The sequence below is a fragment of the Poeciliopsis prolifica genome, unplaced genomic scaffold (assembly GCF_027474105.1).
Source record: "Poeciliopsis prolifica strain line A6 unplaced genomic scaffold, Auburn_PproV2 SCAFFOLD064, whole genome shotgun sequence".
Classification (NCBI taxonomy): Eukaryota; Metazoa; Chordata; class Actinopteri; order Cyprinodontiformes; family Poeciliidae; genus Poeciliopsis; species Poeciliopsis prolifica.
In genome coordinates this window covers 322896-467074 of record NW_026562439.1, presented here as the reverse complement: position 1 = coordinate 467074, position 144179 = coordinate 322896, and the positions used below count along the sequence as shown (strand labels likewise).

General features: G+C 38.1%; 2 protein-coding genes across 7 annotated transcripts; both read right to left on the bottom strand.

Annotated features, from left to right (window-relative positions):
• Positions 1 to 74552: 74552 nt before the first annotated feature.
• Positions 74553 to 121220, bottom strand: gab1 (GRB2-associated binding protein 1). Of its 6 annotated transcripts, none has more exons than XM_055019864.1 (13): positions 120999 to 121220; positions 97661 to 97789; positions 96415 to 96580; positions 92072 to 92291; positions 90622 to 90714; positions 88858 to 89546; positions 87852 to 87946; positions 86129 to 86429; positions 82926 to 83018; positions 80583 to 80676; positions 80027 to 80150; positions 77027 to 77155; positions 74553 to 76941 (listed from the first exon to the last, which is right to left on the bottom strand). In XM_055019864.1, the coding sequence occupies exons 2-13, from the start codon at positions 97748 to 97750 to the stop codon at positions 76783 to 76785; spliced, it is 2253 nt and encodes a 750-aa protein (XP_054875839.1). In that variant the 5' UTR covers positions 97751 to 97789; positions 120999 to 121220; the 3' UTR covers positions 74553 to 76782. The 6 variants fall into 6 exon arrangements, with proteins under 6 accessions (XP_054875839.1, XP_054875841.1, XP_054875840.1 ...); XM_055019866.1 differs by lacking the exon at positions 120999 to 121220 and adding an exon at positions 114188 to 114512; XM_055019865.1 differs by lacking the exon at positions 120999 to 121220 and adding an exon at positions 107684 to 108081.
• A 13431-nt stretch (positions 121221 to 134651) lies between these two features.
• Positions 134652 to 138947, bottom strand: LOC129351080 (actin nucleation-promoting factor WAS-like). Its single transcript, XM_055019863.1, has 3 exons — positions 138581 to 138947; positions 137635 to 138006; positions 134652 to 134957 (listed from the first exon to the last, which is right to left on the bottom strand). The coding sequence occupies exons 1-3, from the start codon at positions 138581 to 138583 to the stop codon at positions 134721 to 134723; spliced, it is 612 nt and encodes a 203-aa protein (XP_054875838.1). The 5' UTR covers positions 138584 to 138947; the 3' UTR covers positions 134652 to 134720.
• Positions 138948 to 144179: the final 5232 nt, after the last annotated feature.

Sequence of the window (144179 nt, the reverse complement as noted above, 5' to 3'; positions counted from 1 at the left end):
AGGTTTTATTTGTTTCAGTCTGTACCAAGTTGTATGGTGCCACAGTTGTTTGTACTGTTGCTATGCAGAAGGTTATTGGTTTACTATATGGAGCTCAGTTGGGGTCATAACCTTTGCTCGTTTTTTTTTTTTTTTTTATTTAATAAAAGATTTGAAACTGAAAAGCAGTTCTGAAACTGAAAGAAATTCAAAACTACTTTTTTTTCCAGTTTCAGATTTTTTTTGCCATTTGTTTCAGTGTCAAATCATTTTCTTTCTTTTTCTTTTTACCTTATTTATAGTTTAGCACAATTTATGGCACTGATTTAGCTCCATATGACTCCCTGCAAGGGCCAAGGAGTTTATATGTTGACCAACTTTCTTCCTCAGTCAAAAACATGCAGCTCTGCAGTCTTCTCTGTAGGTCTGTTAGAGAACATAATTCTAGACAGGTATGTGTTTTGATCTCTAACCTAAAGTCCCAATAAATTATATCAAAGATTGTACTTATGTCCCACAGTATAAATGTTTAATTTTCAATGTTTCATCTGCAGTCTCTTGAACTGAATTGTTAATTTCAGCTGTAAGTAAGAAATAAAAAAGGCTTAACGGAGAAAATTTGTTTTTCTTGTTAAACTCTTTTCATTTTATGGTCTCAGACTCTGTATCCTTCAGATTAGACCTTACAGGCAACTGAGGCTCCAGATCCATGCAGCGTTCCTGCAGTGTCTTCAGGCAGCTGGTCCAGTTTGGGGTGACTGCCAAAAACCAAAATGAAGATAAATTGGTCTCCACAGTCGCAATAAGACAGAAGATGAGTCCCTCTCTGCACTTGGAGGTTTCTCCTTCACTTCCCAGCACGCTCTTCATCCGCAGCCTTTTATCCCCTTTATTTCTGCATTTTCCATGTTTTCCACTCCCTTTTTACTCCCCCTGTGTGTCATAATGAATGTTATCTTGTTTGGTTTTAATGAAAATCTGATTTCTCACATGCGCAGATAAACACGGCTGCCTGCGCGTGTCCAGAGACTCGAGCAGATCCATGGAGTGATCCATTAACATTCTAATACGTTTCTTTTAAAAGGCGACATGTGTTGTCTTATTAAAGCCTGACTGATAGAGGAGGCTGAGGAAAATCAATAGGCAATGCACTAAGAGATGGTGAATGGTGCACCGAGGAGAGGAGAGCAGAATAAACATGCCCTTTTTAGCTATTCTGCCACAAAGCACAGACAATAGATCCTCACATTTACCTGTTTCAGTGGTGCTTGAGGCCCATTAGAATCTGACATGCACTCTGTTCAGTATTAACTGAAAAGAGAGCCAATACGTTGAGTAATGCTTACGGTCGGGATGCATCCTGCTTCTGCCAGAAATGCACACTTAGGCGATGCGAGGCCACAGAAATCCATGTCCAATGGTTGTTCTTTTAAATAAATGAAACTAAATGCTAGAGATTGGACAATCAAAGCAGCTCCAAATTAAACCAGTGCCTTCAATCGCCACACATCAAATACCCCACTGGTTTCTTCAGTCTCATAAACAAAGATTACTGTTGGTTTTGTTTCTCTTTCAGTGTTTGTTGTCCATTTAGGTTTAATTTGTGGTAACAGAAATCAACACTCTGACAGTGGAAACAACAGGAACAATAGCAGCACCATCAAAGTTTTTCTTTCAGCATCCCCCCTGCTGTGCACCCTTTCTTTGATTTTTAACATGAGAACAAGGTCCCTGGGGCGATGGCAGACAAAACTCCAGGTTAACAAAAGTAGTTTCTGTTTATATTTTTCCAGTTTCAGTCCAGCAGTACCAACTAACAGTCTAATATACAGTCCCATGGAATGTGCTTTGAGTTCTCCGTAGGGTGAATGTTAAGTAATGAAATGGCTTTGCTGCAGCAGCCAGCATTTGTCTGTAGCTATAAGTTGACTTTCTTACTGAAAATAAATTCTGCTAGGCAACAATCAGTCACATCACAGTCCCTGGCAAGACATAGAACCAGCAGGAAAATCATGCACAACCAAAATGGAACGAAGAAACTGAGACTTGAATATCCACAAAACCAAATTACATCAGATGTAATTTGAGTTGCTATTCTTCCCATTTTGAGCAAATCTGAAAAATACATTTTAAATCTTGTTCAGAGACATGATGGAAGATGTCCGTAGGTGTAGAACATACTGGAGGGACGCAGCTGAAACAAGTAAACTCTTTGGTAAAAACTTACCCCACAACACCACAAAAACAGTTGAAAATTAGGGAGAGGCTCGAGGGAAAATGACAGCTGCAGCTCTGCCAACAGAATGTACAACAGGTGTGTGGCATTTAACAATGAAACAGCAGGTGTGGTAGGGTTCTTCTTCTGCTTCTTCTTGGTTTCATCTGTTGGCTACCAAAGCACCTTAAAGATCTATTAAGATCACCATCTGGAGTTGAGTGTTAAATGGAAGAGAAAACTGGGCACCGGGCCCTTACACTAGGATTTGTGGCGACTACTCTGGGCAGGTGCAGCTGGACTGAAACATTATCTTCCAAGAGCTGCATTTGATATTCTGTTCAATACAAACTGCACTCAATAACTGATGTAACTGTGTGAATAGGTTTAGTGTTACTATTCAGAAATGTATATGTAGGTCAGCTTGTAAAAAGAACTAAATCGCAATATTAGATCTCAAAAGGACTTGAGTGTGTGAGTGGGGCAGGCAGATGAATTATTTTCGAATGAGCCTGCAGAGACTGAGTGAGACTGCACAGTCATTAGTAAAAGATAAAATCTTTGTCGTGTTAACATAAAAAAATATTGCTCTAACCGCAATATTTTACAAAGAATCATTTGCTTCTTGTGTATAACGACAATTCCAAAAGAAAAGAAATGTTAGGGGTTGCAATCAGTCTGATTGAATTAAAATGAACATTTATTCATATAATTTCTGCCCCCAGTTTAGCCGCAGGTCGGCTGGTAGTCAAATAAAATCACCTGCATTTGTGCTGTTGATTTTCTTCAGGTGAGTCAAATGAATTTCACCTAAAGGGAAATTTGCTTTGCCTCAGCGTTTGAGGAAAAAACATGACAACAAACTTAGTAAGAATCTGAAAACTATCATCCAGCACAAATTGAATATTTAAAGATGAGTCATTTTTACAGAAAGAAACCATAAGTTATTCATCTTATTAGATCTGCTCTTAGATTTTTCTTCCATTTAGTTTTATGGTTTTACAGAAACATGGATTCATTTTATAACACAGTCAAGGAACCACACTTTAGATATCACAACTTAGTACCTTAATTTGTTATATAAAAAAGCTGACTATGCATATATAAAATAAATTTGATTTTGTAATTTAATGTTTTGAAATTGTGCTTCTGCTCTTTCCAACACTTTGCCGTTAGGAAGTCATCACAACAGAGCTCCTCTGTTAACACCTTAACAACATTTTTAACAACGTTGCTCATTATAGGAGCAACTCCTATAATGAGCTCAGCAGATGTCCAGGTCAACCAGGTGTTTGCTAATTGCTCCCAGCTAGTCTGAAGGAGCTGAGTGTGGTAGTCACCGGGGAGTGTTGCTCTGTGAGGTGCAAGTTTGGAAACTACATCTCCAATGAGGAGCTGAATGGTTGCCATGGGACATTAAAGGATTTCTCAAACATGCATGAAAAAATCAAGACAATACTCCAGATGGGTTTTTGAAGCATTAAAACCTGATGTAAGGCATAAAAAGGTTGATTTTACATATTCCTGCCCCTTTAAAACAAATGCTTTCCATCAAATGATTTAGCACTTGTCCAGATATTTTACCAAATCACATATGAATTGATTACTAACATTGCCTTTACATGTCAATTGCAATTAGATTTATCAAGTGGTTCCATGTTCTGCCTGTGCTTGCATGAGTTTTCTCTGGGTCTCCATCTTCCTCTCATAGTCCAAAAACATGACTCTTAGGTCAATTTGTTTATCTCTGAGTTGCTCTTAGGTGATTGTGGGCATCCATGGTTGTCTGTCCTGTCTCTGTGTTGCCCTGGAATGGAGTTTACCATGCTTCTCACTCAATGACTGCTGGAAACAGGCAGCAGCCCCCCATCGCGACTCTGCAAGGACAAGCAGACAATGGATGGATGGATGGCAGATCCATATGGATTCATTTGTCTTTGAAAAATAACGCAACCCAGTATTTTTGCTCAAACCACTGCAGACCGCAATCCGCCATGCAGCAGAGCAGCATCAATATTTGACGTGACACAATCACTACACGGTTTCTATAAGCCATCTCTCTGCTGTTTTAGAGGAAGTGCTGTCTCTCCATATTCGGTTTTGCTGATTAAGGTTAATAATTTGCACGTTTTCTGACACCATAATGTTATATAATGTCCTTGGTAATTTTGTGCTTAAGAAGTTTCATCAATGTTTTATGGAGCATGTATTTGATTTGTTTTTGACAGGGATAATAATATACTGCCTCTACTTAGTGTGCACTTTCCTTCCAGCACCAAATACACTGGAGATTGCTATGTAGATATCTACTGTAACAGTTTCACTGGCATCATTACAGATTTCCTCCCATGTTGTCTGTCAATATGTCAAGTTTGATAGGCCACAAGCAGAACCTACTGAGGTAACCAAAGAGAGAAAAGACTGAACCAATGGGAAAAATAAACGGAATAAATAAAAATAATATTATGTACTTGCATGAAGCAGGAAAAATCTAAGCGAGGAGATCGCAGCTGCACATACATAAGAAAGTAAAAGAGACTGTGTTTTGCAGAAAAATATGTTATATGTCCTGTGGCACATACAGAATAAAACATATAAGACGAGTGTGCAGATAGATCATTATTATTCAGCTGTGCTGTCTCGCCTGCTGGGAACACAATAAATGTCTGTCAGCATCCAGATCCATCTTCTCCACATTAAAAATGAATTTGACATCCATCCCCTCAATCCTTGCTTTGCCACTCCTCCTTTCAAACGATCTGCAGAGAACAGGCCATTGATTTCTCATCATGTGTTGTCATGTCAAGTTACAACGTCCTCTGTTACTGCACTGCGACTGACGTCCAGGCTCTGGTTACGCTGCACTATTTCTGCTCTCAAAGTCTTAAAAAAACGAGTCAGTAGGGAGTACTTACATTCTCGAATGGTGGTAAAGGTGTACATAATTAACTCTTTAGAATGTGGGGAAGCTAAAATCCACTGAATGTGAACTTTAACCTACAGAACTGTTCTTCCACAGGTCACTGAAAATCCTCTTATTCTAGTGGAACGGAGTAGCAACATGTCCAGTGTTTACCACGCTTCTCACTCAATGACTGTCAAAATAAGGCTTTATCCATGCAGGTCGTGACCTTCTTTGTCAAAACACGGAGAGTCTGTGACAATGCCTTTCTCTTACATCACAGAGCAAAGAGTTTTTGTAAGGTTGAAAATCTTGTGATTTGAAAATCTCGAAAGCTTTGCAAAACATCGATGAGTAAATGAGAATTGTAATACAGATTGTTTGTTGTGTTGAACTTTGAATGTGAATGTTTTTAATCCATGCAGTGATGTCTTACTTGTGACTGAAGACTAAAATGTGACTCATAATAAAATTCTCATGGGTAAAGAGATGCTTTTTTATGGATTTGCAAAAATGTTCAAGGCTCATTTCTGATGATTTTCCAAGTGGACATCTGGTTGGTTGACCAACTCTAGAGATGGAGTCAACAGATTCTACACACCATTGGTTCGACAGATCTACCCTTGAACCAAAAATAGGAATTAGTCACTCATTTTCTAGTTTGGCAGCGTTTTATATTCTGTTCAGCAGATTTCTTACCTGTCATTTATTTTGTGAAACGTTTGTATGAATTAATTCTGCTCATCATCTGTTTCCAGTTGTGTTTCCCTTCATATTAGCAACCTTGAGTCGGAGAACTAGAGTGTAGGTGGATTTTTGTGTGTGAGTGTGAGATCTTTTCCTGACCAGAGAATCTCTGCTGGCGTGTGCGTTTCACCTGGTCTGTCTGCACACCTGGTAGCAATTACCTCATCAGGCTTTGGATATTTAAGAAGCAGTTGGACGACCTGATGTTACCTGATCTATTGGAGGACAAATCAACCAGCAAACAAGGTTAGGTGATTTCTGTGGGATTATTTATTCAATTCTATTTTTTCTGCTTATTGCCAATTCTCCAGCTCTACCTTTCAGTCTAGTGGAAATAGCTTTAAATTAGTCTGCCAACTGCCAGTAAAACCTTAAATTCATTTCCAACTGGAATCCTTCAGGAACGCAATTCACACTCTCCTCCTTCCCCTCAACATAAGCCTTTAACTTCTGGAGCCAGCTCTGTGCACCACAGACCTGAAACCTCTTTGCACATTCTGAGTCATAAAAATCCCTGGTATCATGATTCTTTGTTCCAACATGATCTGTAGTTGGGTTTTCTTCAGCCTACGCTTGTTTAGTTGAATAGTCACCACCACTTGCCTGCTTCAATGTCAACCCCAAATACTTATAAAAAATGAGGCACAACTTCATTCAAGAGAATAACCAGTTTAGTTGGTGCTAATCAGACTTTAAGGTTCTCTATTTTTGGCTTGGCTGTCTAGTTCTGTTGACGTTCAACAGCTCACAAAGACCGTCCTAAATTGTTTCTTTCCCCTTTTGAGTAGTCAGTTAACTGCATACGTTCAAATTCAATCCTACGTGAAGGCTATGTTTGAAATTTACACATTATGAGGATGAGGTCGCAAAACCACTTATGTCCAGCTCTGGCAAATAACCTTGTAACCCTGCACACTGTCAAAATGCTAATTCATTGTTTTCACAGCCCATAGTCCAGTGGATTTTGTTCAAACGGGAGAAAAAATATTGCAACATTTATATTTTCAGCTGGTGCGGTTTGCTTTCACACAGGAGTAAGAATACACAAACTATGGAAGGAAATGAGAAAACATCTCAACTTAATGCTGAGCACAACTTCCTTCTTGAAATGTTAAAGGAATGGCATCAGATTTTAGTGGTTATAGGATTTCTCTTTTGTCTTTAGCAATTAATACTTATTAATACTTTTCATGTTATTTTTCACATATGGCAGCTGAGTTGGCTTATTTTGCTGAATGGTTAAAAACTGACAACCTTTCTTTTTGATTCTGAATCCCAACATTGTGCAGCAACATCCTCTTTCTTGAAGATGTAAAGAGATTAAAGTATTAATTTTCAAGAAGCTATGAGACTGACTGATCTATAATCAACACAATCTAATGTAGTTTGAATATAATTAGATTAACATTGTGGTGCTGAAATATTTACGTATAATGTTAATGAATAAAGCAGACGGTTGGTGAAGAATCTTTTGATTTTGCTGGATCAAGTGTGTATTCAGAGATTAAATCTCTAAACTAGCTGCAGTGCGTTGATATAAACATAAAGCTGCCAGTTTTTTAGGAAGATTTCATGATGTTCTGTCAGTAGGTTTATCTTTCTGACACCACAAAGGAGAAGTCTGAAGGAAGTTTATCAGTGCCTCGCCGACATCTGACCTGACAGAAACATGAGGCCCTGCACTATGATTCCTCTGTAATCATTGCACCACACGTCTCTGGCGAATTTTCAGAGCACCAGTTGTTCTGTAAGAAAAAAAAACAAACTTTTATTTGAAATCACAAATTAAATTCTTTATAAAACAGTTACAAGTAAGTTACTCTTTGTGAAGAGAGGAAGTTTTGTTTTTAAAACAATTCTTTACAAAACAATCTCTCCATCAGAATTACAAGAAATAAATTTCCTATAAATCAATACAAATGTTGCTGGTTTGCCTATTGGCTGCCTTGAGCTGTTCTGTGCATAAAGGACAACCTTCAAACAATAGTAATTTTTTAATAAAAGAACAAAGGAACCCTGGTTTGAGGCATATTTTCTCCCAGATACCATAGCTCCAGAAGCTCCAGCCCACATGCAAGACACATTAATTGCATTTGTAATGATTTATTTCTGAGTTCCCATCACACTGTACCACTGCTTCTTGTGAGTGCATCTTGTTTTCAAAGCAATTTACCTTTCTAGTTTTAAATTATAACATATTTTATTTCTCTGTAAGGTTAATTTGTACACCTTCAATTTTGCATATATCTGCAAAATATGTTGCCCACAATAATGCCATCAATGAAGACTTCCTGAAGGGCTGACTCACATACGACTATGTGGACCATTCTTTATAGTAGAGAAACGAGGAGCTACAACAATATAGCTTTCTGAACTTCATAATATTTTTTCTGCAACCACAAAATCAGATAAGGGTGTTTGTTAAAGAAAATCTTTATAGGCAGAGAGAGAATGTGCTGAACATAGTGTTAGGAGTAAAAACTATACACAACATATAACTACAACTTTATATATGCGTGTACGTGCACATTTTTTTTAAACAAAAACTTAAACTCACATGTGAATAAGTTTATTAAAAAAACGTGCCATCACATCCTCCTCCTACCACTTCCTGGCGTTTTCTGCATCTTTTCTATCACCAGAAAATGGTGAATGGACTGAACTTATGCATCACTTTTCCAGTCATTTTGACAATTCAAAGCATTTTACATGAGTCACATTCACTCATTCGCTCTCAACACTCACACACTTGTACATCGATACGCAGTAATGACATCCGGTTATTGATCACATGATTTGTGTGATGCAAAAAAATTGTTTTGCAAAATACACTAATTTCAATAAAACCACTTCATCCTAGCAAAATTGGCATGTTAACATATTTATTTTGAAATTCCAATTTGCACAATTTTAAGGTAAATGGAAGCTAAGCTATCTGTCTATCCATCACATATTCAGGCTTTAACAGCACTACTGTGAGTAGCTGTGAAAACGATACTTTGACAGGACCATCTGTCATACCACATGCACTTTGTCGTCAGAAAGGCTTGGCTCCAAAGGCTCTTTGTGTTTCAGAAAATAGTGCAATTAAATTAATGATCTCCATTAAAACACATTGAAAAATTCCAATTGCATTTATTTAATTTTATACTTTGAAGATATTCAGGATTTCCGGCTCCCATTCTATTAAATTTAGCCTTTCAAGTGCCTGGCTGTGAGATAATCCATTACACTGACTGTATAAAGGCTACATAATAACCTGTGGTTGAATTGCACGAGCCCTTTAAAATTATTCTAATGAATCTTTTCCACCTGCTGACTTTATGCTCACATGAAAGCCTGAAATATTTTAGCCATAGCTGTTTAGACTGTGATTGTGTTAGCACATATATTTGTTCTAATTGGCACTGTTGCTTTACAGAAGGAAGGTTGTTGGTTCAAATCCCAGTTTCTCAGGGCTGTGGGATAAAAAAATGCATGTTAAGTTAATTATTTCCTCTTAATGACTCTTGGGTGTGAGTTGTCTGTGCTGTTTGTTACTCTGTGATGGATTCTGTCCAGAGTCTCACCTGTTATAATAGGTGAATAAACAAATAGAAGCGAAAGAAAACATTACAGTTACTGTTTGATAACATTTTTACAGTTTTAAGAGTTCAAGAGTTTATTGCATAACATATTATGTAAAAGAACTAAGCTTTTAATGTTTTTTTTACCGCTCTTTAAATAGCCAAAGCCATGAAATTAAAGAAAACATTTATTAAAAATTAAAATGAATGCAATCATTAAATCTGCAAATGGGCAATTGCAGCATGAATTATGGATTAAACAACGCATGCTGAGAGTAACATCATGGGGCAATTTGCACAGTCTAACAATAAAATATAATTTCTGGACTCTTCTTTGAAAATGAGTTATTTTGAAAACCGTTATTTATTTATTAGATTTGGATGTCCTGTAGAAACGCTGTGCTATGACAGTGTGAGACAAAAAACACATGCAGTGTAGAGGATCCATAAAAAATAAAACACAGTTACATTCAGCTCACACTTGGAAAAACACAGCTTGTAATATGATCAAGCAGAATTTCTGCAAACTGGAAGTTTTAGAGAGTGTCAAAAGTTTTACTTGAAAAGAGTGGATCAAATCAGGAAAGGAGAAGAACTTGAGGATATAAAAAAGTTCGTTGGCACTGGTTTCATTCTGCTTACCATTGAGAACCTCAGGCAGGCTGGTGAGAAATGGGAGTTTCAAATCACGGCTGAACGTCGTATACTCCAGGGGTCTCCACTGTTGTGTTGGTGTCAGTGAGTTTATCCTAAACAGAGGATCTCTGCTAGAGGACTGGCTGGTTTACCGGATACTACCTGCAAACATCATTATTCTGCTGGGGATTTAAAGAGCTGCAGGATGACGATTCAGCGACTAAAGATTACTGGTCTCTAATGATTGCAAATATTTGAAAGAAAGTTTATGTTACACTTGCCCAGCTCAGGTTTACCCCACATTTTCTCCCCTGGTTGAAGCTACCACTCTGACTCTGGATTACTTTGTGAGTTCTCCTTGTGACAGAACCTTCTGGAAACTTTCCTCAGGACAACATTGTCCACTGCATTTCTTCATCTCCAGCAATTGACCTCTGGTCTGACCGCTGGCTATGCCAACAAACCGATCTTGGTTTGGTTGAAGTGAACTCTTACAACACGTGTCTTGCACTAGTAAGAGAAATGGCTCGTGGTCTCTTGCCAGAGACCGAAGAGACATCCTATTACTGCTAAATTCTGACTAATACAACTTTGCTTACATTTTACAAAGAAGGAAGTTGTGCTCATGTCTTCTTCTGAGGTTTTTATGTTTTTTCCTTCAGTGGTTCATGCTGCAGCGCTGCCACAGGCGAGGAAGGGAACAACTTTTTCAAAGAGTTTGAATCCTTTATCACCCTCCAATGTGAAAGCGAATCACACTAACTGGAACTGGAACAAAAGTTGCAATTTTGGTCCCTCATCACACCGAGTCTACCGCACTACCAGTTAGGAAAATAACCTAAGTTTGTATTTGTCTTCCAGATATTGTTGAACCATGAACTCTGAAAATCCCACCTTGATCACATTTTCCTTTGTACATATCGTGAATAAATGCCTTTAACTTTTTCATGTCACATCCTGTGACTCTGCATGCAGGCCAGACAATTACAGCCAAACATCACATCAGCAACAACGTCTCAGAGTAACATTACTCTTGGACATGGTGGGAAAGATTATCCACATCATGGATGAACCAAACTAAAGATGAATCAACTGTATGATGCTGTTAATGTGGACCAAGTTCTGATTAATCTTTCAGAAAAAATATTGAATAGAGGAAAAACTAGGGCTAGAGTATAATAAACAAAGAAAGAAATCAAATGAAAATACAAAATGCATCCAGACAGTGAAAACCGAGAGCAACTCACCATGTAGCTGCACTCTGATGGCAGTAACTCGTGTGAAATCTGCCAACTCTGGGCTTGTGTCTGCTCCAAAGGGACAGAAAAGCAGCTGAGAGGACGATCCCCTCCTGATCCTCATCCCCCTCTCCGATCCCGATCCCTGGCCTCTGTCGCAGACTGACGGCAGAGATCCATGTGTTCTCCATGTGTTCGCATTTTGTCTGTCTGGGCACATCTCAGCGCTAAATCGAATAAACGCACAACGCAACTCCTTGTAGGTAAAGCAGAGATTTGGTTCACTTAAACTACGGGAGGTTTAAATACTGTTAAACAACAAACTGTAGTTTCACTCTTATTCGTAGTTTAAAAAGTGGACAAAAATGGAGTAAATTCACATAAAATTTTTTTTATCAATGGCAAGGCTGTTCCCAGCATTTATTGAATAAGCTCAAAAGCAGGCACAATCTGCTTAACTAACAAGCTTTTCATTTGTTCTCTCTTTCCTGCTGTTTGACATTTATTCCCATGTACACACAGATAATTCTGTTTAATAAAGAGGAGCTAAGATATGACTCAGACAATGCAAGATGCCATGTTTAACCTTTAGGGCCATTTGAACTGCTGGTCGTTAATGCACACGAACTCGGCCTCTTATTTAATTCATGCACATAATCTGCATGCAATAATTATTCTCTTTAAAGTAGCTAATTCTGTTGTAGGAGAGGATGACAGCTGTTGGAGATTTTAGCAAATATTAAAATGATTAGAGAGAATAATTGAGCACAGTTACGCCAAAGTACTTGTGAAATTAATTGGCTCAATTTCAAAATGGTTGTTGAGTTTGTAATGAAATGCTAAATAATTCAATTATTTCTAGTTGTCAAGTGATACGTTTAAACTTAAATATGCAGTTTATATTTAATTTCTTCAGGTCTTCATCATCAGTTGTGAACCTGATTACAGGTGAGAAAAATGTTTATTTAGAAATTTTTGTAATAATTTCAGAACGCCTCATAACAAAGGAAAACATGTTATTTCTTGTCTTAATAAGACGGTCTGTTTCAATCCATTTCCGACAACCACATATCAAAAGAAAAAGAAAATTAATGAAAAATATCATCCTTGTTAATGAGCAACCAGAATAAAATTCAAAATTGATCTTCCTTTTATTTCTGAAACCTTTTATGTTGGCTAATATTAGTGCTGTCGGCTTTTCAGGTAATATTGCTGAAACAATTCAACATAATGTACAAATTAGTGGTGCAAAATGTACAAAAAATCTTCTAATTGTAATTGTGTGATCATTATTAGTCAATTTTCTTTTATCAAAATTGTTTAAACTGAAATAAATGTTGATTTATAAGTGAATTAATAAATCAACAAATTTGATTTGTATTATGATTTAGATTTTTCAAAATCTCTTAGCTAATAATCTTCATAATGTGAAATATTCAAACTATGTTAACAATAAAAGTAAAATGTAGCTCATAACTGTCATCACAAATTCTGCATCATAATAGAAATTGGACTTTGTAAGTTTTATTTCCTTTTTGTGAAATGTAGTTTTTTACTAAGCCTGTCTGTCCAAACACCAGAATTACCTAAAAGGCACCAAAAAAGTAGAAACAAAGAGCAAAACAAAGAAAAAAAGCTTTCTGGATTGAAAGCAGGCTGGAATGGCAACGCTGAGAGGATGTCATTATGCTTTCAGCTTTTTGTTTCCCATCTTGTCGCGATGCCTCATGCCATCACGGATATTACCTGGCTGCAGGTTTTAAAAGTTAGGATTCTGTAGTAATATTTATCTATAAGCTGGCTCTCAAAATTGCAGTTCCAGTTACAGTGTTGTCTCGCTCTCTTAAATAATATAGCGCCGTCATGAAATAGACACGAGTCATGAAAACAATTATTTGCATGGATGAAAGGACAGAAGCAAACCTGATTTTTTTTTTCTTCTTCTTCAGCTGCTCAGAGTTGGACTTTTTGTTGTGCTTTGTGTCATTGTCCTGCTGCATAACAAAGGTGTACTCCAGCAGAAGGTCTTGGCAATCTCCTTCAGCATTTTCTGCAAGAGAGCAGAATTCATTGTTCCATCAAATATGCCATGTTGTTGAGGCCTTTGAAGTAGCAAATATTTACCACCACCTCCATATTTAACTGTTGGTTTGATGGCAAGATCTAAAGGAAAGTACAATTTTCATGATTCAACAATAAGAGAGAGGCCCTGCAAAAATGGCATTTGTTTGAAAATGTGGTCAAAACCACTGCTGACCAAAAGAACACAAAGGCCAGTCTCACAAAAAAAAAAAAAAAAAAAAAAACATCTGGATGATCCCTGCAATTCCTCTGAAAATGTTCTGTAGACTTTTCTTCAAAAAAAATGTGTGTCCTGGTATGTCTGGCATAAAGCTAATTGTGATACAGCAGAGATGAGGACAACTGTGGATGTATCAATCAAGTTCAATCAATCAGGTTTATCCGTTTGACACATTTCCGCAACAAGACAGTTCAAAGTGCTTTACATCATAAAACATCACAAACCCATAATGAACACATTATACAGTCACCAGTTGTGTAACAAACATTACATTTTATAATCATTTTGTTCTGTTTGTTCCAGCTTTATGGTGCATAGAAGCTGAATGCTGTTTGCTCCGTGTTTGGTTCTGGTTCTGGGGATGCAGAGTGGACAAGAAGACCTGAGTGATCTGGAGCTTTGTTGCAACAACAGGTTAATTTATTTTAGTGCTATGCTTTAGCAGCAGTGTTGCGATGGTTTCCATTGTGTGCATTAATGCATTTATTTGGCATATGAACTAATAAATTAAGAAAAATAGAGAGTTTTAATGTTTTTAGTCTCATGTATTTGCAGTTTGTAGCGTTGTGTGGGCTGCCATGTTTTCTGATCCCTACAGATACTGGGGGCCCACTGCATTGACAAATTTATATTTCTAAATGACTCTGTATCACAAACAACAAAGTCCTGATTGAAACATCTCTGTAAAAAGATAAACATAGCTGCTTTCTATGCACCCAGGTGATTATCCCACAATCCTTCTGACATGTGGCATAGTCGCTTTGATAGCATTTTGTTGATAGTTGCTGAAGCATGCTGTGTTTGGTCCAATGATAGACCAAAGTGTTAAGATGCACCGTGAACCTCTCCCTCCCATCATTCATGCCTTCACATTGCCAGCTCCAGCACTAAACCTTTTGCTCTCCCTGATAAAATATTTAAGATCTGCCATGATTAAAGTGCATCCTCCTCACCTTGGCAGCAAAATCCATTAACCACAGCAGAATCAATTCCATTGATTTCAATGATAGAGGCTGGAAATGTGCATGTGGAGGAATGGGTATGAGGTCAAGATACAGGGTATGAGGAGGTGAAAAATGCACTTTGTTGGTGAGAAAATGGAAACTGACGATGGGAAAGAAAAAAAAAAAAGTTTTTTTTCCTCAGTGCTCACACGGCTCAGATCCGGTATGAAAAATGCATGGGACATCAGTCAGGAACACAATTATTTGCATGGCTCAGAGGATTGAAGCAATTCATGGAAGCCTCCTTGACATGGCCTCTCAGGATGCTGCAACAAAACCGTGAAGCTTAGCACAGCAAAGTGTAACACAAAAGGAAGGCAGAAAGCCTGGCAGGGAGAAGTCTGGAGAAAAAGGACACGTACAAGCTTGAATAAACCCTGAGAAAGGGCATGTATAACTGCGTGCTAAATAATTTATATCACGAGCGTCTTTACCATTGTCATCACAATCGTAATAATATAAAAGATGACTGAATACACTGCAGCCAATAACTGGCTGAGAAGATCTCTGTTCACTGCAGAACTCATCATTTCCATCACCTAATTTCTCTATTAATGTACTTGATAACATTCGCGGTGAGTTTCAGTAATTACACTGGCAGAATCGGAGGCAGTTTTCAACAATGACAGTTCTGTGTACCATGAACGCTGCTGGAGATAAGGTGGTCTGGGCAGGTGCGTTGCTGAGTTGCTGTCCCATTCAGCGGCTGAATGATGAAAACATTTGAAATATGTTTTCATCCGTAGATGTCAAACCTCATAACAAGAGCCGCACTCAGGTGGGCTCTCAGCGCTACTTTTTAATTAGCCCTCAAGAAACTGAGGTTAGTTTAGGTAGAAATGTGCTTTTCTGACACGACTCTGACTTTGTAACAGTGCTTATCCATCGTTCTGCTCAACTCAGTGTACTGTGGTTTTTATCTTATCATCTGAGACCAACACATTTATTAATGTAAAAATACAAAATTTGATCCTATTGTGCAAACTCCTGGCAAACATGAACACATGAAACTCCCTACGTTGGCCGTAGGTCAGGTTTTGCGCATCCTTTAGACCAGGGGTGTCAACATCCAGTCCTCCAGTGTCCTGCAACTTTTAGATGTGCCTCTGCTGCACCACACCTGAATAGAATAATTATGTGATTAGCAAGTCTCTGTAGATCTTAACTACACAAGGAGGAGGTAATTAAGCCATTTCGTTCCTGTGTTTTGTACATGTGGCACATAGAAAAACTGCAGGACACCTGGAGGACTGGAGTTTGACACCCCTGCTTTAGACCATTCTTACTGACAGAACTGAAGTAACTGAGTCAGGTTTGTAGGTCACCACTATGCACGCACATTTTCTGAGGAAATGAGATTAGGACTAATGCCTACTGCAAAACATCGTTTTTGTTATACTTAAGCCACTTTAAAACTAATTTAACATTAAACTCATAGTCCTTGGAAAACCCATTTATGTCTCGGCTTTAAATTTCTACATTATCTGTTGAGAAATTGTTTCAGTATAAGGTTTTCGAGGGGATGCAGCACTCCTTCTGTAGCAAAACAAAGTCCATATTACAAAGCTGCTACACCTAATATGTTGTTTTCAGGCTTGTAGACTTTTCTTTTTTCCTCCAAATACAATGTTGGACATTAACGATGCTCTTATGAGCAGGAAATAAAATTTTGCGGTCATCAGACTGCAGGACATTACTTCCAAAAATGGGGGTCTTTTTTCTTGTGTCCATTTGCAAACTGCAATCTGTTTTTTTATGGCTTCATCATCCGAGTGACCTTTGAGCCCAAGCCAGTGCAGGACTCGTTTCACTGTGGATACAGACATTGTTACCAGTTCAATGTGCTTTATATATTGAAAACTTAAAATGACACACAAAATGTTATCATTGTCATTGTTAAGGTCTTTAACACTGCTGCAGTAATCAACACAGCTAAACACATGGATGAGTTTCTCCAGATCTTGCAGGGATATTAGTCCTTTCAACCTGGAAATGTCCTTTATGCGATAAAAGGCTGACTTTGTAACTGCCTTTATGTGTCTCTGAAGGTTCAAGTCTGAATCCATCAATACACCAAGATTTCTTTTGGTCTGAAGATATTAACGTCAGTTTGGTTTCTTTTCATTCACTCAGCTCTATTGCCACAAAGTACACTGAAGGAAATCATTCTGGCTATTTGCAATCTCACTTTGTGTTATTTTACCTCTGATGAGCATCCACAAAACCACCATGTTCAGTGGCATCTCTGTGAGAAAAGACTGAACTTCAGTGCCTTAAAGCAATTGGAGAGAAGCACATTTAGCCTGTCAGCACTGTTGATTACTGTCCCTCATAAAACACATTTACAGATGAAACTGCAGGAAAGGACAATGATTTGTTGCAAACATTTGCAATGAAGCTGGGACAAGATAGCTTAGCACCTACAAAGATGGATGAGCTCATTGAGGTGACTGTGAACCACAAGAATAGTTTATTGGTACGTAGGGTAGCATTTTGTGAAACAAGGTAATACTAAAAAATAAAGATATGGACTTTGATTTTGTGTGGAAGGATCTCCTTTTTTATATCAGTAAACTATTAAATTAATATATTGTCTTATTAGAGATGAATGGATCATTCATGCTTCCCTCTCTTAACACCCTCACAGCAAACTATGGCTTTGTGCATTGCGACAAAGATGTGTAAAGGAAAAGTCAGCTACTTTCATAAAGTGTGAGAAACAGTGTGGCAGCTGGCCACAGTAGGGGGCTTTTTCCAAGTTGCACTTCCTTCCACCCAATTTACTGACTGGCTGCTGAAATGAAGGATCGCCACTGGGAACCCCAGTTCACCAGAGGTTGGGCTCGTTCTCCCATGACAAGGTTTTGCTGAATTCTTGTCCACTGTTTTAATTAAAAAAGGCAACTCATGACTGCCAGGAAAAGCAGCATGAAAAACTTTTTAAATTCACCCAGGGAAATCATAGTAACCTGTTATGTTTTAGAATTTTTTATTGGGGGAAATTAGACCAATTGACAGACTGACTCAGTTGTTGATCCTGGCATTTTGGACATTGTCACTCAAAATGATTGTCACTCAAAATAATTTTCCCACAGCATTCTAATCAGTAGTTATTGTGATTATTTAACCATAAATACCTCTGATCTATTATTTTTCACACAAAACATAACATTCATAAGACCTACATCTCATGTTTGTACAATTCAAATGGCCAATTATTAGAAGTATGACAGTTTTGTATATTTTGTATCAGAGTCAAAATATACATTTACTTCTTTCAGATGAGCAAATCAAACAATTCAAACAAATAATTACTGAAATAATTCAATTTATGTGAAGGCTCTCACTCTTTTCTTTCTGATGTCATCACAGCATTGACCACAACAACAGTGATGCTTCCAAGACTTTCTAAAGGCCATGGAGTGAAATTTAAAACAAACAAACAAAAAACAGTTGTCATCAATTATTTCATCACTTAAAAGTTCAAAACAAAAAAAACTACATTTATTCTGGAGTTTGATGTCAAATGACCATGTTTTTTTTATTTTACAAGGACGTTTTTTCGCAGTTTTAGTTAAATCTCTTCTATTTAAGAATAGATTGTTTTTTTGTTTGTTTTTTTAATGGAATGAGTCAGAATTACTCCAATAGTGCAGTTTCCTGTTTATCTGCTATTTGCAGAAAAAGTTTGCAGCTTCCTTTGATTCATGGTAACTTTTATAAGATTTGGCTCTGGTTGCACAGATCAGCAGTAGCTGTTTTTCAAGTTGTAATTAACACTTTATTGTCCACTGTCAAACAAAGAAAAAACTCCTCTAGAAAAATGTGAAACCATGGTCCAGAATTCTTTTTTTTTTGCTTCGTTAACAGCTGTTTGTGGTCTTCATTAGGCCCAAAGCCCTGCAATTTATATTAAAAAAAGGCCTTCACAGAAATCCATCTCCAATGTGGCCTTTACCCCTTAATTGTCTGCTAAGCAACAACAATGAGGAATCAAAGCCTTTGAAGATAAAGAGTAGCCATTAAGCTTACATGCTGCACCAATCATTATCACCCAAATCCCAGGGACAGGGCTCATCACAGGGGCAAAATAAAGAGCAGATAAGGCCGGAGCTAATGATGATTTTTCTCCCGGCTTTCGAAATGAAAGGCAACAAACGAGTCCAGAGAGGTGTGCCACTGAAAGCCTTGAAGGAGCTCACAAAGGCTAATCACCAGGGTTAAAAACTTTCTGAAACAATCACTTTGATGACTCCTTCACTGCCGTCCGGTGGATTAAAGTTTTTCTCATTGTTAAAACTTAGATTCGCAGTGACATGGTAATAAATCTAATGGGCTGAATATGTTGAAATGGTGTGTCTAAAACAGGAGGCTCAAACAAAAAGCATATTTCCTGCTATCATTTTAGCTTAACGTCTTAATAACCGCCCGGCTGCAGCCTTACTCCTGTCACGGTTTAAATGAGGGCAGTTTTTCAATAAAAGCTGAAATCTAATGACATAGCTCTCATAAGCTTGATTCAATTTTCCACATTGATTTATAAAGCTGTCAGGCTTTCACCTCAACAGATGTAGTTTTTAGATACCTATTCCAGCTCTCATTTATCAGACCATTTAGAACAGTTTTTAATGAGTTTTCACCGCCTGTTGTCTTTATTTGCTTCAAAATGAATTCAATAAAAAGCTTTGCAACTCTCTGAACAGGGCCAGCACGCACAAGTTGTAATTAAAGTCTAACAAAGAATACACCATCAGAGATTCACAGTGGAATTGGTCAAGACAAGCAAATTACAGTCAAATAATATTTGCTATTGCATATTTTAAATGAAGTTAGAGACTTCCAGTCATATGGATGAACAAAAGGAAGTAACATGTGAGGAGACACTCATTCGAAATGTATGGCTGACTTCCTCCAAACTTTTAAACCAAACCGAACGAGCATAACCTTCCTGAATAAGATGTTTGCAGGTTGTAACCGATAATTTCTGACATTTTGGGACAAAAAAACAACATGAATCTATTTTCTCTCCGTCTCTTTATTATAGGTGTGGAGAGATGATAAGAGTCTGCTGCATTGAGCCCAGCTCCGCCACGGCTTTGATCAGGAGGCGCATGCAGGCGACAGACTACCATCTAGCCGGGGAAGAACCGCAGAGCTTTCACAGCAGGCGGAGGAGGTTGATGCAGGAACTTTCCAAAACAAGGAAACTGTGTGACTGGAAAAAACACTACTACCTTTTGACTTCTGCATTTCTGCAGACTTTCGACAGCGAGTCTGATTTACTGCACAGATGAGAAGCTTCATATTTTAACTCAGAAATGGTTTGAAAATATGCAAATTTCCTCCAAACATCTACTGTTTATTTTTTTCCCCACTCTTTTATGGTTTCTGAATTTAGCATCTTTTCATCTTTGATGTACAGTGAACTGTGAAGAAGATTTCTTCTGCTTTTGGTTTTATATATTTCAATAGAGGAAAATAACCCACACTGCAAAAAACACAAAATCTTACCAAGTGCTTTTCATTCAGTTTCTAGTGCAAATATCTTAGTACACTTGAAATGAGAGAGAACTAACGTACAAGTTATTGGTTTTGTTGAATCAATTTTTAATATTGATCAAATTTACAAGTTTCATTGGCAGATTTTTACGTTAATTTCTAAGAATGTGTGTAAAGTTATACGTGAAATAATTTTTAGAAAAACATGCAGAAAGTTGTATTTGTGAATGGACAGTGTGCCCTTGTTTTCAGCTGCGTTACAGAATGTTGTAAAGATTTATCATCAGATCTATTGCAGTAACTTTCAGCACTTCATGACAGTTACTTCAGTCTTCATCCATATTTTCTATTCCTGCTTCTGTGAAAGGTGAGCCCCAAAACAGCATCGGCTCCCTCCATAATTGATGAAGCACATCCGGGGTGGACCGGCGATTCCAGTATTTATGTTTCACTTGACATTTCCTCTTGCTTGGAAGTCATTGTGCAAACCATGAATAGAAGTTTTTGCAAGCCTGCTGCTCTAACAATAGCAATTGTTGGTATACAAACAATTTTCTTTTTGAAAAAACAATGCAAACAGAAATAGAACAATTAGAAAACTGACCTCCTGACATTTCAACCTCTATTTTTTCCTCTTGGTTACAGATTCCACTGAATCTTTTAAGAATGTTGGTTCACCTGAACATTATATTCCCTTTGAAATCCTCTCTATGCTTAATGTGTCATCCACCTCATTTTCTGCCAGGATCTATTTTAGGTCATTTTTGTTTTTATATGAGGTCTTTGTTGGATAAAAGCAAATAAATGAACACTTTGAAATGGTTTGGCTAACTTGCATACAGCAGGTCTCAAAGGTTGAGCTGGGTCAAGTTGAGATGTTAAATGTTTAACCAACTACTTTCTGATTCACTTTCAGCATTCACTTTTCTTCATTTCATAAATCAGTTCAATTGAATCTGGTTAATCAAAATGATTCTCTAGCCAACGCCATAGTTTGCAAAATGGTTACAAAGTCAAAATGTAAACAACTTTTCACAAGCCATTTCTCCCACTAGTGCTTGACACCTGCCTTTGTTCTGTTGTTTTTACCCAGAATGCCTTGTGCTGTAGTCTGCTTCCTGTTTTTGGAGTGGGCTCCATTCTGCTTGGCTTTCAGATATGAATTTGAACTGCACCAGAGTTCACTTAAACCAAACAGAAAGCTGGGTTCTTAGCTTTCTGATACCTCCGCAGACAAACCGGGCCTTCCAGGCAAGTGGCTCTAACCGAACTAAGAGAAATGAATCCAAACGCAAAGAACAGAACACAAGACTAAACTAAGAAATTAAACACAAAGAAATGAACTTCAATGAATGAATTGACCATTTGCAACAACTGTCTAAAAATAACAGTGAGAAATTAAATGAATTTGGCAAGACATTTAGAGTATAAATAAATCATGAGGAAATAATCAAAAACAAAAGAAACCAAATGCCAACCAACCAGGGATTGTGGCAGAAGTTTGAAGACCAACAAATTTGCTGTGTTTAATCATCAAGAACAGTTTGACTTGATCCTGGGCAATGGAAACTATAAAAGCCAAGTTTTAAATTAGTTTTCAAATAAATTTCACGATTCATATTTCTGATGTACTAAACCTGTTGATTCATTTTGAAAGAAGTACAATGTTTCAACCTTGTCAATTCAAATGTAAGCAAATGTATAAAATCTTGCACTGACCTGCAACTTATAGCTTTAAGGCAGGTGATTTCCTCTTTAAGAAAGGCTGACTGATCAGAAACATACGTCTGGAATCACAACATAAGGCGATCACCAAACAGAGGAAGCTGGAGGGCTTCAAATGCCTGAGACCAAAATGTCAAACTACTTATACCTGCAGCATGACAAACATCCACAAATACTCTCCTGGTGTTGAGTTAAGGTGCTCAGAAACAACTGAAACTGATCCAAATGGTACTTGAACAATGTCTTTTGAAAACTTTTACAGTTTAAAACCGTTTTTCTCCCAATGGCCTTTCATCCTCCTGCCATCAACCTTCAACTAATGCTTCATACATAAATCAGAAAGAGCAGAACCATTTTTTATTGAAATCTGGAGTGCCCTTATGAATAATCACATACATATAGAAGTACTCACCACAGTTCTTCAGTCCAGCCCTGGAAGATGAAATTACTACGACTAACAGCTGACAGGTTGACAAGCAAAGCTGAAGAAATGTCAAAACCGGTATCTACATTCAGCTCAGTTTTAATCAGATGTCAAAAAAAAAATCTAGATTCCTTATCAAACCTCACACCTCATCCAACATCCTACACATTATTCACAAAAAACAGCAATTCTTGAAGGCAGTTGAAAAAATTACAAAATAAAACATGTTTGTTAAAACAAATATAAAAAATGTGGTAGAAAAAAATCCAACATTTCAATGTCGAAGCATTGACTAACCCTCAGCTCTGAGCTTTATTTTTTACTGTTTTAATCTTAAATAAGACAGCTAAATCTAAGCAAACTTGGCAGTTTCAAAGATGGTGCTCACAAAATTTCATTGGTTGTCTATCTTAATAAAACAAACTCCTTGCCAAAGTATTTTTCTCTACTGGATTGACTAAACTCTCAAAATTCCTGTAATTGATTACATTATTTGAGTGTTTTCATGTGAACTGTTCAGTTGTCTGCAAGGTGAACATTTTTAAATTTAGTTTCAACAACAATTTTACTTACTGCTGCGATGCAGAAACACAAATATGGAAACACATTTCCCGGGTAAATACCTGTAGGCATGTTGTGCCAATTGCATAAAAATCACAACTTCATTCAGAATAAAATAAAAGTTACAAGATCACACTTGTAATCTTGTACCCAGTCAATCGAGGAAAAATTGGCTGGTTCCGATCTCTGTCTGACTGATTGGTGCATCACTCACCACTTTCACAAAATACAGAGGCTGAAAAAAGTCCTTTCCAAAAATCCTGCTTTTGGATCTCAAACAACATGAACAAATAACCCCAAGATTTTATTTCTTCTGTCCACACTTGTTTTATTATATTGAAGATTTTAAGTTGTGATTAAAAAATGCACTGTTAGGGGAAAATTGTGACTTTAAAATATTCCTCCTTTAAATAAAACCCAACATGCTGTTAACTCCTGGAGTTCATTCTAGCCACAGGAAATTGATTTTATATCAGCGCTACACCTTGGTATGATTAGTTTCACACTTGGATTTACAACATGTTACATTGTAGCTCATATAAATGTTATTTAATCAATAGAAAAATTTAGTGCCACAATAAAAATTTTGATGTCTGCACCTATATAGCATCTAAATCATGTTTTATGTGCAGCACTCTGTTTTCAGGAAGGAGTAAAGTGATTGCAAACGTGTGGTTCAAATATGTTTGAATGAACGTAAAAGTTTAAGCACTTTTTTTGATTATATTTCTAGATTAGGCTTCAAAACCTTCCCTTGTAATTAAAACGGTTTGTGCGAAACAATGAATAAATTAACAACAGCTGAGCTGCTTGGGCCAAAAAGGTCTGATCTTAGTGAGGAATATTTATTGCTGAATGAGAGCGACAACGAGACTCGTCATCATAATCAGGATTCTGGTTTGATATTGCTGCATTGAACCCTTTTGGTACAAAAGCAAATGTCTTACAATTCAGAGTGACATAAATTACCAGGCTTAGTGAGTCACACCATGTTGGGACTCAGCTGCCAGAAACATTTGTATTTTCGCCTCTCATGAGAAGGACAACAAACAGCCAGGGTTTTGTTGGGTGCCACAAAGCAAGCACAATTACTGTAAGGAGTACTGCCTGCTGGCAGCCGTCTCCGTTGTTATTATCCCTCCACAACTTGAAGGAAAACAGCTTCAGCCCAATCCCAGTCACCTGAATGCAAATCATGTTTATTTCTGTATTTTGTTTGTATGTGCAGCTCAATGGCAGATGCAAAGCATCTCCAATCTGAGACAGCAGTAGCCTCACAGATATTTGAACAAATATTTGCGAGTGCTAAATGTGCAGAAACCAGAGTTAGTGGTTCTTTGCTACTCTGTAAAGCTGGTCCTGAAATAGTTTAATCTGGTTTTAAAAAGTCTGATGCTGTTTGCTCAAATTAAAATGAAAAACTGCTGAATGAAATTTACAAACCTGTGACAAATTTTGGTTTGTAGCTGTTTTACTTTCCCCATTTGCCATGTTTGTGTCAGAAATTCATAAATCAGATTTCACTAAATATAAATATAAACCCATTTGGAAATTCTAGAAATGAATCAGAATTGACATATCCACTAATCAGCACTTGATCCCCCAATATTTAATGGATTGTAATATGCAAATTATTAGATAGTAAGGTAGTACTATAAAAAGTGACTTTTCTCAAATTTTTGCTATTTTTTTTTTTTTTTTTTTTTTACTTCTGGACAGTAGTGATGATGTAAAACTGTGGCAACAAGCTGGTTTGCACAGATCAGAGTAGCTTGTTGCATGTCAAGACAGATTGTCAGATAGCAACAGTCTTAGGTTCGAGGTCTTTACAGTGTTGTAAGACAGACTGTTGGTGAAGATCCCTCCTTCAAGCAGCATCACCAACCACTGTGACTCTTTGAAGAAACTTGAAATGATATGACATTTTATTTTGCTTTGGGATAAATTAAGTACTTGGAATTAAATTAAGTTTGTCAAATGAAAAGAAAATATAGACTCAGCTAATTTAACCACAAAATGAAGTCAGAAATGTCTCATTTGCAATCTGAGCAACTGAACTGTTTTGGCAGCTAAGCTTTTAGAAAGAGATAACACTGAATTAGACAAAATGAGCTCCATTTTAAAAGAAATTACACAGCTTTGAAATCAAATTTCATTCAGGTATCAAACGGGAATGAATACAAAGATTTTAAAAATATATATATTATAAAATTAAATAAAAATGTAGTCATTTCAGCACAGTTATTCAACGTCCAGTGATAAAATAATTAATTTTACTGCCTTATTTTAAAATTAATGTTATTAATTGCAGCCTGCTCCACCCTCGGTCTGCCTCTGACTATCGCTGCTGTACCGCAGCGTAAAACTCAGAAAGTCAGAGAAGTGACTGCAATCAGAGAGAATGCATACATATTGTGTCCATAGTAAGATTCATTTGGAGATCAGGGGTTTGTTTTGGTGCAGAGACATCAGTGTCTGATGAAACTGCAGGTCAAAATTTGCTTCCTTGTCTGCCTGCAACATTTCTCAAACAGTGAAAAACGACTGTCATGAAACTCCTTCGAGTCCATGCAGTTTAACTGCATCTCACATCTTATGTCTGTTTAGTTCAGGTGCAACATCACATATTTGTGGGTCATGACAATATTTGAAGTGTGTCATGAAATGCATAAATAGACAACATAGTCAAAAATATCTGTGACAGCATTCATACATAAACGAGTCCTCTGCACAAAATATCGCCTTTTGAGTTCTGTTTTAAATGACATTTAGGAAAAAAATTAAGAATTGATAAACAGCTGGTTTTTATTACAGACCATGTCAGAATACTGAGGCAGCCGTGGCCTGAAGACAGATGATGACAGTCAGAATTACAGTCAACGCTGACAACTGTGTTAAAATTCATGAGAAGCCCTTGATTTGCAACGCTGAGTTTTTTGGGGGTGGGAGGGGTTCTCAGACTGACCCCTCCTGCGAAGTGATCACAGTTTGTGCTACGTGCTCCTCACATGTAGGTCAGCAAAGCAATCAACTCTGAAGTGACAAAGACTCAATCAACCCCCAGATTGGACCTGCTGTTATTTCAGCAACTGTTAGCACAAGACTTTACTCAGCTGCAGTCGTCGTTTAAAACTAACATGAAACTCCACATCTGCCAGTCTGAGTTGAAGAAACTTTTGAATGGAAGGTTAAAAAATGTTTGAGAGCAATCATAAAAGGTGGCGCTGCTTCAATTTATTCAAAGATTCAAAATTTCCGTGACCCATTTGACGGAGAATTTTCACCAAAACTCGACAGTTGAATGGCAGGTCTCTAAAAGTAACATGTTCTGAAAATGATGGAAAAGGCTTAATTTATGAGAGATTGTGACATAAAAGTAAGAAGTTTTTTCAAGCAGAAAGAAAAGATAAAAAAATGCATGAGACTGGATACATCTGAACATGGATAAAATGAGGGTGGGTGCCAGAAAAAAACAAAAACTACAAAATGCACCTGTTTCCTCTCAAGACGAATAGACATGTCAGGAATATTTTCAGAGGTTAAAAAATAACCTCTGAATGTGCAAGAATTTATTATTGGGGTGAAGAACAGAAAATTAATTGGAAGCCATGTCTGTCAGGAATATCTGGGCTGTTCAGAAAATGTCAGTGGAGATACATTCATGCTAAGAACATGAATATAAATGTCTTATAAACTGAATCTGTTGTTTCTGATGTGAATAAATATGACTGACAGGCACAAAGTTGGAGTCAATGAATGAAAACCTTTTGTGCCAAAAGCCTCCGGTGAGAACTGATACTAAACAACAGTGTTTCAGTTGAAGCTGTTATGTAACTTTTATAAGACTTTTTTTTTTTTTTTACATATTTGTTAAAAATGTTACTCTGTCATGGCAGTGTAATATGAGACAGATAATCTAAAAAATACTGGGCTCCTCCAGCTCCTCCCTATTACCATCTGTAGTACCAATCACAGTCAGGAGGGGGTGTTAGCGCTGTCAATCACACTTGGGTATAGACTGATCAATGTAGTAATTCTGGAGCAAGGGGCAAGGTGAGAGTGATATGTACACAAGCATGATTTACAGCTCTAAGACCCTCCTCCTCCTTTGATTGGATGACCAAGTTTTCAGTACTGGGAGCACTGGGATGGAGCTCAATTATTTCTCTCAGGCTGTTCTATCACGACATGGACAGACTTTTGATAAGATTTCCAAACCAGGTCTCTTTTAATGAGAACCACCGACTCTGCTTACGACTTCCTCCCCAGGTGACAAAGTTCTGGCTACTGAGGAAGCTAACATAACGATATAAGTCTACGAAATGAGTGATCATAACTGCTTGAAGATCTTCCAATTCATGATCCATATCTCATGACCGAATGTGAGACAAACTACTAAATCAAGAGCTTTTGGCTTGGCTCTGTTTTCACTACGACACACTGGAGTATGGCTCCAATTACAGCAGAATAAGACCCAATCTGTCAACCCTTCTCCCGCTACATTATATATTCACACATACAAAGCATCTTTAACTCCTCTGCTTGAGGCAAAAACTGTCCCCCAACCTGCAGGGAACAATCCTCCTTGAAATGTGTGCTGAAGTCATATTCTGTTGTCACAATACATCTAATATCAGCAAAATTACAAAAAAACGAATCATTTTACTTCCAGTTACTTGCTGTCATAATAACCAAGTCGTAATCATTTGGTCTAAATTTACACAGCATTTCTTTTCAGGATTTGCAGGTGGTGCTTATTCTTCATGCGTTTTGATTTATCTATTTCAAGAGGCGTGTCATGATATATAAAACATAGGTGAAAGACTGAAGATAAAAGATGTGTGCAGCAAAGGATTTCTGGAAATTAAAATCATGTAACGTACGCCTGGCAACTATTTTTTGACGCAAGTATTTCATTGAACAGCTGAAGGTGAAGGATTTTTAAAGAATTAATAATAAAGATATTTCTTTATTATTAACAAAAAATAATAAAGAATTTATTCTTTATTATTAATTCTTTAAATTAATAACATGCTGACTATTTCAGTATGTTATGAAAACATCATGCTGCAGCTGTGAATGTGTGTTTTCTGTCACAAGTCTATCCTAATACCAAATAAATATTAAATTATACTCAGTGTGATACTGCTAGTCTTTCTTTGATCCTTGATGCTTCACTGTCTGGTGTAAGAACTGCTTCAGCAGTATTCTGAGAAGAGTCTAACATAACCTGAACACTGGACCTCAGGGACAATTTACCAGGCAGTCTCTGACATCTATAAAATTTGACTTGCCTCCACAGTTTTTGCTGCGCCTGCTGCAATGCATACAGATGGCCTTGTGTTAGCTGGCCGCCATTAACTCAGAAACCAAACGCACTGCATGCACAATCATCAGGCAGCAGGCTTTTAGCAGGACTGAAGGATATCATTCAGACTGTAGAAGACAAGAGCTTTGTTTACTAGGGAGAAGAAGTGATTGTGTTCAATTAACATTGAACTAAAAATGTTGTTTCAAAGTAAATTTAAAAGAAAGGAAAAATTTTCACATCAGTTCTCAAAGGCTTTTTGGGAAGATTTAAGTGCAGAATGAAGGCAGCAATGATCTTCTCTCTTTCCCAATCATATCAATTTTCTATAAACGTGCTATAACAATGGAACTGGGATTTTTTCTTAAATCTACCAACGAACCTGGAGCCTGTGTTCCACATTGATATGCAAATTGGATTTAAGTGTCATAAAGATTAAATTTGTTGTGCTATTAAATGTATAGATGGTTTGTGTGTCAGGGCTCTTTGAATCATGATAATTAATCTCGGAGAGCTGGTTGCTCAGTTTGTCTGTTGAGCTCAATTAAAGGAAATCTACTTAAGAAGGATGTTCCACATCATTAAGCAGGCCACAGGTTTCAAGCAATATGGAAAGAGAAAGCATCTCTGCTGAAGAAAGTCATCAGATAGTGCAGTGCTGTATGACAAGGTATGAAAACATGAGATATTTAACAAAAACTGAAGCGTTATCATCGTACTGTGAAGAGATTTGTGGCTGATTCACAACATAGATGGTTTGTAGAGATAAAGGCTGATGAGGAAATTTTCTGTGAGACAAATTCCTGGGATTAAGAGAGCAGCTGTTAAAATGCCCTTACAAAGCAGCAAACAGTTATTAGAAGCTTCTGGAGCCTCAAGGTGGAGGATCCTAACCGACTATTGGGCCCCAAACAGCTCACTAGCAGAAACGGTGGCAGTGGACCCAGCCGGACATGAAGATTAATTTTCAAACAGACTTGTTCACTGATGACTGCTGTGCTGCCCTGGATGGTCCAGATGGACGCAGTAGTGGACGGTGCTGGACGGCCACCATGTCCCAACCCGTGTTGTGACGTCAGCAAGGAGGAGGTGGAGTCATGCTTTGGGCCCAAATCATGGGGGGAGAGAGAGAGAGCAGGTTGGCCCCTTCAGAGTCCCAAAGGTGTGAAAATGACCTCAGCAAAGAATATGGACTTTCTGACTGATCACTTTCTTTCATGGTTCAAAAAGACCATGAAAGTAGCAAAATGACCATTTGCAGTTATTTATAATCCATAAAATGTTTAGAAAGTCTGCAGTGCATAATAATTTGGAACAGTGCATTTTGAGGTTTTTTTATTTTTGAAAATAATACTGTTCTCATGGGAAGCTTCGTTCAGTAAAATTTGACTTATACTGTAATAGTTCATCACTTGGAAATTATACTGACCATCATTTGCATTGAATATTTAGAAAAATCAGAGAAAATATCACTCGCATAATAATTTGGAACGCAGTGTATCTTTGAAAGGTTTCTGCATCAGTATTTGCAGTATTTCATCAGCAGGTTATGTTGATGTTGAAGGGTGAGTTTGTACAAAGCGATGTTTGCTTTTTAAGATTGGAGGTTGAATAACTGCATCAGCTAAGCTTTTATTGCAACTAACAACATGATGAGAAGCTGAAGAGATAATGTGTGATTTTTAGTTTTTAATTGTTTTAGCTTTTGGAGCCTTTTATGAATTTAACCAGTTATCTCCTATGTTCTCCCTGAATACAAGTTTATGGAAAAAAAGGCAGTACATTTGATTGAGTAATGCTTGTGTTAATATTTAGATTTTGTGCAGTTGGCCAGATTAATCCAACTCCATCTGGTTTTAATCACTTTTATTGTGTAGATGACTCAACAAATTTTGACCAGGCAATCTCATAAATTTCATAGTCAACTAATAAATAAAACTCATCAGTTACATGTAAACAGTAAATTAGGACATATTAGGAAAGATAGGGTACTCTTCTAAGTACCTGGAGGTTCACTTGAACAACAAACTCTACTGGAGTCATGAAACACATTTCCGTCTTTATTCTACGTCTTCTGTCGACTGCTGCTTTCATCACAACGCTGTGCATCCCATTTCAGGCAACAGTAAGAGGTAAAGTACACTCTGGACAAGTTCATCGCTTATCTAAGCTTCACGAACTCTTGGATAACAGAAAGGTCATCTGAAGCCATCCTGCTCCTGTCAACTCAGGCAGATGTTTTATTCTTTTCTTTCGTTCCATTTGAATAACAGCAGCAGCACTTCAGGGATGCACAATGCACTTAGAGTTCGCTGCATGTTGTGGAGTGTTTACATACATCTGTTGTGTTGTGTGAACATGGAGGTCCTGCTCTCTTTCTTCATAAAGGGTGACATTTTGAAGACTTTTATTTTTTTTTGGATCCCCAATAGGTTGTAAATAATTCGATAGTGTTAACCTGCTCAGCACTTTGAGGAGACACCTGTGGGGCCGGAAGCACTTCAGAGACCTCGTATGTGCACTGATGTCAAACTGAATCTGAAGTCCTGTTCTCTACATGTGGACACGTTCTACATCCCTGTCATTGCAAATGATAGTTTGCCAAGTCTCTTGAGATCTAATAAGCAGAAAGGCCTTTATTGTTTCCCTCCCATTCCTCTGGAAAGGTACAGTTGTTTTTATAGCCACCATTTTCTTTGACTCACTGCAGGATTTACAAACACACCAAACAGTAGACCATTGCACAAATACCTCAATGGATACCTCACCTTCATTACTTGTGATTTGAAAGTTTCTTAAAATATTCAGGTTAACATAGAAGAATAAAAGGGTTTTGAGAAATTGAATACTTTATTACAATTGGACCTGGACTTTAAAAAAATACAAAATAGAACAATATTTATTTATAGAAATACATAAGTTATTTTCTTGAATGTTTCCTCTAATTGCGTCTCACACTCAACAAGTCTTTCCACTGGAATAGACACATCAAGGACATTTCTCTGTCAGTATAATATCATCATTTATTATCTTTGCTTTCCTGCACAATGGCCTGGTGCAAATGCGATAGACGGTAATGTTAACACATTCAACGGACCCAATGCAGAGACTTACAGTTAGATGTACCCTTGCAGCTTCAAACATAATACCAATGAAATAATGTCAGTGGCTCAAGATACAACTCTTAAAAAACTTAAATCAACATTGTCTTGTGTATTATATTCTAATACACAATGTAAAAGTAGTTAAACCTATGCATTTGTAGCCATGTTTAACTCCCAACAGGAAGTCTTGACTGGCTTAAAGCAGTGGTGCCCAAAGTCTGTCCTTGAGGGCCGGCATCCTGCATGTTTTAGTTCTCTCTGCTGAAAGGGCAGTAACAACCCTGTCAGCATGCCAATGTTCTTCTTAGGCCTTCAAATGGGCCATCATTTGATCTGGGTGCGTTAAACCAGGGAGAGAACTAAAACATGCAGGACAGCATCCATCGAGGGCCGACTTTGGGCACCACTGGCTTGAAGCAATCTGATTGGATGACATCGATGTTGGTTATCAGTTTGGCATGTTTAAAACAACACATGTGGATGAAAGCTTTCCTGAAATGGATCTCATGTGCACAAAATCATTATTTTAAATGATGTATTAGAGATATTTGTTTTTTTTTAAAGATCTGGCTACATGTGTATGTCTTCAGACTGCGGCAGGAATTATAAACAGACAATCTCTCACTGAATGAGCGCAGAGCAGGAGTTTATATCGGCGGCAGCACAGGTGAGAGCAATGAGGTACTCACCAGGTGAAGGAGGGACCGTAAGCAGAGGAGCACAATGAGCAATGAAAGGAAACAGGAAAATAATGAAACAAAATGGTGATTATACACATGCATACAAATTTTCCATCAATGGTGTACTCCCTATATCTTAAATTGTACAACATTTTTACCTGAATTTCTTAGTCCAAGCAATTCTGCAAAGTCCCTCGACAAACCGATATCCACGCTTTAAATAGTGCTGTGAACGTATGGTTGCTTTCCATTGCATTTTCCCTCGCAGGTCATACCTTCCCACTCTGTTCTTAAATAGAAAAGATGCAGCTAGCTGCTACTTTTCCATTACCGCCCCAGACCTTCACCATGTCTGCTCTCACTGGACAACTCTCTTTACAATATTTCACAACCTCTTCAACTGTATTTAGATTGCTCCAGGTGGATTCTAGACTCCCTTATGATGTGGATCGTGACCGAAAAAACAAGAACCCTGATAAAAGCATGTGTCTGTTGCAGGTCAGACACAGATAAGTTCAGGGGTTGTGTCACCTCAGGGAAGCTTGGATTAGAGACCTTGATCCTCCCACTAGGCAGGGGGTCATTTCGGTTGTTTTTAGGTGCCTGATTAGGAAGCTGGTTGGTCTTTGGAGACGGTTTAAATTCTGCTGGAGGGACTGTGCACCTCTGCTGGTCTGGAGGTGCTTTAATTTCCCTCAGGGAATCTGAAGTGTGTTGTTGGGCAGTGAGATATGGACCTTTCTGTGTTTCCTCAAATTTGAAGTTATATAGAGATAAAGTATGATGAGGTATTTTTCTTGGAACAGAACAAAATATTTTAGAACAAGAACATATTGCAGCATCTGGTAAGCAAGTTATGGTACACCAGGTATGACTAATTGAAAAATGTTTTTTTCGGCTATAATTATGTGACCATAACTTCATCAAGTTACCACTGAACTGTATTAGTATTTTCCAGACAATAAGTTACCCTTTTATTCATAGTTTTGCTGGTCTCTTGACTAATAACTAATATGTTTGTTTTCCTATTCATGATACATTTTTTGACTGATGATTTAAACATTGAATTTTACCAACTGAACCCAGGAAACATTACTGTCTGCAGCTGCGAGGAAAACTAACCACTTTAGCTATTTAGACAGGTTACCACAGGGCAGAAAAACCTAAAAACTCGCACAAATTGTCACAAAATAACTGCACCCAGCAAACTTATTTTCTGACCTACCAGAGGTCACTCAAATGATTACATAACGTATACACATTAAAGGTTTTAACTGGAGTAAATGTAAACTCTAGTTTACATATATTATTTTCTATTATATATATTATTCTAATATATTTTCTTTTTTTTTTTCTGTGATGTTGCTGCATTATTTCTGATTTATGTGGAAGTGTTGAGCATTAAATGCTGCACATTTGGCCCCAAAGTGAAATTCAAACATATGAAGGCAGGAAAGGATAGTTTTACTCCTTTGCTCTGAAAACACACGAAGACAAGCACTTCTGCATTTTGATTATCGCTGCATGCTGTCTTGGTCTGTTCTGTTTGATTCTTCATATTAATATCGCAGCTGGTGGTTAAAGCCATAAATTACAGCCACTATTTTAGATGTTTTATTTTCTCCGGTCCACCTTGCTGCTGAATATACTCAATAATGAAACACTAGTGGTGAAACTGGATTCCGTATTTCTACTGCTTTTGCCAGACTAACATTATACACAGGCAAAGCAGCTCGATGTGATTATCACTGCAGGCGATAGTAACAAATGTTTTCAGACAGAGTTGGACACGAGGGGAGTGTATTTTGCTTTTTAGTTCAAGAGAACTTGTACAACAAAAACATGGGAAAATGGTGACTTCTATGCTTGAGGATTTCAAATTCAACCAACCAAGTATGACAGTGAATTTCTCACCACAGCATTTCAAATTGTAAGTTTCATTTTCTGTGTACACTTTGAAAAATACCATTGAAAATACCTTTTAATGTTAGATTCCTAGTCAGACTGCAGACAGACGGACTCATCACTTGCAGTCATTTATTTGCTGTTAATTCAATCTTACCTTTTTGTTTTCTCTCAGTTGTTTTTCTGTCTATAGAATTTATTCGTGGTCTGGTGTTCGGTTTTGAATGCCTTCCTCGAAGAGAGCTTCAGCTGAGATAAAACTGCCACTGACTAATCATCCTCTCCCTCCTGCTGTTAACTTTTTATTTTCATGAACATGTTTTTTTTTTGTATCCTCTCAAACCCCCAGTTGGTGGTGGCAGATGACCGATCGCTCGTACCAAGCCAGGTTCTGGTTCTGGTTAAATGGGAGCTGTTTTTCTCCACTGTCTCATTCTTGATATGAGGGATTTCTGCACAGTCACAATGCTGTAGACGTTCATCCAAGAGGAGTGAGTGCTGCAGGTCATAAGCTGCTATTCTTCTACAAATGTGTGCAAAACTCTGTTGATATTGCACAAATTTAGAAAAATGCAATTGACATTTGTGGTTTTTCCATAAAATAAGAAATGCAATCAAATTCACATGTGAATACATTTGTTGATGATAAGTCATTAAAAAACATCTTTTGTGCAAAGTATAAACTGGTTGTTGATCAAGTAACTAGTGAGATACGAACAAAGTGTTTCCATGATCACAGTGTTGTGAAATAATCTATATATTATATAGTATGTATTTCAATACTGCCAAAAAATAACCTTATTATAAAAGCAAAAAAACATTTTAAACTACTTAAAAAAAATTATTTGAGCCTACTGTAATGTTAAACAGCTGGGATAAATTGGAATCTATATGTAACTGAATTAAAAGAATTTTTTGTGAAGTGCATCAATGTGGCATTTATTGTGAATTGATCGTATGCAACTAAAAGTAATTGAACTAAATTTTGTGGAAGGATCTGCTCTGCAAAACAATTATGCTTTCAACAAAACAACATACTTTTTTCATAATCCTATGACAGCGGAGCATGCGTTCTGCCCAAACCCTCATTTAATGTAAAATATAAATAAATTATATGTCTAACCACTTTAATAACAAAGGTGGTGAAATGGGATTCCAATGTGCAACTGCTTTAAAAAATAGTGAGGGAGAAACTAACAGGTAAAAAAAAAGCATGCAGCACCACAAAAGAAATTCATAAAAATTGAAGGCTGACTAATTATTATTACTCCCAAAAGAAAATTGTCCAAAACAACAGTATATGATTCTCAGAATTTTTTATTAGTAGTATTTTAGCTCAAAAATGTGTTGTTTGTAAGGGTTACCACAGAAACAGTGTAAAGCTTGATTGCTTTCAATGGTCTCTTCTTTGGCGGTTTTAATATTTTCTGAGAACTTTTATTGTGAACAAAGATGTTTTATGCAGAGGTACAGCTTCGTTCTGATAAAAAATAAATCATTCTTTATGTTGGTTACTTTACGGCAGAATTGAGTCATTGCACAGAGCAGACAACGAGGAGCTTGTTCCAGTAACGAATGTGCTGTTTTGTTGCTAGTGCTGCAAAAACTGAGAATGTTTACCTTAAATATTCAAGACCTTGTTAATATTTCACACCGCGATGCTTCAGCAGTCTAATGGATAGGACCAAGACTGTGTGATGCTTTTTTAGGATTTTGAGTTTTGTGTACAATTTAATGATGTTGTCATAATTTTTAAAATCTTTATTTTAATTTGTTGTTGTTCAATGTATAGCCCATACTGAGATGCTCTATACTATGGTGGGTTCTGCTGCTCTATGCTATGGTCGGTTCTGCTGCTCTATGCTATGGTCGGTTCTGCTGCTCTATGCTATGGTCGGTTCTGCTGCTCTATACTATGGTGGGTTCTGCTGCTCTATACTATGGTGGGTTCTGCTGCTCTATACTATGGTCGGTTCTGCTGCTCTATACTATGGTCGGTTCTGCTGTGCTCCAGGTAAAGAGTAAACTTGCAGGTATGTATGAGAAATGATAAATAAAAAGCTGTAAGCTATTCTGGCATTCTTTTTCTGTGACCATTGGACATACAGTATGTACAGTAGGAATCAAAGAGTCAAGTATTTTCCACAAAAAGCATATGTGCATGAGGTCAGCTTTATTGACTGTTTTGTGATATTGAAATCGAGTTCTTGTCAGAAGAATGAGTGTCGTGATTTGCTTCTGTGGTTTTGAAATGCAGGGCTGAAGTTTTGTCAGTGAAAACAAACTGAAAGTGATTGAGCATTTTTAAATTAACCAAACCGAGAAAGTGCAAGTAGGCTATAACAAAGGCTTCACACTCACAAGTCTGATTCGATGCCTTTTCTTGCCTTTGATTGACAAGTGTGCAACCACTGAAGCAAGAGAAGTACATTCGCTTGGCTGCTCTGCTTCTTTTCTTTTTCAGACCACAACAACTTTAGGCTTTGTATCCCACGAGGCTCCCTGACCAGTACAATAAGGTACCCTGGAGCATGTAGCAGGCATCCTCATTAGATCTTATCCAACCTCAGCTGACTCCTTTCAGCGGACGAGAGAGGCAAGTTCAGGATGAGTGAGCTGCTTCATCGGCAGCAGGTTTAACCTACCTGAGGGGGAACAATGTGATGCGATCTTTACACATACCGCTACATCTTACCAGTAGTCAATCATTTCTGTTCATCACAGATCGTCACGCATGACCATTTTCCAACTCGTGTCACATCGTCCACATTCTGCAACATCCCAGCCCCTTCTTTCCCAGTCGTATTGAAATTTTTTAAACAGGAGAAATTCAGGAGAAGGACTTAACAAAGGCCGCATGGCACAAGGAAATAATTTACCTCAGGACAGAGATCGTTAAGCAAAACTGAGATTGAATATGTTGCACTAAAAAAAAGACACATGGAAGATCAATATTTGGTATGACGGCCGACCTATTATCTAAATGTGATTTTCGGTTTTCTGTTTTATGGGTAGCAGTTAGCCTCGCTGCCTGTTACCTTCCTACACAATTTGTGTGGGATTTTTCCTAATAAACTGGATTTTTCTGGGCCAATTAGTGAACAGAGGGAAAATTCAATGAAGTCAGTTTTCTGCGCTGTTTTAGGATACAAATCCATCTGCAGTTTAGCAAAGGCAGCGGAGGAAGTGAACGAAGCTTCCAAATATTGAATTAACAATAGCAACCATTTTGTTTGGCTCAGCACTTCTCTCTTTGCAGTGGAAGATGGTTGTTTACAATGCACACAATTTCCAGTAAGCTTCATAGTGTCAAAGTGCTGCTTTATGTGAGCCATGCCCTAATGCCACCAATTGGGTAAAATTTAAACTTTAACAGCATCCATGCCTCTGGGAAGCAGCCATTTTTAATAGTTGAATAGGTGACCTTATTCATTTTTGTTCAAAATGCGTGTTTTCGGCAAAGTAACATCGAGGCAATGTCACTTTTAACCATTTTGTGCAAAACATGCCTTATTTTGTGCTGTTTTAGTGTCTGTATGAACCTAGTTTAAGTTCTTTGCCTTTGCACTCAAGCATAAGCAAAATACCGTAAGATATAATAAAAGTCAGCCTTACTCGCCCCTGTCTTCCTGCAACAGTTGTTTTCAATGGAAGATCAATGTAGCAACAGGGGCTTAAACAGAAAAAAACATAAAAATGATTTAGGAAGTAGGACTGTTACTGCCTAAAGGAAAACAATGAGTTTGTTTTCAATCAAGAGAAAGCAGCACACTCTTGGACTCTGTCCTAATGCCTACATCTAGTCTCCTTGGTCAAACACACACAGAGGCAGACTTGCTTGTTTCTGCAGGGCAAGAAATCCTATTACCTTTGAAACCACTCCTGTGGCACCAAATAATAGTCCAGCTGGGTGCTTGATTGCTCTGACAACTGGCATTGATACGGAGGCAGCTAGTTATTCTACTGTACGTGTTGTTGATTCCTTCCTTTCGGGCCTGGAGAATGCGTTTCCTCACCACCTTGTGAAGTCCCTGCGATTCATTTCATGCTGTCTGTCTCAGAGCCAGAACTCGCATTTAGATTCTGGGAAGCAAACCGGTTGGATTCTGACTTCGGAAATGTTACAGTTTGATTCAAGCAGAAAGTCACATCTCTGTGGTGATAGAGAAGGAAGCAACATTTTTGTGAAATGGAGAAATTTCACTTAGATGTGTGCAGATGTTGTGCATGAGATCTATTCTAAGTTTCAATAAAACACGTGGACATCCATGATGTGGAGAGGAAACAAAACATCACACATCACTCATTACAAAGCTTCAAAACAACATCTGGCAACCTGTTTGACAAAATGTTTGTTAAGCAGCTAAATTTCTTTGAGTGTGCTTCACATTCAATAAATTACAACATGCGTTGTGATGAAGCGTATTGTAATCATTTGATCGATTCCATGGTGTTTGGAACAATTTCAGACCCTAATCTCAACTACTTCAACCAAAAGAGAAACTCATGTTTTTTCAATCTGTGAGTGAGTTGATGTGCATTGAAGCCTCAATTTTCTGTTCTTAGTCTACTGCAGTGATATTTGCTGCTGCTGCTCATCTGCATCCAGGCTGGACTCGTACTGTGAGAATCACGTAACACCCAAAGCACGGTTTTACCAAACCAAACCAAAATCCTCAAATTGTGAGAAAGTCGAATCATTTAACATCATCAAAACATTCATTTCTACTGTTTTTTACATGTGAAAACTCGTTACTGGTTTCATTCCTATAAAAACTGATTGACTCCAGGTTCTGTATCCAGTGTCTTCCTGTACTGCCCTCTCACTCTGTTTCTTCTCTTTATCAACGTTTTCTCCCCTAACAAAACCTTAACAGCCTGTAAAGACCCAACGCAGGCAGGGGGAACTGAGTTTCCCTTTACCTTTATAAAGTCAGCCTTCCCACCTCCTAATCACTCTCCTCCAAGCAGAGATGAAGGTGAGGCAAAATGAGAAGAGGAATGGGAACCCATTGTTTCACCACACAGGGAATCATTCCAGTATTTCTTTCAAAGTCTAAGAAAATACTTCACATCTCTTTAAGGTTCTTACAGATTCTGTTTTCTGCCCTTTTCAAGTCCTTCTTTGTAATTAGTTTTTTGCTCATGTACAACATAAAAGAACATCAAGAACAGGAAAAACAACCAAACCTGATAGAATTTACCCATTAGTGCCTTTATCTGCACAATTCATTACCCTGACCAGCTGCTCTTGGGGCAGCTATATCAAATGTACAACTTCTCATGGCGAGCGGGATGCCTCAGTCTGCATCTCATTCAATCCATCCCAAACTATAACATTGATCCACAAACAAGATTTCCCCCAAGGAAGCCTTTCCAGCTCAATAGCATGTGTGCTTCCATCCAAGTCTCCCCAACATTTCGTCAATACTTTCTCAGTTCCTGCACTTTGTGAGAAGCTCTCTCTGCAGGCAATCACAGGGAGGATCAATTAGGCGATCGGACCCCGAATAGTAACTGTCACTTGTGGTGAATCCTGACAGGTCTGTTAAACCGACTGTGTGGCCGGGAGAGTTATCAAGATGGAGCGCCGTAACAAGCTTGCTCCATTAATTTCCCCTTGGATGGTTTTAATTATTTAGAAGCTATATTCTGAATACTTGAAATCTATCCCCGCATACACACACGCATTCACACACGCAGGGCCACTTTAGAAAATCCACAGCAGCTGGAAATTATTTTCTAAATTAAACAGTTGTTTGCTGAGTAAACATCTCACTGCACCAACGCCAAAGAGCTTCTCCTCAGCTTCTTTGATATGCAAACTGGTGGAGAATCACTCATTTGCTTCCAGTGTTATAGTAAATATTAGCTATATGATAACACTCATATTCTCCTGGCTGCCAGCCTCATCAGGCCCATACAGTTCTGTGGTTGAAGTTTGCAAATGGTCACTAAAGGATTAATGTTGTAATTTTTATAGATCTATTTAATTTTTCTTTTTTGCACAAACCAAACTGTTCATTTTTTAAGTCAAGTGTCCTAACAGGCTACAATTCTAGTGACACATAATGTTAATACATAGTTTAAATTTATAGAAGGCCAAGAGGAGCTTAGATGACAAAGTTTTTGAGGAACAATAAATAAGTTTTTGACGTCAAGAAGCAACTTGTTCAATAAAAGCTTTTTTTTTTTCAGATGGAAATAATGAGAATTATTTTTCTTTCCCTGTTGCTGGATAGAAAACTAACTATTTATGGCCTATTTTTGCTATGAACCCTGATACATCCTGGTTCAATGACTGCAACAAACAGAGGAAGACAGAACAGGATGGTTGTATTTTAAGAATGTTATTTATTTTTAGCGAACCAAATACATATATCTATATATCAATAACTGGAACGCTTAATTGGTGTTTAGTTTTCCAGAGTTTCTCTGTTTCTTTGAAACATTTTGAAGTATTTTAGTTGCTCTCTTTTCATTTTTGTGCCTCAATTATCAGTTACCTAGCCTTGTGATTTCCCTCAGTGAATTGTGTTTTAATACCCTGGATTTCCCCTGATGCTATTCGAAATTAGCATAGTCAAAATACAAACAAATCATTTTCTGATGACTTTGAGTCACTGCCTTGTTTGCTCCAAATTCAGACTATCCACATCCGCTTCCATGTTTTCTCTTCATGCTCATGAAGCCACAAACATGTTGCTAAAGTGAAACGAGAGAGAGTTGGATGGAACTGCAGTAACATGCCGTACTGCTGCCTGCTCTCATCATCAAAGAGACTTTAGTTGTGCAGAAATCTACAGGTACCAGACTCTGATCATGCTCTGTTTTTCTCTAGCTTTGTCTCATTTCAACTGACATTCTTTGATTTATATTAAAATATATTCACTTCTGTGCAGCTGATGAGCTGCACCTCACCCACATGGATCAAAGAGCAGCACAGCTGAGTAAATCATCACTGAGGATCTATAAGAAGCAGCAGCCCCGATTCTGTGTTTCCAAATGTGGCTGTATAGACAGTATTTTTGATTTGCTTTGGGATTGCTTTAATTGCCGATATATTTATAAAACATTTACTGAAACTCTGCATACAAGCTTCTCAACATGTCGGCTACTGCTTCCTGAAGCTGACTGTCCAATCGCCATCCTCTGTTAAAGTCTGTGGACATCAGAATTGCTGCGGGAAACGGCTGGAAACGTGACATGACAATATCTTGTAGGTTTCTAAGTTGGGAACACAGATAAAGGGAGACTGAGATCGTCCTCAGAATAAAAAACCTGAAACAGGAATCCTTAAGAAGAAATAACTCAAACATACACATGATTCCCACATACACATGAAAGTAAAGGTCTCAGTGCATAAGACCTTTGCTCAGTTATTTAATTTTTTTCTCAAAACGTAATCAATAAATACTTTCTGTCCAGAGATTCAGAGTTTATTTAGGTCAGACATTTTGTTCTCCATTTCTCCGTCTCTTTAACGTCTGAAGTGCAAACTGTAAATATGCTGCCATGGTCAGCAACAAGGTCAGCAACAAGCATCAGACTCTCATCCAGCGAGTGAAGAAGTCGTCAAAGTCTTGAGAAAGTGTGGGAAGCAACTGATTAAGACTGCTGTAAAATATCGTAAAAGATCTTGGAAACAAACTCGAAAGAATCAAATGCTTCCAGACTTTTTGAACATGTCTCAGGGCGAGGCTGTAAAACATAAGGAGCAGCTAACTATTCTCTTTCAATAAGCTATTTTTGTGAATTTCCTTAAACACATCTCGATGTGTCTCTGGAGTTTATTCTAAGCCATCAAAACAGATAAATAAAATTATATTACCTCTGCCGTTTGGAGTTTGATATTTTGGCATTCGAAGTTGCTGCTTTGAAATTTTCAAAGGTCTGAACCTCTGACAGCAAAACCCATTTTTGCTGTTTGACAGATGCGTAGAGATTTTCACTCAAAAGAAAGTGATGAGTTTGAGCTTCATTCAGGAAGCCTTAGGGACCCATTCACAGCAGACACAGGAATGTCAGTCATTTTAATGGGACTGAGCTCTGTGAATAGGATGAGTAATGGGACAAATGATGAAGAATTGTAGGAGCGATGGGGCAAACCACACATGGTCATCTGCTTAACCTCAGCTGTCTGATTGTGGTTTTAAACACCTTTCAACCTTTCACAGGCTTTGTCATTTTCATAGTCATTTAATCAATAGATGTTATCATACACGAATAATAAAATACCTGATTCAATTTTCAGCGAGGGACAAAGCCATGCAAAACAGCAACATTAGCCAGACGGGTACAGACAGAGTGAGCGGCTTTTAGGCCTGGATCCACCAAATACAAAACTAAAAACTATAGTCAGTTTGTAAATTAACTACTTTACTTTATCTATATTTATTATGATATATTAATAAACTGAATATATTTACTAGGACAAACTTATTTTCTTTAACCTGGATTGCCTCTTTTCTTTTTTTCAGTGCATTGCGTTACTGAAAAGGTAATTATAAAAACTAACTTTTCTGTAACTTTATAACTCTGATAAAGTTTATCTAATAACAGGTGAGTTATTTTGGCTTGATCAAATGTCCTAGCATGTCATTTTTCTTCATTTTTACTGAGTCCAAATATTAAACAGACCTGCAGTCAGTGTGTTTGAAAAACACACACAATATTTAATTAAACTATGTGTTACTTTATTAGCATCATTGGGACAATTTATTTTCATAACTGTCATAAAAATATAATTATTTCAAGAAAATTGGCTAAATATTGTAGAGGTTAAAAAATCATTCTACAAAAAAGTCTTTAAGTGAACTTTTTTGGAGTTTTATTGTTCTTTGAATGAGCGGCTTCTATTCAGCAGTAAAGCTTCACACATTGTCTGTTTGCTGTCAGAGTTTAACCGTCACTGCGTGGCTCTGTGTTCGAGATTTGGTGGCAGCTAATTAAACTGGATGCAACAACCTACAGGACTGCAGCAGCCAACATCATAAAGTAGTGGAGTTGATATGAAGATGAATGAGCGCGGGGATCAGTCAGATGCTTTCAGGTTTAGTTTTAAAGGTAGTAAAAGCTTAGAAGTGTGGAGCTGTGTACCTTAATTTGAATCTGCATGAATTGATTTTCCTTCAACTGGGCAACAAAAAAAGAATACTTTCTATCTTTTTCTAATCAGACCGATAAATAACTTTCCTCCAGCATCTGATGAGTCCTCTTTGAAGCGAAGGAAGCCGATATAAATTTAGTTTTCAACGCTTCCTTTCCTGAAAATGTTCAGTGTTCAGATGGGTTCGCAAACTTTCCAGCAACACTGTGGAAAACATAAACTACTTATTATTCTCTCTCACTGTTGGTGTCCCTCTGCAGCAATTACACAGAGGCAGTGCTTTGTTCACGCAGAGCAACTGGATCAGGTTCTGCCACCACATGCAGTGACTTATTGTTCCCCAGGGAAATAAGGTCTAATTGATAATTACTGAGGGAGCAGCCAGAACTGAGAGTCAGCCCACACTTTCATTCACCAACACACTAAACATGCACAGCATGTTAAAGATGCGCATATATTGAAAAAAAATAAAAAATCTCCTGAGTGAACGTTCAAACTTCACTTCAATCGATGCCAGATGGGAAACAATATTGGTAAGACTTGCTGAACCATTATTAGGAAAGTATATGAAGTATGAAAATATGAGCGCTGCATGGTAATGAGAAATTATTGTATATGCCCTGCAAATAATTGGCTTTTTGTAGTGAGGCTGAGTGTTCGAATTTATTTATTTTTAAATCACCTTCATGAGGTAATTCGATATTTCCTCTCCCAGCCACTTCTCTCAGCAGGTGAAAGGTGACCTGCTGTTCCTGGATGTTTAGGAACAAAACTTGGTTTTCAAGATTTTCATCGCCTTAACTGGAATGTCATTTTATTTTATGTTTGAAGAAAGGATGCAACCAATGGTTATTTCAGTAATCATTTATCTTGTCAATTTTTCTGATACAAATATGAACACATTCTGCAGTTTGTTTGTTTTTTTACTTATGTGAGCCTCTTGGAAATATATTAAAATATGCAAATAATTAAATTCCTTTTTAAGCAAGAAAATAAAAATTTTATTGCACTTTTAGTGAATCCTTGATCATTTGTAGCAAAGCATGCAAAAATACTTTTAACATCAACATGTGAGAAGATCTCCCCTTTCTCCGCCCGGGGTCTTTCTGCACAGAGTTTGCAGGTTCCTGCCTCAAAATGAAGCGCATCAAACACTTAGATGAATGTTTCCCAAGAGAACGAGTACATGATACGCTCAAAGTCTGGATATTTTTATTTGTAGTAAGTACTTTGTATTTCTGAGATACATTATTGATTCACCTTTTGCTAACTGTAGTGTTGCATAAAAAACATCCACATCTCTTTCTGATTTATTCTCATATTTTCTGGTGTTGTTCTTAAGGTTTTGAGGAATTTTTTTTATCCTGTTAGGACCCAGAACTTTCTGCTATGTTTCAAATCACGTCTGCAAACTGATGCAAAAATTGATGTAAATTGCTTGCAGAAAGGAAGCATTCTCAATTACAGTCTTTCCCAGTTGTTTCAAAAAGCTAAGAGAAGATCAAATTTAAAAATAATGGAAGGCCAAAGTTGTATTATAACCTGAATTTTATTCAGTTACACAAGTAATCAATATAAAAGAAGTTGCTTTTCACTACATAAAAACATCTCTTAACAGCATTAACTGTTTGTTTACAGAATAGGTTGTAATACTCACTACATTTTAATATTGCAAGTTGCTCCACTGCTTTTGTTTCTAGCAAGTTTGCACTCAAATACTAAACCGGCACTGAATAATGTACAATTCAGAGACAATCGGTCTGTTCAGTCGATGCAGACTTTCCTTGTTTTCCTGCAGGCAAACAGCAGGCTGCAACTTTTCTTTTAGGACAACGAATAAAATAACCTTTATGTAATCATTGCATTATGTTTTGGGGTTATTTTTTGTAAAAGCGGTTACTTTTACTTCATGTATCTGTGGAAAGACATGATGGTCAAGTGTAAAAAAAATATATATATATTTATATATTTTTTTTTATATTTCCAACTTCAGTTCAGAGATCTAAAATAGAACCTCCTCATATTTTTTGGCCTTTCTGATTCAAGAAATTGGAAGGTGGTGATGAAATAAAATGCAAGCAAATAAAATGTTTGATTCTGCTCTTGAAGAAGCAAACCCTTCAATTGAAAAACGGGGAAGATTATCTTCACATACTTTATCTCGATCCTCCCTTTAAAGTGCGAGTGGTCAGTGAAGTCCGGCCTGACCTTTAACTCTCACTGTTTCCCTCTTTGAAGGTGATCCCTCTGTGTTTTTCAAACCACAGCTCTTCTCCGCACTGTGACTGAGTGAGACACCAACTGAAGGGTTTCTTGTGAAGGGGAAATGGCATCATCTCTAAGGAATTTCTCAAACCTTGAAGAATCACACACTGTGAGTTAGACGTGTCGGACCTGGAGGGCAATAGTTGCAAAAAAAGGGGGATAAGAATTAACTGGCATCCAGAGGCAGCAAACTTTGCCATATTCCACTTTAAGTGCCTTGGGGCTGTTTTGGGAAAAAACAATCAGAACTGGGTGGAAGGAGACTCAGCGACGCCTTCGATGTGGCTTTAAATAATGCATTAATGCAGATTAGACTATAAAAACTCAAGCTTTCTAAAATATGTTTGTGGTGACGGGTTGGAACGTCTGTGTTAGAGTTGTGAGCCTGAAACATCCGATAAAGAAAGAAAAACCTCCAGGCGTGAAGATGACAGTTCTTCAAAGCTTATTGAGAGGAGATAAAGAAAGGCAAATTATTACAAAGAATTATTAAAGCAAACTGAAAACCCAGTTGACCCTTGGGTATTCATATATGAATGTAATTCTTGTACGTTTAGAACGTTTCATTTGGAAATTACAGTAGATATTATGGAGTGATGTCTTACTTTTCCCAAATTCTGATTTTAATTTTTCTCGGATGTTTCTCAGACCAAGCAAGGTTAAACTTTTCCAATATCATCTCATCTCAGAAGCTGAATGTATTATTATACATAATACTAACTGCTGGCGGCTGGATCTGCTTCACTTGTAGCTTCGTATTTCCATATAAAGAAAACAACATCCCCTCCTCCATGGTGGAGGTGCTGAGAATGCAAAAATGGCGTTTTGCTCTTCACACCAAGGACACCTGCCCTTCCTGAAACTTTTTCTAAGATTGTCTTTTATACATTGATGGTGCAGTTTTTCACCTTCATGCAGAACGTTTTCACCTCATCCCATCTCCATTTTTCCTGACTGCCATGCTTTAGTGTTTCTGTTTATTCACAAAGTTCTGCATTTCAGTCCACTTCCTGAATTTGGCTCATCTGAAGTGGAACGAGATCCATGTTTGCTTCTTCTGTACATTCACACCTCCCTAAATCAAACAGACTTTCTGAGCCAGAGTTCGATTTAACAGTGAGAATGCACCCTTTGTGTTTTCTTTGTAGGTGAAAGGATGTTGGATGGAGATAGTCTGATGCATTAGGGCTTTGTGTGGTGTGATGAGGGTGTTGTTGCTCACACTTTCAAGATTTTTATTAATCATCCAATTGGCAGGAGAATCCTGGGTTGGTCCAAGACATTGGAGGAAATATGGAGTTGCTGGAGGGAGGGAAATCTGGGATTCTGCTCTGGAACACCTGTAGGCCTCTGCAAACTATAAATCTTAAGATTAATTATGTTGCAAAAGAACCAAAAAAATTATATAGATTTTTGCTCTTGTGCAACTTTATTAAGCAAAACCCACGAGCGTGCAGAGTGTGTGTAGTTCTCTTCACAGAGCACTTTTTACTCCCATCATGCATTGCATCATTCTTAAAGAGGCATTGTTTGGACATAAAGAAGAAAAAAGGAGTTATAGTGCATTTTTAGAAATAAACTGAATGAATTGTTTAACCAAATATTAAATGAAACAACTGCTTGACCAATAAAACAAGATCACATTCCTGACATATTTTCAGTGCTCTACACTAAACCTGTAAATTTCTGTTTAAACTGTATTAAACGTCCAGGATGGGGGAAGGTTGTGGAAGTCCACCAGTCTGACCTGCCTCAGGTTCTGTTTTGTCTCCGGTGAAGAGCTTTAAAAGTATCTAACTCTGCTCATTCCCTACCTTTAGCAGTTCTGCTCATTCAAAGACAATTACAGAAGCCTCAGGCTTGTTTGTTGCAAAAATATCCACCTTTTCTGACTCTCAGAGAGAATGAGGCTCTCAGTTACTCCTGAGCTTCCTCAGCGTTAAACAACAATGGTGTATAACAGAGATACTGATATTAGTTCACAGCAGTGTCAAAGTTTTAAGACATTATAAAGCAAGATGCTGTAAAAGAAAACTTTTTGAAGGGTAATTTTTGGTGTTATTGTTCATAATTTAGAAAGTGCTTGTTGTTCTCTACTGAGTTACTGAATCAATGTCAAGCTTGTTTGCAGCCTGGCAAGTTAATTAACACTAAAGCTTGTTGTATTTGTTCTGAGCATTTTTTAGGTTTTACAAAGGTGCTGAAGTTTGGTAGAAAACACCTTTTTGCAAAAGGTAGCTACATGTTGCCTTTAATTTCCATCTTCTGAATAAAATTGTATTGAGGCAGAGAGGGGAATTAGGCCATGTCACATTGTTTTGTTTATTTATAATAGTTATAATAGACTAGAAATACACAACTCCACAGAAAATTAAATAATAATAAGATGGATGGATGGATGGATGGATGGATGGATGGATGGATGGATGGATAACATCGTTGAACTCTACAGTTTAATTTCTGTTCGGAAATAAAGAGAAGCTTTTTAAAAACACATAAAAATAAACTTTTCTATGTGGTTTTTGCTGTTATACATACAAGTCAAGTTTATTTGGTCCACCAGTAGTGCACACTTCTCACTATGTCCAAGTAAAGTTTCAGATATTCAAAGGCAAAATACGCTGCAGCATACATGTGGTTTCAGCACAAAGACAGAACGATTACTCTTTCTGTCAGCGAATGATAAACTATATCAGCTGCGGTGATTTTCTGCTTCTAGGAACAAGCATAACAGAGAAATGACAGACAAATGCAGAATAAAAACCAAATAGGTGATGCTGACTGAATGAATTTGGAATGAAAATTAAGATATTTTCAAAAAAGTTCAGACAATATTGAGTAAGATAGCTGGAGGTGGATCCTGTGGTAACTTCTGACAGAAATCTCTGCTATGAACCTGAAGTTCCTCATTAAAAGAAAACAAACTAATTTTTGCAGACATTTGCTAAAATAAACCTAAATAAAAGCACCTTATAGCATTGCATACTTTAATTATTGGCAGTGTTTGTGTGTGCAGCTCATCCTACAGGCTTAGCAGGACCTGGCCCAGCACTAATTAGCCAAAGTCAACTATTGTAGGCTAGATAAACAAAGCCTAAAGCAAGTGAAGAAGTTTGGTTTCTCTGTACGCTGCAACATGCACATATTTTCTGTCACACTGAAGCCAAACAACACCTAATAATTTCACTGATGATCAAGATGTTAGCTGGTTCCCTGTCTGCAGAGGTACAGTTACTAATAGGCAAACAGCACAAGACAAACAGCCTCCTAACGCGTGATAAGGATAAACTGAGTGATTAGACGCTTTTTAATGTTTTTAATGAATGCAAAAGGACTCCTGCTGTCAAAAACACATTCCAATGATGAATTCTGTCAAAATCTGGGAAAAACTATTTTGTTTTGTTTTGTAAGCCCAGGGAGATGTTTCCATAATTAAGTACAAATCCACAAGGGGTGTTAGGAAAACTCATAGCACTGTCTGCAATGTGCTGACTGGTTTGCCAGCAGTTTTTGGAGTTGCATGTGGGAGACCCCTGCTGCCTGCTGGGGTTTTAAGTCTTGTTTAAAGAAGACAGTAATAAGTTGGCAGTTTCACTGAGCTGTCTTCTACATCAGAAAAAAAAAACACATTTCACTTCTGTTCCTCTTTCTTTCATTCCACAAGTTTTTTCTGACAAGTTATCAGCATCCCCTAAGTTGCTCTGTGCTTTAAAAGTTGACCATAATGACTGGGAATAAAACTCAAGATAAATGAATGAAAAATAATGAAAACTGACATGATATACCCTGAACATTCCCTAAGGGTTACTTTGCCAAACAACTTTCCCTTTCCTTATAAGCAGAGATGGGAGGTAACTAGTTATAATTTATTCAGATATCTATACTTTCCCAGAGAAAGTTTTTTTCCCCAACTTTCTTTGGGAAAAAAATTACTTAAGTTACTTAAGTGCGTTTTACTTCTACTTAAGCAACAATCTTACAAAGTACAGCTACTCTTCTGACCTTGACTTGTATGTTTCTAGGAATAGTGATTTTCAGAACTTTCCAGATTTACGGGGCGTTTATGGTACTTTTGAGAGTTTTCTATAACTCATAGCTTGCTTTCCTGGACTTTGATGTATAGGATGACTTGTAATTTGGTATTTTCAGAGCTTGAAAGTTACTTTCCAAACTTATGTTGCATTTCCCGCAGTGTGTATGTTATATTTCAGAAATATTAATGATGTTTTCAGGGAGTTAATAGGCTTCTATGTGGAACTGGCTGAATTGTGTCTGACCTGTTAACCTGTGTTACCAGATCTTTACAAAGTATAATGCTGTTTATTTTTATTGATAGTTATTCCTATTAGATTGCTGTTCTTAACCTAGACCCAAACAACATCGTAAACTGAAACAAACTCATATTTTTTGAATAGATTTATTAAAGCTACTAGTCCACTGATATGCAGTTGCCATAGATATAAATGACAATGGCAGCATTGATTAAAACATGTTGAAATGTCTAAAGAAAAGCTGCGAAAGAGTTTTGGAAAACCTGAAGACTTATTGGTGAAGGTCAGCTTTAAAAATTGTAGAAAATCCAGGCTCTATTAATGCCTCATTTTTATGAGGAGAACAAATAAACACATGGAACAACACCTAATGCTAAAATCATTGTTAAAACTAGTTTTTGAATGTCATCGCTTTAAACTGAGTGATAATATTTGAAAAATGGTTTTAATCAATAAAAGTGAATCTAAACAATTAAATGACAGTTAAATCCAAACATATTCATCCTATTTTGTTATTTTCTTTGTTACAGATTGGATAAATTGTCTCCATCAGAGGCTGATAAGCAGAGATATCCAGGAGGAATAAAGTGACAGGCGGGATAAGCTGAAGATGCATGAGGCAGATGAGACACTGGATGCTTTTTCTCCACCATTATGGACATGGTGACACTGCTGTGATTGGAGAATCAATGCCTCCAGTTAGAGATTTGAAGAAATGGTTGTGAGGCTGCTGTTATGTTTCACAGAGAAGTGGCTGTGAGGATTACAGCGAACCCGGCCATTACCAGCGCCAGCTTTCAGATGGTTCAGGCAAACTGGGATAAATTTAAGAGGGGTGGAGAAAATGGTGCCACTTTAGAGATAGTTTTGTAGCCTGGGAGTAAACCCCTTAGGGTAGGCCTAAACCACATTTCATTTTCACCTGAAGTCGTAGTTGGAGTTGAATTTTACCTTCTTCTCTTCAACTATTCATATTTTCAGAATATTTATTTGAAAGCAGGTTTTAGAAACCTGGGTGCAGAAAAAGCCTCTGGAATAATTGGTGTGTTTTATTTTTGGGTGGCATTTGTATTTGTGAGGCTGCAATAGGTTAAAGTGACAGATTTTTATATAAAAAGACTAATGAATCTATAAATATGCTTTATTATCTCTTTTATTGTTATCTCAATTAATATCAGAAGATTTGTTGGAGAATTTTGAGTATATGCCATCATTTTGTGTTTTGGGTCAACAATGAGGCACAAACTTCTGTTTTTACTGTTCTTAATTTCATTCACAGTTTAGAGGAACCAATTAACCTAACAGTCGTGTTTTTGGACTGTGGGAGGAAGCAGAACCAGAGGAGAACCGGACATACGCATGCAGAAAGACACCAGGCTGGGATTTGAACCCAAGACCTTCTTGTTGCCTGGGCAACAAGGCACCAACTACGCAGATTTTCCTTTGATAATTTTATAGCTATGATCCACAAAAAAATATATTTATGAGAATAAAGAAATAATCTGTAAAATTAGTTTTGCTTATTTCTATAAAGACACAGCACATTATGGCTCACAAATATTTTTGTTTGGACAGTTTTGGCTCCTATGGCAAAAGGTTTGGACCCCATTGCAGGAGAAGGAAGTAAAGTTGTGAGTAAATGTAATATATATTTAAGTTTTAGTGACACAGCAGTGTTTTATTAAGGCCTGAGCTACAGTTAAAATCTTTAAGATGCACACCTAACTTTTAAAAATGCTATTGACACATTATGTAATATAAATGTGTTCTGTGAAGTTCTGCATCAGCTGAGACATTACTGGTGATTTCATTACTTCTTATCAGATCCCATCCTCCCTTGTTTACAGACATGAGCATTGAATTTTGTTCCTTTCACTGCATATTGTTAACATCTCTTCTGTTTTTATCTCCACCTGTTGCCATGTTGTGGTCAACATCAGTTTCATGCTGAGCTTTAATTTATTGCTCAGGCTTCCCCAGTTGGCCGCTCTGATTCAAGAGTTACCTGCTTAGAAATTCACCAGCGTGATGGAAAATGAAATAATAAATCCAGATATAATAAACAGCCCCAAGTAACAGGTTTGTATAACTGAAAAAACTAATAAACACGACATACAGGTGGAGCAGTGAGTCATTCTGTACAAATAGACGTGCAGAGTAACCAAGCGGTGAACCGCGCCGACGTTTCATGGTTCACAAGCTGGAGCACATCCACATTACCGAAACACGGACGGGTAATTTATTTTACCGCATTGAGCACATATTAATTCCTATTGATGCCAACATGAGTGTGGTGGTGTTGAGCTCTGGAAGAGTCATTTATCATTCTGAAAAGAAAAAAAAACAACTTTTATGAGAGCGAATGTGCTACAACACCCTGACAGAGACATGTTGTCTTTATGAGATCATTTAATTATCTTTCCCTTTTTGTTTTTTTTTACAAACTGCAGTCTTTCCACAAATGGATGAATAATTATCTTACGAGTATACAGTCACATAAATTCTAATTACAGTGGACTCCTGGTATTCATGAGGGTTAGAGGCCACAATGAAATAGCTAAAATATGCAAATACATGAGATCTGTCGCATATTCCTTCTTATTTTATTGGTGCAATTACTAAATATACCACAATACATAAATACACACAGCAAAAACCATCCTAGTAGCATCACAGAAGCTAACAGAAGCAGTCTTCTTTATTTATGCTCTCTGATCACCAACTGGAATGAATACTGGTGCTGGATTAGCTGCTTTGTAAAAGTCAACCAATAGCACATCAAGTAGCATTGTGTGTAAGAATGTCAGCTCACCAAGCTGCACTTTTTTATATATTTTAGAAATCTTCCACAAAAAAAATTTTGCAAAAAGGCAGATTTTCTAATATTTGGTCGCTAATTTTCTATAACAAATTTCTGACGGCTGAGTTTACTGGGATTAAAGAATACACACTAATGCAGTTTTTTTTGTTTTTGTTTTATTGTAATTCCACTACTATTTCACATTTATGTGCTGTGTTGTGTTGGTCACCACTTAAGTTCCCAGTGAAACGCACGCAGGCTTGTCATTCAAACATGGAAACGTTGGAGAGGCATGAATACATCTCCAAGGCACCGTGAATGTCCAAACAATTTCCAAGTCTGCTGGGTTATAACTTCTCTTTTCTGAGTGTGCATGTATATTTATCGCTTCTGCAGGATCTCAATATAAGGTGTTTGCTCATTGTGCCTAAGGCAATTTGGGCAGCACTGGAGACTTTCCTCCACACACAGTAGAAAAAGTTTCCTCAAAGAGTTGATAGACATTTATATGTGAAAAATTTCATCAGGGAATCCAAAAATAAAATCCAGTTTTTCTCCTTTTTAAAGACGTATTAAAGTGGTAGTGAACAGCAGTTGTGATTTTATGCTATTTTCATTTCAGAGAAAAGCTGTTTGTTTTTATGGCCTCAAATAAATTGTGTTGATATTTGAATTTTTGGATATTGCCAATGATTTTCTCAATTTTTCAAAGCTTGATTGAGAACGTTGTAACTTGCTAACAAAGGCATTTTTCTAACCTCTAATGCACTTGGATTTCAAATAAAACTACAAGAAAACTCGTCAGAAAAGTTTAAACCACAAATAACTTTTTCCATATTCACTTTTTGCTCTTTATATTTTGTAGACTTTGCAGTTAACAACTTTCACGAAGAGTGACCACAGTTTGGGGTTCCTCTCCATCTTCATTTCCTCTAACTCTGTGTTTCTCTAACTGTTTATGACAAGCACCAACTTTGTCAGGATCAAGTTTTAAAAGTGCCACCATCCTGATGGACATTTACAAACTGAATCCAACAAGTCTTGAATTGTTTTCAGTTTCTTGTGATTTTATAAAAACTAAAAGTATGCCATTAAAAGTTTTCTTTTTGACAGAAGTTTAAATTTCACAGTTTGATGTTTTAAAGGTTAACACGAAGGCTTCCAGATGTGATGGTTTGCTGTGGCGGCATCCTGCTGCCACCATGTTTCCAAGGAGGATGACGCTTTTGGAGTATTTTGCAAATACAAATGTCCACTTTTAATCTTACTTTACCAAACCACGATCCTCCACTTATTTGTGTCATTTTATTTATGCAATCTTCAAACAGGATTTTCCTTTCAATAGTAGCTTGGCAGGTATATCAGTTAAGCCAAACCTGCTTTGAACTTCTCTATAAGGTTATCTCTGGCCTGTTTGCTGAGTCCCTTTCATGTTTGAGGTTCGCTTTGTGACCAACATGCAGAAAACCACTCAGAGACCGTAATCAGGCTTTGGTATTTATCAGGAAAATTATCTGTTTTCCGGAGGGATTGGTTTATCTGAAGGGAAGCAAGGGAGATGCATTAGACAGATTGCAGGAGCAATGGAAATAAAGCTTATTGAATATGAGAGAAGATGCTTCAGGTCCGGAGGCGAGTGTGTAGTTGAACCACAAAGGGAAGCGATGTTGTGCTGCGGCTTGACAGATGATTGAGTTGGAGAGCCGGCAGGCTGGAGTATTCATGGGAGAAGGATGATGACCTGGAGCTGAGACTTTTCCGGAGTGTTATGGAAAACTTTGAGTTAGCTTGGAGAATGCTGGAACTTGGAAAGGTTGTGAACCTGAAGATGAAGTTGTTTGAAGTTCTCATGGATTAATCTAGGAATCTCAGATAGATGGGACACATGAGGGTTTTGTTTTGAGTTCTGCCAGTAACGACAGAGCTCCACGAAACTCGTTATGAACCCAGACAGAAGATGAGGAGATTGCGCTCAGGTGTGACAGCAACCTCAGCCTCAGCCTCAGGCAAGCACATTGTTCCAAACCTGAGACTGAGGAGGGTAAACAACAACAACAACAAATGACTGCAGGTCTCACTAATTGGAATTTAAGACTGTTTAAGATCAAAATAATGGAATTTAAGACCTATATCTCTGCATAAATGTACAAACATCATCATTATTTACAAAATAATACAAAGTTGGTACTTTTAATGAACTTTTAAAGTAATTTTACATTATTAGTGTTGTTATTTACCAAATGACACTTCATTTTATGTCATAGACATTCATAAAGGCTCCTTCATGTTCATGACAGGTGTTGTGTCATGTTTATGATGCTGTCATGTCAGACTTATGCACAACGTGTCAAATAAAGTGTTACCTTTCCTACTATGTACCACTGCATAGTACTTCATACTTATTTTTATAAGTATGAAAATATGCATATAAACATAAGTAAATATACACGTTGATGCCAAAGAAGTTAATATTTTGCATCCCAATGGTCCCCTGTATCACTTTCTGTTGTGTTTCTTGAATTATAATAAAATTTTACTACTTTTGCCCTCTGGGATTTTTAAATCCTTCTTTGACGCTTTTGTTCACCAAAAATGCAAATTTCATCGGCTGGAGAAAAATATTGTCACTGCACACTCCAGACAGATTTGTCAAAATGTGTGACAGAATTCTTGGAGCTATTAAACTTTGAGAAGATACAAGCAACTGGGATTCTGACGTTGCTTTTCTTGTACAGGATTTACAAAAAAAAAAAAAGACACCGAAATCCTTCATTCAGACTAAACATCCTGTGGTAGCAGGAAAAGCTGAATGTATGCTAATCGTACCATCTTCATTTGAAGAGCATCGTGACTCTTGCAAAGCTTTAATCCATGTTCTGAACATTATCTAATAATTGGCACATTCCCCCGGCGAGAATGGGCCTGCAATCTCTTTCCCCTCCATGTCAGCGTAATGCCTCGCTTTGCACATTTCTCATGGCTTTGAACTTATCCCCCCTCCCCCAACTAAATCTCTCTGAATGGAAATGGGGTACATCACATTACTTCAGACCCATTCCTTTTCCTTCAGGTTATGGAAAGTAATGTCAAATTATTCTTTCATGGTCAGCTTTTTGAACGTCTACGCTGAGAAACATGGGGAGAAGGATATCATTATTGTGTAATACAGCATAGGTGTCACTAATAACGTGCTTTATTCTATCCAGATGAGATTGCGTTTCACTCGCCATGTTACACGCTTGTTCTCCTGGACCTTGTTGTAAATAATGAAGCATGCTAGCAGCCCACTTAGCTGGAAAGGCGTGCTCTGTCTTGTTTTGCTGGGCGCTCTGCAGCAGCAGCAGACCAGCTGATGAGAACTTTGCTCAGTTTGGTGAGGAAACAGTAGACGCAGCAGGTTGTGCAGATCGGCGTTTCGCAGGCAGCAGGAGGTGAACTTCAGCTTTTTCCAGTTTACTAAACTAACAGCTCCCAGCATCAACAATCCCTCAATGGCTTCTGTTGCCAACCTGCTGATTGCAGCAACTCTGCTGGCTTTTTACAATTGATCATTTCTTACTTCTTTTTTAGTTTTTTTTGGGGGGGGGAATCTTTAGCTTCACACAATAAATGAAAACAAACAGTAAAGGCAGAATTATATCAACTCATGTCCTAATTAGACTGTACTTTTGTCATTTGTGTTGATACAGATGCATGAATTAAATCTTTTTAGGCATTGGTGCAGAACTCAAAGACTATAGTTAATCAGTATGAATTAAAAGACAAAAATTGTTTAATAGTCAGGATGAATATGAAGTACAATTGAACTTCAGGTAGAGGGATGCAGGTGTGAAAAATTTGTTTCATTGAATTAAAACAGTTTTTCAGTCTTTAAATGAAAAAAGACTTAAACTTATTTGTTAAACAAATACAAGGTTTGATTATGTTTTCTCTCAGAAGAAAACATAACTGACTTAGTTTTCCTTCCTTCCACTACTGCTGTTGCAGCACAATGTGCAAAACAAGTAGCACATAAAAAGAGAGAGAGCAGCGAAAAATTCTGTTGGAGAAATGAAAAGATTTTTTTCTGGAGTAGCAACTGCAAAGATAAAACTAAGACATTGTTTAAGGAAGTCAGTAACAACTCCCTTTAAAATAAGTCTGTGAAAAATCAATATCTCCACAAACAAAAGTGCTTTGAGGCAACGGGCTGAGAGACCTCATCTGGCCACTTTAGTTTTCTTTCTCCACAAACCTGATTTAGATCTCCAAGTTGCTCTGCTCTCATCCTAAGAAGTAATTTGAGATTATAAGTGGTCTCTTCTTAGCACCGATTGAGCCTAGATTGGCTCTCTGATTTGCCTGTATCAGAGTACAAATTGCATTATGACAGCTGGGACGGATCCGAACAACACAGGCGAGTTCATCAGCAAACTGGAATTGCATAGTTTTTCCTTTTTTTTTTTGAAAGCAATGTTTCATCCAGTTTTAAGACATTTGGGTGAAGATGACTTTTGAATCGACCATTTTTATGCAAAAAGAGCAGAGGACAGAGATTAATGCCCGTAACAAGGCAGAGATTCAAAGAGATGTCCAGTGTACGGTCATAGTTATGGACAATAAAACATAAGACGCAATAAAATATTAGGGGTTTAGATACTGAGGCAGGGTGGGAATGTGACAAAAGAACAACATGAAATAATCAGAGTAAATACAGTACAGCAAGAAGAAAGCAAGGGAACCAAGGAAGGAAGACTGATTATCGAGAAAGAAATTTGTTCTTCGGACTCACACACAGTTTAATGCAGCCATGATTTAATGAATAAATAATTAATGATCATTCACACCAGAAAGGTTTGGTAAATTACACCAGAGATGTCCAAAGTCCCTCCTGAGGGGCCGATACCCTTCATGTTTTAGTTCCTTTCCTGGTTCAACACACCTGGATAAAACGATGGCTCATTAGCAGAACCTCTGCAGAACTCTGACATCCTGTTGGACCATCAGAATCCGCTGTGCTGGATCAGAAACATCTGGAAGAACATCAACCCTGGAGAACTGGAGCTGGGCATCCAGGAAAAAAGTCTGAATTACAGAGTTACTGAGGGGATGTGTTGCTATATGTACTGAAATTTAACACTATTTTAATAACTCTTAAGAGTTTTGACAGCAGTATTTTTTACAAGCTACTACTTTGATCTGAAGTCAATGGAAGATTAGGAATAAAGAATAAATTCTGCTGCTAATATGTAATTATAAAAATATATTAAGCTATGAGTTCAACTCGCAACATTTGATAATATGTTGCATTTTTGTTTTAGTTTTATCCCATCTTCACCAGAAACGTCACTAAATGTTTTGGGATTTTTTTTTTTAACTTCTGCATCACATCAAAATCTAAAATGAATTGGATTGGAGCACAGCTGGTCTTTAGAGACATTAGATTACTCAAACTACAGATTGAGTGCTTACTGATGTGTTTTTGTCTTGTCTGGTGTTTTCTACACAAAACAATAAGGCCACTGAAAAATATTAATTCCTGGAATTTTAACTTTTACTCAGAAATCTGACATTAATCTTCTTCTTGAAGCAGTTTTTGATCCATATGTCATGAATGTGTGCCATGTTCAACACTTTGATCAGGTCTGGTGGAAATCCTACCAATTTGTGAATTGCCCAGATGTGAGCTCAGTTCTTTTGCTCAGATTCATGTGCAGAAGAATTTGTTTTAAGTTTTGAACAAGCTTGTCAGGGTTTGACTAAATTATACTTTTTTTTTTTTTTTTAAATGTATGTTTTGCTTGAACAGATCTAAGGGTGTCAAGATTCCCATGAAAAGTAATCAATACAATAGTCTTTACTGCCTTATGAATGCCCAAGTTCAAAATTGATATCAAGTTTGCATTAAACATAAGGCTTGCAGCATCCCATCCTCTCCTGAACACAGGTGAGCCTTCCCTCTAAAACTAAGTCCTTTTATTAATAACCTGTCAGCAGAGTTAACATTTATTTCATGTGTATTCATGTGAACAGATTTTACAAATGGCCTGCTGCTTCTGAACCTGCGTTTGAAAAATTAGCCTTATTTTATTTCTCCTCTCCTCATGAATTTCAATGACTCAACTGAATGTATGGCATTGCGTCTGCCGGCTGGAGACGCAGTTTTCTGGTTTCGGGTGCGAATGAAAAACAGCTTTATTTGGAGAGCCGAGAAACATCACAGTATGCAGCGTTTTGTTGAAAATTGGAGAAAATACCGTGGGGCAATAAGATGGCAGTGCGCCGCTAAGAATAAAATGCTTACCGGGCTTTTGGCAGACTGCAGATAATTAAGAGATCCTCAACTAATAATGATGCAATGTATGGAAAATCATGCTAACGAAGACCCATTAAGCCCCAGTTGAGGCAATTTCCTGAAGTCATATTGAAATATGTCTGACAAGCTTTTGTCCAACTCGATTTTGGTTTTTAAGAAAGCAACTGTCTCTTACCTCCCTTATTAAACCTGTACAAAGCCAGGTGGCGGTGGAGTTACACTTCTATCTTCCTGAACACACCTCTAATGTTTCATCTTTCACAAAACTGCTGACCATTAACTTTGGTAAGTTTCCCTCCAGGATTAACAAAGTATATTTATTCATTCATTAGTTCATAAACGGAATGAGAATCCCAAGATTCAAATGGAAAAGAGAAGAAAGTCAAGAGAAGATCAATCACTGAAGAAAATATAAAGGAAAAGAGGGTTTCCTATCAATTTAATAATTGATTAAGGGCAAAATTATGTAATTAAGTACATAGAGCAATTTTACAACACAGTCAACTAAGCATAATAACTTCGGTTCTGATAAAAATGTTGTATACATAAAGCATGACTTAAAAGAAAATTGTGTTATGACTTTCTCCAGCTGAACAGAAACAAAACTGAAGTTATTATGTTTAAACCCAAAGAGGAACAATCTAGAGTCAGCACAAAGCTTCAGTTGTTATAGACATAAACCAGCAATGAGACCTGAAATCTGGGTTTGAGGGATTCAGACCTGAACTATATAAAGACAGTTTCAAACCTTATATGAGCTGAAAAACATTTACAGACTTAAAGGACTAAAGTTCCAGCAATATCTAGAGAAACTCATGTATTTATATTTAGTTGCATTGATTATTGCAACAGTGTTTTCATCGGTCTGGCTAAAGAATCAGCTCCAAAACCTGCTGCTCACTAAAACCAGGAAAGAAGAGCACATCACTCCAGCTTTTAAATCCTGGCTCTCTATAGCTCAGAGAATAAAATGCTTCTGTTAGTTTATAAAAGACTGAATAACTTAGTAGTAAACTACATTCAAAATGAGCTGCTGTTGTACAAACCTCCCAGATCTCTCGGGTCTTCTGGTTCTGACCTGCTCTGCATCCCTAGAACCAGAACGAAACATGGAGAAACTGCATTCAGCTTCTATCCTCCTCTAATGTGGAAGAAACGTCCAGATTTTCTTTAAATCCAGGCTAAAAATTCACCTCTTACAGCTACTTTTGATTAGTAGTAACTGCAACATTGAGCAACATATTTGATGTGTTTCTGCTCGATGATTTTGGTGGCAACATTTGACAAAATGTAATGTTAACTGCTTGCTTTGTAATTGATGGCCGTGTGATGCTTTTATGATGTGAAACACTCTGAACAGCCTTGTTGCTGAAATGTGCTTGAATGAAGGTAAAACGAGGGCAAACAGCCAGCAGCTGAACTGTGGATTCATCATTTCTTCAATCTTTACAGTCTAAGAATGTTTTTCAGCACTAAAAGCATAAATACTACATCTCATCACTTTTAGGAGCAACACCAAGAGTGATTTCTTTTGCGTTTGAAGAATTAGTGGCAACTATAACGGGCCTTCAGTTCTTGCACCATACAGTTATTAGAAACCATTTGTTTACTTGTAATAGACCACCAGAGGAAGAAGAAGAGCTGTACAGCGGACGGTAAATCCCCTGCAGGAGCACTGGTGCCTCAACAAAAGATGCTATCAGGACTCATCTGTTTCTAATCTCCCTGCCCAAAGTTGAAACAGACAGCAGCCCTCTACAGAATATTTCATGGCCTATTACTTCATTTTATGAATACAAATTGGTCTCCCAACATTGGAGACAATCTATTTCTTCCTCTGAACTGATTTCTCACTCTGAACAGGCAGAAAAGGAGAGAGGAAAGATAAAATGGATGCTGCAAATAGGACAGGAGATGGGATAGGAGGAAAATGAGAAATAAAAGAGAAAAGACTGACAAGTTGTTGCAATAACTTCCTATTTCCAAAGACAAATACACCAATGAAAGGGTTTGCATTGTAGATCCATTTTTTGATAGCGAATGTGCAGAGTTTCCATCATAAAAAACATCTTCTACTGATAACACAGCTGCCAGCAAAGCAATCAATATCCCCAATGTATGTGTTTAAGTAAAGTCAAAGATATTTCTTATTCTTACTAAACCTTATATTGCAGCTATCCTTTCACAAGTGGAAGTACTACAGCTCAACATTCCTTCAAACCACTTGATGTTTAGAACATTTCGCTCTATTTTGCACAAACTTCAGCCCTTGCAACATCACAGCTTTAAAAAGGAAGCAGCATTGCTTGCATTTGCATGAAATGTTTCCAGTAGCGTGCTTTATATGGCATGAAAGAATCAGAGGTGGAATAAAGTTCTGGCACATATAATGTGACACGTTCATACAATTTCCATTTGCTTCATTAATTACTCTTCAGACAACACAGTCAAGTGTCTGAAACATAACAAATCCTCCAAAACACTTTCCAATAGTAAAAGCTCTTATGCTGCAGCGTCAAGATCTCTGTTCAAGGCTTCAAACTGCTGCAACATGAATAGAGAGTAGATGAAGTAAATTGAGGACCTGAAGATGATGTTGGGTTTGACGGTCCAGAAATGCAACCCTGCAATATGCAACCTGCGTTTTGGTCCATCTGGGTGCAAACTGTTGACTTTCTGTCCATAAGCAGTTGGTATTTTGTCCATTTGATTTTTAAAAGCTTTTATAGCTTTGGTGCAGAGCTGTTGCTCTGACTGCAGCTACAATCCACACTTTGTGAGTTTATCCTAAACTCTTGAATCCACTCAGAATCCTCTCATTTACTCAATTTGGCATTTCAATCATTTTCCAAAATAAAAATGTATGATTTCATTTAGTTTCTGTCCAACCATTCCCTACCGAGCAACCGGTTCTTAAGTTCAAATTAAATTAATGCCAGAATCCAATGAGACATTTTTTACATCCTCTTTAGAAGCAGTATGCATCTAAAAAAAATCTGCTCACTTCATTGGTTTCCCAGCAAACTTCTGTAGCTGAGCAGATCCCTTTAATCTATATTTCCCACACTTTGTGTCTTAGAGTCCAGGTAAAGCTGCAGAACCAATACATTTGTCCTTCAGAACATGACACCTTAGCCTTACTAATGAGCCATTTAACATCACTGTGAAGGAACAGCAGTTAAACGAAAGGCCCCTTGTGGCTTTGGTAAGTGAGTGTCAAGCCTGGAGGAGACAGTAATACTTCACATTGACAGGTGGAAGGATGAATAATGAGAAGTTTTGCATTTCTTTCTGTATAATGCTAATCCCTCTGCATTTTCCTTTGCACTGCCTCTCGCGCTCTCTGGAGAATTATCAGGGTCTGCGCAAACTTCTGCAAACTCCTATCAAAGATCCATTCATCAGGACTAGAAGATTAGAATATCTCTGGAAAAATCATTTTAATAATTCATTTCAAAAAGTGAAGCACTTTATGAAGATCTGTTAATCAGTGTGATACATTTCAAGTATTTATTTCTGTTAGCCTTGTTGATTATGGGTTACAGAAAAATAAATAAAATAAGAAGAATTTTTTATTGCCGAAATGTTCTGGGGATTATATGACAGGGAAAATTGAGTGGGAGGAAAAAGTGTGGGGAAGTAAAGATACCAAAGAGTGAAAAGCGACACATAGATGTTTTCAGGACACGAGATAAATCAGTCACATTCCTGGAGTTAAGCAACATCTGAACCAGAGTAAATGGAAACCTTTGCACATCAGTGGACTTGGATAAATGAGTGGAAATGGGGAACAAGAGGAAGCGCTTTATTGATACTTAAAAACTGATTTAAAAACTGCAGGTCTTTTCCTCTGGATTGGATTTGAATTCTCAGTGGCAGCAGATCGTGAGCAGGAGCATATTGACAGAAATGACGAAACAAATGACTTTCATCTGTTTTCCTACCAGAGGCTCAGAACCTTGCATCAAATATGACAGAGATGTAAAGCTCTATTGTACTCATGCAGATAGAGGAAGAAGCTGTAGGTGTTTCTACAAATACACAGAAATGTTTCAACACATTTGTCTAAAAAAACAAAACATGAAAAGCTTTACTTTATTCATATCTTTTCAGTTATTAGCGTTTTTCAATAAGAAAACCTTTTCATCTGCTTATTAATGTGCTTGAAGCAGCAGCATTAAAAAAATCATGTTTCATATATACATAGAAATTTTGTTTCCTCTCTTTTAGTTTTTTAAGCATCATTTTTGTCAGGCCTTGCTCTGCATCTGTCCGCTCACACAAAGACAGAGACGGTTTCAGACAACGCAGCCAAAAACAGCCCTGGAAGCACTTCTGTGCAGCAGGCTGTTTTGTTTATGGGAACTTCACCAAGAGATTCTGCAAACAGCTGCAGTCACTGCGGCATGGCAGCCATGAGCGCCTTCTCTGCCTCACAGCGCAAGGAAAGGAAAACAGTTCTCAGGAAGAGCCACATGTAGGTAGTGTGGACACGGAGATCGGTGCAGGATGGCAAAGAGACGGCAGAAAGGAAAGTTTTAAAGCAGGGGTCTCAAACTCCGCTCCTCAACGGGCCACTGACCTGCAGTTTTTAGTACAAAAACGCTGGAATAAGAAGTAAGTTTTAATGGCTGTCTGTTTATCATTGCAATTAAGATGGCTTGTTCATATAGATGTTCAATGCTGCAGCACTGACCTTAATCCAGCACAAATCTTAACAGATTAGCTCTTATTTTGGTCTAAAATGAGTTTGGTGAGTTGACACATGGGCTGCATGGTGGTGCAACTGAAACGCCACCATGCAGCCATTTAAAAACAGAGGAAATCTGCAAAAGGACAAGTACTTTTTCATAACACGCTAAATAAAAGGGAAAATAAAAATAACTTAATTGTTGATGAAAAACTGACTTGTGACAAAATGAAAATAATGTAGAAACTAATTTGGTTCAAATACATAAATATAAACCTTAATACAGCAGACTCCAGTGTATTTGTCAATTTCCCCTCCAAATTATAAGTGGAAGACTAACATGGCTCCCACTGTGTGTTTTCATGCATATTAAAATATATTTTGTGTTTAAAATATTAAAACACGCAGATTGAAGTGTTTTTAGAGAGGACCTTGCTGTTTGTAACAATTAATAGACTGTTAAACCTCCACCAATCCCAGGGATTCACTGTAATCTCTAAAGACAATTAAGTAGGAGGCTTTTATTATGAAATTTAACTACAAAAAATCTGTTTCAAAGTCTGAAAAGACAATCCCAAAAGTTTTTCTGAGACATTTAATATTAAACTCCAGAAGGACTCATCAATACACAAACAGGAGTACCAAGAAGAGACACGTCTTGATTTGCTTTATTTGATAAATCACTGACTCGTCTTTGAATTGATTATAAAGTCTTTATTCCTTCTTCTGCTTCATATAAACCATGCTTCATCAGATCCATGCAGACGTTAGGTAAACTGTTGAAGAACGGCCTCATTACGTGCTGAAAGTATTGACTGTTGTATCATTTATGCCTGCAGAAGCGGCGCGGCATCCACCATGCAGCGATGCCACACTCCTTCAAGCTCGTGTCAACAGAGAGAAAGTGAGCAGCGAAGCATCATTTACCAAATGGAAAGCTTCAGAGAGAAGTATCGCCTCTGTCCTGCTTCTTCTCTCTGCTCGAATAAATCACCGTCATTGTCACGACGACTGGAAGGACTCCAGTTTTAAAAGGCGTGCCAGTCCAGGGAGACAGAAAATGCAAACGTTAACATATTCTTGTCTGGAAACTTCACTGGTTTGATCTGGCAGCCAATACGTTCAGATGGCACCGGCGCTACATGATGTGTTTTGCTGTCAATAAAACAGCGCAGGCCTTTGTGACCTCTTATTCTGCAGTATAAAATAAAACTCTTTATAAGCTTAAATAAATGTTTCAATAGAAGCCCACAAGCTTGAGAATAATCTGTGAAAAAAAGAAAGAAAAAAGCAGAATGTGATTTTCTGCATTCTTCCAGCTTTAGTGTGAATATAAATCCTGAACTTTCACAAATCCAATCAGCGCAACGGTTAAGGATAATGTCTCAGGTCACTAACTCTTAAATGGTTGCATCCTTATCTACTTCTAAACATATTAACCAAACTCTGATAATGCACCATGTTTACTTTAACCCAGCCTGATTTTCCCGCTCCAGTTTCGGCTCTCAAAGCACCAACTTGGAGAAAATGGGAAGCCAAATGTCTGAAACTTGTTCTCTTCTTCAGTGGACCTGCTGGAAGTTGCTCTGGGTCAGTTACTTAGATTGTGCACTTGGAAACCCTGATGACTCATTGAACTCTAAAACAAGCAATTCTTTGTTTTAAAAAAAATGTTCATCTAATTGATTTAATTACCTTTGTCCGGGCCAAAACATTGATTCAGGAAATCTGTGTATTCGCCTCACATTCTGTATGCCTGCAGACTGCAAATTAAAAAAGAAAGGAACACACACAAGGGTTTTGCCTTCTTAACCTTCGGCTTTCTGCCTTGACAAAAGGTGGAACTTTGTGGGCAGACGGGTCATGAAACACAGTGGAGCCTTGAAATGAACCCAGCAAACATGTTGGTCTCATTTATGAAGATTTAGCTTCATAAAAACAATCAATACATTTTAAAAGAAGACTGGTTGATTCATATAATTCAATTAAACATAAACTAAAGATGAAATAAACATAAACTTGACCTGTGGGAAACAGGAAAAAAAATTAAATTGGGCCCTTTGTGTTCAATTTCTCTGTTGCACTCAGAACTGTAATTTTATGTTCATGGAACGATGCAGAAGAAAAAAGAATGATCAAATATTGTTGCTTTTCAAGAATCATAGGAAGATTTTGTGTTTAAAAGTATTTTGTGCAAACTGACTGGGTTAAAATATTTCATGCATGTGAATCGTTACGATAGAATAAGACTAGAAGAAAAGGATGTACAAAATAAAAATCAGCAAGGTGTAAACACCACAACTGGCATTGCAATTTGAGACTCAACAACAAATGAATAATGAGGAGGTGATTAGTGGAGAGGAAACAGGTGAGACTGATTAACCAAATGGGAACAGCTGAGACGGTTCCAGCCTAACAGGGGATTAATTCTGACAAATTTAAACATTTATCATGTGATTTAATTCTGTAAATATCAATGTTCTTTTTTATTTAGAGAACTGGTGAGCTTACACCGATTATGATCTTATCTCAATGACTGAAGCTTCATTTTTCATTTATTGTTCAAGTAAAACTCTCACAGTAAAACATGAAATTGGTCCAAGAGACCAATTAGTTACGGATTCTGTGCCAGCGCATATCAGCCTGAGAAACTGATTTAGTGTCACCTCTTCAGTCGGGGGCACAACCATCATCTCAGAAGTGAGAGGGGCAAATTTTATCTTCTGAACTATTCATCATCGTCTCTCATTTAGTCTCTCCTTTACTTAGAGGCGGAAAACAAACATAATCACTAACAGCCACAATGCAGCCAGGTGGGCAGAAAGAGAAGCTCTGCTTCCACATGTTTTTACTAAAGTAAAATTACAAAGTAGCCGTCCAAGAAATAACTCAAGTAAAAGTAACTGATCAAAATTATTAACCACTTAATTCTTTTAAATTACAAGATCAGATGGACTAAGCTATAAACTAAGAGGAAATTTTGGTATTTTAAGTACCAAAATGAACAAATAAATAACAAAATCGGTAAAAATAAATGTTTCCAAATTGGTTTATTCCATTAAAAAAATTTTTTAGAGATTATGAGACCTTAACAAAAACTATTTGTGTCTGGTGAAGTTTTGATTAAAAAAAGTTTGATTTTTACTCAGTGAAGTTAGAAAATCCAGAAATTTTACTCAGAGTATATACTTCATCATAATATTACTCAAGTAAAAATAAGAAGTGCAGCATAGTAAAAATACTATGTAAATATTTTCAGAACGTTGCTAAACTAAATGCAATTGAATAAACATATCTAGTTACCCAATTCTGCTTATATCCAATATGATCCTGCATATGTTTGATAGATATATAGCGTGTCTGTGAAAGATGAATGAATGAATGTGTGCAGATACCATTCAGCGAAGCATTTAAAGCCCTGATGGTGGAAAGTGAATGAGAAGGGGAATGTCAGGGTATCGCTGCACATCAACGCCTTCCTGCTTCCCTCCATGGGCTGCACGGCTTCTCTGTGGCCCATTCGGTTGCAAATGCCTCCTGATCTCAAAGCAAAATGCTGATTCTTGGTAAACTATGACAAGGCCTATTACACAGATGGATAACTGCTTTCATTGGGGGAACAGAGGCCAGATGCACTGAGCCGTGCTTCCTGTCAAGTGTCCCTCAGCAGCAGAGGCCTGTTAAAAACACTTCACTTCATCAGATATGAGACTGCTCATATCTGATGAGGTTCCAGCTTTTCAGGCAGGGTGTCCAAGTTACAAAGTACTGTTACTTAATTCCAATTACAATGATCTATGGTGTGCAAGAGTGAATGGTCGGATGCTGCAGGCTGGTAAAGGCAAAAAGCAATACTGCACGGAATAATCCACTTTATCAAACCGTTTCTCACAATCAGCCATGTTTTGTTTCATCGCTTTTCATCCAACAACAGGAGAGGAAAGAAAAAACACAGTACACTTGGACTAGGCCATATTAACACATGTTTATGCTGTGATCTAGACCAGGGATGTCCAAACTCTTTGCCAGGTGGGTCAAAATTATCGAGTCACAATGATGTGTGGACCAAGAGAATAAAACTAAAATTAGGCAAACGACGTAGTCAGATTTTATCAAATTAAATTCTGACTACTTCAAAAAAAAGAAGCCAAGTTAAGAATCGAGAAAAATCATAATAGTTGTCATATTAAAAGAATAATTCAGAGTTTTGGTTCAGAGTTTCGGATAATTGTAGATCCGAAACTTATAAAGACTTTGCACGAATTTTAAAAAAAATGAAAATGGCATCTTGTTTTCAACACTTTTTGGGATCAATTGACCAAATTTGTTTTCAAATGAAGGCAAAGTTTATGGAGCGCATTGTTCTGCTACTCTCTGTACTGTTTTGGCCGTTTCTCTGATCAATAATCTTGTTGACCAGCCTTTAATTTGGGTGAACAGTCGGTAGGTTTACAGTTTGTTCAGATGATGGACTGAACAGAACTCCTTATCTGATATTTCTGTCTTGATTTTAGTGCAAATGTCTTAGTCCACTAGAAATAAAGCAAAACTAACTTATTAGTAACTACAAAAACTTATTATTGGTCAATAATTTTAAAAAGTTCTGGTTACACTGGCAGATAATTTCATTTATAATATGGGAAAATGCCTCATAAATATTTGATGTATTATAAGTGAAAAAATCTGGCAGTTGAACTAATACTTCTTTTAATCAAAAGTAAGAAAGTATTCACTTCAAAAGATTCCTATATTTACATGAAAAGTGACTTGTAAGTTGGTTCTGTTGTATTTTAAGTGTACTAAGATATTTGGAATAGAAACTAGAGACAATATTTGGGAATATTTGCATAATTTTTAGTGTACACCTTGCGAATTTTAGTTTCTATGGTAACTGGTTGCCGTTAAGGCATCTAATTACAAATAACACGTTTGCAAAAAACTAAATCTGAAAAGCACTTTTCCTCCATTAGCTACGTCTTCATGAAAACTAATTTAAAATCAGCATGAAAAGATTTGTTACTGAATTACACACCAGCCTATTGTCTTGCTTACAACAGCTGAATTATTTTCCTTTCACGTTCAGATTCTTGCTGGGGCTCCTTACTAAGCATTTACAGTAAATTAATAAACATCCTGAGTGAGATTTCTCCTGGCCACGGTGTGACACAAGCCCTGCTGACACGCTGTCAGCCTGGAAAGCTTTTCTTAAGATGCTGTGTCGGACAAGCAGCTGCAGAGATGAACAGCTGACGCTTCACAAAGCAAAAAGTGGCGACAGAGGCAGAAACAAATCCGGACACACCCCAGAGCAGACTGCAGGACCGAACCTCAGGTCTGTGGATAAAAACGCTAGCCGTCCTCTGGAGGCTATGAATCAAAGCCTGGGACGTCAATATGAGCAGCTTAAAGGTTCACCTTCTTCTGGGATTGGATAAGCAAATCTTTTTCATGAAACACTGAACTCCTGGGCAACGTTTAGACCTGTGGTGCCTGGAATAACTGCTGTTAGCCTAAGCATGATAGTGCATTATTAGGAGGGATAAATTTAGTATCATCTTCAGGCAAACTCTTTCAGCTTTTAAAAATTAACAGTACCTCATTATACAGTGCGAAGTTAGTATCTGGAGCAACATAATGTGCAGTTTTATTCTCACTAATACACTAATCATCAGCTAAGTTAATGAACTTTACCAATGTGCAGAAAATGCAGCGAAACTGATGTGCCAATGATGAAAATCACAAGCTGAATTATAGTTTTATGTTCAATTCTGCCTCCTAAATACAATTACCTCTCTTACCTTGGCTCTAATGGTTTTACTACTCCAAATATCCGCCGATGACATTGCAGCCTCACACAAAAACCCAATCCTCACACCTTTGCTAAATCTGATTAGAGACAGCTTTGGAGCCGAGGGGAAGGAGAGAAGGTTTCAGAATCGTTTTTTCCCCTCCCTGCGGCCTGTTGCCAGGAGGCAGGATATGAAGTATAATTTCAAAAACATGCCAGTGGAGGCCATGTTGCCACCGAGTGCTTGGAACTCACACATGCCGACGGACAGAGTGACGGGCACTTTGATCCACAAAACATGCTTCTTTCATGATGTACAGTAAAATATTTAAACAGAGTGAAGAGGCTGTGAGACAGGATTCAACCTCTGGAAAAAAAATATGTTTCAATTATGACAATAAAGTATTCCTCTGATCATCAAACACATTTTTATATCAAGGAGTTCAATCAAAACAAAATTAATTTCTTAAATGATACTCCTATGGGGAAAAGAGATACCAAACTATACAGCATCATAACACAAAATCTCAGTGAAATTTAATTGTTTGACCAACTTAGTGAAACTGAAGGCAGATACATTGCTATTGCTGCAATGGCTTTATTATAAGTTCAGTTACGTTTGCATGTTTTCACTGCAGCAAGCTGTTAAGCTTAGTTTGGGTGTTTTCTTGGACTTAATAGGAAATAAATGAATAAGAAACCTATGCTGCTCTTGACTTGTTGATCTGCATTGTTTTCTTGTAAGGCTTATCCAGGTCTAATAATTAAACAACGCTGGGCAGCTGCCAGAGGAGCTGCACAAAGGGAAAACATTGATTTCTGTCCGAACAGAACAAAAACGAAAAGTCATGGGCCTGGACTCTGTGAGCACTGATGTTATGTTGAGGATTTGGGGGTGGAGGGATTGGCCCTTAATATAATTAGAGGTCTGAAACGGGGACAGAGGGAAGAAAGCTGGAGAGTAACAAGACAAAGAGCGGCTGCAGATAAATGGTGGACCACATGAGAGGTTGATTGGATGAGAACAATTTAACAAGCAGCTGCAAAGACGGGACGATCAGCCCGAGTGGCAGATATGGTGGAGCTCGATGCAGGCCTGCCAGGAATGGACTGTAATGACATGCGTCTGATTGGATGCACTTTGATTTCAAACAGCCCACAGGAGACTAAATACCAGTTTAGACTCAGCTGCAGAAACAAACGGCTCCTATTTTAGTGTTTCTATTGGGAGGATTGCAGGTGTGTTTTTGTGTGTGTAAAGGCATTTAGTTAGATAAATGAGACAATTCTGGGAGTGCCAGAAATTGGTAGCAGTGTTGATTATGATAAATTTTGTGCAAAGATGTTTGAAAGTTTTTTTTCCCCTAACCCAAAAAGATAGTTTGGTAGATTTATGGTAAATATAGATTACTCTATATTTAGAGTATCAAATTGCAATCTTGATTAAATTTTTAATACATATTTTATGGGAGTCAATGGCATAAAAAAATTCAGCCATCACATTATTTATTTTTAAAAGAAAATAGATGAAAAAACATCTCACTAAAAAACAGAATCTGCGCAAAATTTCATTCAGTTTCCATAAACGTAAGTAAAACTATGCAGAAGAATATTTGGAGAGGCTGTGGGATGAATCTGGAGTACCCAGAGAGAACCCACACCAAGAACATGGAAACACCAGAGGCTTGGATTTGAATTTAGGACTTTCTTGATGCAAGGTAACAGTGATGCCACCTGCTCCACCTTTTAACTTTAGAATAACTATTTAGTTCTTGTTTAAGTTCCACAGTTCTTTCTTCCAGTGGAGAAAGTATTTTTCGATGCATCTTTGATTTGTAACATTTGCACCCCTGCATTAATTTTTAAAGAAAAAGTTATTTCAGTCTGGAAAAAATAAACGTACAGTGCTGCCTTTTCATTCAGACTAATGGTGTAAATAAATATCCATACTCCAGGATTTTCTGAACTACAGTTTATTCTGTGAACGCTCCATCCACAATTAGCCCAGAGCATACGCCAAACGCCCTGAACATGTGTTCAACTGTTACAAGCCCCATAAGACACGGCACCTTAAAGCCTGCTCCCATCAGTCCAGACAGATGTCAAAGCTCCACCCAATAAAGCTGACTGGCTCCCTTCTGCCCTGGAAAAAGCTCTCAGCTTGCCTCATAATTATTCTGCTGGCCCTGTTAAGAAGCCAGAGACTCCCTGCCTTTCTTCTTCTTCTTCTTTTTCTTCTTCTTCTTCATCTTCTTCTTCTTCTTCTCAACTTTCTCTTTCGTTCCTTCTGGTCCCCGTCACTCAGACAGAGCCAAAGATGGTACAGAGAGGCTAACCGGTCTGCAACACCACATACCTACCACATTGTGTCATGGTGTATTAGGGCTACTGCACATATGCAAAAAGAAGAATTAAATTTCAGCCAAAAAGCTCAGGAGTTTTTAAATAATGTTTTCTAGAAAAAAAGGAGATTTCTGAGCCCCAAACCACAAAGATTTTCTAGTAAAAACAAGAACATTTGGGATTAATCCATGAAATTGTCAAGAAAAAAAACTTATCTTTTTCAACTTACAAAAAAAAAGTCAGGAATTTAGAAACTCAGAAATTTCCAAGGGTTTTTTTCTGTAAAAAAATCTAAGATTAATAATATTTTTGTAGCAAATTTCCAACTTTTGAAACTCAGACATTTCCAGATTAATCTCAAATTTCTGAGATTTTTTTCTTTCTTTCTTTCTTTCATTTATTTATTTATTTATTTTTGCAGAAATGTACTACTTTTCTATCTGCAACGGCCCTAATATGCCATTACAGTTATTAGTGGTGCAAAATTGCTGTGATGCTACAGGCGACGCAAAAGAGCGCTGGCTATAGCGCCACAGGGGGCGCCAAAATTACGGCTTAAGAATCATCTCTATCCGGCATGTTTATGCATGGGTAAATCATGTTATCTATACTGTCCGCATGTAGACTGGAAAGTACAAAGTAGCTCCCCAGTATGCATGCAGCAGCAATCAGACAGGCTCAAACTGGGTTTTAATGCTCAGCATATCTCTGCTGTCAGACGCGCATAGAGCGATTGAGACGCTCATTCTTCTACAAGACAACTGCTTAAAGGTTTTCAGTGAGGAGAAGCTGTTGACGCGTCTCCCAAACGCTTTGCATTTGCCTAAAAGCATGACAAACAGAAGAGCTGGCAGGGCTCTAACAGCATGTAGTAATGACTTGGAATTTCAGTCATTACTGTTGGAGAGGTGGGGATGCTTCCTCAGTTTGGATGAGTGAATCACCAGTTCTTAAGTGCAAGAAGCAATCTAGATAAAATGTTAACGGTTGGGGAACAGGATGCGCGTCGAGTCCGGGGGGTCAAGAATCAGGTAAAAATAGCCGCGGTTCTAACAGCTGGACCCTTTGCATGAGAGCAGATGATGACATTAGAAGCAATCTAATTCCAATGCACTTGGCAGTAAAAGCAGCGACAAACGTGGAAGTTTGAAATGGAAATGTTAAGTGCGTAAAAAACGTCAAGTTTCAGATGAACAAAGCGTGAAGCAACATTTGCAATCTGCCGCACGCACAGCAGCAATTACAGCACAACACCACGGTGAGCATGACATTTTCATTAGTGAAGGTGTTTGCAGACTGATTAGGGTTCATGCTTATAGTGTAAGGAAATGGCAGGTTTACACAGGATGGCCATTCCTCACTGTGCTGCATGGGTAAAAAAGATTCATAGGATTATATGCGATTATTAAGCCAATTAATATGGTTGGTTTTATACTGGGAGACACTATTTATCCATGAATCTTTGATAATTAGTCAGTAGAGGGAGTTATTGATCAAGTAAAAGCAAGAAATGGACAAAAAATTATTCAAAAAAATAAAACAACTGTAACAAACAATTATTTTAGTAATTAATTATTCTATGGATTATTTTGATGTTTAATTGATTACTCAGATAAAAATATTAACACATTTGAAGATTTTTAATTCAACCACTTTAACCTTTTTTCCACAATATTTGAAATGCATTAAAAGATGCAAATAATGAAATTACTCTTCAATAAAAAAAACAAAAATGTCATTGTCTAAAATGCAATGACAGCATTCTTTTTTTTTATCAGGATGCATCTGGAGCTAAAAATACCATCTGTTGGTCATTTTTTGGATAAACAAATTGGTAGCAAAAGTTGCTTAATAGGAGATTTTAACTGAATGTGAATCAGGTGAAGCTAAAAATGCCACTTAGTTGACAATTATTTCTAAAATTGATTTTTCACAGTTAATTCAATTAATTGTTTCATCCCTAGTCATTTTCCAGCAGCACAATCTGGAGTTTTTTTACTTTTATTTTTATGTTATTCTTATTTAAATAAGTAATTATGTTATGAGGTATTAATCAGATGAATAATATTCCAGTAGAAATGCATGAGTCCTCGTGAAAAGAATAAATGAAAAATGAAGTGTTTTTTCTTTTTTTATCAGGTTGCTTTCTTTAAAATTCAATTTTGCCCGCTGAACACTTAAAGTAAAGAACATTGGTAATTATCGTTTCTGAAAATCTACTTAAACATTTAGACTGAAGGAGGCGAGAATAACTCGGAGGAAGAGAACAGAGGAGGCAAACCGGGAATAACAAGCAACAGCGCCATCTAGTGGTCACCAAGGGGAGCATTTCAAATTCTCGCTGTATGTTATATATAAATATATATAGAGACAGAGAGAGAGAGAGAAAGAGAGAGAGAGAGAGAGAGAGAGAGAGACGCAATCGTGAGATTTTAATATAGGATTGTGCTTTAACGTAAAGAGATGAAAATCTGTTTATTGCCCTGCAGCAACTGCTATAAAGTGTAAGGCAAGTGAAACAAAACTGGAGGTTCATATAAACCTCCAGTTGTTTGGTAGATTGGATCATTTTCTCTACATATAAATAATTGATTGACAACTAAATCAGTAAATTAAAAGACCCCCATAAAATTACCCTTTTAACATAACTCAGTGTGACATTAAAGAAATTTTCTTGCTACAGCTTTGACTAATGTGTCAGTAGTGAAAGTATCAAAATATAGAGTCAGGATCTTTTCAGAATTTCACTTCTATAAAGCAAAAAAACAATTAGATTAGCAATTACCATTTAAACTGTCACAACTGTGAAGTAAGGGGGTGGAGCATCATGTTGTGGGACAGTTTTCCTGCAGGAGGAACTGGTGCACTCCGCAAAATAGATGTCATGATGAAAGATCATGTGGAAATATTAACGCAACATCTGAAGACCAGGAAGTAAAAGCTCGGGCAACACAATGGGTCAAAGTTTAAAGGTAATGCCAACAAATACTGAGGAAATGGTTGTAAACTTTTAATTTTTAAGACCTTAATAAATCTGACAATTTCTCTCATTATTGTGGCATTTCACAAATAGAAATAATTGTGGTCATTCTGACCTGAAACAAGATGGTCCATCACATCAAGGGCCTTAAAGTAGGAAAAGTAAGCAGATATTTAATGTTTACTGTGCTAAAAAAAACAAATAACAAACCAGAGGTAAGATGATGGTTTTTATTAGTTCAGTTTTCAAATTTTAATTTTCACTTGAGATTCATTAGAAAACATCAGTTCTGCAGCCTGTATCACAAAGAACCTGCAACACGGAAAGACGGAAGTCAAAAGAAAATGACTGTATGTAGGTCTTTTAAGAGATATGTGTTAGTACAGCTGATGGCAAACTATTTACAGCAATGGTTTGGTTTTATGGCAGCAACATGCTTGGGATCTCAGGGAGAGATGATGATGGGCTTAGTAAAGCCAGATGTTTGGAGGCAGAATTTTAGAGCCATCTAGTCAAGGCAGTCAATTTCTCACAACTTTGTGCCAGTTCAGTTTAAAATAAATTAAACTCACAAGGAGAAAGACGAGCAGAAGAGAAAAGAGAAATGGATGTCTGACTCTAATTTCTCAGCATATGTCAAACTAAACTCCAGCTACTGTTCCTCCATTTGAATCAAGAATACTGAGCGAAAACCGGTCATGACGTCGACACGATGAAATTACTCCAGAAATAAATTAGAGAAGGAAAGTTGTATTAGTGTACACTTATAAAAAATAAAAATAAAAAAAGAAGTACCTGATTTTCTCTCTGTGACCCCGCTGTAATGCCTTTGCATAACTTATAGAAAACTTGTCACACTCTTTAAAGACTCAGTCATCATTCATTAAATCACAATCCTGAAAACCATCGAAGACCGGTAAAGAATTCCACCCTGCAGAATCCGTATACCTTCGAGTCAAAAACACGGTGGAGATTTCATACAAATAAAAAGGACACTTTTCCTGTTTATATACACAAAACACTTCTATACAGTTTTTCACTTCCAGAAACAGACAAATATTCCCACTTACAGAACAAATGGAAATCTGATCGGATTCAGTGATTAAAACTTAAGTAAAGCTAAAGCTTACTTTTAGCACTTGGTTATGTTCGACTGCCTTTGAAATCCAAGAATCGGTCCATCATTCGGGATCCGGGTTTAACGCATCAACTCTGGATCCTGCTTGGAGTTGACGTGAGGCTGATCTGATCTAAGACGCTTTGCAAAAACATTCAGATAACTAAATCTTTTCACATTTTGTCAGATTGCAACAACAGATTGGAAGGTATTTTACTGGAATTTTATGTAATAGACTGCAACGATGTAATGCATATTTGTGAAGAGGGACGTGGTTTTTAAAAATATTTTAGACGAAAAAATCTGAAAAGTGTGGAGTGCATTTGGACTCCAAACTTTGAGGACTTCCCTCCACAACACAGCTGCGTGCACACTGACTTGGCAGACATTTTACCCAAAGGAATGATTATCAAACTGAGAACCTCAACTCACTCAATTTTCTGTACATGATACATCCAGAGCAACAACTTGCCATCAGGAAAAACTAAATTCGTATTTAAAGATGTTAATTAAAGAACATCAAAGGAGGGTCAGAGGTCAGACATTTGAAGGATTATGTAGTAGTGTAATTTCCCATTAATAAGCATTATTCAATACTTCAACTAATGTTTCAGCTGCAAAACTACCAAAACACAGCCAGCCTCCAAAACTCACAGGCCGAAAACGAGAAAGCAGAGATCAAAAGCTCTGTTTCTTTCCGCTCCACAATTATGCACTAATTTGTGTTGGTTTAACACATAAAAACTCAATAAACTTTCAAGTTTACAGCCTGACAGGATGTGGAAAAGTTCTTCGGGTTTGAATATTTTTGCAAGGTGCTACATTTGGCGTACATAAAAAAGTAAAAATAGCGTGGAATAAAACCTCCCCCAGATAAAAACACCAGAAACTGAAAATTCAACACTGTTAAACCTGCGCTGTTACTTAGTACAGTTGCATTCGCAAGGAGTCGTGATTATGTTGTCATGGGATTTCATTTACACCTCAAAGCAACGCCTAACAGCTTTACAACGAAAGGAAATGTTAACTCTGGATTAGCCAACAGGTGTCGGGACAGATGAGTGGAAAAACAGCCCTTAATCCTCATCGAAGGCAGTGAATGTTTAAAGTTCATAGTCTGTTTAAGTCAAACCCCAGAAAGACAAGTTCAGTTCATATGCCTGCTTTCATGCAGCACAAAGCTTATTCATGACCCGCATCGCGTGAGCAGACAGACACGCGTTCTGCTGGGCCTGATGTCAGATGAGCCACCGGCTCTCGTTCTGTGGAAAGCGTCCCAGGCCCGGCAGCCTGGAGGTTCAGAAGGTGGGTTGGTGGTTTGGAACGGGCTCATTTGGGTGCTTTGGAGAGGGTATCTGTCTCTGTGAATACGCGGTCTTCACTCCATGCCTCCCTGGTGCTCTTCAGGGCTTGTGTGCGTTGTTGGTCCACAACCACGTAGTCAACACGCTCGTCTGATGCAGAAATGCTGGTTCCATTGTTTTTCATCTGAGAAAACATAAAGCGGTCCGAAAATAAATACATGCAAGCTCCTAAAACATAAAAAAACAACGTGGCGGTGGCGTGCTCCTACCTTCCGGGGTGGGGTAGACTTGCCAGATTCAAGATCCAAATCCAAGTACTCCACCTGTTTATCTCCTTTGGGCTTCACCATGGGGCTACTCCCACCATCCACAGGCAATGGTGCCGCCATCTTCATCATCTGCGTGAGCCGGGACAAGTTTGGTTTTGTCCTCGCCAAACAAAGTAAAAGCTCACATCCAAATGAACTAATGCGTTGTCACAAAATCCAAAATTCTTTAGGATTCATCTCATTTAACAAAACATAACTGGTGCAAAACCAAAGTTGCCAGTTTGTTCACTTTCAAGGTGATCTGATTTATCTAGACACAATTTTAACAATAAATTAGCAAGAAACGTTTAGCAAGAAAATAGGTCCATGAGCTACACAAAGCATGTTCTTTACATACTTGTTTTTTGGGGGGGGGCACAAAATCATTGTCAGATAATGAGATTTTAGTCTGCCTATGTTGAGCTCCTTTCAGAATAAGTTGTTTTAGGGCGTCTTGTCACTTTATATCCAAATAAGCTGCTGCTGGCCACGCCCCCCAACTTAACATTTAAACTTACATGTGAAAACGGCTGCAAGCAGATGCACAATTATACAACTGTACAACTCTGAAAAGCAGAAGTAGAACCTCCTGCACAAACAACAACAATGCAACAAGTGGTTTCTGAATTGTAACTGTTTATTTATTTCATATTTTTTAAGGGTTGGCCTGTTTTAGATGCAGTCCATACCAAAATGGAAGTACAAAAACTTCCAAAATGTGAATTTTGCATGATGGGTCCCTCTTAATACCCCACCTTCAAGACCCAGCTGGAAAGTCTAGGTCTTTCCAGGACTTTGCAAAATCTTCCAAAATTAAAAATACCCAGGCTCAATGTTACACATGAAAATACATTTTTGAAGTGGCAAAAAAGGTTTTCTGACAGAAATACTTTTGAGAATTCTAAATAACCTAAATCAAGAAAAGTGTGTTTGGATTTAACTTCAGAAAGTGAGAAAGAAGTTGAATGTATCTTTTACTCCATGTATTTATATAGATAAAACAACAACAACAAAAAAAAAAAGAATTGTGGTTTTGTGACAACTCAAACACATGTTGGGTCTAAAGGTAGCGTTAATTCTGCACTACAAGTACGGTGGAAACATTAGATCTAGGACAAGACAAAACTAGAACATAACTAATAAAGAAAGTGGTGGAAGATATCTAAAAACCCTTACAAAATTCCCCCAAACTCCTCAGTATCCTGGGCACATTGACTGGAAAGTGACGACAGCACGGCTAAATCTGTGCAGATTTCTTTGTGATCTGATAGCAACACCTGAAAAGCCCCCCAAAAACCTCTGGTGTTCTGACAGGGCAAGCCATTCATATCTAACCCTGCTCACCTCCTCTACGGTGTCAAGTTCCTCCACCTCCCTCTTTACAGGGGTGATGGGGACTGTGCAGTAGAAGGACTCCTCTCTACAGAACGTAAGAAGGGGTGGAAGTAGCAAAGAACGAAGGGGAAAAAAAGAAAAGCAGATGGTTAAGACCAAGAATGCAGGATAAAGAAAATGGTTGAAGCCAGAGCCGGAGAAAGCTGAGGAAGTGGGAAACTAGAGAAGGGAGGAAATGAATTGAGTGATGAAAGAGCAACAAGACAACAAACGGTATCAAAGCAAGTAAAAAACTGTTAACAGCAAAGAAATGGCTGAGAATAGCAAAGTGAAAACCAAAACAGTGATGTTAAGGTGTGGTTATGCATTTCAAGAGCGTTTAAAAAGTGCTTCTTTTCCTAAGAGTTTTCCACATTTTGAAACAAACTTTAATCTGTTACTGCGAGTTTATAACCAACACACAGTAGTGAATAACTGTGAGATGAACAAGACAATGATGCATGGTTATAATTTATTTTACAAATTAATGTCATTCCTGGATTGGCTGCTCTGGAAATGTCACCCATTCATGAGTCAAGTAACATTCTGTAACTAAGTTCCTCAGTTCCCTTTTCTTAAAGAATATGTTAGATAAGCTGCAAATTTATGTAAAATATTCTCAAATAATTTCCACAGAAAAATGGTATAATAATAATAATAATAATACCCATGAAGAGGTGTGGGTAAAAAAAAGGGAAGAAAAAAGAAAGGCCTCTTCAAAATGGACATGAATCAAAATGATAATCTGTGTCAAGACAAAAAAAATGAAGTCATCCAATCTGATTGAACTTAAGCTACATTTGCTAAGTTAGTAGAAATCTACATCAATAACTGGGTTACGACTTCGATAATACCTAGCTATTTTATGACTTTGGAGGTTATTGACTCAGAGGGTCTGAAAACAAATGCATGCCACAATTTTTAGATTTCCGTTTGTAAAAAAAAAACCCAAAAAACATCAAAACCTATTTATAATTTTTCACTTTGTTCTGCTACTTTGTGTTAGTCTTCTACATAAAATACAATAAAATTAAAAAAGCATAAAATATAAAAATGAAATAATTGAAGTTTGTTGGTGTAATGCAACAAATTGTGGAAATATTGAAAAGTTTGTTGATTCAGCTGGGTATAGTTCTCTGAATGTTTCAGCATTATTTCATATTTGGTTTCATTTTACTTCATAATTGCACAATAAAACTGAAAATATCTGTAAAAGTAAAAGAAAAATAATGTGTAAAGAAGGAAGGGCAAAAGGAAACTGCAAAGAAAAGAGTCAAGGTGGCGAGGAGTCCATCTGCAGGAGTCTGTGTTTTATCCACAATCACTATTTCCATGTGGAAGAAAACATTTGTTAATGTTTTCTATAAATATTTTGACGGAGCAATTCGTTCTCAGTCTTGCTAAAATTCCAGCTGCTTTAATGGTGCAGGCGTAAAAAATATCTGCGGAGGTCTCATTTTATGTTTACTCCATTATATAAACAATAAAAAGCAAAATTTTCTGCAGATTTTATAATTAAAAGTTTATTCAAAGCAAAACTTCTAATGCACGTTTTTTCGATTCAGAGAATAGATGTGTGTTACATACTGGTTCGTCTGTGGGTAAATTAGGGTCCATTTCTACATAATTCTCTGCAATGTCCTCGGAGTCAGTGCTGGAGGCCGTGCTATGCACTGACGAGGGTCTCGCCGGCATTGGAAACCTAGAGAGACTGGGCAGCATTCACAATGTTTACACACCAACTTTGAAGAAAATGCACCAAATAAAAGCACAGAAGTAGACCTCATCTCTGACTGACGTCAGTGTGAAGCAGCTTGGAGGCAGATCCAGGATCCTGTTTGTATGAGCAGCACTACTTTGGTCAAACTATAGTAATGCATGAAGTGTTAGTTTACTTCTTTAGCGATCCACTAAAATAAAAGGGCACATTCTCACCAGGCCCTGTTTAACTCACAGAAGCTGGATTCTGTGTTAGCAGCATAAAAAGTAAGATGGATGAAATGTTTTCTTAAAGTTTTGGTGATAGAGTGGCTCTGAAGAGAGCAGAGCAGTGAGAACATGCCCTTTGGTGTTAGCAAAATGTGAAACTATGTAAAAAAACAACAAAAAAACAACAGTAATGTCAAACATCTTAGGTACTTACTCTCTAGCAAATGAGCGTGTGACAGGTGAGCGGACAGGTGTGCAGGGCTCCTCCCATTCTGGCAGTGGTTTGATCTCTAATGGTGCCGGTCTTCCTAAACCAAACAAGTGCACACTTTTCAGTCCCTGCTCCTCATCAATCCAGCACGAAAACAAATTATGGTAACAGTTTCCCACATCAGGAAAGGGAATAAAATAGTGGAGGAATGTAAAATGTATCATAGTACACCCCCTTAAACTAAAGCTTTGCTGAAGGACCGTTTAATTAGAGCAGAGGTATATCTGTTTGCAATCTGCATCACAGTATAAATGTATGAAATATTGCATACATATTCATTAAAAGATTACCTTTCTTCTTTTTTTTTGTCATCATAGTAAAAGAAATGTCAAATTACAATACATTGGAATTAGCTCTGTAGAGGGTAAATGTCAGCAGCAACATTTACTTGAGTCACGTTTTTTTCCAAGAAGTACTTTCAGGAGTTCGTTACAGCAGTGGTCCCCATCCCCCAGGCCGCGAACCGGTACGGACCAAATGGTACCGGCCTCACAACATAAAATTTAATATTTCTGTTTTATGTGAATCTGGAGAAGCATCGAAAATCCTTTAACCCGATTCTCTCCGTTACGTCTTGTGCGCCACCATTGAGCCCACAAGTAACAAAATGAGTAATGAATAATCAAATGTCTTTGGAAAGTTTCTTTGCAAAGGGGAAAAGGCCCAGAGACAGGACAATGGATTCATCCAGGTGGGTGGTTCCCACAGTCCACGCTGCTCTGCATGATATGGTGACCAGCTGCTAACGAGGCAACGAATCTTCAAACTGCTTCACTGCTTAGAGACCATGAATCCCCTGTGCATCACGCTGGGAGTTACTGCTTCCCTTCACTTGTTGCAGAGAAACAACTGCAGGGCTCCCAAAAATTTGACATTATCATGATTTAAAATTTTCACAAAAGTAAAATGTTCGTTTTTGTGGCGCATCTGTATCTTATTTTGAAGGGATATGTAAACGTTACCATAGCGACAGAGTCAGAGAGCCTTAGGGCATTGGTTGAGAGGAGATGAGAGGAGTGGAGCTTATGAGTTTTAGGTCTGATTTAAGAATTGTCGGCAGATTTTCCAAATCTCTGTCACCACACATGACCAGAACCGATAAAAGTCCAACAGGTTCGATCGGTTCGTGTGTCCAACCACACGGCAGGAGCAACACACCACACAAGAACCGATTCCACTTATGAACATGAATTTAGAGTGACAAACACATGGACTCATTTTGAGCGATAAAAGACGTAACAAAAAGAAAAAAACGATGAATGAAAGACTGCGGGAGCAGCCGCTCTTTGTGCTGCATTATGCACTAATCCAGACTCTCGGTGGCGCCACGTCAGCTCTTTGGGATCCCCCCGTGCTTTAAAGGACCAAGACAATCAAACATGTTGAATATGCCCGATTTTATACAGCGATGACAAAAGGGTTGGGGAGCACAGAGTTACAGCACCACATATTTCATATTTACTTGAGAAATATTCTAAAGTTTCGCTACTCTTGGAGTAAAGTTTCTCTAAACTTGACCCAGTGCAAATAACTTCACTCCATGAAGTACAAACATGTTATAACCAGAAATAAACCAGACACAGCCCTCCAATTTATGTCAAAGTGAGACCTCTTGTTGTCTTCAAACATTATTCTAATGTCTTGTTTCTTCTGCTTAAAATTTATTTTGTAATGTTTTCAATTTTTTCCATTTTACCACAATTTGCACATTAGTATATTTTTTTTGAGTCTGATTACATAATTTCAAAGTAAATCAGATATGATCAGATCATAACATTTTACTCTCACTCTCTATGGTGGAATAGAAACCATGTACATAAAGGCATGTGAGTGAAAATGAAGGGTCATGCACGGCTGCCTCTCTAAGATCATATCTTTGTTCAATTTCCTCCTGCAGAACTATCTGTTATTTTCCAAAAGCATACATGTTTTTTAGTGCCAATAAAAATCAGAATGTTGGCTGTTAATGTGTTTTGTATCAACAAAAATGTAAAAAAAAAATTTAAATGTTAGTATTTGATTGTGCCAACAAGTAATGCTAGGGAGTATTTTGTGGAACACATGAAATCCAAAGTGAATGAAAACCACATTCCAAGAATATCCTGCAAACATTTTAAGTTGGACTGGATTAATTCAGTCAAAGTGACATTTCTCTGAATCAAACCCCTACATGAAAAGAGGAAAGTTCCCATAATTTAACTCTAAAAGCATGCAGATGGATGAAGTGCTGTATGCAGAGGTCAAACAAGTTTCAGACACACAAACAGTTCGATGGGGTGTACGTACCCTTGCGTCGTCCCCTCGGGAATTCACCTACGGTTTGAGAGTCGGTTCGCTCTAAACCGACAACCTTTGCTCTTATTATTTTAGGACTCTGACCTGATTGGTGAAAGAAGACTTTGCTCATTATATAAAAAAGGGGGTGATCACAACAATTAAGCCCTAAAGCAAGAAATACTCTGCCATGCAAAACAAAAGACATAATATTGCTGCACAGTGAAGCTTCACCCTCACTCACAACCATTTACTTATGTATTTTCCAGCAGCACAAATCAAGAGAGCGATTGTCATGACAACAGCGGGACCAAACTACCCAACATGCAATTCACTCCATGCAGCACGGCTTCCCACACAAAGACTGACATCACAGCTGTGCATGCACGATTGGCTGTGTGGACGAGTACACAGAGAAATCAGGTCATGTTGAGACACACAGATCTGCAGCAGGGCGAAGTGCAATGTTAGGAAACTAGGAGGATTTCACTTCAACAGACCGAGTAGAACATTTTTGGAAGGGTGGGGTGATTTAGACAGAGCTACAGTTTCAAATATTTTTGATGGAATGACATAGGAATAACGCTGGCACTGAATTCCTGTTGAATCCTTGGAGAAAGGAGGATAAATGGACAGGTGGGAATTTCTAGAAATTCTCCTGGCTGATAATAAAATTATAATAACCAGTAAGAATTTAAGCTGGTATTTTTATGCTCAACGCCCGAATAAATGCATCAGTAAACTTGTTTAAGCCTTGTGTCTAATATGAATATATTTATAGCTGAAACAACTAATTGTATTAATCAATTGTTGAAATAAACAACTAATTTAGGCATAGATTAATCAATAACTAGATTATAACATCTCAAAAAAAAGAAGCCACTATCTCCAAGAAAAACGTATTCAGAGCAATAACCAAGACAAAACTGCACAAAAATATATATATTTTGGACTTAAGAAAAAAAAAATCTTTGAAAATATGTTCAATCCAAAACTTTTGTGGCAACCCTAACATAAATGTGGATTTTTGTTGATTTCTGACTGTTTGTTCAGCTCTTACTTTAGATACGGACACATTTGGATGAGCAACAGATATCTGCTTCTATAATGCCATGCTCTCTCCAGTTTTTCCAGTTTTGAGGAGTGCTTCAGAAAAACATTACTGAGTCACATCACAATTATAACCCAGAAAAACAGGAAGTCGATTACTAATAAGCATGGGTCAGTATGAGTTTCTCTGTGTGATGTTGAGTAAAAACATCACTCAAAAATGTTCCAATAGGACTAATTGTTGTTTTTATGTAAAACAGAAATGTAACAATCAATCTTACTCTGGCTGAAAGAGTTGAACATATTATGTGTATTGTAATTTTATTTAGAACATTTCATTTTGCTGTGCTTTTTCTAATCAGATGCAACTACTTCAAATACGATCATTTATCAATTAGTTTTTGCAGCTTAAGATATTTGAAAAAGCAAAAAGTACAAGATTAAAATCTACTTTAGTCAAAAAGACATAAAAATGATCATTACCTATTTCTATTATTTTTTGATGACACCTGTAATGGAAAACTTAATATGTTCAATTATAACAGATTATTTGTAAAAAGTTTTCCAGTGAACTTTATTTTTGTATATTTTACACAAAGAAATACTGAAATAATATCTCCTTTTCACCCTCTCATTGAGAAATGTTACTTTTTAAATGCTAATTTTTGCATGTGCATGCATAATAAAAAGGTATATGTACAAACTTTGACAATGTGTTCTGCATATTTCAGGATTTTTCTGAGATGTTAGTAGCAAAATAAAGTAGCAACAAGTGAATTTTATCATAAAATACTGAAAAAAAATACTGTAAAAGTTATCTTTTCAGTAAAATCTGATCATCTCACAGCTGTGGAGCTGAAGCATTAAATTATTTGGAGCATAAAATACTTTTCTTACTTAATGACTTTACCTTGTCACATCCCCCTTGAAGTGTTGGGCTGTCTGGTTCAAAGAGCATAAGAAAGGAAAAACTCCTAATTGGGAAGCGTTAGCTGGCATGAACCAGCCTAATATTCAGCTGTGACAATTACAGCCAAGCTTTTGATTAGGCTTATGTGATGTTCTCTGTCAGTCTTCAATTCACTTTGTCTCTTCTTCCCTTCATTGCTCTCTCCTTCGCTGTTCCCAGAGGCAGAATCCCCTTCGCTATCAGGTCTAATCAAAGGTCTCCATTGAAATGAAGAGAACAAAAGAGGATGGATGTGATCTCTCCAGCCATTGGTTGCTTCTTGGCATTATAACAAGCCTTCTAAAAAGTGCCTTGCAGGGTCTCTCAGAAGCTTGAGTGTATTGAGCTTTTGACAAGGGGTTAAAACTTTATTAAAAAGATGTGGCTAGCAGGAAAGTAATTCACCAGCCTGCTTGGGGACATGCATGCAGAAGAAGAAGTTGGTATTTAATAAACCAGACGCACAAAGTGAGGTATTTCTCTTCCTACCAACAACATCTGCAGAGCAAAGATGACTTTACTGTGAAAGTTAGAAGTAGGGATGCACCGATCCATTTTTTTCATTTCCGATACCGATATCTGAGGTTTAATATACTGCAGTGCTAAATTCACTTAAAATGTTTTTTTAAAGACACAGACAGAAATGTGCTCAATTACAAACTTATTTGATAACTCTGCACACTGAAAATACACCAATAGCTTCGCAAGCTTGGCTAAACATCTAGAAATAAAACTTCAATTTGTTCAGTCAGTGCAAATAGGCGTATAATAGCAAATGAAATATAGATAATAAAGAAACAGAAACTGACGAAAATAGGTTGGCTACCTTGGTCAAACTTGTAAAAATAAACTGCAACAAACCTCTTCAAATTGTTAATAAAATGCCATTATGAATTCTTAATACAACTTAAAATAAATAATAAATCCTTATATCGCTCAGAGTACAAGGCGTAGAATTAGACCGAATAGATCTGCCCTTGCGGATCAGGCACATTGTTCTGATCTAGATGTGTTCTCTAATATCGGTACAGATACATATACAGAATATCAGATTGGTGCATCTCTATTTATTAGACAGTTCTGTGACCATGAATCAGCAGCTGAGTGTGACACAAAGCATTACCAGCTGTAGTGTTAGTTTCATAAACAGCTATGAAGCAACAACATCCAGAAGAAATCACAACTACGAGTGCATGCACACAGGCTGAGGTCTCACCTTTACGATCAGGCTTGAGGTTTCGGTCCACAGGCGGGGGCTGGCACTCGTTGGGCACCGGCCGTCGGGGTGGGGTCTTCGGGCTGGAGCGGAAGCCCATGTGGGCGGGCGGGGGCACCTGCTTTCCCAGGGAGGAGAACTCCATGGTGCTGGGAGTCATGGGGACATAGTTCGTATCGTGCATCGGCTCAGACAAACTGCCCGAGTGGTGATGCGACGGCGAATTGGCGCTCATGGGGACGTAGTTCTGCTCCACCTCCTCCATAGAGTGGCTGCTCAGTGGCATCATCCCTTTGCTCTTCTGAGGAGTGGAAAACAGATGTGACTTTTGAGACAAAGTTCACATCTTGAGTCAGAGCAATCAGAAACCAGCTCAGAGACCCTGCTACCTCTGCGTAGGCCTGTCGCAATTAAAACAAGCATAATTTATCGTCTTTCTAAAGACTTACAGACGTTTATTGTATTTGCTGTTTCTGTTGTTTTCTTTATTTATTTGGGATTTTTAAAAAGTGCTCCAGTTCCACTGTTGAATACTCATTAAAATGTTAAGTTTTTTGAGAGTTCTTGCATTATTCTGCCATTGCCATTAGGTTACTTGAAAATGGTCTGAAAAGAAAAATATTACAGTTTATCACAATAACTTCAGAGAGAATTTATCGTCCAGCAAAATTTATTGTGACGGGCCTACCTCTGTGAATATAAAGTAAGTGCATTATTGGATGATTCTTTCAGAGATTTATAGAGTTGTGTTCAACCAATCAGAGCAATCATTGTCTTTAGTAGGAATTATATTTATACCAGGCCAACATTTACCATCTGTAAAGTAGAAATATTGATTACATGCTTTCTCCTGATTGTGAGTGATTTCATAATTTTTGTTTAAATAGTGATGTCCACATGTGAACTAAAGAACTCAAACAGTTTGAGTTCCTCTGAAAATGGTTTGCTCCAGATATTATTCAGAACAGCACAACTTGATCAAAATGTCGATTTGAAAGGGGAAAACATTAAAAAACAACAACAAACAAACAAACAAAAAAGGTGAAAATGATCAACTTCTTGGAAAAATTATCCCAAATGCTTTAGAATGAAAACCAAAGCCAGAAGGACGTTGATGGGAACAGAAAACCCGTGGATCAAATAAGAGCCAAAATGGCAAATACTTAGCCAATGATCAGCTCCAGGCGATAAAAGAAGATCTACAGTTACCTGTGAGTCCTGAAACAGTTAGAAGAATCCCACAAAGTCACATTTTAAAAAAATGCTGAAGTTAAAGCTTGTCATGGTGGACATTAACTGGCCTAAAGAAAAAAGGTGCATCATCTTATGTCCTGATGAAAGCAAGATTGACCTTTAGGGGCAGAGGATTCAAGTCACATTACTCCAACTGTGTTTCCATTAACCATAAAATTGCACGAATTGAAACTACAAAAATAAAATTGGTTTATGGAAACGATGCAATTTTGAAAAAAAAAAAGTTTTTCGCTAAAAATGTTTTTCGCGAGGATGTGATTTTTCAGCAGTAGCCAAAAGTGGTAGGAAAATTATTGTTGGTTTGTGTTTTTTGGACAATGAGGAAAAAATTAGAAAATGTTACATGAGCTGATGTGCTTTCACATGTATAGGACAATGAAATGTGGAGCCTTGAATGCTTTGCTGTAAGCCACAACCTTCGTTTTCTATAAAAGTCGAATGAACTAATATCTCTATGAGAAACACTTACAAAGTAGCTGTTGAAGCTTTCGTTGAAATCAAACGAACAGCTTTTGTCTGAGGAGAATGATCTGGGAATGTCATAGAAGTCCTGTGATCCAAAATCTGTAAAAAAAAAACAAAAAAGAAAACAAAGGGTAAAATATGTCCGTTATTACTAGTCTGCCCTAAACACAGTATTAGCATTCTCATCCATGTTTTTAAGTAAGGAAATGCTTAAAAGACAATCAAGAGATCCAGCTTTAAATAATAGTTACAGTAAGTGAAGAAGTGAACAAGCATTTCAAGTGGTGTCTGTATTTATGGTTTTCAAAGGTGAAGACATATAAAATCCATAAAAACCATTTTATCTCATTAAAAATTTTTGAATCGAATTTAGTGTGAAGAAAATCTTTATTAATTATTAACAGACTTACCACTGTCACAGTTACTGGGACACATGCTGGGAATACCTTTTTTTAAGGAAGCAGTTTATATATATACTTTGGTTCCTTTGTCAGTAGATAAAGAAACAAAAAGTAGAGAATCATTTTGGAAATAATTTCTTGGCTCAGTCACATGTAAGAAAACATGCTTGTAGCTTCGGTTACATAAATTTAAAAACTTGACAAATCCAGGATATTTTTCTGCTCTCTCCAAAGTTTCTTACAAAATTTTACTGAAATAGCCTTGGATTAAACTTTCACACTGACTTTTTTCACCACTAGGGGGAACAATGAGTGGTAAATGTTTTTGCTCTGTTTTAATGAAAGTTCCTTTCATTTGCTTCTCTGTTTAAAAAAACCCAAACTTTTCTCCATAAGTGGCTTATAACAAAACTCTATCATATCCAATAACAATCTCCTATTTTGATGGACTTTTCTAATTTTGTTTCTTAACTACTAAAACATAAAGTAAAAAAAGAAGGATTGGCACATCCCTATTGCAATTCCTGTAAAATATAAAAAATGTGGTTGTTAAATATCTAAATGTGCAAAAGGGCTGTAAATACGTTTTGTAAGACCTTCAGCACAAACCTTTGCGGAGCCGTGAACAGTCCATCGTGCCGATCGTGTTGCTGCGTAGAGTCTTGCTCCCGGCGCCCGTCGGCACGCAGTAATTTCCGTCCGTCTCCGAGGCCGAGCGAGGCACGCAGTAGGTGTCCGTAGGCGAGCGCTCTGCAGGGGGCGGCGGGAGCCCTGAGGTGGAGCTGAGTGAAGGTTTGGGCGGTCTGGGAGGGGGGACGACATCGCCCCCACCCTCCGAGCCTCCGACACCCGTCGACGTTGACATCGTGCGGGGGACCTGGTAGGTGGAGTTGGCGCCGGGTGTGGGAGGGATGTCGTAGCTGACGGAAAGATTCCGCATGTGCGACTCCACGACTGACGTCTTCCTCAATGGTATGTTGAAGACGTAGAGTCCAGATTCGTCCCCGCCGTCCGGGTTGGCCGGCAGGGAGGTGGCAGACTTCGGGAGCAGCACCGTGTCCTGCGAGTAGCTGCGAGGGAGGTGATAGATGCCAGCGTCGGACGAGGTGGAGGTGCCGCGTGAGGGAGGCGAGTCGTAGAAGGAAGGAGCAGAAGCTGGAGGCTGGTGCTGCAGGAAGAAGCCGTTGTGCGAGGTATGTTTGGGTAAGGAGGTGGCGGATGGGGGTGTGCGGTGGGATGGGAGGTTGTCATTCAGGTCCGTCTCTGAAGAGGTAGACTTGGAGCACTCTGCCTGGGCTCTGAGAACAGAACACACTTCACTTAGAAGAGCAGAAAACCCACACAGTCACAGAAAACCTCCACACCACTCCGGCAGGCACAGTTAATGACAAATCTATATCAACTACTTTGGCAACTTTTATTATATTAGCATTACTTTGTGGATCACAGCAGGGTTTCTGCAACTCAAATTTAAGTCTTTTTAAGACCATTATAAATTACATTTAAGAGGTGTATCACAACAGATATGACATTCCTATTAACAATTTAAACTAAGAACAAATCAGTCTTTTAAACATTATAAACAAACTAAATATTTTGGCTCGTAGATGATCAAATATGAAGGCACCGATGTAGTAATTCTTATTTTTATTCTGCTTTTTTAGTATTATTTGTATTGTAGTAAACTTTTTACTCTGGTAAAAAGCCTAAGTTTTATTTAGGTAAAAAGTGGGGTTTTTTTATTATCACTAAAATTCTCTTTTTGATTGAAGAGGCTTGTTCATTTGTCTGTAATATTCTGGCCCTTAGAAATAAAAAAACAAAGACGGAAACAAAACTTCGGTTCAAGACATTAATTGCCATTCTGGCAGTAAATGTGCACTTAACCATGACATACGGGGAAAAAGCTAACTAGCTAGCTAGCAAAAGGCTATTAGCAGCTAGTTAGCAAAAGGCTATTAGCAGCTAGTTAGCAAAAGGCTATTAGCAGCTAGTTAGCAGTAGCCTGAATTGCCTTCAGTCACAGAATAAAGTCAAAAATATTTTTATTTTGTCCTGCCATTACAATATTTAAGCCCTTAATTTTACATAAATGAATTTAAGACTTTTTAAGAATGCGTGGTTACCGTGCAGTGAACAAAAGTAATGGGGAAAAAACCCTGGGTAGCTTAATATGCAGGCAAAAACAAGTTGAGAACATTTTAATCTCAAAGAGGGTTATAAAAACACAATAAGAAAAACGTCTCAAAATCCAGCATTAATATCACCCATTTACATTTAGAGTGATGAACAAAGTGATTTGCATTCCTGTGATTCACAAACGTTCTGCACTCCACACAGGCAGGCAGGTCCAATCGGGTTCTGGCCACTCACACACTAGTCTGTGGAGGTAGAGTCCTGCTCTCACACTCCTCCAGGAGCAAATATTCCTGATAGCCCTCCAGTGGGGCCTGACAGCCCACTGAGCTACAAACACCATCCGGCAGGAAGGAGGAAGAGAGCAGCAGTGAAGTTAGAAAACTGAAAGGGTTAAAGGTTAACCTTACATTGAATAATTCAGATGGATTTTTTAAATATATTTCTAATATATTCCAAATTTCTAGGTTTTTTTGTTCCAGTTAAAAAATATTCTAGACAAGAAAAGGGATAGTTTCAAAATTAAAAAATATTTTTGTCTTACTGTCTGTCACCTTGCTTGAATGAGATGCCAGAGAAAGTGTAGTTATTTGTCTGACTTAAAAAAGGCAAAAACATTTTCAATTGTTTACAAGAGCAACAAAAGTAGCTGAAGTTAAAAAGCAAACACAGCCACCACTCTTATTTGTGCAAGATTGTTTTAAAACAACCATTGTCAAGCTACAAGTGGGTTGATTTCAGGGTTTTCAGCAGCATTAGCATATAATATTCAATACTAAATTTAGTGGGAGTTGATTTCATACTTTCTTGTAGTTTAAAAATCAAAATACATAATAGGTATGAAGGGTCTTGTTACAATTGTAACAATCACTGTTATTTTAGAAGCAATGTGATGATGGGTTAGTTTTTTATTTTAAGTAAATCACATTCATATTACATTTTTTATGTTTTTAAAATGTTTTGAATTGCATTAAAGTGCAGGAATAGTACACATTTTGTTTTTAAAGAAATTCTGAGTTTAACTTGATGGAAAATGGAATAAATAAGGTAGAAAAAAATTAATATTATATTTCCAAATTCTGACTTTTCCATAATTCCAAGACCTGTAGAGGCGTCTCACACACCCACCCACACACACACACACACACACACACACACACACACACACACACACCCACACACACACACTTACTACCTTTTATTTATTGTTTCAGAATGGATAAAGAATTTATCAATGAACATTGGCCAGAGTGGTAATTGTTTTGACACTGCATGCCTTGTTATTTACAATTGTTATTGTTGATATTATTATTATTATCCATAGATTGTCTTGTCTTATGAGAGTTAGTTTATAATCATTTTGTCTATGTAATATAATTTATCTGTTGTCTCTTTAGCTTGCATTGAAAAAGCACATAAATATTATGACATAGTTTTTATTTTTAAATAAATTGACATTATTGAGACAGTAAGTAATATCTTTCATTAAACTGAGATAAAGGGTCAGATTAAATAAGTGTTCACTTCTTCCTACTCCTTTTCAAACAGAAAATCATTGGTAAACAAATTATTTTGTTCTTGGTTATGAATGCAGATATTTTCTCTGTCCTACTGATCGCTTGCTTTCTTGTTTTTATAAACCTGTTTGAAATAAATCAAAATCAAACGTTTAGACAATCAGCGTCACCTGTGGGTTTCAGGTTTTTTGCTCTCACAGTTGGCGAGCCACAGGTAATCCTGCGGGTCCTCTGAACTGGACTGAGAGTCTAGGTGTCGCACGCTGACCGGCTGGTATGGAGGAGGGACGACGCCCAGCAACGACGGTACCGGGCCAACCACATGAACTAAAGATGGGTGTGGAGGGGTGTCCACGACAGCGCCTGACGGCTGAAGATTTTTTGAATTATCTGCAGGAAAAAAGAAAGCTGTGCTTAACTATGATTGGAAATTCATCTTATTCAGAACAACAATCAGAGAATGTAAAATTTGTTGTGGTACAAACAGTAAGCAAGACAACAACAAAAAAAGCCAGCATGAATAAATTGTGTATTTAAAGCCAAGGATGTAAAAGTCAATAGAGAAAGATGCAAAATGTCCGTATTTTCATGGTTGTAACCCGTAATATATAATTAATGCGTCACAAATTATTCTGTCCACAACATGCTACAAAGCACGAAAGTAATTTTCCCTTTATTTGCTTTATTTGTAAAAGAGCGTGTTGTTTTAACAGGAAATTATGAGCCTTAACATCAACATCAGGCATGTTTGAATGCAAAACTAACAAACTGGAGAGTTGTGTCACTCACTAATGGGTTTCTCCTGCTCATGAAACTGAGCTACCAAAGGATTTATCACAGCAGACAGGCCTGAGAGCACTAAAGTTACTCATATGAATACAATTTCTTTATCTCATCTTGATTACATTATTATTAATGACATATCCAGAAATAAAAATGTCAAATTTAACAACTTTTAAAACTCCCTAGAGGAGTCAGTGGGCTGAGACAGTAGTGCTGGAAATGGTATTCGTTAACAAGCTTATTGTAAAGCAATGATGTCATGAGTAAATATTTTTTATTTAAACAAATAATTCAGCAAGACCATGTACAAATAACCTCCAATTTGTCAAACATTTTTTGTAAACTATCCCTGTTAAATGGAAATTCTTGTTTCTACACATTTGCATTTCAGTGCGAGGATGTGTTACAGAAGAGGAGCATTATCCAGTAACAGAATGCAATTCCATTTCAAATGAATTATGTTGTGCTGATTATCATCATTCCAATGGTAACAGAGTTATGCCGTTTTCTTTTGATAAAGAGTTCAAATGAGTTTCTGTAAAGAAACAAGCAATTGAAATACTGCAGGAGGAATTCTGATGAAAACAATCCAAGATTATATTTCTCCTATTTTAACTTCTCTTTGCTGGCTCCCTGTTTTATTTAAAAGTTTAAAATCCTTCCTCTTAAAATCATGTAAACCTCTGAATGTTTAAGTTTCATTATGTCTTTAGATGCACATTTTTTACAAATTAATTGAATTGTTTATTTATTTGATTCCTTTGGTGGATCTGACATAATTATTATGAAGCAGATTGGGGAATTTAACATTTCAATATCTTCATTTATAACCTATAAAAAAAATAATCACATTTCAAAGGCTTCAGGGAGGTAGTAAAGTTAAAAGTTTTCAGGAGAAAACTAATAGGTAGAAGAGGCAGAACAAAGGGTGAGAACGATTCTCACTGAGACTCAGCAGGTCTTGCAGGTGACTAATGAAGTTAGACATGAAGCAAAACAATTAGCTGGGATGAAATACACACGCAAGCTGTTTCCTAGCAACACATCCTCGCACTTTCAATACGACCCCTCAGTCAGAAACATTTTGAGCTGAACTGTATCAAATTTTAATCTGAATGCTGTCTGAACATGAAGGCCACATGTACTGCACGTAAGCTGACACTGGAGAAAAACTACCCATGTATTTCTTTACATTCTCATCAAATATAAGCTTAGAACTGAAGCTCTGGTCAAAGGTGGTAAACAGTAACAAACACCTTCTCGATTAATGTGAGAAAGCACCGAAGCACATGATTTCATGCCTCGCACCTAAATAAAAACTCTTGCAAACTCATAATTAAAACTGATCATGAGGAGAGGAACATGGATGCAAACAGCTGCTATCAGACGTAAGTCAAGTGTGGCGGTTCTGTGAATTTATATTCAAAGGGCCTCATCAAGAAGCATTCACAGCTTTTGTTTCATTTACAGCATGAACATAAAGGGACAAATCAAAAGCTTTATTCATACAAGTTCAGCTTGAATATATTCTAAGATGCCATTTCATCAAGGTCTTTGCTTTGTCGCTCAGCAAGTTTTCAAATTCTTCTTTCAAAGCCTCCTGCTTCAGCTCACTGCTGAGTTGCACTGAAAGAAAACATATGCTGATAAATATTTTGCCATTCTTCATTTTTCAATTGGTTTGTGTTTTTGTTCACACAAACAAGGTCCCAGAGTTTATTTCTACAGCATCTTGCAAAGAATTCACACCCTCAAAATGTTTCTACATTTTGTCAGCAAGACACTCTAATGCATTTTATTTGACAAACCGACACAAAGCAGAACATTATTGTAAAGTGAATGGTTTAAATTTTTTACAGATAAAAAGAAAAAGTGTGGAATCATTTGGATTCAAAGTGTTTGACAAAGCTGAGTAAAGTAACAGGGTAACTCATAGAAAAATTTATGAGATGCATACATTTGTGCATGGAAAACGTTTAGATATTTTCCATACAGAGATGTTCAGGTCATGTTTTATGATATAAACTTACTGATTAATTATTGGTATCTCATCTAACCAGTATAGTATAATTACTACTAACTTACTATATTTTAAACCGTATTCAGTTACTGTGCAACTAAAAACTCATCTCAGGAGCGTTGCTGCAGACACAAGCAGTGGGAGTAAAACAGGATAATTATTTTAGTAAATCTAGCAATCTTTCAATTATTTTGACAATTAATTGGGTAAAATCTTTACATTCTGTGGATTTTTTGTTGAACACCAAAGCCCCTTTTTAAATTCAATATTATAAATACACTGAAATGTGCAAATAAATAATTTAATTTATTTTTTAAGTAAGGAAATAAACATTTTCTCGCCTAAAATCCAATAACAGCATTCCTTTAGTGAACCCTTTATCATTTCTATCAAAGAATGTATCTGCACCTAAATATCAACATCTAAAACGCTCAAAACTTTCAACTTGACCTCATATCGATTAATCATTTACTAAATTAGTTTTGTCAATTTATCAAGAGTAAGCTGATTAATCATTTCAGCCCCAATTATAAGAATTTAGCTGTTTGATTAAATGTGATGATATAGGAAAAAGTTAAAAGGGGGTGTGAATACTTTTACAAGGTGCTATAACTGCATATAAGATCATTTAAAGTCTAAACATCGGCCTTGCTGGAATCTTCTTCTGTTTTTTGTCACATACAATTTTAAGTTTTGAATCTTTAGAGGAAAATCAGAAACATCTTTGTTGTATATTTGCAACTTCTACAGTAAGCCTGCATTTCCCGCGCCCAGCAAATGTTATTTTCCTCCAATATTTGTTCAGCTACACAACCCTTTACAAGTTGGTTGGCCACATTCGAGTGGGAGTTGGGTCACCCATGGAGAGAAAAGCAAGCAGAAAGACAGCCAAGGACGCTTTTTCATGAGCGCAGCAAAGGCCTAGCTGCAACAATATCTATCTGTGCAGTGGGTTTTGCTAAAGTCTATTAGTTTTCTCAGAACTGGCAGCATGGTTTCAAGGATGACCTTGCAGCAGCCTAATCAGTAACTCATTTGTAAAAATTCAAAATGAAAATGCAGCTTAATGGTCTGAATTACTGGACTCGTTTTCAGTGGCAATCACAGTAAAATTTGCACCAGTTTAATAGCGGGGGAGGAGAAATGAGAGACGGCTAAGTGCACGGTGCAAATAGCACAAATTGCAATTTGGCTCTGAGACAAGAGAGAGAAAAAGGAGTCGGCAAACAGGAGGGAAAGAAAGCCAGATAAAAGGCCGGGAGCGAAAGAAAGTCGGCAAGACCTACAGGCACACAATGCTTTGATTATCCAGTACTGGGAACAAGTGTAACATGAGCCTGGATGCACACATGGATCAGCACATGGATCATTAGACCTTGGCTAAGAACTGTGCTGAATAGAGACTTTCCTGCACATTCAGCTCACTCACCTAACTCTGTCACAGAGAACAAGACATCTGGAGAGCAAAATGTGTCCATAAGCAAATAGATACAGAAAAATCAACATAAAGGCTGAATCAAAACTAATCAATAACGGCAATGTGCTGACTCAACCTAATCCAGGACAAATTAAGTGAAGTTTTAAAAGCTTGTCAAAACAATGATGTTGCGAAATGAATGTCTGGATGAAAGGCTGCAAACTCTTAAAGCTGGCATGACTAAAATAAAAAAATAAAATAAAACAACACACTGCTCTGTCGGTCATTCTTACCCTCGTCAGTAGGGTTAAAACCACAGATGTCGCAGATGTTGCGGACCCACTTATTCATGTCTTCTTCGGTGTCGGCCACCAGGTAGAAAACGCGGTCGATCGTCTTGATGTCGAATATGAAGCTGTTCTCCAAGTCTTTCTTCCTGAACGACAGCCCAGCATCCACCTGAAACGATAAGTTTAGTAGCTTTTTATCTGGGCAGTTATCATTAGCTACAGCCCAACTGGATGCCCGACTTGAACTCTGGTGGGATTTTTAAACAACGGTGGTTGAACATAAACCCAAGATTCCTCAGGGACATTTTTAGAAGCTGGTTTCTGACTATAAAACATGTTTGCAGCAGGTTATAAGATATTTTTGGCAATCTATTAATTATTACGGTTATTGTGTGAGGCTTAATATGGATAGATACAGATCAGATACAGTGCTGAAATGACTTATTTATTTGATAACGCTGCACCAACAGCACATTAAGATACAACCAAAAGCTCACAAGATTGGTCAAACGTGTAAACAATAAACTGCAACAAACCTTCTGTCAAATGGTTCAGAAAATGAAATTATAAATTCTAGATATAATGTTTTAAAAATAATAAAATTAGACTGAATAGATTTGCCCTTACAGATATTAAAATCATATTGGTGTATCTCTATTGCCGGTGCACTTTTTCTGATCACACTTCTGCCTTCCACTCAATTTTCTGTTAATGTGCTTGGATGCATATTAACAGAAAATGCGTCCAAAAGGATAAAAATTTTCACAAGATTTGTATCCTACTGACTCGGAGTCAAAGACCTTATAAAGACTCAGAAAACCTTTCCAGGCATTTTGAGTTAAGTACCTGACTAGGCTGTGACACCATGAAATTTCATTAATGACCTTTTTCACAATATTCTAATTTTCTGAGACACAGACTTTTGTGTTTCCATAATCTGTAAGCCATAACCATCAAATTTACAAGAAACAACAGCTTAGAATATATTGTGTGACAATTCCATATAAAATTTGTTTAATTTCGAGATGACTGGGAAGAGGTATAGCAAATTTAGGAAACATTCAACATTTTTGAGAGGTACTAGTACATTAAATAATTGACTGAATAATTTCAGGTGCAACTATTTCTACTCTCTGGCATTCTCCAATCAAACATCCCAGAGATAAAATACTGCTTGTTGCTTCGAACATGTCAAACATGAATAAACCTAAAGATTTGAAAAATTTGAAAAAAACCTCCTGAAGCCTACTTGTTGACATAAGTTCAGGTCGATCACTCGAATGGGCTTCTTGGCAGTGTCATTCTTGTAGTACTCCAGCACATCTGGGTCGCCTGTCATTCGGCCACTGCGAAGAATAAACCACCGCTTCTTCCATGCCTGTAGGGTGAGAACAGAAACGAGGTCAAAGGTTATATGCATGTTCTCACCATGACCGTGCCATTCCAAGAGTACCGCAGCATGACCAAATGCCTTATTTTGGGCTGCATAGCTTGTGTGCCCTTTCCACCAGCTAAAATGCCCTCACTGGAGAACAGCAAGCGCCAGAGGGAAGAGGCCCGCAACCAGAACTATGCGTCTGGGTTATCCAGAACAAAAGCTACATAGTTGGCTGTCGCACTTTGACTTAAGTGAATAACCAAATCTATAAAGAGAAACGGGCAATTGGCTCATTTTATTCAAACGTATTTTGCAGCCTCTGCAGAATTAAAGAGTAGAACACAGCTCACTAAAGTTTAAATTTAGAATCAGCAGACAGAGGAAAAGCAGACGAAAGGAGAACAGATATGTGACTTCACAGGCTGTGCGCCATAAAAAAGGTTTTATGGACAACAGTGGACACCCAATTCATACTAGCAAAGAAATTAAGCACTACAACAAAATTATAAATACTGAAATGCATTCAAAACTACTATTTATCCTAAAGGAAGATTAAAAGTTGTCGTAACTTGAATCAGTGTATCGTCAGAGTTTTGTATGCTGCTGTGAGCAGGAAGGATGTCCAGTAGCAGTCAGTTTTGCAACAAATCTATAGAGACATCTGACTTAAGAACATTGGTACATGCCCAATTTCTGGCAGCAGAGACTGTACAGTAACATATTCTGGGTGAAACAATCAGTTGTTGGCAAGCTCTGCTAATCCACCTCATTTGCTTTTGCAGCTCCTCTTTAAAAGTCTGTCGGGCTGTATGGTTAGAATGCCAGGCAGAGAGACGTTGGATTTGGGGATAAGATCGTTGCCCGTTATGATTGATTGAAGAGATGATTTGAACTTTCTCCTTCTCTCTATGCTCTTCAAAATGATTGAAAATTACATTTTCAAGTATATGGTATCAGAGCTCAATAGTAAATTTTATATTTGGTTTTTGCTTTTTCCTTTTCATCCATGACAATATTTTTAAGAATGAAAAGGTTTGCATTCATCAAACCTTTTCAACTCCTCAGCAATTTGGGGTCATAGTTCAGGTATAATTTAAGATTTCAGATTAGCTTCTCCAAGTTGTTGAACAACAACAACAACAAAAAACACCTTGCTCCCAAAGTTGTCACACTAACCATCTCAAAATAAAAAAGAACAAAAATACTTCCAGCTGCACTGCATCCAAAACCAGAGAAAATAACTGTCCAAAAAAGAAACGCCTCGAAGTCTCAAGAAAAACAAATCAGAAGGATCCATAACAGAGCTGCTCTGAGACGCTGCCACTATGAGCGGTAATATTCTTGAAACAAACTGCACAATTTGATGTCTGTGACAGATTAAAAAGCACTGGGATGATTTTGGTGTCAGCTACTCTTATTACAAAACAAATCACTGGCATCAGATTAAAAATATCACAGTAGTTTTACTGCACAAAGAGCTACAGCTGCACAATATCAGGAACAAACACAATCTCAGTCTAATTGTTATTGTATTAGTGAGTTGCAACCTAGCCACATTTTTCTCACCCTCTTCTTTTTTTTCTGCACTCTATATTTCTGGTAGTGGAAATATTTTTTTTGAGCAAGTTAAACTGTGATGAAACTTTTTTTTTTAATGTGTCATCAGAAGGCTTGTCACAATAGCAAATTTTGCTGGACAAGAGACTGTCCCAGAAATTATTGTACTATATAACAATATTGTTGCTTTCAGACCATTTTCAAGTAATCTATTGATAATGGCATAATAATGCAAGTTCGCCCTCTCAAAGACTAATAAAACTTTAATCTTGTAAAATAAAATACTTCCCACGGGAGCTGGAAGATATTTTAAATGTCCAAAGTAAAAACATAACCAAAAACAATAAATAAAAAGGAAATAAAAAACACATTCAACTTAAACCATATATAAAATGGATAATGTCTCTAAACAAAATTGCAAAATTAAGCTCAGTTTTAATTTATCTTGCAATTAATTGATTTATTGGAACATGCCTCGTCGTCGGCTGATGTAGTATGAACCACATAAAATTCAGATACAGTCGAGACCCAGCTGATAAGCAACTTCTTGAAAGATTAGACAGAAGAGCAGAATAACCCAGATTAAACAAATCAAACTGAAAGCTTTGTTTCCATGTGAAGACAGCGATGTTGGTTTGTTTTTGTCATTTTTCAGCTGTTTGCTGTCCACAGGGTGTCTCTTTGTGACTGGGCCAAGTCCCACACCGACACACATAACCCGCCTTTTCCACATCACAAACAAAACGAAGACAGTTGTAGAGATGTGAAGGATTTGGATATTAAACTGTAAGCTGTAATTCACGTCACTCTCACGCAGTTCATGTTTCAAACATTTCACGTCAAAAAGCCTGTGTTGTATAATCACAAATACACCCACAGAGTCCAAATGAGGTCTAAACTTATTAAACCCAGAGCCTCTGAGGCACGGCCACCTCAATGTTGAATTTAATTGCAAAAGCTAAACTGACGGCCAGTGTTGTGTTGGACAAAGGCAGTGTGGGTGTGGGGAGGGAACCTCTCTCTCCAGCATGTGACAAAGCAATCCTGGGTCATGTTACCCTGAGGGGAACAAGAGGACCAGGAGCTTAGGTTACAGCCTGGCCAAGCCTCCCCAGGCTATGATTGTTGACAACGGGGAAAGTCATACATCCCCAAAATGAGGAGCATGGGGTTTGCTAAAAAAACAAAACAAACGCTCTGCAATGAAACAATTTTTCTTTTCAAATTACAAGAAAAAATCTAAATGTTTACACTTGGCTGTGGAAAATAGAATAAACTGATATCTGAACAATTTCTTTATTGCCATATAGTGAAGCTAGATTCTTAATTGGGTTAAGTTCTGGTCTTTGACTAGGACTTTCCAACAAACAAATGTATTTTTATATATTTTAGTTTACCTTGAGCATACATGAATTAGTCAAAACAACATATATAAAATTAGAAAAAAATATTCCCTTTTTAATCCAGCTTCCCTGTTCCACAGCATTATACCATCACTACCAAGTTTAATACCCTGAACAGTTTGGGATGCGATTGCTAATCTTTTTGTTCACTAAAGAGGTCTTCACAGATAGCTGCATTTATACTCAGATTAAATTACACACAGACTTCAGAAAGCAACAAGTTGTGCAGGATTTCATTTGGGGACATTATAATACAGGAAGCTGAATACAAATGCACACCACATAATGCTGGACAGTATATCATTAATAATGAATATCATTGTAGTGTGTGCAATGTTCAGATCACAAAAGACTGCGTGCAAACATTGTTGTCTAATGTAATCTAAATCTTTCACTTTTAAGATAATGTAATAGTTAGCCACACAAATGACAGATCAAAGTGTTAAAAGTGTGATGAAAGCACAGATAGCAAATAGACAAAAGAAGATAATAGGTTTATATAGCACAACTGATATCACTAAAGTATTGTTTAAAAGAGAGTAAATGTTGAGCTCCTACATAAAGAAAACTGTCTGAAATATTCTAAATCATAATCATCATGAAAAAAGGGATTCTAAGAAAATTAGTTATTATATTTTTGTGTAAAACTAATTTAACACAGAATGATTGACCGATTAAAAAAAAATTGTATAAAAAATTGCATCAGAGAGAAATGAGCTCGATGCAGGACAGATCGATTTAGTCTAATTCTATGTCTTGACTTTGTCAGTTTCAGTTCCTTTATTATTTATTCTACATTGGCCACATCTACTCTTAATTGAACTGACTGAAGAAATCAGTTGACCAACCTTGTGAAACTATTAGTGTATTTAAATGTGCTCTACTGGTTCAGTTATTAAATAAATTTGTAATTCAGTACATTTATGTCTGTGTTTAAAAATAGAAACATTTTAAGTCAGCACTGTTTTCCTGCATCAGGAAGGTAATGGCTGATACTATACCACCAATATTGGTATTGGGTGACAAAAACTGGATTGATGAAACTCTATAAAAGACCTATGAAAGCAGTTGGAGCAGATTTTAGCAACAATTCAGCTTTATAGTAAACACATTTTCAGGTAAGTTGAAATAATGTACATTTTTTAAAAAACTTAAAAGGGGTAAAATATCAAAAACATTGGTCACAACATCATGGTTTAAGCTTCTCAAGTATTTACACACCAAGTATTTCTGTCTTGTCACATACCTCACAAAAAATCTCAGGGATGTAATGAAGAGTGCAGTCCTGATTCAAGATATGCTCATTCCATTGCAGCCAATCCAAATTGTTCTGAGTCAGAAAGGAGTCCTAAATACCATAGAACAAATTCACATCCTATCCAAATGGGCTGTCAAATTCAAATGTTTTAAATGTACAGAAGACCCATTAGCTTTGAGGACTTCAGCATTCATGGTTCCCAGTCTGGGACAGAATGGGACAATACTGGACTGGCATAACCACAGTGTCTAACGACCCTTCCTAAACATCCGCCCGCCACCCCTGTTCTTCACACCTGATTGGATGAAACACAGGAAGATGTCCCACTATTTAATCCCTCCCATATTCCACAGCCAAAAAGGGGGACAGACAGAGAGAGCATTGAGGGGCTTACCAACATGATGACAGAGGAGAAAGCAGAAGGGCTTAAGAGGAGATGCCAACCCAGTGGAGTCATGCTGCCGTCAGAGGAGGCCTGACCCAAGATCACTAGAGCATGAAAAAGGCAAAGGTGGAGCGGAGGCGTGTACGTCAACAAGAAATGGCGGAATATGCATGAAAGAAAGTCCTGAGCAGCTCCAAATAGCGGGAAATGTGTAGATAAATATAGAAAGCAGGAATTAATGGACTCATTCACCAGTAATCCACAGTATTCCAACATATTCGCATTTTAAAACATTGATATTTATTGATGCTTTAATGTACGCAACTAGGGCTGAAACAATTCCTCGAATGATTTGAGTACCTCGATTATTAAAATTCCTCAAGGAAAATTTATCTGCCTCAAAGCTTCGATAATTTATGTTTCATTATTTAACGCACCATGTTCCGACCCTCACACACCAGACAGGTATGGGGTAAGGTGAGAATTCATCTATTAAACTGACTGAAGATGAATACATAAACTAAAGACTGGATCACAGACATTTTTATAAGCATATTTGTGAGTATGCCTCTTTATTATTAAATTGAATATTATGTCAGATCTTTGAATAATTTTTCTTCAGGTTAACTTAGAAAGTGAGCTATTATTCTCACAGGTTAGTTTTCTAAACTACAGAAGCTCTAACATGAAAAATTGGACTGATATTGATATTTGACAGTAACACAGGTGTTATGCCAGATTTACCAATATTTAAAAAAAACCGTTTTTTTTGTTTTAAACATCATTAATTGGAATTTATTGTCGCAACAATAAATCAACAGTCTTATGAGAAATTTATCATGATAAATCACAAACAACAAGATAAGTGCCCACCACTAACTGCATTTTAATGTTGGTATAATACATCTATATTCTGATTAACGATACAATAAATGTCCATTGTCCAACTTCAATCTGATCCAGAGATGCCAAACCAGGACTTTGGGAAGGAAATGGAGAGAACTCATGCAGAATCCAAACCTTGCAAGTCGGGAAATACCCCACATGAAAAAATATACAGATTCAACTCATCGTTCTGACCAACAATTAACTTGTACAGAATTTCTTCTCTGTTTCATTCATATCAGACATGCCTTGCATAAAATCATTTTACATGTGCCAAGTGAACCAGGAGTGTTTGGCTTTCACAATTTTATCGACAGGAGTTCCTAAAATCCCAGACGATGAGACTATGTTGTTAGCACACCACCAAAGTCTTTACTGCAATGAAACATCAATTAAGGCTTTAAGATAAGGAACCATTAGGGAGTCTATAGTGGATGAGCTCATAAAGATTACCTGGAAAGCATTAAAGGTCAGAGAAAATGATGGAGAACAAACAATGAGTAAGAAGTAAGGATGGCAAACTGGAGCTTTTCTGTAGTTTACCATTTGAAAATACCAATAGCGGAGCAAAGGTTTTCAGAAACCATAGAGAAATGCAAAAACCCTTGAATTTTTTAGTCATCGAGTCACTAAATGTAATTTTTTTCAGAAGCTCAATGGACAGTAAACTCTTAGCTCTGATTTTATCTTTTTCTAGATTGGTGTCCTAATGAAGCATATTATAAATGGGAATGTTTTTCAGAGCATTATTTGTACATGTGGGGCTGTAATTGCTGTGACACACAGTAATAGTCATACAGTTGCCCAAAAAAGTTGCAATAAATAGTTCTTACCACTTTTATCATTATCAAAATGGTACCGCAAAGTGTTGCAATAAAACGTTATGTCTGAATTGCCTGCCCCTACTCACTTGTGCAAGCAAAAAAAAAGCATGAAGGAGTTGAGTATAATATGTGTTCCCATATGGAGGAGGAAGAAATGCAAGTCAACCTTATTTGCCAAAGTCAAAGCAAGAGCCACAAAGTATGAAGAAATTCAAAACGTGCGAATTTCTTTAAATATGCAACTGCTTAAAGACAAAGAAATTACAAACCAGTCTAATCAATCAGTCACAAGTGGGAATGAAAAATGCAAAATAAAAATAAATACATAAAACCAGTAGCTAATTAACTGCTCTACACTAATTGGGCTCTCAGTCTCCGGTTTTACAGCTCTTAAAAGCTGAATTGTAATTCATAGGTTGGACAGTTTAATGGAGCATAAAAGGTCTTAAAGTGCATTAATGCCAACATGCAGTCATCACAGACTACTGAGCTACACAACTTCATCTTTTGTGGCCATGTGACTAAATGACAAAACATGTCAGAAGTAGTCACTTAAATAAGGCGGTGTTTTGGCCATGTAACAAGTAATAAAACATGGTTTGAGTGGTTTTCGATGCCCAGTAAATGTTTTAAGTACCACTGCTGAATGTAGACCCTCAATCTGGTGCTGTTTTCCCAATGCTGTGTACAATTGCAAATCATTTAAAGTGCTTTGAAGACAACAAAAATCTGTATGATTCAGCTGCTCTGCAATTAATGTTTAACAAAAAAAATAATAAAAACTGAGTATTTTTAGCAACCAGCTTGATTTCTTTATTTATAAATATTTTATACAAAATAACAGCAAAAAATTAAGGACACTTAAAGATCCCCAAATTCCTGCTTTGCATCACCATCGCAGTCACATGACCAAACAAATACCACATGCCCAACCTCCCCCCATCCCAAAACACAAACAGGCAATAAAATTAAAAAAAGGGGCAAAAAAATTTGTTATTAATGTTTGCCTGGTTTATATTGGACTGATATCAATATGTTAAAAATAACTAAAATCAGCCAATACCGATGCTAATGCAGCCATATTGGGCATCCATAGTTTTGGCTGATGCATTTGGAGACCAGAATGCATGCATTTAGAGATGGAAGGTTATAGTTTTGGTGCAGTTTATGAATGTGGAAAAATATTTACATATTTGAATAGAAGCCCCATAAACTGCTCTACTTCCTAGCAAAAGTATCCTGAAAAGGAAAAATATTTTGGGTCACACATGGTGAAAAGCAGAGAATGAGTGAGCCCTCAGCAGAAAGTTGGAAGTGAAAATTTACATTTAAATTAGAAATTAATTTGATATTAACGTTAAATTTTGAAACAATGGCAGCCATATTGCATTTTGAACCCAGGGCAACCAGGAGAGACTTCCAACTTCCGATAAATGAACATCATCATCATCTGGGAACTTGTGTTGTATTGTTGGCAGACAACTGGAAAAATGCAATTAGTTACAAACTGAATGCACAAATATGCTGTTGTGGCTGTTTTACTGCACCCTGGGATTTGTAGTTATAGCAACAACTAATATCCATGTGGCAGTTATATCTCGGACTGTGATTTCCTGGACTAGAGAAAAAATGCAGCAAGTTGTGTTCAATATCTAGCTTTCTAATGTGCAGAAATTAATCAAAAAGGTATTACTTCACACCAATCAATCCCAGAAGACATTAAAAGGTCAGAATAAAGGTCAGATAGCTTTCAACTCTTGAGTGTGAACAGATTAGTTTCTCCACTAGAACTAACAGCACTAAGGAACTTCTTATGAGTCACAAAGCACCATTTCCTACTAACTGCAATTTCATGAAAATGTAATTGATTTAAACAAAAATAATGTTTTTTGAAGGGGGCTTGGTTTCATTTTTAACCTTTTCAACGTGTTTTTTTGATGAATTGATAGCTCTCTTCTCTTCAAAAACAAAGACCTGAATGTACAGTTAAGATGTATCAGCATGCGACTGGCTGAGCCATCTGTCCCATCTGAGTGGGCTGTGGTTAAGTGACCTGCACCCCAGCTGTACTGACTCATCTTTGACTAGGACAGCTTCTCTGTTGGTTCCTCAGGAAAACATGCACACACACTGAGAACGAAGAGACTGGGTGCAATATGCGTGGGGTGAAGTTGATGCAGAGAAGGTCAAGATTTAGATGATAAAGAATATGTGTTACTCCTTATCAGGCAAAAATCGTCATACAGAATACATTAGGTTCAGAAATAAACAAGACTATGTGCTGTTTGGATGACAGGTTCTTTTATTTCTACAGCATTATGACATAAAAAAGTATTTGCTTCCTCAAAGATTACTCCTGTTTTTTTGTTACACCTGAATGTTTTACATCACAACAAAAATGACGATGAAGATAAGCTGAACAAAGACAAAAAGCACATTTTTAGCGATGCACCAATTGCAGTTTTCTGGCCAATCAGCAATCTTAAAAAAAAAAAAAAATGATTGCAGATTCAGTTATATATATATATTTTATATACATTTTCTCTGATCTTCAAGAGCGCCAATAAGTAACTCTGGTTACTGTCCTGGCACATTACAATGTTGTCCTGAGAAGTTTTAGCATTTAACATAAAAACTGACTGCTGGTTTACTTGCTAACCACCGGGCTTAGCAAGTTATTCTGAGGGGAAATCATGTATACAAAGCAGTAATAATCCACCATTTTACATGGTATACAGTAAAAGAATGAGTTTGACATTTTAAGATATTCGGCTAAATACCGGAATATTACATAATTTAATTTGCTGATGCAGAAGGCTGTAAAAAAATATTTTACACAAATATGGTGAAAACAAATTTTTAAGTCTATTTTCATTCAGTTCAGTTCAACTTGAGGTTCCTGAGCCAGAACTGTAGAAAAGCTGTTTTAAGAGAGGCTTTGGAACGTCAGAGATTTTAGCACCCATGGCCTATGTGACGAGATCTGCAGTGAGGAAAGAAGGGGAAGGACAAAAGCTCCTCTATGTTTTGTGTCACAACTTGAATAAATCAGTCTTTGTTAGCAGGGCAGGATTGGGATTCTTGCTAAGTTGCTATTTTTACATCCATAAGCACAAGAGAGGGCGGTTAACAAGCAAGAACGCATGGCCTTTGGCTAAGCAATGCGTCATCGAACGCCTCCTGCTGGAAGCCAAAGGGATTTCCATAACATATCTCCGTATCTCACACTAACATTTAGCAAGCAGAAAGCTAATGCTACCTTAAGTCTGTGGCCTCAAGGTCATTTGGTTTGTAATTATTCACATGTATTATACAGTTATGCCCGCCAATCCAGATGATGGATGGAGTCTCACTGCAATAGATACACTGCAAATAAACTCTTTCAATCTAAAAACCCTCTGCATGAGTTTTTCTTCAGTTTTTCTGGTAAGATTCATAGCAAACCGTCAACTTCAACTGCAAGAGTCATCATGTTACCTTTAAATTTACAATAAATCTTCAACTGTCAAGACAAAAGCAGCATTTAGAACATTATACATGAAATAAATCTTTTAGAGAGTGACTAAAGTACAATGAGCTCACCCGTAAATGTCATTCCCAGAGCAGTCGCTGTCTGTTTTGACGTAATTCAGTTAATGGCAGTGAGTAGGAGCGTGTGCTGTGTTGTTGTTATTTGCGCCTTTTGGCTTTTATCAAGTGTTGCAGTGTGTTGTGGGTTCTGCAGTTCGTGACCTCTCCCACTTCTGACTTCCTGTTTAACGTAATCAGGGTCGGCCCAGACCCTAGGAGAGCCGCCACAGCTAAATCATCAGGGTTGAGCTTAGACATGGTAGAAAAGTCTATGTCAACCAGCAAGATAACAACGGATTTGTTAAAATGAAAACTGGTTTTCTTTCCTGTTTGTTTAATATTAAAGTCTTGGGATATTCTGAATTGCTTGAATTGCATTTTTTAGAGTTATTTGTCTGAAACAAGACTGTGTCAAAGCATTAGAGCGAATGGCAGACAGATGAAAAATGTTCATCTTTCAAATATCTAAGCTAACACTTAAATACAACCAAATTCCTTCTCTTGTGTTTCTCCTTGTGGTTTAGAATTGTGCTTCTCTTTTCATTTCTTTACCCTGCATCCTGTCCACACTGTCAATAGAAAGATGTCAGACACCCCAACATGAAAAGCTTTCAAAAAAGCTCTTCCCCTGCAACCCATCTCCCAAAGCTGCAGTCATAGCTGTTCAAAGGAGGTCATTTAGGTCAAGAAACAGCCATAACAAGAAGTGACAGAGCATGTTAAAAACTAATAGACCCAGACGGTGCAGACGGACAAAAAGTCACTGGTCCTTCTTCTGAGAGAGATCGGTCAGGACATATTAGCTTGAAGACAGTAAGTCCTCTGCCATGTCAATTCTGCAGGAGCTTGTGTGTCCAGTCAATTTGAAATGGGGTGTGAAAGTGACCTCCTTTTTTCAGTAAATACTGATTATTCGCCAGAAACAAAAACATAAAGATAGTAAAAGACAAATGATTTCTAAATGTTCAGTGAACTACTTTAATTTTTTCCATTCTGCCTAAGCAGAAACTCTGCATACTTACACTTTTCTCAGTGCAAAGACATATGTGGTTAATTAACTTTTCATCATCCTGTTTTGCATGCAAGAACTATATAATCATATTTTTTATCTTATTAGAACAAGTTTTTCTATCCCCCAAAAACAAAACTGCAGATGATAAATTCCCATAATTAAGCCAAAACACAAATAATTTAGAAAGTTTTGTTTATCTTAAGACAATTTTAGAAACCCAGGCAGCATTGGTGTGTGCTGGAAAAGTTTCTGAAGGTATAATGACCTAGAGTAAAATTAGACTGAATTAAGGATATTACTAATTATCCAATAGTTTCAAACAAACTAGCTGTATGGTTTTGCAGTTAGTAATACTGCAACACCATCTAAGAATATATATATATTTTTTTATTTATTCCATTTAAGCTCTGTGCATTACAATGTTGGAAAATTAACTCTGTAAGAGTAATTGCTACCATTTGTTTTCTTAGTTTCCACAATCTTGTCCACATTTTCCACTCCGCATATAGATATGTGGAGACAGAAACTGTCTTAAAATTCGACTGATTTATGCAAGGATTGGTACCACAGTTAATGGAGGCAAATTGTAAGGAGGATGTAAAGAAAACACACAATTAGATTAAATTACATCAATTTCAATTGGTTAACTTTTCCAATTCTGTCCAGAGCTAAACAAAACATTCCCAACAACCAAGAGCTATTGAATAACTAAGTACACAAGAATGAAATTATACAATTTAAGAAAAAACACAAAGTCCATACCTAAACAGAGAGGCAAAAGAAAGCAAAGGAAAAAAATAGAGTAGAAGAAGAGTAATGCTAAAGATAGGACCACCCAGGCAAACAATCAGAAGTAACAACACTGTGTGCGCCTCCGTGTCCAATTCAAGCATCTTCCTAAGTAATACCACCAGAACCTTTAACTCCCAACTGGTTCTGAACATGTTAGTTATTATTTCTCCACAATGTAGCTGTGTTTCCAAATCAGTGTCAGCCTCTTAATTTCATCCCTTTCTGGGAGGAAACAAGAACAAATCTTTGTTAAACTGGAACATCACATGGCCCCTTTGTGTGTAAGCAACCTTTCTCCCACACAGGTCAGAACCACAGCTATTGAAGAGCTAAAGCCTTAATTTTCTCAGAAATGAAAGCTTGACATGCAAAATTTCACCTAAACTGGGCATCAACCTTTGTTATAAATTTTAGTAAAAAAGAAGCACTTTGCAGAGCCTATTTATGATGAGAAACTTTGTATATAACTTTACTAAGAAGACAGACAGAAAAAAAAAACATGAGATAAATTAGCTTGTCCTAGTATTGTGAAACCACAAATCTAGTTCATCAGGATGTTAATGCCAGACGTGACCTGGACAACTGTGTTAAAATAAATCCAAAATAAGTAGAATAAAAACTGGGAGTTTAATTCTGGTTCTTTAAAAAGCTGATGGAGTAAAAAATGGAGAAAATTTTCAGTTAAAAAAAAAAGAAAAAAAGAAACTAATGTGTACTGGTGATTTTTTGCACTATAAATCTCAGGAGCATTACAGTCTTGTTTTAGAGCTGCACTGCTCACAGTGAAAGCATGTTGGAGTAGCTCGGTTATGCTATTTCCGATTTATTTTTTTGTAGACTTTTTTCTCATATTTATTTGGACAATTTGCAAACATTGTAAAGATATTTACATATATCTAAATTTCTTCAAATTTAGAAGAGATTTGCAAATCTCTCCTAAATTGGTTAACTTTAGAAGAGATTTTAACTTTAAGAGATTTTACAAATCTCTTCTAAATTTAAATGGGGCTGCAAAAGCAAAATGAGGTGGATTAGCAGACCTGGCAAACAACTGATGGCTTCATCTAGGACAGGGTTTCCCAACCCTGGTCCTCAAGGCACACTGCCCTGCATGTTTTAGTTATTTCCATGCTTCAGTCCAGCTGATTTCAATTGATGACTGATTAACAGTAATCAGTTGAATCAGGGAAACCTCTCAAACATGTAGGGCAGTTTGCCTTGAGGACCAGGGTTGGGAAACACTGATCTAGGACATGCTACTGTGAAATATTGTCTCTGTAGATTTGTTGCAATACTGACTGCTACTGGAGATTCTTGCTGCCCACAGCACCATTTTTATTTATTTTGATGTCTTGATTTTCTTTTGGGGTAAATACTGAATCAAATTGAGTGAAAAAAAGAACAGAGGTTTAAATTATACCTAGAATTTGATAGTGGTGACATCAACACATTAGCATTTACAGCTACATCTACAGGTGTGATCATAAGGCTACTTATAGGACAGCTGGAAGAAGGATGAGCTCATGTTTAAATGCATCTATCATCAAGAGCAAGCTCAGTGCAAAATCTTCTAATGGATGCTGAGTGAAACCTTGGATTAGTGGAGGGTTCTCATGTTGTGTCTCTGCTTACTCACCAATAAACATTTGCCTTGGCAAACTTTGTCTTGAATTTATATAAGTAGTTTGTAAATTAAAACAGAATGTCATTAAAAGCTGATTATTTGTGTTATAACACTTGGGGTACATATTGCCACAGTTGAAATTTGCAGGCCAGCCTTTAATAATAAACAGACATGAATATCACCTGGTAGAAGTCAGGTCAGTGCATCTGTGCCAATGAGTTGAAGTGATGAAGAACTACCAAGTCAAATTGACTTTTTTGAAACTACTAACTATGAATGACTGTGAGTCAAAAGAAGTCAGTGTAGTATTTTCTAATGTGATCTAGCAAATTAAGATAATTGTCATGCAGTTCCATAGTGAATAGGCTACAGAAAGCTTGCAGTAATCACCAGATTTTGGTTTCTTCATTCAAATATAGTTCATGACTTGGTAACATTGTGTTTGGATGCACAGAACAGAACACTGCTGTGTGACGAAACTGAGCCAGCATAAGCTAAAAGGGGCCAAGCAGGGCACTTGTTTTGTGCAGCTGGGGCATGTAGTTTAAAGGTAACATTTGTGCATTCCTGTGTGACCAGAAATAAACTGGTTAACCAACATCTGTTGTAGACACTGTAAAAAATATGCAAGCGTACGCCCACTCCTGTTAAGAGGTTATTAGAAGCTTTGAAGCTGCACGGTTTCTGAAGACAAACTTTCAACAGATACACTCGCATGGAAAACACCTGATATAGTTAGAAAAATCACCGTTTACTAAGTTCATATCGTATCTGTTCATGATATACAATGTGCAGTGTTGTGTAAATGTATTCACCCCCCAGAGATTCCTTCTTCTTCTGAAACACTTAAGTGTTTCAACTCAAACAAATACAAAGAAAGAGATTTCAATTATTAAGGAGGAAAAACTATCCAAACCTACATGACTGAATAAATGTAAGTAAATTCCTTTATGTCACTAGTGAACCTATCTCATGTTGTCAGACAGGTTCTATTCAACGTACTTCTTGATTCAAAAAGATTGGCAGTAATCAGGTCAAGTAAGAACAGGCTGAATAGTTTCTCTTTTCTGTTGAAAATTGAACATTATGTATTCATTCAGGTTTGAGAGATATTAAAATCTGTGCGATTTAAAAAACTGAACTGTGACAAAAAAGGCAAGGTAACACTTTATTTGACGGGATGTACACAAAACTGACATGGCACGTTGCCCTAAAGTGGCATTGTTTACAAAGTCATGGAAAGTTGGGACTTCTAATGCAACTTTTAAACCAACTTTACATTAAAAATCTCATTATTTATCAACGGACACTTCATGACAACAGTCATAGACATCCATAAAGACTCCTTCATATTCATGACACCGTATGTCATGTTTATGACAGTGCCATGTCAGTCTTATGCACACCCCATCAAATAAAGTGTTACCAAAGATAAAGCAGAAAATATAGTATTTTTTCACAATTCACATGAACCCAAGCCAGTTTCTAGTCTTTTCCTTTTACAATCTTTTCCTCCCTTTTTCTGTTTACCAACTCACAGTTTCTAAGCTTTCATGTGCAGCTGTAAAATTCTTACCAGCCTAAGTTTACTCTGAAGCCCAGTCCTACAAAAATACAACCTCCATGAGTCAAGCATGCCATTTTTCTTCTGCTCATTATGTAAAGGATTAACAGGTGGTAATCTCTACGCTTTCACAGGTGACCTATAATTAGACAGCTCTGATTATCCAAAGTATTTCCCACAATGTAAATTTTAGACCAACTCACAAAGTGGCTGGGATCTGTCATAGCACAAGCAAGAACAAACAATATTGTCTGAAAAATGTTTAAATTAAATTAACTACAAAAAAAATCAATAAATCAAATATTGCTGTTTACCAGATACTTCTGTAGAAAGCATCAGATCATTCAGGTAATTCTTGCTGAGGTCCTGTCGTCTCTCTTTAGTCAGCACAGCTCAAGACAACATTGTTGTTGTGTGAAAGCTGTAGACAAAAACAGGGCACCAACTCTTCCTTGTGGTGTGAGAACAGAAACCATCATCATTCTGTATCGCTGATAAGCTTCAGCCAGTCAGTCTGATGCAGAGATGGATATTAAGAGGAAATATGTGGGGTAGGAGTAACAGATGAGTGCACAAGGAAGAGACGAGCCAATCAGTAGCAGCGCGGTGGGTTAAACCAGCCTCACAACACAGATTCCTGGTGAAGCATTAACTTCAGTGGAGCAAGTTTAAATATTAACATCCCATCGTGTATGACTGAAGGAGCACAGAAGCACCTTGGGTTACCTATAACATCTAAAACAGAATTGGTTCACCGCGTCCCTTTGCCTTTTAAACCGAAGCCAAACGGAGGTTTCATCCAACTTGGTGCTTAATTATAAACACACAAAAAAGAATAGAAAAAAAAACACACAAAGCAAAATAACATCCCTGAGTGGAAGTTTCCACTTTGTTAGCGTTTTTATCTTCCTGGTCATCTGTTCCCGACACACATTCTGTGCAAAAAGGTTTCCTGTTTTGCCTCCTTTTGTCACCGTCGTGTTGTGGGAGTTTGTCGGGTTCTAACTTTAGAAGCTCTGTTAACATTCAACAGTTACCTGGATCTATCCTGTATAGGTCTGCTGAAGGCACGCTGTGCAAAAAAGCGGGAGTTGGATTATGATCGCGAATCAGACAACAAACTTTGCATGTGGTCAAAAACTCTACTCTGTTGGTTTGTTATTGTTATGCAGCACATGTCCAAGCCCTTCATTTATAGTAAAGGCAGCTGTCATGTCTTATTCTTGGTAAATAAAAGATATCAATTCTAAACTACAGTAACCAAATATTTTGTAGAGCTTTTTCTACAAATGCAATGATCAAAGCGCCTTTTCTTGTAGAGACAGAGAGAAATAACATCACCATTTCGTACTGGAATCCCAACAAAGCTGTTTGTAGAAACCTTAAAATTTATTTTTAAAATGCAATATCTCTCCTCAAAAGGAGTTGCTCTACTGAAGATAGTCACAAAATGATTTTTAATTGTGATTTTTACCTAAACTATTGACCAGCTTACATGTGAGCAATATGAAGATTTTCTTTTACCTGATTCTGAAGAGTCCAAGCGTGGCTCAGCTAAAAGCAGAGCAGAAAAACAAGCAAAGAAACCAAGTTGCTGACCAGTCACTGTTGTCCAGTTGCTCTGACCACTTTCCTGCCTACTCCACTGACTCTCCCCCTCCTCCTCCTGTTCTCCAAAGTCTGCAACACCCAGCTCCAATAACCCATGACCCACAGGAAGTAGACACAATGGACTGAAAATAACACATCACCTCCCCTGGCAACAAATGCCCACCACAGCCCCCTGAAACACACGGCCCTCTGCAATACAGAACACCTTGGAGAGGCCGGCTTAAGATAGGTGAGAAGAACCAAAAATATCTCCCGCTGCTCAACAGGCTGTTCCGCATGCCAAAGCGGGTTCTGCCCCACTGTCAGTTCACAGCTTGTTTCAATGTTTCTGCAATTTTCAGGACAATTTTTAAAGACCATAAAATGTGCATCTTAAAACTGACATTTTGTGTTATATTTACATAATTTAATAAGTTTAAGATCTAGATAAACGTTTGGAAAATAGGTCAACTTAGAAACAACGTGTTTGACTTTACAGATGTATTTCTTATAATAATGTTAAAATAATGTTTTGGCGACTTCTGATAGAGAATTTGAAAAGAAAGCTAAAGATTAGAGTGATTGAAATGAGGCCTTCCAGTCTCAAAAACTGGAGCTCATCACCAAAGATCGATCATCGAACAGGAAAATAGCTGATTAGCCAAATTTGCCAAGGGTATGAATAGTTTTGGGTGTAGTTTTATTCACTTGACTTAACAGCCTAAAATACTTTGCAATTAAAGTTAAATATAAGTGTCAAATTATCTTGATTTGTTGTTTGAGATAAGTGCTTTTTTACTGTCGAGTGAACCAAACCTTAAAATTTGACCTTTTCACCTCTGACACTCTCCTTTCCTACAGAACCGAAGAGATTTGTTAGAAATCATTATTATGCTGTCATTATTAATAGGAAAAATGAACAAGAAAGTCTACTAATTACAGTACTTTTTTTTTCTGACATTCCAGGCTATACAACTGCCTATTTTATTAGATGAGACACCAAATATACCTTAATATGCATTAATAGGTCTTAGCACTACTACATACGTAAATATCTAGTATTGCATATCTCCATAGTTGGGAGAACAGCCAATCAGCAACAAGGAAAATGAATGGAGCTCCTTAATTGGCTCCTTTGCAAGCACCAGTCAAATATGAATTTAATTAGGTATTTCAACTACCCAAGCTGCATTTTCTTTAAGATACTTTAGATAACCTCTATGAAAGAAGTCTGCAAACAGGCAAATCTTCCACAAATATTCTGAGTAATGTTCCTCAGAAGAAAAAAAAAATAAAAATCTGTTAATACTGAACTGAAAATATAAAGAGGTTCAATGTAGATCATGCAACAAGAATGTTTTGATTTCTGTTGTCGAACCAAACTACAATAAGCCCGATTCAAAATCTGATTTCTGTAGTGAGTTTGCAGAAAAATCTAAATGTTACATGAGAAATTATTTTAGAAGGGTCTGTTTACTGCCCTGCATCCTGAGCTTTACCGTTTTGTTATGAGATAACACGTTACCCAACATGCAGAACAAATGAAGCACATTTTACAAAGCATCACATATTCTAGACTTTGAAATTTTATTTGCTAGACCCTGCAGGGAAACCTCACACATTTAAAATAATCTAAAATAGTTCATAAATAATAATAAAAACAAATACAACAAGCATTCAGAGATGAATGCATATGCTTTTGTTCCTCTTCACAAGCTGCAGATCCAAAGTGGTCCTCTGCTTTCTGCAGGCGTGGATCACTGCATAGTGAGAAGGATGACTCTACAGTCAGGCGTAAAAACCATCTGTGGGAGAGTGTGGGTGCATGTGTGTTAATGTATGAATGCTTTGCTTACTTGTGACACAGTATGTTAATATTCTTTTCTCTCTGATCAACCCACAGAAAGAGTGTTTTTCTTACAGTGTTGTGCCGTCCTGGGCTTCACTGCAGGTGCATCAAACCCCATCATGCTCCATGAAGTGAGCAACAGCAGTCTAATCCAATCACTCCAATGAAAATGATTCAAAATCACATTAAGTGGCTAGGAGAGGTTGCTTCGGACATGATCTGATTAGCAGCTCTCTTGCAAGAGTCAGTCCATGAGGAAATGGCTTGAGATACTGAGCATATAATAAGGAAATGGACTCTGATAACATGCCTGTGCTGCAATAAAAAAGTGGTGCCTGATAGCTCAGCAAAAGATAAACCTTCAGAGGCTTCCAGGTTCCTTGCAACATGATCTGGATTGACAATATTCAAAAAGGATGGCTGGAATTTTATTGGAAATTAATTTAGATTAATTATGAATATTTTAATGTGTTAAACATTTTCACTGACTAAGTCACTTTTTTTGTTGTCCAATATGCAAAAATCCACCCGGAACCTTCGTATTCACATGTTTCCAGTACCCCTGTAAATCTGATGCACAAACTACAGCCGCAAACAGTGAAGGACAACAAAGCTGCTCTCTCTTGTCCTGGGATTTAATTTTTGCACAGCTCAAAATCAGAGATACAGTTTCTGAGCTCTTTCCTCACCGAGCAACCCTCCCTAACTCAGCTCCTTCAGACTAGTCAGCAGCAATTAGCAAACATCTGGTGGAACTGCACGTCTACTGAGCTAATTATACAAGCTACTTCTCAGAGAAATGCTGGTAAAATCTCTGAATGACCTAGTCAAAGTTCCAGCCTAAATCTGAGAAGTAAGATTTAAAAATTTTAATTTGGAGATGCTCATCATCTAAATTGACTGACATTAAGCTATAAGAAGTTACAATCTGTAAATGTGCAAAGCCAATCTGCAGCTGTAGAATTTTTCATTCTACTTTCAAAATAATGCTAAGTTGTCGTGTCATTTCAAATCCTTATTAAAAAACAACTTCTGGGACTTTAAAATGATCAAAGATTCCAGAAGTGTGATTACTTTTGCAGAGCTCTGCAGTTGTTCTCCTTTGTAAATGATTCTTCAACAAAGCTTCCAATCGTGCTGCTCTGTGTCCCATGCTAGGTGTTGTGTCTTAAGACATGCCTGGGCTTGTCTCCCAGCCAAATTAAAATGGCACGCCTCCATTTAAAACCAGTCCCCTGAAACTGGCGCACACCTCCACTCTCTGGTATCGCATTCAGTTGATGTTGCTTTACTTTCAGCTGAAAGAGAGTGTGTGTAGTGTCAACACATACCTTGGAAGTCATGCCCTGTGTATGCGCTCCTGTGTCGTTTCACCATACGCTGATTCACAGCCACTGAGGAGCTTGTGGAATTTCTCAAACGCATCATAAGCAGAAAGGAATGCTGCATTGTTTCTGCAGCTAAACTATTAATTCGTCCTTACTTCTCAACTGGCTTCTGTGGGTGTGTGCCTGCACACCTGTGGATTCTGATAGCCCCATTTATTGAAATAAATATTAATTTATTGCCATCACAATAAATATGAACAAATAACACGAAAGAATTTCAACTTCATATCAGCCATTGGTATGTACCGATTGCAACAAATCTATGATACACTGTGTGCACTATTAACATTTAAATTCCTACTTTTGATCCTGAAATACCAGTTTTAACCCAAAACATTCAGGCTCCTGAAGAAAAGTTGAAATCAATAATTTATTCTTCATCTTAAGTCCAGTAATACAGGCCAAAATTCACAACAAGAATGCCTTCGCCAGGAGAAAAGCTGAGTTTTGAAATAAATAAATCTGTGTGTTTACCTATAGAACGCAGTGAAAAATCTGATATATTTAGAGAATGCAAAGCAGGGCCAATACTGAAACGATATGATGTAGCATGCTGCCAGACTCCTACCAATGAACAATTACTGTACAAAATATGTGTTCACACTGATACAACATGGTAATCATAAGTCTTTAATTTTTACCACTAACTTAACTTAATTAGGTCTCAATTTCATTAAAAAGTTTCTGTAAATGCAGCAAAATTTACTCCATCTTATGACCTCTAGGGTGCATAAACATTTTTTTTAAACTATGTAGGAAAAAATGTGAGTTTATTGAAAGATGAAGACAGTTTCCTCTCAGGTGTTTTGGTAAACTTAAATATGCAGAATAAATCTTTCATGCATTATTTTTGCATTTTTTTGTCTTTCATCTTGAGTTTACTGAAAATCTGATCAAAGACGGACTATTAATCACGATGCATTCTGGTTTAATTGTTTCTTTGACAAAAGATAAAAACAGAGCGTCTCTCTGGCTAATGCGTTGGAAAAACATTATGATTCCTCCCTGACTATAACTGATGGGAACTGATGCTGAAAATCATTCCCAGACTCAATGTTCTCAATTAGGCTTTTTCATACAGTGCTCTATTCAATCAGCACACTCTGAGGACGGTTTGTACGTACAGATGGCAGCCTACACAGAGCCATGGGAACTAAAGCTGTGCTACAGATAAAAGAAGCTCAGCTGACTTCAAGACATGTTCCTCCCTGAAACAAAGTTTACTACATTCCCACAGTTTCTCCTATTGCATTTCCATCTATGTATCCAGCAGGGCACGCTTTGTTCCTCCACAACCTTGACATTTTTATACAGAACCTTTTTTTTTTCTTCTTTCCCTCTGGTTGCCAAAGCTGCATCCTTAAAATGCAACACATTCTTCTGGAAGCAGACTAGGTTCACATGATCATAAGGTTCCTTCACTGCTGACAAGATGAACTCACACAATCTTCCTTCAAGTCCTTAACACTGAAGGCAAAGTTTACATCAGAGGCAATAAAAAAGGAGCTATGCATAACCTGGAGCAAGTTAAATATTTTTGTCAAAACAATTTTCCTTTATTATGGAGAAATAAATTGAAAGTCACCAGTCATTCTGGCAGACTAGGCAACAAAAACCCAATTGAACTGCAAACACTAACAAAATCCAATCATAATCTACTTATAGTTGTCAGTTATCAAAATTATGACATATTCAATTGGGCTTAATTTTCATCCAGTTTAATTAGTATTCAACAAGCTGAACAGAGGCTGTATTAAGTCGCAACACCTCAAGCAGATGAATACAAGTAACTTTTTTCCCACAATGACAAAAACAAAAACACTATGCCCCAGTGACAACATACAACAATGAAATTAAACGCTTGCACTTGAATTATGAACAACTCACCTGCTGTGGCCTGAACACGCAAACTCACAACTTCCTCCAGGTCTGCATGGACCTCAATTGTGCACCTGCTTGTGTGTAATCAAATATCTCAGGGTTTTGATGTTGATCTAGAGAATAAATCTGTGCTTTGCTGTCACACTGGTCACTGGAATTATAAGCAATGCGTCAGGCAAAGTTTTTTAATCAGGAAATATTTTTGCAATTGAAAAGATGAGAGGTCAGCAAGACTTTCTGAACGAGGGCATCTCCTGATACCAAAAGCACTTCAGAGGTTCAGAAGGAGGAAATCCCACAGCATGCTCCTTCTGCACCAGATATACTTCAAGGGATACACCCTAATATGCATAAATAAGTTCAGTGGGAAACATCTTGGCACTACTGCAGAAGATAACAGCCCAGGTCTTTACCTATTTTTTCTTTCCCCTTTTTCAGCTGGTTCCATCACTCTGTGACCTTTGGCATTTTGGATGATGTAAATTGTGCTCCCTGGGAGCATCTGGTCCAAAAGGCTAAATATATATTGGAAAATAATAGTTGACAATTATTGCACTCCAGTTTTTTACAATAGGAATAGTGAACACACCGATATTGCAATATATGCGCTATATTGTGGAACATTATTTAAAGATACAACTAAAACCGTCACAAGAACTCCCCAGTTACTCCATCAGTCGTCTTTGCTGTCTGACAACCTACAAACCACTTGTACTCCAAAATATAATGAGAACATAGAAATTGTTCTCTCTCTAAGACCTGCTAGAACATGAACAGGGCACTTCAGACTTCAAGAATTAAATTTTAATGGTAGTCCTCATAGGTTTCTCACACTGCAGCACACAACCTTCCCATTTCTCAGATAAAAAACACTGAATATACCTCAAGAACAAGCTGTAAGAAGAGAAAATGTTTTTCTGTTCTTTTGGGTTACTTATTGGCCTTTAGTTTAGTGTGGAAAAGGTTAAAGTTTAATATGAGACATTGGACAAATTAGTTTCAGTATAGGCATGATGGAGTTTCATTTATGTTTAAGTTTTAGGAAATTTTACTAAGAGGTTAACCTTTGTGTTTAGGAACAATCTGTTACCAAGTGAGAAAAATGAAATATAATACAATCATTCATGAGCTTTCAGTTCTGTTGACATAAAATAGGACGTCTTAGAAAAATGTGATACTGGTAATTTTGCTTTAGTGCAATAATTGTTTTGAAAAAATCCCAGCTGTCAAACTAACTGGTAGTTTTAGAAAAATAAAACTAAAACAAATTATATCAAAACCATGACCTCTTCTAAAAATGAATGTGATAGTTTGTAAGTCTTTATCCAGCCAGTGTTTGTAGAGTTTTAGTAATAAAGAATAAAATCTTTCAAAATTGCTCGTTATCTTCTTGCTTTGCTTACCACCTGTAACCTAATCCACTCATCAAAATGCCTCATAACTCCCTTTAACACTTCAAACATCTGAAACTCAACACAGTAAAGGAACCACGTTTTGCTATAAATCTTCATCTGGTTAATCAAGTTCAGTCCTTTGAGATCAGAAGAAGAAAAAATAGGGAGAAAGAGCGGTGTTTCATAAATTCACCAAACAGCATTTCAATGTCAAGTAAAGAAATCTGACCCACCTTTGAGTTTTACCACAAGTGGCTCCTCAAAGTCCCATTTGTTGAATGTTATGGAAAATTTAAGTAAGATATTCCAGTTTTCCAGGACATGTCAAGAAAAAGAGCAAAACACAGGAAGCGGCGAACATGTGAAAGTTCCTTGGAATGCCGGCAAAAAGAAAGAGAGGTCCTCACAGCTTCCAATCAGTCCCCAAAATGATTCGTCTCAGAGAGCAGGGGTCTCTGCTGCATCTCTTTGCTTTTCTCAGTGTGTGTGTGTGTTTTCTCCATTCTTTGGGCTACTGGATTAGCATAGAAGCTAATATTGATGGTTTTCTTTCCTCTGCTCTTGAAGCTCCTTGATTGGCTGATTTGCAATCACCAGTGTCTAGTGTTAGCATAAAAGCTAATATGAATGATGTTGCTTTTCTTCGCCCTTGGCTGCATGAGATGCTTTGCAAATGCAAGAAAAATATCTTAGCATAAAAGCTAACCAATAAAACTGAACACAACTTTTTTCACACGTGATCAACAGCTGAACGTTACCACTGACCCAAACCACAAAGAAGACCACAGGAAGTAGTTGGATGATACGTGACAAATTCATTCATAAGTGTTTTTAATTGTTTTTTATTTAATGAAAATCCTAAATTGTGTTTTATCAACATTAGCAGAATATTGCTGATGTAAACAAATCTCATACTGCCAAAAAATGTTTACATCCCAGCTTCAATAAATTGTTAATTTATTATTTTATTAAAGAACATTGTCTACATTATCTTACACAGTTACAAATTCCTTTGGTTCAGAGTTTACAATGTTACGTTATTCTTATTTTTACACTTCTTCGTGCTCTGATTGTCACTTTGCTGCTGTTACAACAATTAAATATTTACTTCTGTCCTATTAAAATGCTTTCAACACATGAAACAAACCCAAAACTGGAGGAACTTCTGCAGCGTTTTCTCATCTGTTTGCATCTGTGCAGATGACCCAACCTTCTCTGTCACAACTTTGCAGACACTAACAACACTCAGAGGTAAATGATCGATACTCGCCCTCTTTACTCAGTTTCACATCATCACGTCTAGCAGTGCTGCACACGTTCATGCATATGTGACAACATGAATGCAAAACAAAGAGAGGAAGGTCAGTTTGCAGCATAAACTGCTGTAACCCAGGCGGAGGTCGCGGAGGCAGAGACCGACGGAGACAAAGGAGGGGGTCAGATGGGAAAGACAAGCTGGCAGTTTCACTTTTAAAGAGTGCAACAGTCATCACAAGAGGAGAAAGGGAATCTGCCCATTAAGACTAAGTGGATGTATATTAGATCATGGAGGTAAGGAGGTGGGCATTTACCATCAGCCCAACTCAGACTCAACCTACGAGATCAAAGCGTTCAGCGGGACTTTAAACTTTAAAGTCACGCTCGGTTTTAAAGGATGTCTCCGAGGGACGTCACCTCTGCGAAATGAAGGCAATTAAAAGACTATCAAAGTCGCCGCCCAGTCCTTGGAGATCAAACCAAGCCTTGGTCCTCTCCCTGTCTGTCCCCCTCCGCTCTTATCGCAGCGGTACAGTTAATCCTCCTCCTCCTCCTCCTCCTCCTCCTCCTCCTCCTACTCCTCCAGGCTGGGGTCCCTCTGGGGGGCGTGAAAGGCTAAAAGGCGGGAGCACAGTTGCCACTTGCCTGCGACACATAATACGGAGCGAGGCAATCAACTTTGGCTTGACACGCGTTTGCTCATCTCACACACACATTCAGCCCGTTTCCCCCACCCTGCTGGGAAATTGAGGGGTGAGGATGGGGGGGATGGGGAGCCTAAATTAACACTTGACATTCAATACGGTCAGGTCCTTAATTGGCCAGGGCCTTCCTGAGAAGGCAATTTTCTATTCCCCAAACTGCCCCCGCGCAGCGCCGCGCGGCGGTGTCGTCTGCGTACGTGAGCAGAGAAACCGGATCTGACTGCACTGCAAAAACACAACATGTTACCAAAGATTTCTGCTCAAGTTTCCACTGCAAAGGCCTCAGCACTTTGAAATAATACAAAACTAACTCACAAGTAACTTTTCAGCAGGAAGCAGGCATCAATGTTTCCTTAATATTGATGAAAAAAAAACAATAGTTCCAATGGCAGATTATTCTGTAACATGGGAAAAATGTTTTGTTAGAAATTAAATAATCTGCCAGTGAAACTACCACTTTTTCATCAATTCTATGTGTTTTCCAGGAACATAGTGTCATTTTATAACATAATCAAGTAAATATGTTTCCTTCAGTTGTTATAAAAATGCTGTTCATATCAAAACCTCGTGAAATTGAGCCTCTGTCTCTTTAAGAAGCTCCCACTCTTTCTGAAACTCTGCCTTCAGGAAGTCATCACAACATGGCTCCTCTGTTAAGCCTTTAATAGAGAAGAAGAGAAGAGAAGAAGCTCCTGTAATGAGCTCAGCAGTTCCACCAGGTGTTTGCTAATAGCTGCTGGCTAGTCTGGAGGAGCAGAGTGGGAAAGTGTTGCTGTGCTCTTTTATCTTATTTCAAGTGAACTAACAGGGTTGGTAGAATACTCAAAACTGTACTCAGGTAAGAGGTAAGAGTAGCAATAGTGCAACATATTTTTACTCAGGTAATCTATTTTACTTGAGTAAAATAAATTACTCCAGTAAGAGTAAATAAGTATTTGGTAAAAGGAATACTGACGTTCTGAGGAAGTGATCAAATTATTCATCTTTTAAAATAAACAGACGGACCAAAAAATAAAGTTAGTTAGAACTTTTTGTGTTTTAAGGACGAAAATGACAATAATTTATATCAGTAACAAAAAAAGGCAAAATAATTTTTTCCAAATCAGTTTCTTTCAATAAAAATCTTGAACAAAAACTGCAGGCGTGTCTATCTGGTGAATGTTTGGTTAAAACATGTTTTAGTAAGAGTGGTGATATTTGATAATAAAATAACTCCAGTAAAAGTAACTAGTTATTATCCACCTCTGTATGCTAAGATATTAGCCCAGAAATACTTGGTGTGTTTTTGCAGTGTGGAAGCATGTGCTGCAGACCCACCGGGGGAATGCAGCATACGTGCGCCTGTGTGTGGCAGTCTGTGGGGCCCGGGCCCCCTGCGCCCCCCAGGTTCCTCCCGCTCTCTAATGAGGCTGGATGAATTAGCGCTACGTGACATGATTTCAGCTCCTCCTTTGTCCTCCTCATCCACCAGCCTGGTTTTTTTTCCACGCCAGTGACAGGCGTCTGGTGGCCGGAGAGAAACGCCGGCAGCGAACCCCGCGGCACGCCGCCTGCACACACACACACACACACACACACACACACACACACACACACACACACACACACACACACACACACACACACACTCACACCTGCTGTAACACACACAAAATGAAACTCTTTCTCCTTCCTCCCGTTGTTTTTCCACTCACTCACACAAACGCAGACAGACTTGCACTTCCCCGCGGATTCGGTTACAGTTGATGTTATTACAGCTTTCAACCTGAGAGGTATTAGGCTTCCTTCAACAGATCTGACAGCATTTACAACACAGGCAAGTCGACGCCTCTAATCGCCTCTGCGACTTCAGACTATTACCCATTGATTTCCAAAGAGAGACACCTCCTCGGTTGCTTCTCCTCATCTCCTCCTCATCTTCCTCAGAACCAGAGGTGGCTCTCTGCTTGGAGTAAAGTTTTAACACCACCTTCAGCAATACTGTTGTGATAACGATAAAACCTTATTGCTTATTACGTCTTTTTTAGGTGACACAGCATTCACAGAACCACAAACACAAATTCTGCTCCAGAAAAACATTCCTCTGTGAGCTTCGTTAGGACAGAGAGAGAAGTCATTTTCACCACTACGCTGCACACAGCATGTCGGCAGATTATTGAACAAACAGACAAGAAAATAGTCAAACTAACGATCCTGACAATCCAGAGTTTTGTTTTTTAACGCATTATTAATCGAAATTTATTGTAACAATAATAAATCAAAAATCTTATAAGAAAATTATCACAATAATTGAGAAACAATACAATACATAATTGCACTCTAGTCAGAGTAGCACAACTTAAACATATTTTTACTCAAAGTAAAAGTAGCTGTCTAAGACTCAAGTAAGAGTAAAATAGTATTTCCTTTTCTTGACTTCAGATTTAATTATATTATTATTTTTCTGTGAGTAGCAAACATCCATTGATGACCTGAGATCACAGTAAATCATTAAACTGCTCCTGCATGTTCAACTCTAACAGCTTTTCTTTGTGTCTGAGCAAAATGAAGAGGAGCGGCAGAAGCTCACAGAAGCATTCAATGACCTGCTAATGCAAAGTTTGCTGGGAGGAAAGAACTGAAAGGGGTTTGTTCACGTCGGAGCAAAAATGCTGGTCAGAATCAGAGCAAAAACGAGTTTTTAAAGGTGCAAATACAATTTTTAAACAATCTGTTTCACAGTATTTAATTTACATGGTTACATTTATACATCGTATCACCAGCAGATGAACAAAACCAGGTTATTTTCCACATAGTTCCAAAATGGCAGCAAACTTTATGACATTGGTGTTTGAACTTTCAGTCAATGGTCCAAAATAGTTTAAAAATAATAAATAAAAAAAGTAAAACTAAAATCACCAAAAATGTTGTCATATTTTTCTACTCAACAATAATTAACTATTTAAATTAAATAAAGTAACGAGATTTTTTGTAGGATTGGGATCATAATTCCAAAACTGCTAATATTTTTGCTTGTTATGTGAAAAGCATCCAGTTATATTTTAGGCTGGATTGAAGAAAACTGAGAAAATATTAAATCTATTGAGCTCTTCAGTAAAAACAGCTTTCATTTGGTGACAGTTACTGAATTTAACCATATATTAACACAGCAACTAAAAGCAAATTTTGGTGCATCAAGTTGTAATTTAGAGTTTAAGTCAATCCTAGTGATCATGAAAATAGCAGAAAACCTTAAAGATTAGAAAAGCATTTAACTTTTTTTGAGCAGATTTGAATTTAAAAGTTGTGGTTTTGTCCAAATATGTTTCACTTTTGTTGTAGAGTGGGTCACAAAAATTGGTTCAGGGCCACAAATGGCCCCCATCCCCTATTTTGAACACCATTTGTTGCTTTTTTTTCTCTTCTTCAATAGTAACACATTTAGAGTTGATTATTTTTCTTTTAATAACAATAATTAGCGGCGGTTCGGAGCCAGGTTTTCCCTCAGCTCAGGCTCCCGTCAGCAGGAACAACTGGGACGTCCTGCAGGTTCCAAATGGTTGGAAATGTGAGGTTAAGCGCTGAAACGGAAGGGAGGCGGCGTTCAGTTTTACGGTAATGAGCACATATTTTAGCAGCAGCCCAGGCCTGACTTTATGCCTCCAATGATACAGCGGAACTGCTTTCTTGCCGCCCTTTTACACATCTAAAAGTGTGAAATAATGGCCTGGATGAAGCAAACAAAGGCTGCGTATCTTTTGTGTGTTTGGAGAAAAACATATCAAATGGATTAAATGCCATGAAATATTAAATGCCAGTCAGAGTCACAGCGGACAAAAGCACTTATGTCGGAGTGTGTTTCCCGACAGAGATGCAGCTCGGGCCATTAACGGAGAAAACATCAGCACAAAGAAATCGAGTGTGGACGTGTGGCAACGAGTTTGTGGGGGGGGAACAACGCCGACGCGCCGCCTGCTTTTAACTCACACAACTTCTGCTTATTTCAAACACGAGTTCTCACTTTGTTCTGCTGCTTGGGCCCCAAACTGTCACCATGGATGAACAGGTAATGTCACAGGGAGGCAAACAACGACACGAGCATGAGCCACGTCTGACTGTGGGGGTTTCTGGGGGCATTTATTGTTTTAAACGATCCGATCAGGCCGGATTCAGGCTGAGCAGCAACCTGCTGATGGTGGATCCCTTCAAATCAGGAGCGATGAAGCAGCAAAACATCACACACATGCACGGCTTCGTGACAAAAATACCCACTTGGAGTAAAAATCTATATTTTTTACAGATACATGTATAAAAAAAAGCATAACATGACATCATTGCCTATATTTTTAATGGTACTGCTATAAAATGATGTAACATACTGACTACTACAGCTCCGTGTTTCAGAGTTTACTGGATAAATATAGTTGTTTTGCTGATCCTCGGTCCTATAGCAGCCGCACTGCAACTTCCTGGGTTTTTATTAGAACCTGAAATATTTTCAAAATAGCTGAAAAATAAGCTGCACATCTGTTTTTCTGCTCTGACACTGTATGGTAAATATTCTGTCTGTTTCAATGTTCAACACGGGACACATTTTGGAAAAACAATCCGATTCAGTTCCACATCATTAGGAGTCTAAAATCTTTGTTTAATAACTGTACAGTCTGTATTATTATCAGTATTACTCTTGCTATTGTTTATCTTGTTTTTATAGATTGTCTTTAACACTTTGTGAATCTTTCAACTTGATTCTGTCGTTTCATCTGAATTTCCACTTTGTAGTCGGTTTCTATTCTATTCTTGTATGCAGTGGCGTCACTAAGGGGGGCATAAAGGGGGCCATTACCTAACCCAGCAGAATCACTGATTGCAAAGAAAATCAAATTTCTTATTGATTTATTTTTTAAAAATATTAACTTATAGATTTATATGACTTTTTTGGTATAAATGAAGACCCACTTTCAATAATTAATGATTCTTTCATAAAATTCTCCACTTTCGATCCTTGTTTCAGGTTGAGTTTTTCCACCCACACACACCTGACCACCCAATGTGACCCCTTTTCTACGCAACATATACGAGTAGCAGCCAGCTGAGCAGCAGGTGGGGGAGGGGCAACTTCCTATTTCATTTTAATGGCTTTAAACCGTAGCAATCACATGATGGGAAATGCTGAAACGGTTTAAAACCTTGTAGTAGTTTGACACGGCGAGGTGAGGTCTACACACACACTCAGTGATATTTTTCTCCTTTGCCTGCAAACACACAAATACCTACAAAGACAAAAGCTTGCCAGAAAAAAAAGAAAAAAAAGCACAAGCTGTGGGATGCCAGGGCAGCTGCATTTAACAGTGGCCATTAAATGTTATTAATCCAACATCTTTACAAAGTCAGCAGAGCACACAAACAAATGCTAACACATGTGGCTTTAACACTTTGCTCACAACAGAAAGTAGCAGGCTAATGAGTGCAGGCTGAAGTTTGCAGATTTAAAGGAACTTGTTGCTCATTCTGAGGAAAAGAACAGGAAAAAGTGTATCTGTACCTGAAGGGACTGGATGTGTTTAAGTGAGCATGTGCTGTTGATGTGTGCGCGTGCACGTGTGTGTACTTTGGCTCGCCGCCAACCACAGCCTGTACCACTAGCCTCCCTTTCTCCAGAACCACCCTAGAATCCTCCCTGGGCCTCCAGCAATCAGATACCCGCGGCAGACTGGAAGCAGAACAGAGCCGGGCCGAGCGGAGGAGCGGGGAGAGATAGGCGCAGAATAAAACATGGCCGCCAACAGGAGAGGGCGAGGAGGAGAGCAGCCGCCATCGCCTTCCCCTCCTCCTCCGCGAACGCATCAAAAGATCAGGAAAAGTTTGGTGAGAAATATTCAGAGCCGAGTCAAAACAGAGATTCTGGGTTTTTATTCTGGTTCACTCGATTAAAACAGCGAGGTTATGTTTGAACGTCTGATTTGTTCAATCCAAACTGTTGCCAAGTATTTTTGGTCTCTTTTATAGTGAAGATATCTTACTGCACTTAAAATCAGTAACAATAACTCACAAGATACAAGAGTTTGTTTTAAATCAATATTTCCTAAATATTTATATAGAAAGGACTAGTTAAACTGGCAGATTGTTTCATTAATAAACCAACCCTGCAGTGGAACTAGTACTTTTTTTAATCAACATTTAAAATATACTGACCTAAAACAGTTCATATTTCTTGCTGAAATGTTATTCATAATTTAGTTAATTTTTTTTCCAAGTGTACCAGACAAAAATATTTGGTGAGATTTTGTGTTTTTCCAGTTTTCTGCATCAGATTGTGCAAAGTAACATTTTGCATTTATAACGCATTTAATCTGATCCCCTTTATCTATTACATAGAAGTAAACACACACACACACACACACACACACACGCAACTGCACCATTATTCACACACAAGGAAGCAGCAGCTAAGATACAGCAGGTCTGTGATTAATTGTGTGCATTTTAATCATAACGAAATAAGCATTATTTTCCATTCAGAAACACTTTTAGCTGCTAAATTACTGCATATATAGACATATAAACACCACAACATATATTTATGATATTTAATCTCTTATTTATGTTATTCAACCATCAGATTGGAGCAAAATGCTATTTTAGCCATTCAGCTTTCCAGAGTTTCAAAATCCATCTGTAGAAATGTGGACTGTGGACGCTGATGTTAGCACTGGGGACGTCTGTGCTGCTGCTACATGGCTAGCCTGGAGATGCTAAATTAGCCTTAATTAGCTTCAATGACAGGCTAAATCCTTTTAACATAACAACAGTCTTATCCAGCATCTGATCAGTTCATTTGTTGAAGCAGAAATGAACCCCTATTGGGCCCAGAGAAACGGCTTTGTTAGCTACTGCTGAGTTAGAGGATGCTTGTGCGTCAGACTTACAGGCTGTACCAGAAACATGCAATTCAAAAAGTTCCATCTGGAACTTTTGTATGTAAAAAAAAAAAAAACTTATGGAATCAATTAAATAACTGAAATTAATGAGTTAAAGTCTCATCTGTAAACGATAATAATAAGAAATCTTGTGCATCAGAGATTTGGGCGCACCAGAAACACATGAATCCAAAGGTCCGGCTCATGACTTTTGTATGAAGAAACAGAAACATTTTAAGGCATAAAAATCTAAATAATAAGTCAAAATTAGTGCATTTGTTTCCCAGTCAAACATGTATGCATGTATTCATACATACATTTCCAGATGTATGTATAAATATTTTTGCCAGGTGCATTTTGTTCGTTTCTACCTTTAATTTTATACTCAGAGTTTATTAAAATCAGATACGTCTAATTCTTGTGGAGTAAATCTGAGGTAACTGGGCCAATTTTTAAAGCAAGGAAATCTTAAAAAACTAAGAAAATGTTTTATTAGTAGTGGCCATAAAACGTCAAATTGGTGCATCTAGTTTTTTTTTATATATAAAACTCAATGTTCCAATTTATCCAGACTTATCCTTTTCTCTACATTCATGCATTAAAAATGTTATATAACATGCAAGGCTTGTAAATTACATGTGGGTGTCCTCCACGGCCCCCCCACCCCCTCGCAGCGCCACTGCCGGAGATGGAACCAAAGTTCTCCATTCCTCCCGTTGCGGCTGTGCTACCTGATAGAAAAACCATTTTCCCCTCAACAACAACTTCAGTAATTTCCCCGCCTAAAAACGCACACAGCAGTGCATGTTGGGAGAAAGAGTCAACTGCAAGGCCTGGACAAAATTACCATCATTATCCATAACCATAAACAAGCCTGATGATGATGATGATGGTTTTAACAATAATAATAGCAATCCAGGCTGAGTGCTTTTTCACATAGCAGTGACAACATTAGTCACACCGGCAGCAGAGAAATGAAAGGCTCGCTGCCTTGAGAGCTCTCCTTTGTTGCCACTGCTGATGGGGCAAATTGGCAGGCAGAGCCGGCAGACGGGGTCCTTAAAGACGGATGTAAAAATAGTGGGCTGTCGATTTGCCCGCTACGCTGGCGCAGCTCCAAGCCAAACAACATAACAGGAGTTGAGGAATAACAGGAAAAGGGAGAAGCCGCGGTGAAAGTATGGCCCGGGTTCCTGTCACTTAGCGCAGGTCACACCGAATGTCACCTTCCTCCGCCTGCAGAACGGCAGAGACAATGTCTTCACCATATGGACCAGCGTGAGAAACGCCTCTAATCTGAGATTACCCAGCATGCCGGTGGGCTGCTCACCCGAACCAGGCCTGCTGCCGCCGCAACGAGTCGCACAAACCGGTGACAGCTACTGCATTCCTGCCATATCAGAATGCGCGCGTGTGTGTGTGTGTGTGTGTGTGTGTGTGTGTGTGTGTGTGTGTGTGTGCGTACGTGTGTGTGTGTGTGTGTGTGTGTGTGTGTGTGTGTGTGTGTGTGTGTGTGTGTGTGTGTGTGTGTGCGTACGTGTGTGCGTGTGTGTGTGTGTCCTCATTAGCTGGCGGTGGGGTGTTGACATCCTGAGCGGCTGCCTCTTCAAACACACACTTCCTCCTCACACCGGCAACTTTTCCTGAATGCAGGAAACTGCCCAGAGACAAATGACTGAATGTTGTGTTTTTGATTTAAAGAGAAGGAGGAAAAGAAGCAGAAAGAAGTTATTATTATTATTATTATTATATATTATTATCATTCAAACTTGATTTAACCAGATAAAAACCCACTGAGATCAAGACGTCTTTCAATCAAGCAGCAAACGTCAAATTAGACAAACAAGCAGAATTAAGAAAATATATTAGGAATATCTAAAAGTCAATGAATGCCAGCAGTTGTAACAATAAAAAAAAAAGTATATTTCAGATATTTTGCAGCAAAGCAGCAGGAAGAATGTGATGCAAATGAGCCACTTTATCCTTATTTTTGAAAGCAGATTTTTCACCAATCAGGCTTTTCTGCTCTCAGCTGCTGATTCTGATTGTTTTATTGTTTGTTTGCAAAGGTTAAGAAAACCAGATGTGAGTAGTTTTCAAATCTAACTTGAACATTTTGTTAAAAACTGTTTAGATTTGTAAAAATGAACTGCATGTTGTCAGGACTGTATGTGTTATAGTTTCAGTTTTAATTTTAATTGTGTTATATACACGTTTCTGTTAAGCAAATTAGCTACAATCTGGTACAGCGCATCAGATTGTGATGTTTATAGTAATAAAGTTTATTATCACTATTACTAAAAAAACATTTTTGCTTTTAATGTGTAATAATTCTTGATTGTTTGTAGTTGCTATTGTCGTTATTTTTAATCTTTGTTTCTGTTCAGGGTCTTGAAAATGACTTTTTAGTCAAATGCTGATTTTTAAAGGAGAAAAGGGAACCAGGCTTCAATCAGAGAAGCTCCTGCTGTTGGATGATGCATTTATTGACTGAAAAGGCTGGGATTTCTTAGCTTTGATGCATGTAACAATTAGCAGAATTTCTGATTTTTCCACTTTTAACACACCAACCACCGATCAGAACTGATCAGAAGGTAAAACTGTCTGATTAATCGGTGCATCTTTACATAAAGAACAAACGTTGCTTCTGAAACCTGCAGGAGTGAAGCTCAGACGAAGCAACGCTGCTGCTGAGACGACGCTCCTGACTCTCAGGAATGCATCAGTGCATCTCGGCGGCCGCAGCCGCGCGTCTCCTCGGGACAAACAGGAAACAGCTGACACGCAGCCCTGCAGCGCAGCTCACATGATGCATATTGATCGCTGTTTGCCCCCGGGTCTCACACGCAGAGCTGGGGTCAGCGCTCACCCGTCCTGCAGGGCATCGCTGCACAACTGCAGAGGCTGCAGCACGACCCCAAAATGCACATGATCAGGATATATAACCAAGAAGAAGAGACGCTTCTTATTCTTTAATGGGAGTTTAAACGAAGGACAGCAATGGTGCATTTACAGGGTAAAGTTTCGCTGTAGCTGGTGCCTGGCTAAACACACCATGAATGGGACTTTGTGCATCCTTCGCTTTCCTTAAGCTTGGTGGCTTCTTAATAGGGCACATATTGCACTGAAAAAACACAACATCTTAACAAGTCTCGAGTTTCTAGAGCAAATGTCTGCAGAGCTTGTGGTGTTGGTTGATGCACTTCTACGCTAAAAATGCAGGAAATTCTCAGCAAAATTAGATTTTCTTATCATTTGAAATGCAGATTTGAACCTCTCACTAGCATGCCTCGTTTATAGTTCATATTTTCTATTTTTGAACATTTTTAATAAAATAATTACATTTTTGTTGTAAGTTTACAGCATTTTAACATAATGGGTAATTAATTTGGCTTCATTTTGCTTCAAATATGCAAAAACACAAAATCTAACCAAGTGAGATATGACACATCAAACTTGTGGAACTTATTTTAAGTTAATAATTATTTAATATTGATGAAAAAGTTTTAGTTACACTGATTATGTCACTTATAATATGAGAAAAATGTTTAGTTATAAGTGAAATAATCTGTCAGTGGAACTTGAACTTTTTAATTGATTTAAAACAATATTTTAATAAAATGCTACTTTAACTTAAGTTAGTTTTGTCTTATTTCAGGTGTACACAGATATTTGCACCACTAACTAGACCAGAAATATGTGGTAAGAGTTTGTGTTTTTGCATGAGAATCTTGCAGTCAGATTCAAATGGTGCATAAATGGAAGATGCTGCTAAGACGGCGTTTCTCATCAGGTGCCAGAGCAAACAGTCACCAGCTTCCTTTCTGCTGTCAGTATGTGCTTCTAAAAACAACAGAACAGAAATCATTTCTCTTTCTGCAGAGAGGATTCTCATCCCAGGGTTATTTTGCACTTAAGTTCTGGGGGGTTTTGTATTTGAGATGCAAAAGAAGAAGAAGACGCGGTGAGAGACAGAAGAAAAAGAAGGAGTAGTAATGGGGGAAGTGGTGCATGTCTTTCCTGCAAATCTCCTCTTTCACCTCTGCTCTCCTCCAGCTCTCCATCAGGCCAGCCAAGAGACACTTCACCTCGCACCCGCGCACACATGGAGCCTGAGCCAACACACATGCATCCTCCAGCATGCGCACACGCACACACACACACACGCACACACACACACCACTGCCATCTGACTGTTGAGCCACCCACTCAGAAAAATAAATGGCAGAAGCGGAGACACGAACGCCTTGACACCAGATGCGCGCACGTATAGACATCCATATGCTTCGTGTGCAACGACCCATCAAAGACAGACATGGAAATAATAACAGTCGAATGTAACCACACACACGTGTGCACACACACACACACGCGCGTTCACTCACTGTGGATAATTCTGCACATATGCATCAAATCACTGCCTTCTGAGGCCAGCTCTGCAGGAAAACAGCAATGCATAAGCAACATGCAGCACTCCTGTACCGAACACTGTAAAACAAGCTGCTCTCATACACACACACACACACACACACACACACACACACACACACACACACACACACACACACACACACACACACACACACACACACACACACACACACACACACACAATTTCACACAGACGTGCAGCTATAAGTCTATTAGGGTGTTAATAGGCAGATTAGTTTGCACTGTGATCTGTGCTGAAGAGGATATTATCCTCCTTGCTTCTTTCCTCAGACAAAACAAAGCAGAGCTTTTCCACAAATACGTCTGTCATCACGCCCTAAAGAGCGATTAATGCTCTCACTCAGAAAACACACAGCAAGCGGAGCAAAACGCGGCTAAAACCCACGTCTGAGAAGCAGAAAAAATGGTGACACAAGACAACTTAAGGAGGAAAAGACAGGTGGGAGCGAATGAGCTCTGAAAGTCAAGGGCTGTAATTTAAAACAAAAGAAAGCAAAAATCTAAGCAGTTAAAAAATATTGATATGAGCAAGAAATTGATTAAAATTATAAGATTTTAATCAGGCAAATATTTTCAACTTTTTTTTACTATTTTCAAATTAGCAAAATAAAAATGTTTCCAGACAAGAAGGAAGTGAATTGTTTTACCTTAAATTTAACAGCTGAAGTGAGAAATGCACACAGAGAAGTCTGCAGTAAATTATAATAATTACATTAAAAACGTTTGTATTTTCTCTGCTTGCATTAAGTGGAGCTGCTGTGTTTCTCAGTGTGAGTCTGGTGGAAGCAGACAGGAGTAAATTCTGGTGCCACTGTACCTCTTCCAGGTCTCGGCCCATTGTCGACCTGTCGCCCTTCAAAGGAAGCCGCGTTACTGCACCCTTTCAAAAAAATGAAAATAAAAAAAGAAACTCTATTTTAGATTTAGTTTTAGACTCAGAACAAGCACTGAATTTTTATTGTATTTTGTTTTTTGTTGTTCTGACGGAAACGCGCGGCGCGCCTGTGTGGCATCTCCAGACCCGCAGGTTGGAGGTGAAGGCGCATTTTTTACGAGCCCCTTGAAGCCTGGTGCTGGTTCCCACGTTTTCTCCGATCCTAAACAAAAAAAAAAAAAAAAAAAAAAGCAAAAGCGACGCGGCCTCCGGCTGCTGCGTTGCTGAGGAAACATCCCTGATGAGCCAATTAGGCCCGTGGTGGCGCTTAACTGCGGAGTTTCTAACGTGCAGGGCTCGATATTCAGAACCACGCATGTTGCGGGTCAATTAGGGCTCCGAATATCATCTCTCCGTAATGCCTGGGAAATAATTAAACTCACAGCAAATTTCTGTAATTCTTCTGTGAGGTGAAACAAATATGAAAGTTTATTTTGCTGCGTAAAATGCGCACAGATGTCAGAACAAAGCTCATAAACCAGGCAGCATTTATCGAGTCCGTTTAATTGATTTTTTTCAAACTGCTCGTTGTTTCTGCGTTTTGGTATTTAGATTGCGGGGGATGTTTATTTCCTGCTTTAAAAAACCATTTAAAAACCTCACCGAGGCCTTGAGCTGCACATATTAATTATTCTCATTTCAGAAGATTCCTCAGTGCGGAGCTTCATCCGGGTTTCACGCACAAAATATACAAAATAATAAATTAAAAACTATTTTTAAAGTAATGCAGGTGGATGGGATAAAAAACACAAGAATAAATATTCTTCCTGTTTTTTTTTATTTTGCTTGGTTTTTACAACACACCGATTTTGTGTCAAATGTTCTTTAAATAAATATTACCTATAATATAAAAAGAAAACATAAACAATATTTGCACTTAACTGTCATAGAATTTAAAAATGAAATAAAACCTCATATTTTCTCCTGTCGGTTGGAGGTTTGCGCTGTGAAGCCGCGAGATGAAAAAAGTAAAGTGAAAAGAGACTTATCGATTAGTGATTAAAAGATGGGATGATCTGGCACCTGCTGCAAACTACAGGAAGGATCGATGATTTTTTATTTTTTCTAATTCACACATCGAAGTAACATTTCTCCTTCTCCTGTCTTGTCACATATCTGGAGAAGTCCTGCCAGATGTTTGGATTTCTGGCGCAGCCGCGTCTCTCCTGAACTCACCGCGTTGCGCCGACTTCTTCCTGCGTATCGATCACATCTAATCCGGCCTAACGAACTATAAAACCCCGCGCCACCCGGCTCTTCTTTACAGGTTCTCTCTCTCTCTCCCTCTCTCTCTCTCTCTTCCTCTCTCTCTCTCCGCCCGGACACCCCAGGGGTGCGCCAGGCTCCGCAAACACAAAGTCATTATCGCTTAGATTCCAATAAGGCGAGTCTGTCAAGGAACGAGCTTCCTTCGGAGAATTTATGTCAGGATATCTTCTAAGTGATGCGCGGAAGGATAAATAACAGCGAGTCCCACAGCTGATTACATTGAAACAACGATGCGCGTTTGTGGAGGAAGAGGGGGGTCCCAGCAGATGCGAGCGCAGGGGCCCATCCACCTGCTCACACCGGCAGAATGCGGGACAACAGGCTGTGCCACTCACACTTCCTTATATATAGATAAACAATTTAATTCATACGTCTGGAGGTTGGGAAGTAATTTAAAACTGAATATTGGTGAAATCCCAGCATTAATTCCAGTGATCAGACTGATAAAACAGTGGAGGAATTATTTTATTCCTGATTGATCGTTGCGAGGCTTTAAAAAAAGCCAGAGGATTAAATAAAAAGTTTATTTATTTCCAACGCAGAAGCTGTTGCGCAAGAACCGCAGCGGTGCGTAACAGCGCGCGCTTGGTACGGCGGAGCCTGCAGGTCCCGCAGTGATTAACTGCAACCCGAACAGGCGCGCACGACCCTCACCGGCTCCCCCTCACGCGCGTGCGCGACAACTGAGGCGCACAAACACACACCCGCGCGCGCGCACTCACTTTTCCCCTCGTTCCTCTCCTCCCTTCTTGCCTCAAATGTTTTTTTTTTAATCCAAAATGAGTTAAAAACAACTCCAGCTCTGGCTGCAGGTTTACACCTGGAGGGGAATATATAAATTAAGGCAGCAGAGGAGCGAGAGGCAGAAACGAGCCGGTCCGGATCGGGAGCACCTGGAGCCGGCCGCAGGAAGGTGAGCAGCCGGTGGCAGAGGGGGAACCTGGCGGAGCTGCTGCAGCTGCTGGAGCTGCTGCTGGAGCTGCTGCAGCTCCGAGACCCGGACAGAAACTCCGCAACTGATGGAGACTTTGGAAGCGACGGGAATCGGATTTATTTCCTACATATTGTTTAGTTTACTTAAAATATATTTAGAGAATGAAATAAAATAAAAGAAGTTCATGCATTCAGCAGGAAATAAAATAAATACTTTCAGCACTGATTTAAGATCCAACACTTTCCAGGAGCAAAAAGCGGAAGATAACATGTAAACACACACACACACACACACACACACACACACACACACACACACACACACACACACACACACACACACACACACACACACACACACACACACGCACACGGAGGGATGGAAAAATGAACGTTCCCTCCAGGACCACAGCGGACGTACCTGCTGGGACATTCTGTAGAGGAGGTTGCTGTCAGTGCTCTGCTGCTGCCATGTCCCCATGAAGCCCGGCTGCTCGGCGCTAGGCGGTCTGGTGCTGAACTGCATGGAGCTGCCTGCTCCCTCAGCACTGCTAACAATGCTAACACCACCCTGACCACCAACACCACCACCACCGCCGCTGCTGCTGCTGCTGCTGAGGCTGGGGTGAGTCCTGCTGCTGGACGGGATGCTCTGACCGCCGGTGGGTTGGTTAACCTGACCCGGAGGAGGAGGAGGAGGAGGGGGCGGCCTGGGCGACTCCGGATCTCTGCTGGGCTCTGCTGGGACTGGGTCGCACTCGCTGCTTCTCACATCCAACTCTGCCTCCTTGGACTTGGACAGAAAGAGGGAGAGAGGGAGGACAGGAGGAAGGAAGGGAGGGAGGGAGGGAGGGACGAGTGTGAAGGAGGAGAGAAGAAAAATAAGTCAGCGAAGGTGGGTTCTTTTGGGGTCGTGTTGTCTTTGAGTTTTTTCTTCTTTTTGAGGAGAAGTGTGTGTTTGAGAAAAGAGGGTGAATCTCCTCAGGGGCCTCCTCATCTTGGGGGAGGAGAAGGAGGATGATGAGTGGAGGTGAGGAGGTTGGAGAGAGGGATGGAGGGGCTGATGAAAAGCTGAGCAAGAATGAGGAAAACAAAAATAAAAGGTGGAGAGAGAGAGTGTGTGTTTGTGAGAGAGAGAGAGAGAGAGTGTGTGTGTGTGTGTGTGTGTGTGTGTGTGTGTGTGTGTGTGTGTGTGTGTGTGTGTGTGTGGACAGAACACAGATTACCTGCCAAATATTCCAACCAAAAAGGAACAAAAAAAGTTGGAAATCAGAACTCGACACATGCAAACCGGAAAGTTACTTAAAAGTACAAAATCTGAGCCTGAAGTTGGGGAGTTTGAGCCGAAGCGGAGTCGCGCGTCTTACCATGAAACCAGCGGCCGTCCCGGGAAAAAGTGAGGATGAGGAGTGAGTGTGAGCCACCAGCTATCCCGCTCCTCTCCCTGCCTCCGTCTCTTCCTCTCTGAGTGACTCCGTCCCTCTCCTGACGTCCGCGCGCTGCCTGTCCTCTCCCTCTCTCCCTCTTTCCCTCTCTCTCTCCCTCTCTTTCTCTCTCTCTGTCTGTCTTACTCCTCTGTACTCCACCGCAGCCACGGAGGATCTGAGCCGAGCGCCTCGGAGTGTGTGAGTGTGTGTGTGTGTGTGTGTGTGTGTGTGTGGGCGCGCGCCTGTGTGTGTGTGAGCGCGAGAGAGCAATGTGGGAGAGAGAGAGATCTGAGTGTGTGTCGGGGCCGGTGATTCTCAACTGTGCCGCTGAGATGCTCAGTGACACTGCGCTGCTCACTTCCCCGGCGCGGACAGCCCTCCTCTGCTCGGGCCGGGAGGTGGGGGCAGTGAGGAAGAGGAGGAGGAGGAGGAAGGGGAGTTAGCTGTGTGTCCCCCTGCCTTATTACCATGTGGGCTGCCGCGAGTGGCCGGCAGCAACTTGGTTGTCCTCCGCCACGAAAAGGAAAAGAAAAAAAACGGGTTTCTCGACATGCACGCACTGGGGCGCTGCGCTATTGGGGGCGCCACAAAAAAGTAATTATTTCTAGTCAGCATTTTCTGTATTTAAAAGCTGTTCATGCAAACGATGTGGCATCTCACATACACGCACACACACACACACACACACACACACACACACACACACACGCACACACACACACACACACACACACACACACACACACACACACACACACACACACACACACACACACACACACACACACACAGGTTTCTCCAGTTGTCATTAAAAACTCCGCAGCCTTTGTTTGATTTCCAGCAGTTCTAATGAAGGACTAATGGAAACAGCAGCAATCTGCCACCATCTCCTCCTCCTCCTCCTCTTCCTCCTCCTGCTGCTCCGTGGAGGCGCTCAGATTTTAATTAAGAAAAAAATGAGGAAGAGGTTCCATTTTAGCCAAATTGGTCCCCACAGCAGCAAAGGTGTGGGAATAAAATGAGGGATGGAGGAGAAGAAGGAGACAGACACGGAGAAAAAGAGACACAGGAGGATAGAAGAAGAAGGGGGAAAATTTCCTTTGACACAGCATCTCAAACAATGAAGACACCCTCCCTCATCTACAGCCTCCTGCTCCTCCTTTCCTCACAATCAGGCCGTCATTAGAGAAATGACGGGGCAGGTTCGGGTTCCACGGAGGTGTCACCGCGATCTTTCCACGGCAGATCAGCAGCACAGAGGGACAGACGGAGAACTTCTCTTGCCAGCTGCATTAAACGGCCTCTGATCTATAGAGTCACTTCAGATTTTGTGCTAAATTGCTGCAGACAGCTGCCTGGCTGTCTGTTAAAAGCCTTTTGTAGCAGCAGCCACTAATGGCAGAGCAGAGTTAACCTTTGCTGAGATTATCACACCCGTCGTTTCAGCCACGAACACGAGAGAAAAGTGCAGAATGTGTCTTCTTGTCTTTTTGTCAAGCAGGTTTAATTTACACCTTAAGTCCATTTTCTCCTCCTGTCCTGCCTTCATCGCTGTCGCTCTCCTCTTGTCTGGAGATGATCGATCAATCCATCAATCAACCAATCGACCACAGATCGGAATCGGACAATTTTCTCTTGATACCGTCAAATCAGGCTTTTCATGTAACGCAACTTCTTTCATCCTGGGAATCAATGGAACTATGTGAATATTTATGGATTCAATTTAATTAATTACTTAAAGTTTGATGCAATTAATCCCTTTAATTGTTATATTTTTACATACAAAGGTTTCAGAGGGAACTTCTTTTGCTGCTTGTTTCTGGTACAGCCGTAAATTTGACACACACTTGACATCGGCTGACAGCAATAGATGATCTGATTGGACTTTTGTTGTGTTCAAGTTGTGCTAGGAGAAGTTAGCATATCAGCTATTTAAAGCTAAAATAGCATCTTAGAGCTAAAGATGCTAAAGCAGCACAGATGTGCCCAAAGCTAACAAGAGTGCAAACATTTCTAAAGATGCATTTTTAGCATGAAGCTACATGAGACATTTGAAAGCTGAATGAAAAACACGTTTCACCAATCTGATGCAAAATGTTTGTTTATTCAACAATGTAGCAGCAAAAAGGGTTTAGAATTGAAATTGTTGCTTATTTTGTGATGTTTTTAAATAATTAATTGCAGTCCCACCAATATATCAACACACAGTTGCATAACATACAAAACATTTAACATGAACTGATTTTTGCTCATTTTGTGGATCTCTGACTGAAAAACATAATTTTTCTAAACATTTTTAACACGTTGGATAAACATTAATTTGTACTTGACGACATAATTTAAATTCTTAGAGTTGCTTGTGAACCATAAAAACATTTGATGCGTTTTGATGATGGACTATATCAAAATGTAATGTTTGTTACTGGTTTTTCAGTTGGTGACTGTATGCATCATTTTCTATGTTTTTATGATTTGAAACACTTTGAGATTCCTTGTTGCTGAAATGTGATGTACAAATAAATTTGACTGATTGATCACTTAGACAAAAAGTTTGTTTGATAAGGCCTCTCAAGTTTAAGTCGATAAGATTTCATCTAACAGTTTATACTTTAGTGCATTTTTACAAATGGATAAAAATCGGGTGTTTTTCTATGTGCCCAGGATCAGATCTGTCGCCAACATCAGCCTCCATCTTTACTGGAAGATGTCGCCGTGCAGCTTTGCACACACAGATTTCTGTTTTATCCAGGAAAAAAAGCATCTCTACTTTTATCTCCCCGTCTTATTTTATGAGCTGTCAGCAGCCACCATCATAAAATACTTAATGTATCACCCCTTCGACGTGCAGCTTTACTCTTAACAACTTATTGAAAACATAATGCATGAGGCTCAGGCTAATTCTATTAAGTGACAATTTAGCCGCCAAGGTTGCTTTTTTTCCCCCTCTCCAGACTTTTCCCCCGCTCCCTCTCCCTTCCCCTCGGCTGTAAATGTGCTAGTCTGTGGGTTTTTCAAGTGGCACTCAGTGTTTCAAGTCAAGCTGGTGGCTCAGCTTCTGACCCGGCTGCTTAATGGCTGTTATTTGTGGGAGGGAGGAGTGGACTCTGCCAATAGAGCTCACTCTTCCTCCTCATTTCTCTCACACTTTTTCCCCCTTTTTCTCTCTGATAGCAGCTACTAGCGGGAGGAGGAGGGAAAAAAAATTGGAGTGGAAACAGAATGATGAAAAATCTGTATTAGCTGCAGAAATATAGAGGATCCTAGAGATTCTCAGGCTCCTTTATTAAAACTATTATTGTGCAGGACTTGAGAATTCCCCGTGGGGCAGGGGTCCATGTCGAAGCCCATATAATTAACTAGAGGCTCAGCTACGGATCAATTACCAGACAAGCAAGTGATAGCTGAATCAATGGAAGATCATCAGGCTCGTTATCAGTGTTGCAACTCATTAGAGGAAAAGTGAGGTAGAGAAAGAGGGAGAGCAAAAAAAAAAAAGAAAAAGAAAAAGAGGGAGGGTGAAGATGGAGGCAGGACTGGTGTGTGTGTTAGGGTGTGTGTGTGTTGCTCCTTGTTAGCCACCACTGGCTGGTGACAGAGGGGGGGATCTGGATGATAAGGGCAGGCCGCTCTGTAGCAACAGTCACTGAGGCTTGTATGGATCAATACGAATGTGTGCATGAGGTTAAAGCCCGGCCGTAGCATCCTCCAGCGACTCGCACCCACAGTTTTCACAATCTGAAACTGTCAGGGAGCGAATGTCACGGAGAAAACGTTACGCAATAACTGGTCAAATTCGGCAGAAAGATGACGAGAAGTTTGAAAATACAAACTAAGTTTTTCTGTTCAAACATGTAAAGTATTCCAGGAGAGACTTTCATCTTTACTTTCAAGTTCAGTGTCATAAAAATAAGACTTAGTTCATTGGTTATTTTTTCTCATTATTTTTAGAAAGACGTTCTTCATTTCTGCTTGATGATCCATTCATTTTGTTTTCCCACCTTATCGTCTAGGACAGGGGTATGGACTCCAGGTCCTCGAGGGTCTCCTGCAACTTTTGGATGTATCTCTACTTCAACACACCTGAGTCAAATGGCCATTGCTATATATAAGACGACAAAAAGAAAAATAGAAAGAAAAAATAAAAACTCATAATAATATATAATCACCCAAGGAATGACGAATAAAGGCAAATAAAATAACAGTAACAACATTGATTCCCATACGTAGCCTTTTAAAAGAGAAAACCAACTTTCCTTGGTGGTAATGATTTCATCCTCATTTCTTGCTGTTTTGTTTGCAGCAGAGTCTTCTTCAGGCAGGCAACTTTGTTCTTCTAGAAGTTCGGATAGATCATTCCCTGGGCCTGTGCTTTCTTCATGCATACCGGCACCAAATGCATGACGGCAAACTTCCCCAGCCGGGGAAGTTTGCTTCTCAGTCAGGGACACATTGAAAGGAGAAGAATCTAAAATGTCTTCACCTGGGAAGCAAACCTCCCCAGCCGGGGAGGTTTGATTGTCTGTCGGGGACTGATCGGGAAAAAAAGCATAAAAAAGAAGGCTTGCTTCTCCTACTGAGAAGCAAGCCTCCCCAGCCGGGGAGGTTTGCTTCTCAGTAGGAGAAGGATTAAAAAGAAAAGAATCAAAGTCATCATAAGCTGAGAAGCAAACCTCCCCAGCCGGGGAGGTTTGATTGTCTATCGGGGACTGATCGGGAAAAAAAGCATAAAAAAAAAGGCTTGCTTCTCCTACTGAGAAGCAAGCCTCCCCAGCCGGGGAGGTTTGCTTCTCAGTAGGAGAAGGATTAAAAAGAAAAGAATCAAAGTCATCATAAGCTGAGAAGCAAACCTCCCCAGCTGGGGAGGTTTGCTTCTCAGTTGAGGAAGGCAAGGAAGGAGTGAAAAGAAAATGATCAAAGACGTCATATGTCGACGAAGTGGTGATGTCCTGATACCTATCTCTTACATCTTCTGTACCCGGCCATAACTTGTCACACAATTTTTTCATTGCAGTTGTTACGATGTACCCAACGCCAAAACCGATGGGAAAACATAAGCCAAGAAAAATTTCTGCCATTCTGGAAATCCTTCTGAAAAAGCAGTGGTAAGGTCCGAAGAGTTGGTTGGATATGAACTGGTGTTTTGAAACAGAAGCATTCATAACCTGAGGTGTTCTTTGATCTAGAATCGCATGTCATAGATGATGATGTCATAGATGATGATGTCATAGTTCTGGTGAATGTCTTGCTTCTGTTCATTGCTATGGAAACGATCAGACCAGTTCTGCATGACCCAAACTATTAACCCTTTGCTACAGCATCACTCATTCATTCGAGATGCCATGATGTTGTGGACATTCAATTAATGAGTCACCTCAAAGTTCTTTGATGGTCGTAAAATAGCTATGATGTTTGATTCTGGGGAAGAAAGTGTAGGAAAGTTTTATGGGTTGCTTTTAGCCCGAAACTATATGGGGCATCCTTGTGGCATCCTTGGGGCATCCTTGGGGCATCCTTGGGGCAACCCGAGTCACTAAAACCA

What these genes read in the sequence shown, in the direction of transcription:
- gab1 (XM_055019864.1), bottom strand. Translation starts at nt 97,750, where the DNA reads ATGACAGGCGACCCAGATGTGCTGGAGTACTACAAGAATGACACTGCC. An exon ending in ACCTGAACTTATGTCAACAA is followed by an intron (nt 96,581 to 97,660) that starts GTAGGCTTCAGG and finishes TTATCGTTTCAG; the next exon opens with GTGGATGCTGGGCTGTCGTT. An exon ending in ACACGCTCATTTGCTAGAGA is followed by an intron (nt 80,151 to 80,582) that starts GTAAGTACCTAA and finishes AATGCTGCCCAG; the next exon opens with TCTCTCTAGGTTTCCAATGC.
- LOC129351080 (XM_055019863.1), bottom strand. An exon ending in TCTACAGAATGTCCCAGCAG is followed by an intron (nt 134,958 to 137,634) that starts GTACGTCCGCTG and finishes TTTTTTTGAAAG; the next exon opens with GGTGCAGTAACGCGGCTTCC.